The 144179-nt window shown below is 42.8% G+C and overlaps 6 protein-coding genes and 1 long non-coding RNA gene across 8 annotated transcripts; 6 read left to right on the forward strand and 1 right to left on the reverse strand.

The window, feature by feature from the left end:
- Nucleotides 1-553: 553 nt before the first annotated feature.
- Nucleotides 554-9097, forward strand: LOC306709558. The gene is made up of 3 exons (XR_013767479.1): nt 554-756; nt 8028-8135; nt 8761-9097. It is a non-coding gene; the product is annotated as an uncharacterized lncRNA (long non-coding RNA).
- Nucleotides 9098-15399: 6302 nt separating this feature from the next.
- brsk1b (BR serine/threonine kinase 1b) lies at nt 15400-35779 on the forward strand (the record flags this gene model as incomplete). The annotated part of the gene is made up of 20 exons (XM_079178179.1): nt 15400-15487; nt 15853-15947; nt 19366-19451; nt 19698-19838; nt 21325-21441; nt 22356-22389; nt 22506-22574; nt 23437-23583; nt 26204-26235; nt 26968-27132; nt 29227-29324; nt 29489-29639; nt 29836-29896; nt 32095-32371; nt 32724-32772; nt 33083-33206; nt 33331-33432; nt 34344-34452; nt 35372-35461; nt 35568-35779. The coding sequence occupies 20 exons, from the start codon at nt 15400-15402 to the stop codon at nt 35777-35779; spliced, it is 2247 nt and encodes a 748-aa protein (XP_079034305.1).
- A 6782-nt stretch (nt 35780-42561) lies between these two features.
- cpt1a2b (carnitine palmitoyltransferase 1A2b) lies at nt 42562-88328 on the forward strand. The gene is made up of 19 exons (XM_079177588.1): nt 42562-42665; nt 53231-53373; nt 54186-54325; nt 58796-58973; nt 59954-60055; nt 60245-60382; nt 61189-61266; nt 61390-61497; nt 62789-62876; nt 63039-63234; nt 65342-65530; nt 68244-68349; nt 69140-69256; nt 81448-81612; nt 81813-81941; nt 82590-82745; nt 82871-82984; nt 83130-83222; nt 84380-88328. Exons 2-19 carry the CDS (start codon nt 53233-53235, stop codon nt 84509-84511), a joined length of 2370 nt encoding a protein of 789 aa, XP_079033714.1. The 5' UTR covers nt 42562-42665; nt 53231-53232; the 3' UTR covers nt 84512-88328.
- A 5434-nt stretch (nt 88329-93762) lies between these two features.
- Nucleotides 93763-107769, forward strand: LOC306709064 (uncharacterized protein). Of its 2 annotated transcripts, XM_079177089.1 has the most exons (14): nt 93763-93861; nt 98752-98815; nt 98972-99031; nt 100382-100438; nt 100561-100644; nt 100812-100917; nt 101221-101232; nt 101378-101416; nt 103073-103285; nt 103952-104005; nt 105075-105193; nt 105313-105366; nt 106519-106575; nt 106887-107769. In XM_079177089.1, exons 2-14 carry the CDS (start codon nt 98780-98782, stop codon nt 106950-106952), a joined length of 957 nt encoding a protein of 318 aa, XP_079033215.1. In that variant the 5' UTR covers nt 93763-93861; nt 98752-98779; the 3' UTR covers nt 106953-107769. The 2 variants fall into 2 exon arrangements, with proteins under 2 accessions (XP_079033215.1, XP_079033216.1); XM_079177090.1 differs by lacking the exon at nt 103073-103285.
- A 6097-nt stretch (nt 107770-113866) lies between these two features.
- Nucleotides 113867-121707, forward strand: pih1d1 (PIH1 domain containing 1). The gene is made up of 11 exons (XM_079177041.1): nt 113867-113937; nt 114733-114815; nt 115327-115384; nt 115516-115704; nt 117593-117654; nt 118412-118493; nt 118626-118722; nt 119426-119452; nt 119545-119623; nt 120716-120859; nt 121651-121707. The coding sequence occupies exons 1-11, from the start codon at nt 113925-113927 to the stop codon at nt 121684-121686; spliced, it is 870 nt and encodes a 289-aa protein (XP_079033167.1). The 5' UTR covers nt 113867-113924; the 3' UTR covers nt 121687-121707.
- A 7572-nt stretch (nt 121708-129279) lies between these two features.
- tnnt1 (troponin T type 1 (skeletal, slow)) lies at nt 129280-134842 on the forward strand. The gene is made up of 11 exons (XM_079176794.1): nt 129280-129328; nt 129608-129625; nt 131502-131520; nt 131633-131693; nt 131953-132069; nt 132573-132650; nt 132921-133034; nt 133136-133245; nt 133332-133422; nt 134091-134131; nt 134241-134842. The coding sequence occupies exons 4-11, from the start codon at nt 131637-131639 to the stop codon at nt 134284-134286; spliced, it is 654 nt and encodes a 217-aa protein (XP_079032920.1). The 5' UTR covers nt 129280-129328; nt 129608-129625; nt 131502-131520; nt 131633-131636; the 3' UTR covers nt 134287-134842.
- Nucleotides 134843-139467: 4625 nt separating this feature from the next.
- On the reverse strand, nt 139468-143589 carry syt5a (synaptotagmin Va). The gene is made up of 7 exons (XM_079177570.1): nt 143430-143589; nt 141957-142043; nt 141650-141817; nt 141299-141466; nt 141038-141155; nt 140793-140926; nt 139468-140659 (listed from the first exon to the last, which is right to left on the reverse strand). The coding sequence occupies exons 1-7, from the start codon at nt 143553-143555 to the stop codon at nt 140450-140452; spliced, it is 1011 nt and encodes a 336-aa protein (XP_079033696.1). The 5' UTR covers nt 143556-143589; the 3' UTR covers nt 139468-140449.
- Nucleotides 143590-144179: the final 590 nt, after the last annotated feature.

The following is a 144179-nucleotide window of genomic DNA, read 5'->3' on the forward strand; positions in this document are numbered from 1 at the left end:
AATACACGCAGTCTGTCGCTGTAGAAGACGCTCATGAAAGACAAACGTCCTTTCACTTTAGTTCAGCCCCAAAAACATTGTTTTTGCTGCGTTTACATTCCCTGACCTTTTTTTTTTTTTAAAGAAGCATGGCTGCCGTGTGCTGCCATGATGACTGCAGCAGCAGCAAGAAGATGCTGAGACCTCTTGCGCAAAGCCGCCACTAGGTGGCACAAACTCAATGGAGAGATGATATTATGTTGTGGGCTCTGAAATGAATGAATGTGTTGAGTTTTTCTCCACCACTGTTGACATACTTTGGTGAGAGTTGTAGCTCCCGGTGTTGAGCTCCTCCTTGCAGACACCTCAACCTTTAATCTCTTTTGTCCCCTGTTGTCCAATCCCCTCCCTTTGTACCTCATTCTGGGTTAATGCCCCTTCACCCCTGTGCCCACCCCCACCGCCCTGACCGCTGTGGACACACGTGTGCTGCTCACTCACATGTTTATCTCCTCCCACCTCCTCCCGTGCGCCCTCCCCTTCCACAAACTCACTCTCAACTCTGCTGTGTCTCTCTCTCTACTCTCTCTCTCTCTGTCTCTCGGTGGCTCTGGGTCCATAGGCGGAGGACAAGAACAGGACAGGACAAGCACCCTAGACACCAAGCACCAGCACCAGCACCACCACAGACATGTCGGACTCCGAGACCGCCGCCGCCCCCGCCGAGGCCCCCGTCCCCGCTGCTTGTGCCGCCATCAAGGCTGACCTGGACAAATGGTAGGTGACGTTTTTTTTTTTACACATTGTGTGAATGTGTCTTATTTTATTTTGCGCATCCTTCAGTCACGACAACACCAAACTCGCACACATGAAGCTTCGTGCACCCCCTGAACGCTCCGCAAGTTCTCCACTGCCTTTCGAGAGGTCTTGAGGTAAAACCCGAAACCCTGACCTATTTGAATCAAGTCCCCCTACAACGGGCTGTCCTAACAGCTGATTCCTTCTAATGGCGATTTCTGCATCGGAAGACCGCAGCATCCTGAAACGCGCCACGCTAAAATGGAGTCTCTTCGAAGGGCATTGGGGGCGGTTGGCGCTGTGAAAAACCACCAAAAGAGACCGAAGTCTTTCAAGTAAATGTAACAGAATCCGACATCCTATGTAGCTGCGGGGGTGGGCTAGCGGTTATGAGAACTTGGGGTACCCTATGCAAGGGGAGAGTGATTAGGGGATTAATGATGCGTGGCAGCGGGGTGATGTCTGATTCTCATCCATACGCATGGATGAAGGCCGGGAATCTGCTTGCGTCACCAGCCTCCCTTTCTCCAGAATACCTAGCGTTGGCGCGTTCCCTTTTAGTCCGTCTCCTTTTTTTTTTGCCGTGTCACAGAAAAAATGAACGCCAGCAGCTCGGAGATATTTTGGGGGATTTCTTGTATTTACTCTGTGTGTGTGTGTGTGTGTGTGTGTGTGTGTGTGTGAGTGTGTGTGTGCAATGATACAACACTTGGGCGCACATCAACCCTTCACACGTCTTCTCTAGAACGGTCCATGTGGAGAGATAGGGGTTTGTGTGGAGGGTCACTGAGCCGGGTCTTCAAATGGATCATCAGGAGGAGTTAACTGCATTTCTTGACCACTTGAGGGCTAATTTTTCTATTTTCTAATAATTATATTTATGCAGAGTAGACACATTTTTGAGGCTAGTAGAATCCCAGCCGGCCTGTCGGGCCTTGATAAGCTGACGGTGGGTGTGTGTGTGAGGCCTTTAGATAAGACGGCAGGTTGAGGTGGAGGAGGGAGGGCTGGTGGGGCAAGGCATGGGTGGCGGGCTAATCATGTGTAACAGTTTTACAAACGCCAACTTTGCCCCTCCCCCCATTGTTGTCAGAGGACACTTCAAGATCCCTTTTCATTTTTCTGTGACAGCTCCATGTTTAGGTGCTATGAACATAAGTGATCCATCGCTGTTAAAAGCTGCAGACATTGTTCGGTCACGGAGAAAGGGGGCCGTTTACTGCTGCTCGTTAAAAAGGCCTATACTGGGAGCCAGGGGCCAAGGTTGGCGCTCCATAGGGTCTTTTTAAAGCACAGTGCCATGGGTTCATGGTGACAAGGTTGTTGTCACGCTGCACGTCACGGTTTCAGGTGATAAGTGCATGTGGGGCCTTGACTGCAAATATCAGCAGAGCATGAACCCGTGACCTTGAGAGGTGGATAGTCAGGTGGCTCCAGCGCTAGCAAATGTAGCGCTAAGCTACCGGTGTTGATCTGAGGGCCTTCCAGTATACAGCTAGATACATCTGCAAGAAAAGTGTTTTTGTACACATTTTTTTCCACACAAGCACTTATGGCAAACAGAGATTATGACCCGGTTACTGAAGATAATCCACAGACCTTGTTGAAGTTTCATGAAGAAATTGAGTTCATGTGTTTTCGATTTTGGGGTGAACTTTCCCTTTAATGTCCCAGACCCCCTCTGTAGTCCCATCAGACCCATCAGAAGGGTATTTGCTGAAATGTTTAATGTCGTAGAACAAAACCCTTAATAATATCTCTTAAGCTTGTGTTGGGTCAAATGCAGAGAACAAATGTCCCCACTGCGGGACTAATAAGAGATGAATCTACTGCCATCTACTGTGACCACAAACCCATTTACTTTGAGACAAAGAGACAATTTGACATTGATTAAAACTGGTGGTCACTCTGAAAGTATAACCTGTCTAACATAGTTTTTACTTGGTTTTTGATTTTCGGCTTCTAGTCAACTGTAGCTTACACATGGCTGGCTCTCTGTAATGAACACCATGAGCCCCTATGTATTTATAGACTCCACGGATGGAAGTGTGTACGAGTGAGACTGTACGAGTGAGACTGTACATGCGGGACGGCGTGACATGTTCCCTTCCATAAATCATGTGACCCCCTCGACCCGACACCTGCTTCTTTTAACCAGGTCAGCCGATAGAAGCAATGGCCTCACATTCAAACTCGGCCAGAGACGTGTGGAGGCGGCCATTTTGGTTTTGCCCCCCCCCCCCCTCCTCTCATGTTTTTGTGATGAGCTTCTCTTTATGCTCACTCTAGGTCAGATTTTATCACTTTTCCACAGTTTCAGGACAAGTTATAGTTTATTTGGTTACATGGGAGAATTATTATTTTGTTTTTGTTTTTCTTTACTTGTAGCTCTGACCTTGTCACGGTCACACTAGCAAAGTCACACAGAGGTGACGTACGAGCCACGGGCCATATGAGCATGTGTGAGACAAGAACGCATGGCAGGCCTTTTAAAATGTGTTGAACAGTATACATTTCACTTTCACATCAGTCTATTTGTTTAACAATTTTAACGCCTTTATTTGAAGTTTGGGTTACACAAATTCTGCCCCTGTCCAACAGCTGGAATATAGTTATAGTAGTCTTAAAGTAACTTTGATTCTTTGTTTATGCAGTGAAAAAATCTCCAAGAAGTAATTGAGTCCTGCTTTGTTCTGCGGTGCAGCACAAATATCTCAGCTATAGTTTCAATGCACATCAACAGTGTCTTTTAGAACGTAGTTGAATTTGTCTTGACTTCGATGCCGACACCCGCCTTTATCGTTTCAAGGTGCAGACACTTGTGTTTGAAGGAAGATAACTATTGGATAAGAGTGGAAAAAAAGTCACTATCATTACTTTTTTTTCCCTCACTTCCCTTAAATAATGTATCACAGCTAGAAAGACCTCCTCCTGGGTCCTGATAAACAACAGGGCAGATCTATAAGACCCGTGCTGACCTGCAGTGCAGAATGTGGGCTTGGTGAGCTCTTTTGCTAATATTTACCACGAATAGTACTTTGCAAACTCCTTTAGCTAACATGTTGGTTAGTACTAACTGTGTGTACTTTGAGACCCCGGGCTCTTTCATCAGACTGGAACATATAGCCCCTCCCCCCTCTTCCTTTGACCTCCACACACACAAAAACACACCCATGTCTCTGTAACTGATTGCCTGCGGACGTATGCGCAGACACGCATGTGCATTCTTGCCACTGGAAACCGTGCTGGTGGTTCTCGTTATGGAATTCGGGGACTCTGCTGTAATCGGAGCGCTGCTCTGAAGTTGTGCACTCTTGTCTCCCAGAAGGTCTTCTTATAGATTACACATGTTCAGAGTTGTATTAATAACCGTAAGAGTCTCCAGTCCAACTGGATCAGCGGCGGTCCAAGTTTTTTGATCGTGGGCTCATATACAGAAAAATATAGAAGGAGTCATGGGCCAAAGTACAGCGAATGTGTAGTTTTCAACCGGTTACACTGAGAGAAAGATCAGTGTTTCCAGAGCAGAAAACCCCACAGAAAACTATTTTTTTAATCAAAATAACTGCACAACACGTTGGTTAGAAAAAGTATTTCTGTATCTGCTGCTCTTACATCTTATTACTTAAACTCTAATACAGTGCATGCCCCAAGTCCCCAGTTACACTACGGTGATGTTAAGTGTAAATATGTCAAATTAAAACAGGCAGAAATTGCCAAATACTGGTTTCTGTTCATGGCCTAAGGGCCCACTTCAAACATGTTGGTGTAAATGTAAGATGTGAAGATGTAAGTCCTGCGCCAAGAGGTTAAGACGTAGAGCATTTTACTAAATTTCCTCGACATCTAGTGTTTAAACTAGGATACAGTGAGCCACGCCCATGTAGTTCAGCCATCCCAGCACGAGACAAACTGACAATTTCATCAACTTCTGAATTTGCGTTACAGTTAGTGGTTGACCCGAGCCCATTGTGACCTGTTGTGGAGGTATTTCCAGAATCCTCAGATATTTCTAACCTGTTTTTCGAGTTTAGTATGATATCGAAATGACACGTCAGAGCTCAACATGAAAAAAGGTTACACTTTCATCAGCTTTGTCTGTTGGTATTATCATATTTTCATACGAAATAACATGTTATATACTGTATATTTATCTTATATATTTTGTTGGATTTTTTCTCACAAAATGAGCGAGGAGATGGTTTCCTCCACCTGTATTAGCAGATACCATTTGGAAAACAGTGGTAATTATTGTTAAAGAACTCCTGGGTTTATTAAAGTCTGACAGTATTTATTCTTTTTTTTAAAAACACAGACGCTTGGCTCTGTGACTTGAATGTGACGGTAAACACATGAGAGGATTGTGTCATTTTTGTTGCTGCCTGAAGCGGTGAATAATGATTTGATTATTATTGAATTATTATTGATTCTTTTAATCTGAGGGGTCATGAGATTATAAACAGCCTGGGACAGCAGAAAAAAAAGTATTTCTTCTACACAGCATTACGTCATGCAACCGGTGACGGCGGGTCACAAGGAACCAAAAAGTTTTGGAGACGCTGTCTCGAGACGCCCCGGGGACACGTCATTGATCCATGTGTGCTCCCCACTAGATAATAGCCTTCATCACATGATCTCTTCACTAATATTTGGCCTCTATACATCATCGTGGACTGCGTGCACCTGCTCGGTGATCCATTATGCATGAGCGTCCCAGAGGACTGACTACAGCCAGATCAGTCTAAATAATTCAGCCCTTCATTTCCTGATTGTGTCCGAGACGGCAGGACGCCGTCGCTCCTCCTGAGCGGTGATCAGGATGCGGCCGGTGCTCGGCAGCGGTGGTTTCGGATTACGAATCATGCTGGCGATCCACCAGTTATGGAGATGAATTCAGAGTCAAACTTTTCCGCATTATGTAATGAGTTTAATGAGCGTATTGAGTCTGGATCGGCCACTGGTCGCCGTGACAACCCCGTGCCCTATGACCCTGTAACGGGACCTCGCTCAGAGCCGTGTTTCCCCTCAGGAGATTGCGTAATGGTGGTGGTGATGTCATCGGGTCCTCTACACCCCCCGCCCCCCCTGCCTGTCCGTGTGACCAGCCCTGCTCTGATGCTCTCTGTAATGGCCCCTGTGTGCACTTCATACTACATGCATGTATATGTAGAGATCTGAAAATGAATCACATGAGACAATCTTTAGAATTAATGCAGGTTAATATTATGACATTATAAGTTTTAGAATAAAGAGCAGTGCTTTTATTTTGAAAAATACACAATTGCGTAGAGCCCACATTTCCCCCGTTGCGTAATCAAGCCCTAACTGGTTCGATGAGACTTTCTTTAGGCGTTTCTAGCGTTCTAACCACTCTGTCGTTCAGTCGCATCCTGTTAGGATGGAGGAGGAGGAGGAGTACATACATGTGTGTTGTGGTGGAGCGACGCTGCTGCAGCAGGATTATCGACAGCCTCCGGGTCAGACTCTCTGCCAATCATAAGCACTCATTGACTCCGTCCAGGCGCACGCGCTACGACACGCTTGCAGCAAGACAAAGTCGATGGCTCTCATCTTCACACACACACGCACGCACGCACGCACGCACACACTTCGCTCCATCCCTCCTGGCAAAGGAAAGTGCTGAGTGATAATCTGCGGCAGCCAGCTGTGTGTGTTACATCACCAAATGGGCACCCAAAGAGATAAAGCAGCAGAGATGACCCAAAGCTAGTGTATTAAAATGGCTTTGAAGCTCTCATGTGATGGCGTTTCCAATGTTTTTACTGTAGATTTGTGGTAATTCTGCTCTGTTGTGTGTTTTGACTGATGACACAAAGCTGAAAATAAAAGACAGGACATTATACAGGTTTTGGGAAGTATTTATGTACATATGTGGGGGGGAAAAAACTGTTTTATAATGGCAATCCCTCAGTCATAAGTAATGCTCTGAATTTGGAATCCAGAACTTTTTTAAAATAGTTATTGACATAGAGGGAACAGAGAGCAGAAGAAATGTTTTTTTTGTGTGTTTTGTACCAGTATTGATGGTTGATGATGAGATACAAGTACAAACGGTATCACTGAATAACATGCACGCATTGTTTCCTGTGAGTCTCCTGAGAATATGCGTGTAATTTGAGTCCTGCGCGGGAATGGCGGACTCCGCCACTAACGATGAAAACGACTATATAGAGAAGTGTTTACTGAATATTTATACACTGAATATCTGTTGCTCACTCTGTAAGAAGACAAACCTTATCCTAGTAGGCCACTGCTAGATAGCAATATATATATATAAAAATATATGTTTTATATGGTAAGCAGCTGCTGCTTTATTTTGAATTTGAGCCGGGATGGATGGATGGCTGATGTTTAGGAGATGATGGAGATGAGGATTGCTGCCGTAGGTTGAGAGAAGGGATTGGAGGAAAAGCAGAACAGAGGGATGTTCAGATGTCATGAAGTGATAGGAGGAGCCAAAGGATGGGTTTATATTCATTTATCGCGAAGCCCCGCCTCCTGCTGGCTCGCCCTCTTACCTCCGTGTCTTGTCATCTCTGCATGATCACGCAACCTCCCTCCCTCCCTCCCTCTCTGGTGTCCCAGCAAACAGATGGGCTCACCCACATGACTCTCTCTACCCCTCCCTCCTCCTCCCTCTCATTCCCTCGCTCCCTCCCTCTCGCTCCATCACCCTAATGCACTGTGGCACTGTCTGCTGCTGTGTTTGCTCCCGTGTTAGCCCGCATTCTATTTCTCTCTCTCTCTCACTTTCATCCCCCTTTTGTCTCTTCTTTCTGTCTTGTGTTTTTTTTTTTCTCTCTTCGTCAACCATTGCATTTCAAACTCACAGAGCAGTCGTCATTTCTGGGAACATTTCACCGGATGTCCTTCATTTTGGGACTTGAAGTGGTTGGGATCACACTGTGTGAAGAAGTAGAACATTGGGGGGAGACGCTCAGCACCCTGACGGCATTAGTCACTTTAAAAAAATCTTAAAGAGGAGGAAAAATAACTTTTTAATAGTTGTTTCTGCCATCAAAACCTGTTCGCACATGAGACGCCCAACTGCTCTGTCAACAGAATTAGTTGGACCGGGACTTAGTTGAGTCCACTGCTGCTGACTAAAGCCTGCTGTCATTCCTCTTTCTGTTTCCAGCTCGCATGCCATCTGTGCGAGAAGGTGACATTGAAATGCAACGATCACTCGTGCAATGTTTATTCTAACAGCGGTTAATCTTTCTTTGCAGTGTGGCAGAGAAGGGAGCAGAGGGCTGCAAAGATCTGATGGAGGCCTTTGCTGCTTGTGTGAAGAGTGCAGCTGAGGGGTCATGAGGGGTCGCCCTCCAACCTCGAATGTAAGAATGGGACACAATCCGCTGATTCATTCATAGTCGACAACAAGCAATTCAGGTTGGGGGGTTAATTAACGAATGAGGCTATATCTGTGAGTCGCATTCAGACGCGCTCACTTTCAGCAGACAATTGTCAACAGAGTGTAACCGTTGCAGAGTAACGGGCCTTTTTCATGGAAGACACTTTGACATGTCTCGGTAGGAAAAGCACAGGTGTAAATAATACAATGAATGAGGGCTGGATTCAATGTGGTGCCTTTGGTTTTATGCTGACTCACTATTTAGGACAAGTCAAAATGTCTCCTGGGAAAAAAAGCCCATTCTTAAAGAGTTGGAAAACCCAAATATGATAATACAACAGCAAGGAGAAGAAGAAGCAGCACAAATAACAAGAAAAACTTGAACTTGAGAATGTTTTGCAATTCTTTCCATTACTTTTGCTGAGAAGTTCCCAAAATGATTCATCAACAATCAAAATAATTATTACGGATAATATTTCTGTCAATCTATTGATCGATTAATCACATTTTTTGATGATGTTTTCCAGTTACAGATCACAAGGTGTAAATGGGGTCTAAAAGTGCATTTTCCCTCATTCCCTTCTTCTTCTATGTCCTCTCTCTTCCAGGTCCACTGCACTGAGTCCTCCAAGTTCCCAGCATTCCCTTCTCCACAACAGCACGGGACTGAATGATGACAATGATGATGATGATGATGATGATGATGATAAGGATGATCATGGAATAACAAAAGTGTTGATTTGGGCTGAATTTGGGATTTGAGGGCAGTAACCACAGTTTCCTCCCCCTCCCCACCCTTATAGGCTTATCAGGTGTCCCTCAGTCTTACCGCCATTCCCCTTCTCCCTCTGCAGCTGACATGCAGCACATCGACTTGTAGACAATTCCAGAGAGCTGAGCTGTAATGTAAATTGTCGACTTGAGATGAATACTTATAAATGGAAATAAAAGTATCAAATAATTGGTATAAAAAAACTGAATTTGGGCCTTTTTTTATTCACCATTTGGAGGTTGGACCTCTACTTGGCATACAATAGAGTTTTGCCTTGCATGTCTGAACTATTTTAATATTAAGGAGTATGGACATATTTGATTCCTACGGAAAATAGACCAAGAGAAAAAAATAAATGTTAACGTAATATTCTTGTATGAGCTTGAAGGGGCTGAAGTCAAAGTAGAATCGACACTCGGACGTGACTTGTGTAACTAAACCAAAACCTAAGTTACACAAGTCACTCAGAAGATTGCTGAAAACAAACTTAAAGAAGCTGTTACAAAACACTTATCCCTTGTTAAAGATGGGTATGGTAATAGTTTTGAATTTGTTTTGAGTTATTTCAAGCTGGGGTTTGAACCACCAACCTTCTGATTTAAAGACAACCCTGGTCTCCACTCAGCCACAGTTGCCACTTAAACTACACTGCATCACTGCACAAACTTAAAAACAATAGTTATTGCATTTTAGCCTCCAAGCTAATGCTAACAAAGTTAACTAGCTAGCTAACATTAAGAAGTCTTCATCAAGGATGAGCATGGAATTAAATCTCTCTTTGTTGTGCTATATTTTACATGTTGTACATGTGTGTGTGATTTAATGTCTCCTTTCTCATAATTTCAAACTAAACTAAAAAGCTCCACGTGGTGTTAGCGAGCTAACGTTGTGAGCAAAGTAGCCTATAGCACAGAACTAACTGGTGTATATATACACGGGTTCACTCAAAGTTACTGAAGATGTTTTGTCACTCAAGTGTCGTCATTGACACATTTCCCTTTATCTTTAAACTATTTTTTAGGGTCTGTAAACACAAACCAGAATAAATTAATACATTTTAGATAATTCGATTTTAGACATTGATGAGTCATCCTACCACATCAAAATGTAAGTGATGCAGCTAAGTTTTGTATATTTGGTACAGTAGTAATCAGTGTAGGCTACCATCATTCATCACACTTTAGCACATACAAATAATCCTTTAATAGTACATGCACTTTGCACATCAATCAGTTGTAAATTGGGGGTCAAAAGGAAACTCTTAAGTGTGCAAGGTATTCATCTAAATACTGCCTAAAGAAACCAAGTAAGAGGCGATTCTCAGGTCACACACACACACACAAAGATAGACTCATGAGCAGACATCAATACTTGTCAGCTGTCTGTTTGGCTGTACTATTCCAGCCCCAAAGGGTAAATTCAAACTCCTTTTGGCATCACTCCCACACACTGCCAGATTAGCCTGCCCCCTGCTTTCAGTCAGAGGTGTGTGTGGAGTTAAAAGCCACTATGAGCACGTTTGTAACACTTAAAATCATACGTATAGTCGTGTAAAACAGCCTCGTGACTGTCATTCAAAACAACAGAAAATAGAGTTTATCCGAGTGTTTATTACATAAAAACAGTCCGATTTAAATACCTCCCAACAGTGAATTAACAGTAACATTTTTCATTACACCTCAGTTAGCTTCCAGTTTTACCCCCCGATTAGTCCTGCATTATTTTTTTAACCAATACAACCAATTTGAAAACATATCTCCATATTAAGAAGTATAGCTTTAGGTTGGATTTCTCTCGTTTTTTAAAACAACCACACGATGGAGCCCCACATACACCACTCATTGGGTGATAAAGTTGTAATGACTCTGTAATGCAAAATATGAGCAGTGTGGAAGCTCATAAGACAGTCCAGGGGTTCACATGGGTTGTAACTCAGTAAACAGCATCTATGACCTGTGTAAACAGGCTCGCTATGGTTCCAGGAATGTTCCCCCGGTATCAACATGTGAAAGAGCAAACCATGTCCTACATCCTAACACACACACACACACACACACACACACACACACACACACACACACACACACACTACTGGTGAGCATACTTTGACACAGAACAATTCAATTATGACCAAAGCCAGACTGTAATATCTTCAGCCTTATCTTTACAAGAGCCCCCCCCCCGTTGAACACAATAGAAACGGTAACATCAATCATTCATTTGCACACTTTGCACAACACTCTACATGGCAGCACATGTTGTAGTCACATGAACACAGTGACACTGTGCACTGCCCTGCCCTGGACATCAGATATGCCTGGGGGAGATTCCACTGAAGGGGGACGAGAGACGGTATTTGCTGTCCGAGTCTGCAGAGAAGAGCTAGAAGGGCTAAGGGGGTTACCCCTCAACCTTTTTTTGAACACGTTTTTAAATCATAAACACGGGAGAGAAAACAATTGAGATCAGACTTAGAAAATGGATCACCAGAATAGTTTTTTTCTCTTTTGCCTCTCAGGGCTTCCGATCATCATCATTAGCCTATGTATGAGAAAATACAATATTATAAAAAAAGGTAAGAGATCACAGGTCATATGACATCGTAACAACCTAACCTAACAACTTCACGTAACAACCATAGCAACCGTAACAATGTTACGTAACTAGCGTGAATAAATAACATCAGCCCTTAACAGACTTTCTTACAAAATGTTGTGTCACACGTGAAAACGCAACATTTACTTTTGGTATTTACACAGGAAACGAACTGCAGTCTCCTGGGTGAAAGTCCTGTGTTTGTTTGCAATTCATAAGATTACAATTTATGCTTTAACGTAACATTTGTAAAGTGCGTAACTAGTAATGTTAGCTGTCCAATAAATGTAGAGCAGCAACAATTACGACGAAGCCGTCTAAAATGCAGTGGAGTAAAAGTGGAAAGTAAGAAAATATTAATATCTGTATATAGTTACTTTCCACCACTATTGGTAAGTCGGCCTGCCACCTTATACCAAACTAAAAAGGCATCGTCTCACATAATGGTTGTCAATGACAGCTGACAGGGACCCTCTTGAGACTACAATGTTCTGTGTTGGCCATTCATAATTAGAATGAACACATTTGTATCTACTGGCTTTAATACCACGGTTCACACCCTCTGGTGCTCATTACATGGTGAAAAAAATGGTAGCTCATACAATAGCACAACAGCACCACCCTGTGGTCAACAAATGCACTTACAATAGCAGGTACCACCACTTTACTGGTATCTGTGGTGATTTTGGCATATTATTGTTACCAGCAGTTCATTCTGTAAGAATATAAATCATTCCCAGAGATATTTAATAAACACTTAAAGAAGCATTTTTTTGTAGTAGGGCATGTATTTATGGAGGTTTTGTACGTGCTTCATATAGTGGAGAAAATAAGCTATATCTCTGTGACAAAAAACTATGTTTATGTCCCATAACTTGTTCATGTGGAAAAACCATCTATCTCACAGAAATAAACTCACAGGCGCATATTTAAGTACGGCACCATTAGATAATCTGAACTACATCATCCTGACCGCATCAAGAGATTAAGATTAAAAGGGATAAAGATTTGGGAGTCGGCGTCATACAGATATCACAATGAGGAACCTTAATCACAGCATGCAGTGACCCAGAACCCTGTGGTTTTGTGAGTGCACGTCATGGACCGTCCCACGGGTCAGAGGCGAACAGTGGCTGTTCATCAGCTGAGTGTTTTCCAAAATGTATTTTCACAGAATTTTATTGAGACAGAATGAAGCACATGAAAGCCGTGTATGCCACATTTAGTCACAAGCAAGCCAGGGGTTTTTATTAAATGAAGTGTTCATAATTATGTCACATGTGAGATAGTTATGACTCAGCTGTCTCCTTGTAGGCCAATCTGGCTCAGGCGTTGCCATGTTGAGAGCTGTTGAGAGGCAATCGAAACGCTGTCAATCTCGTATTATGGACCTTTAAGCTCGTGTTCTAACTAAAATCCCATGCTAAACCCCCATTGACTTGTCATGTCCTGGTTTAAGGACTCATTCCTGCAGCTATAGATATAGAGGACTAATGTCTACCTGAGCAGAGAAGGAAGTCACTATTTTTTGCCGTTCTCCTCGACGGAATTTACAATCTGTTACTTATATATAGCTCCCAATAATAAGAGGAAGCTGCATGTTATAGCTACACGCATTGCTAGAATAATTACATAAAACTGTGGGCACAAAATCATTTTGCTCCATGTACTTTATACCATCACCGTAACAACATATTCATCATTCAGCAATCTGTCTGACTGTTGGTTTGTTTTTCCTTGTGGCGTCTGGAAAGTGTTGTCCATCTCCCCGTCCGCGGGCCAACTGGCGCTACTAGCACTGTTAGCTGCTAGCCGCCGTCTCATCCGTCGCCATGTTGAGAGCCGTTGAGAGTCAACATGTGCTCTGAATGTGGCATTCAGCTCCTTTGAGTGATGCTGTGATACTCGTTTGCAAATCACTACTCAGTATTAAACACATATTAAAAAATGGCACGTAAAGAAGAATGGTAAGCAACTTATACATCAATTCATGCATTCAAGAATCATGAATCAAACACATGCGTGGTATGAGTGACTATTTCTATTAAAATTCCATATTTTGTCGTTGGTTTATATTCTTCCATTTATCTGTGTTACTGACTTGGACCATGTACTACTTGGTTGGAAGCCTGGTATTCTTCTGTACTTGCAGCCAATCACATAATGTGGGACTTTTGCCGTAGTAAAAAAGGGTGGGGGCGAGAGAGGGAGGGGAAAAAAAACGGAACCCGGATGCTGATGCTGACCGATGAGGAGAAGGAGAGAGGAGGGAGGAGGAGGAGGAGTGTGAGAGGTGGGGGGGGGGGATACAAAAAAAAGAGAGAGAGAGAGAAAGAGAAGCAGGGGTATTACCGGCAGCAGCGGAGTGGAAGAAGAAGAGGCCATCCCGTGAATGAGGGACACTCCTGTTGGGTGCGGGCAACTTCTCATATAACCTGAAAGATTCATTTTCTCCACAGGCGAATTTCTTCTTTTTTTCTGTCTTTTCCTTTTTTTCTTTCAAATTACTGTCATTTGTGCGGGAGGCAACAGCCAAAGCGCCGGGCTGCGGGAGGAGATGCGGTGATATCATGAGCACAGCCGGCCAGGGGAGAGAGACAAGGGAGACAGAGAGAGAGAGAGAGAGAGAGAGAGAAAAGGAGGGAGGAAGGAAGGAAGAGGGAGGGAGGGGAGTCTGCTACCACCACCAGGCCAGCTGAGGATGCTTGTTGTTTCTAGAAGCAGGATTAATCACCGGGCCGAGCGCTGATCTTGACGTCGGCACACCGAGCGCACCTCTCCTCTCCGCCGCGACCGTCCCAAACCGAGGGTCGCTTGTTCTCTCCCCCCCACGTCCCGTCTCGCCCGGTCTGGCCCCCGCGGCTGTTTGCCTTTTTTTTTTTCTTCTTCTTCTTCTTCTTCTTTTTTTAATGCTCTCCCCCCCTCCCCTCTCTCTCTCTTCCTCTATTTCCTGATGCAGGGCCGGGGAGGGGTGAGCCAAAGTGTGCACCGGATATTGGAAAACCCATTCTTCTGGCTGATGCTGTTGTGATAATAGATTATTATCTGGACGACGCGCGGGCATCTGCACGAGAGAGAGAGAGCGAGAGAGAGAGAAAAAAGGCAGTCTCCTGACCGAGAGAGAGAGAGGCCCGGCGTGAGAAGGGGAGAAAAGAGAGAGAAGAGAGAGGAGGGGAATGTACGAGCCTGGGAAGGATGGTGAAAACATTTTTTGGACGGTAGCAGCAGCGAGGAGGCGGAGGAGGAGGAGGAGGGTGTGTGGAGGGGGGGTCCCTGATATCGATCAGAGAATGGATTCAATCAGGGGCATTCTGAGTCGGGATATTTGAGACCCTGCTCTTACAGGAATCAATCTGTGGCCAATGCAGAGCCCGAATGAGACCTCTCTCTTCTGCTCCACTTTTAGCCGGCTGCATAAGCTAACACACCAATTAGCTTTAAACTACTGTTATTTATAGCAAAAAGGTGGGGGTGGGCTCGGTGGGACTATACCTCCTCCCATCATCACCGGTCAAAACCTCACGCGTCCTTCTGATCGTTCTTCTTCTTCTTCTTCTTTCTACTCTGAATGATGCTGCTTTCCGTGCCGCCCTGAAAGCGACGCAAAACCGAAGAAGAACAGCCCGGGTAATACTTTATTCTAGGCCTGCGCTGAGACTGTGGAAACCGGGGACCGGCTCTGACTCTCCCCGGCGCCGGAGCGGCTGGCCCGCATGACAAACAAGTGCATGGGAGTAGCCTGCAGGGCCCGGCGTTAGAATCACGACCGGTCCTCCCATCGCCTCCAGAGCCGCCCTGGGATGTGCGGCGCTACGGCGTTACGCACAGGAGCCACCGCCGTCTTGATCCGCCTCGCAGTGGGAGTGTATAGAATTTCAGGATGAGCAGCAAGGAGCTGACGGTGGGCCCGTCCAACCAGTACGTGGGGCCCTACCGGCTGGAGAAAACCCTCGGGAAGGGACAGACAGGTAAGGTGGGGCGGTGGGGCGGGGGTCCTCTCGTGGCAGGGCGAACAGCTGATTCCAGCATTCAGAATCACTGCTTTATTCACCCTCTTAAAGGATCTAAAATGAAATTCATCACAGGATGTATTTTTTTTAAGTGCTTGCACATTCTATTCTGTCTTTATGTGAGCCGAGTTTGGCCCATGTTTGTGACAATGTCAGTAAAGCTTTTTTGAATTATTTATGACATGCCTCCCTTCCTGTTTTCACACTGCATGATGATTTGAGATATCAAACAGTCTCTCTCTCTCTCTCTCTCTCTCTCTCTCTCTCTCTCTCTCTCTCTCTCTCTCTCTCTCTCTCTCCCCATGTCTCTTTGTGTCCCTCAGGGCTGGTGAAGTTGGGCGTCCACTGCATAACAGGACAGAAGGTGGCCATCAAGATTGTCAACAGAGAGAAACTCTCCGAATCGGTCCTAATGAAGGTATATACGCTGTGCTCGTGTCTGACCCCCGCACTCATCCCCATGACTGTCACCTCAGTATAGCCACAAAGCTCCAGATGGAGCTGGCTTGCAGCTCTCTCCGGCCTGCGGAAATAGCAACACAAATGTATTTTTTATTTTAGTCAAGAAAAAGCCCTGTCTGCGTGTTGCAAAGTGGAGCCAGGCGAGTGTGTGGGCACACTGCTTCTGTGCACCGAACAATGGAGAAGATTCCATTCTGCTAATTAAGCTTCTCTGATGAAAGCTACATACTGCAGCTGAAAACTGAAAAAAAGTCCAAAAAAAGAAACAAAGCTGTTCCACATAATGCGTTTCTAATGTGGCCGACTACTAGTTTCTCTTTTTTAAACGGTTGCACCTGGGAAAACCTGGGGCCCAAGCAAAGAGTTGCGTTGTGGCTTTGTGTGTTTTGGTATTTTTATTTGACCTTTATGTAACCTTCATCTAGCCGGGATGATCCCGTTGAGATTTTGAATCTCATTTGCAAAAGGGGGTTCGTCCTGGCCAAGGTGGCGGCGTAAAAGTTTCCCCACTTAAAAAACACAAATAACAGATTTTAAAAAAGCAAAACCGGGAAAAATGCAACATGAAAACAGAGAAAAAAGTTCCACATGACCGAGGCCACAGACTTAAAACAAATCAGCACATCGCAGCAGCAAAAGAATAGAAGAATTGTCTTTCAGTGTCAGGACAAGCACAACTGATCTGTAATCCTGTTTTAAAAATCCTGCACGCATATAAAATAATCTAGTTGAAAACGTCTCTGTAGCTCAAGACAAGATGAGGGTGCAAAATCTTTAAAAGCGCTTGGTACGGCCTCTAGGAATGGTGGTTTGCAGCTACCGAGTCTTTGGCTAAAACGAACCAACGTTCCATTCTACGGTTGTATACAGAAAACACTGAATCTAACATTTTCAAAAAAGGATGAACTTGTAAATACACATATCCCAGAATCTTAAAAAAACCCCTGATTTGAATAGAATCTAGACAAATGTTTGTGTTTTTGTTTCTTTCGTCAGCCAGATGACAGAAGCAGGAGACAAGTGCGTGATTAAATCTCATTTGGACGAAACCTCCATCCACCTGGAAATGCCACCGGTCCCCATTCATCTGGTTTATAGTATCTCCCTCATCTTGTATCGCTTTGGAAAGCTGCCCACTGTCTACTCGGGGGTGCTAACTGCCAGTAACCGCATTACTGGGTCAGCTAAAGCATGTTTAACTACAAGTAGCCTTTTCCTGTCGACACTCTAGATGTGTCTTTTAGCTTCCTGCTCTGAGGCTACAGCACGACAACAGTCTGTGAGCATTTTTCTCTGGGAGCCGTTGCCCACTTCTCATCCTCTCGTTTACACTCGGCGTCCACTTTATTAGGCACAGTCTAACGGGTGGCTATAAAAAAATATAGCCCACACTTGAGTATCGCGATGTTACGTTTCGTCATTCTGTATCGATTCTCAAAAACGCTGTCAATTTAATCATTTACGTGCAGAGATCCGTGACAGACGGTGGCTCAGATTGCACAGAAAAGCAGTTCTATGATGTTGGCTGTTACAGACTGTGATAAATGCAAATACAGCTCTCACTGTTCTGATTACATAACATAAATACACTTTTCTTTTTACTCAGATTTTAATGCATATGGCGGTGTGTTCTTTATGACTAGAATATATCACCTTGCTTACAGTATCACAACATATCGCAATATATTGAATCGTAACCCCTGTATCGTGATATGGATCGCATCGCCAAATTCTTGCCAACACACAGCCGTCTGATGCAATCCAATACAACTGTGCTGCCATGAAGCCGACTTTTACGATGTCTATAAAGTTGTTGTTTTTTTTGCTGTTATAGAGGTGTTAATTCAATTATTTGTTGAAAAAACACTTGTTCATGGACGGGCTGTTGTATTGGATTGCATTAGACTGTGAAGGGGTACCTAATAAAGTGGCCAGTAAATGTATTTATCTATTACAGCGGATCATCACAATCCATTTCTTTTTAATCAAATCAGTCTTTTTAATCAAGGATTGGCAAATAGCTACCAATGGACTTTAAATCGATTTAAATGAAGGGATTCATCAAAACATTTACACCTTACAGAGTCCTTAGATCACAATGAGAACAACTTTACCATGAATTTACCATCCAGTAATCAACCCCCCCATGTGGAGAGCAAACCGATATGCGTGTGTGAATGTTTAGTATGTCATGCTATAGACAGCTGCTAGTACTAAACTGAGCTGATAAAGTTGCAACGCAACATTTGAAATATAACTGATTCATTTTAAAGGATAGGTTTGGATATTTTCAGGTCCATCTGAATACAACACTCACATGACCTCATGGAGGTTTATGGGTTATTTTGGTCATTGTGGCCGTGGTAACGCTTGTCTTCTTAATGCGACTTTGGTCATCCGATCACGACAGGACATATTAACTATCAAGTCTGTACACTTCAAAATAAAGCTCTTGAATAACAAAGTAGTGTGGGGGGGGGGCTTTTATCATGAAGAATTTATAGGAAATGAAATGTCTTTATCACTGAATTAGCAGAGCTTTGTTGGAAAGAAACAAGTCTGCAGATACTGCAAGGAGCAAGAGTGAGCAGCAAAATTAGCTTAGCGTTAGCAGACGGTTGCCTTTTTACACATCTAGCAGACGCGGAGCAACATTAGCGTTCATTTGAGAGCATTTTTCATGCAGCCTGGATAGTGTGAGTCTAATATTCACTGTCTTTTTGCTCAGTTTTGGTTTCCACCATCTCCTGAGGATATATATCTGGCTCTTTAGCCGCTAAATGCTCCACTGTGTTCACCAGCTAGTCACTAACTGTGTCTGCCGGCTGTTTGGTGCTGAGCAGGATGTTTACAGTGAGTTTTACAGTGCCGTAGATGAGAATTATTTGGTCAATGTTTCATGTAAAGAATATTGATTAGTGCAGCTTTAAGTCTAAGTCATTAGGAGGTATCGGTCTGAGCTAGCTTAAAGTACAGGCCTGCACTTAAGCTTTGACGTGAAAACAAGTCTTTGTTCCTCCCTTTTTTTCTTCCATTTATTCTTCAAACTTTTAAAAACACACTTCCTCGGTGTAAATAATGATTTGCTTTTTTCTGCTAGCTGTCTACAACTCAATCTAACTTGTTTCTGCCTATAAATGAACACTAAACAATTTGATATTAACATTTAATACTGCCTCCCTCTGCTCCACATTTGACCTCTCTGCCTTTATACTTGCTTCTTCCCTCTCTCTCTCTCTCTCTCTCTCTCTGCCTTCCATCATATATACCCTCCTCTTCCTCCTGACATTTCAATCTCCATTCTTTTTTAACCTCCCTCCCTCCCTCTTTCTTAACCTTTCTCCACACGTCTCCTCTTCTCTGCGTCCATCCAGGTGGAGAGAGAAATAGCTATTCTTAAACTAATAGAGCACCCTCACGTTCTGAAGCTGCATGATGTCTATGAGAATAACAAATACCTGTGAGTATCTCTTTATCTTTCTCCTTTCCGCTGACTGTCTTTCTTTCTTTTTTTTTTAATCTTCCCTCTGGATCTGCGCCAGAGAAGGAACAACCTTGAATCTGAAAGGGAAAAATAATAACCGCATGACACGGGAGATATAGAGGGTTGTGGGTGTCTGAGTTTCTAGGTATGGAGGAAGCATCCATGGCTTGTGTGCATGAAGTCTTACATGTTCCCCTGTCCTCGCCTCCCCCCCCCCCCCCGGTACTTGGTTTTGGAGCATGTGTCCGGCGGAGAGTTATTCGACTACCTGGTGAAGAAGGGCAGGCTGACCCCCAAAGAGGCCAGGAAGTTCTTCAGACAAATCATCTCCGCCCTCGACTTCTGCCACAGTCACTCCATATGGTCTGTGAGAGGCTGCTGACCTTAAGGCCTGCCCTTTCTTTCATTGTTGTATCATTTACAGTGTTGTCTCTCAACCCTTTTCGTTGATATTTGTCGGTGTTGAGTCAAAGTCTGTTCCCCCATCGACTGGTGTTTCCCCTCACCTTAAAATGAGACAAAATGTATTGTTAACCCCAGCCAGTCGTTTTCCACGATACTTAACTCAAACCTCACCCTAACCCCAACCAGCTACCTCTGCGACGCCTGTCCATAACCTACCTAGAATCTAACCCTCGTCCCTCGTTTCCTGTCTGCCTCTTCACTATCAACTGTCCAGTAAATGCCAAAAAATATACATGCACATATATATATATTTTTTATGTTGGGCTATAGTGAACACAAGTCAAAAGTCTTGGACCTCTTGATCAGGTCACACAGCCTGCTATGGATTAGAACTCAAGTTGGGAGCACAACTCTTGTGTTTATGAGGTGGTCACGTGACCCGACACCAGTGGGTCTTATGAGGTACTCATCCGTAGTCAGTGTATGGTAGATATCGGTCGGCACGCCCCCAGTTTCGAGAAACAGACTGGAATAATGGAAGCAAAGCAATGTGCTGCTGTGGAATGGGCTCAGCAGCTAAATGTATTTGAACATGAATCAATATGAGTTTAAGTGTACGCTATGTTTAGAATATTATCACCAGTTCACCTTCCTGTGAGACGGCAATGCAGTCTATGTTTCCGACAGGGAACTTAAGCCGTTATATGCTCTCGTCCAAAGCCGCCAGACTCCATTGAAAAAAAACAATAATTTTACCCTGTAGAATACAGGAGTTGCTGTTACACAGCTGCCTCGATCGGTTGGTTGGTTTGTTTTATTTTGTGACTTTGGTGAATCCAAACTAACCCTTTAAAACACCCAAAGTCACACAATGACACAAACTAACTAACTAACCGCTCGAGGTAGCTTCAGACCAGCAACTTCCGTGTTCTACGAGGTGAAATTACTGTTCTTGCAATGGAGTCTGGTAGCTTTTTACGAGAGCTTTGATGTATATGACGGCTTCAGTTCCCCATGGAAAAGAGCTGCCTCACTGTAAGGTAAACCTGTGAACATATTCTAAATATAGCACTTAAACTGATATAGATTTCTTTAGGTGGCTAAAATACGCTTTGCTGCTGCCCCCGTACACAGCAGTATGTTGCTTAGCTTCCCAGCTGGTACTCCTGTCTGACTATGTAGAAGTAGCTCATACGTTCACACTTCAAAACATCCGAACAAGCAGAGCTGTGCACTGCGTCATCCACATGTGCATTCACGTGCGTCCTTGTGCAGTGAACTGCACTGCAGATCACTAAGCTTTAATAAACAGTGGCAATCCCCTTTGGTATAATTTTTTACATATCATGTAAAAGTCTACCAAGCGTACAAACAAGGTTAGCTGTAGCTGCGGTTTATGGTCTGGAAAAAGACTTTCATTGAACATGTCTGTGTGTGTGTCCAGTCACAGAGACCTGAAGCCAGAGAATCTTCTCCTGGATGAGAAGAATAACATCAGGATAGCAGACTTCGGCATGGCCTCGCTACAAGTCGGGGACAGCCTGTTGGAAACCAGTTGTGGGTGAGTACTGGATTAGATCAATGGGCTAAAATTAGCTTGAATTGATATGTGGGACCAAGACTGTACATATGAAGTGGACGTAGTCACCGTGACGTCACCCATTGGTTTGTGGATTGCCGATTTGAAGCCTCGAGTTTGGAATTTTGTCCGTCGCCATATTGTTTTTTTGCAGAGAGGGAGTACAACCAAATGCCGAATTTTTCCGGCGACCAAAATGCTAAAATTAACTTTCATGAACTGAAAACAAAAGCCTTGGCAGCAACCTGTCAATCACAAAGTAGCCCCGCCCTAAAGCGTACTCTGCTTTATGGTCTATTAGACTCTAAATGGGACCATCATTTATTAAATGAACATCATGCTGTATTGAGGAAGACATGAAACTAGCGATTGAGACCATAAACTCATGTATACGAAATGTACTGAGGTAATAGGTCAAGTGAGAAGTAGGCCCCCTGATGGCCATCAGAAATAATGCAATTTTAAGGCTCTTCCCCATTGGCTTCACTTTTCAGACCCGGAGGTTGCCGCCTGGGTGCGACTTGTTCATCTGCCTATTTAAATAACATCTGGTGTTGTAAATTAACTACAAATATGATCATGTAAATTCGGTGACACACACAAAGTGTGCAGAACATTAGGAGCATCCACTCAGCGCTCTATTGTGTCTTTTTACATAATTGATGACTTTGTTCGTTAAAAGCTTAAGCGTTTTTTAAACTGCCTGCCCATCAGGAGCAACTTGGATTCAACACATACAATTAGTAAGGGAGCGTAGCTTTTCGCCTGGATTCACCTATTCAGTCTAATCAATGACTAAAAGAGCTTTTTCATCAAATCAGCACCTGCGTCCTTTATCTGTGTGCATGGTTGCATCTGGTTAAATCATTTAATAATTGCCTCTTCTTTCTTCACAGATCCCCACATTATGCTTGCCCAGAGGTCATAAGGGTTAGTTACTTCCCATCTCGGTGTTATTGTGTTAGTGTGTGTGTGTGTGTGTGTGTGTGTGTGGGAGTCTGTGTGTGTATGTCTAATGCTTCCATGTCTTTGCATTTTGGTTTCAGGGAGAGAAGTATGACGGTCGCAGAGCCGATGTCTGGAGCTGTGGAGTCATCCTCTTTGCTCTTCTGGTGGTAAGAAGATCCTTTTATTCTTTTTTTTCTTCTTTCCAGTATTGAGTTGCATTTTCTCTCTGCCCTTTGATTCCCGCTATTTAAGTCACAAAGAACAGGAATCCCATTGAACCTCATACACAGTCTTCTCTCAAGCCTTCTGTCAGCGTATCAGCCTCAAATCTTAAAGGTACCCTGTGGAGATGTTGACAACTATTGGCAGCCTGGAGCAATGTTGTGATGAATGAGCCGGTCACCATTTTGTTTATATCTTGTGCATCAGACTAGCGAGGTAGTGGAATGCAAGAGTACGTGGGTGACGCAACTTTTCCCCTGCATGACAGTTGGTGGCGGTAACCTGCCAAGAAATGCAGCAATGCGCCAGCAAAAGGCAGAAATAGATAGACACGGATGGATTTAAAAAAAAAAAAACATTACATATACATATAATGGATTTTTTTTGTGAGAAACATAACACAAAGACATAGCTGTATTGTTCTACAAGAACACTCCGCAGGGTGCCTTTTAAGGAATGGTTCGACAAAGGTGACAAAATCCGCCTACCAGCACCTCTGAAGCTCTTACATTCACACGTTATATCTTGTTTGTTTAATCCATAAATGTAGTAGTATGTAGCTTTAGAGGTGCTGGTATGCATACTTTGTTACCTTAGAACTAGACAGGCTTTTAGACTTTATGCTAAACTAAGCTTACTGGCAAAACTATTTTTTTTTACAATATATCTATTAAACAAATTGTTAAACTATTCCTTTAACTATGCTGAGTGTAACACGTTTTGGTGCCACTAAACTATTTCATCTCTTTGCATCTCTCTCATCCTATTTCCTCGTCTTTCTGTATCTTCTCCCGTCCCCTTTCCCAGGGTGCCTTGCCCTTTGACCATGATAACCTGCGGCAGCTTCTAGAGAAAGTGAAGAGCGGGGTGTTCCACATGCCCCACTTTATACCTCCTGACTGTCAAGCTTTGCTTAAAGGAATGATAGAAGTCAACCCTGACAAGAGACTCACGGTGAGCAGGGAGGGACCATGGGGCTTATATAGGGAGGGACAAGTATATGTGTATATATATATATGGTATATATATCTATGTATGCAGTATATATATAGATATATATACACAACATAAGGGGCATTCAAGTGTACGTACTCTGATGTTGATTAAGCTAAAAAAATTTGCCGCTGATTCAAAGACATCTTTCTTCCGATGTAAGTCCAAAGGAAAAAGTCTTTCTGGGCCCAATGGCATCACGAGACGAAACCCAAAGTTGTAGGCCTCTACAAAAATGTACTTAAAAAACCCTGGCCTTCTTCTTGTGGGGCTTGGCGCAAATATTATCTATTGTGTTGTTTCATGTAGTGCATTTATTGTCAAGTGGTTGTTTTTTGTCCATCTGCCCATTGACAACAGATGCAAATTAGCTTCTAGCTAGCTCTTGTGCAATTAGTTTTCACTCTGCGCTGTCCCTGCAAAAATAAACAATAAAAGAAAGAAAGAAAGTTACCGGAACACAGGCAGCACAGGCAGTCAAAAACTGAGGATCACGCAGAAACTAAGCCCTGTCTGGAAGAGTAAAATGTCAGCCGTAGACAGTGTTTTCAACCGTTAGCTTAATCAGCTAGCTAGCTACAGCTTATCAAATCTTCAGATGGCAAAATCGTTGGTTCTAAGATTGAGTAGCCCTTTTGACTGCCTCTGTTTGAAATAAAGGCCATATTGTTGATAAGAAATGAATCAGCATTTTCAGTGCTAAATCTGCCGCTGTTCTCACTCTGAACTGCATATGAATGGAGGAGCGTTCCGTAACTGAGGAAGGCACGGCTGAGCAAACAGTCACTTTGCACCACAGCAGTTTCCACAGCACACGAAGCATGAACCAGACATTCAGGTGGGAGGAAGGAAAGAAAAGGCCCCAGGCCTCGCTTCGAGATGTGACAGAAATCAACGCTGACACCGGACCTTACAGAGGGAAGAGGAAGGAGATGAGGAAGGTGGAAAAGAAAAGAGCAGAGGAATAGGCCTTGGGTATTGCTTAAAGGCACGAGTGGAGTCAGCCATGACACGACAGGGTTTTTTATTTCTGTCTTCAAAGGCAAGTTAGCAGTTCATTTGGAGATGAGACTCATGGAAACTGAGGTGTAGGGAGGAAGAGAGGCATGAATATATGCATGTGTGCACAATGCGATTGATTGGATGGATCAAGTGGCTGTAGAGAAGGCTGGAGGCGCTGAGGGTGAAAGGGGGCGAGGACCTCTCTTCCTTTTCACCCAAATACCAGCTTTCCCTTCCTGAAAGCAAGGCTTGAAAAGGAGACCGGCAGGCCAGAGGCAGAGAGAGGGGAGAGGGCGAGTGAATAAATGAATGAGCGAGTGAATGGACAGCTGGAAGAAATTCCACCGCGCTCAGCTTTAGAAAGAGTGGAGAGGAATCCACGCTTTCGAGGCCCGAGAGGTGGAGACTACTGTGATAATGTGGTTTGTAGAGACTGCTGACAGAGAGGAAGCCTGGTCATTTAGTCTTTCAGCTACAACAGAGCAGATTTAATCAAAGCTGTGGCTTCGTCTGACGAGCTGTTGATTAATGGAGCCTGAAACCAGGTCAGACTGTCTCTCTCTCTCTGTCTGTCTGCTGGTTGCCTCCATGGAAACCACCCAACACACAGGGAGACAGATTTCAATCCAGCTGAAAAGTATATCTGTCGCTAGCAAGCTGAACATTCGGATCCCACACATCTTTTTTTTGTTGCTTTTTTCAACATATTCATATCAGTTAGGAAACGGGAAGTGTCTCCTCTGTGCCGCATACAGTACTTTATGAGCACGTTAACAAATGCAAAGCTCTGGCTGCATACAGCTGCTTGCTGGTTTCCTCTCGGCATACAGTGTTCACAGCGGGCCCACTGTTTACGTGCTTGCAGAACTGCAGCTGCTCCATTACACCAACCCTAAGAGATACTGTAGAGTATTGATGCGATGGCTACCACTGTATGCAGGGGTGACGTATTTTTGCATCACCCTGGTTCCCTCGAAAGGAAAAAAGCCAGTGGAATTTTTTCCTTTGGGTTTTGGATTATTGCATTATTATTTAATGTCTTAGAACAAAACGTTAAAATCTCTAAAGCTTGTGTTGTTTTTGCAAAAAATGCTTTTTCATTTTCGCGTTTTAGGACTCATTCCTGTGTTACTCTGAGCAGGACTGGACTGCAGGGATACTTTTCCTGGGCTCATAAATGCAGATAAGAGAGTCTACGGCCATGCTAGCGGCTCGAGGCTGTACCTGATCTTAATGCTAACATCAGTATGCTAACATGCATACTGATGAGCAAGTGTGATGTTTATCATGTTCACCGTGAGGCTTTTGCAGGTATTTGGTCAAATTAACTTTGTACCTGATGATGATCTGATTAAAAAGTTAAGTTATTACAATTGGTATGACTATCTGCACCAAATTTCATCAATTCATTCAATATTTTTTTTTAGATATTTCAGTCTGGACCAAAGTGATTTAGACTGGTTTAATCAGGTTCTTATTTTATTTTTTAAACACAGATCCCAGTGTTCAGTTAGACAAAATCGGAAACTATGTTTTGATCAATGCTGTAATATTGTCTTCTTTTTTTTAAATATTACAGCTAGAAGCAATACAGAAACACCCCTGGTACCAGTAAGTACCACGTTCACTTTCTTACCTGTTGCTTCCTCTGCATTTTCCCTGTTCCCTTCTTCACTAAAGCCACTATCGTTGGTATTAAAGTAGCATCGCGGCACTTGGCTCCGCTGGCCACATCTGTAATTTCTCACACCTTCACTTTAACTATCGGCCTCTGCTTATTGTGGGTCAGCCAATATTCTAACACGCAACATACCTCATACCATACTGTACATACAGTGTGCTGCTCAGACGTCTGTTTTACATTGTCAGTCGACACCAGGCATACTAGCATTTGATTTTTCACTGTAATCACTAAAAGCTAAAAAATAAAGTTTTATATATATACAGTATGTCGTAATATAAATATAGTCCTGGCTTAATCCATGATGTGACTTACATTGCTTTTTGAAATAACTTCTGTGGGTAGTAGTGGGTTTTTAAAAGCTAATGCTTATACCAATATATTTGTACTACAGTGACTCAGCTGTTTTGGCCGTGTTGAACATGAGAATCTTCCCCAAGAAAATGTGTGAAATATTCTAATGAACCTGAGATCATAAAAGTGTGGGAAGAAAAATGCAGGAAGCAGTGTAACGTACTGCTCCGCGGCCCAAATCATCACCATAATATCTGACTGTGAAGAGTTCTCCCTCGTTGTCTATCAGTGCTTGCGGTAAACTTTGAGATGTTTCTAACGTTTTTCAATTGCACGCAACTACATACCCTGATTTCTTTCCCCTTCAGGGCGGGCCGTAATGAGCCTTGCCCAGAGCAGCCGGCGCCCCGCCGTGTGTGTGTGAAGAGGATCCTGTCCTTAACAGACCTGGACCCTGATGTCCTGGAAAGCATGTACTCCTTAGGGTGCTTCAGAGACCGGGTCAAACTCACACAGGACCTTACAAGTGAGGAGTGAGTAAATATAACCCATCAAACATTTCCACTTTGAATGGATGGCAATACATCATTGTGCACCAGTGTTGAGAAATATCTGTTGGAATTTATGACAGAACATTGATCAGATAGCTTGATAAATCTGCTTTATTATCCACTACAGAGTATATTAATATTTTATATAAATAGATTGAAAGAATGAAAGAAGAATTTAAAATGTAAACCTGTGTCTCCACTGCACCGGTTGATCCCTAGGCAATCATTAGACGAGTAGAACAAACATGTCAAGTCGGCATCAGACTATGACCCTCTATGTGACCGTAGTTATGGTCGCGGAGTAAAGAACAAAGTGAGGTTACGAAGTATACAGAGCAATATCGTCTGCAAAGGGAGAAGGTCTGGGTGGATGGTTGGGTCCACAAACACATGAATTTCACCCAGGAAACTGCTGTTTGTGTCCCGTGGGAAACCAAAAGTCAACCTTGGTTTGTTAAAAGTTATGTAACGTTACTACGTTGCATACGTAAGGTAGCCTTAGCTACGTAGTAGTTTGACCACTGACCACGCTGCCGTATATTTGACGAGTTGGGATTGAGAACGTGTTGGCTTGCATGCATGCTAAAAATAAAATGCATAATTGTGTGTGTAGTTACTTTAATTTCTCTCTCACAATGTCTCTTTCTCTCTCCGTCTCTTTCGCTCATTGTCTTTTTTTGTCCTTTTGTGGCCTGTGAATTAGTTAAATCATTAATCGGCCTGGCATGGCAGGAACAAGAGCAACAATATCAACAAGGGCTCTCTTATCTCTGTGTCCACCCATCCGTTGTGTCCCCCTTCACTGACGAGCTCTCTCACTACCCACAACAGCAGAAGCAGAAGCGTTTTAGCATCTTTAAGCTCATTGTTTTGTTTTTCCGGCCGGCAACTTCACTGTTTTGACTGAGTCTCACAGCTCTCATCGTAACCGTTACCAGCCACAGTAGGCAGCTGTTGTCAGTGAAACAACTGTGATAAACCCGCTGTATACTGCCTGACCAGCCGACAGGCAAATTTAGCAACTAGCTGGTGAACATAGTGGAGCCTTTAGCAGATATGGAGCCAAACAATGATTGTAAGAATTAGTGGAAACTAAAAATCCTAGCTAAAAGTAGTGTTTGACTAACATTTTCCAGAAACACTCCAAACCAAATCAATTCTAATGTTTTTTCCGTGTTTACTGGATGTGTAAATAATTAACTGATTGCTAACAGGTAGGTGTTTAGGGTTTGTTGTCGTTAACATTAGCAACAGATATTTTGCTTAATTAGCTTGTGGGCTAAATAGCTAGCTCAAAAAGCAAAACAAAAACGTCAAACTGAGCTGACTTTTCAACTCAAGCTGCAACTTTGATTCACTTGAAACAATGTCTAGCTTTAGTGTGTCACGTTAACTCTATCTAGAAACAATTAATCAAATACTGCTTACGATACAATCGCTGAACCCATCAACTATCGGCCTAACGATGATTCAGCCAATGCGTTCAACAGCCAATATTTAGAGGAGACGGGGATAAGGAAACAATGTATAAAATAAAAGAATCGAGGTAACGGATATCCGGGCCAAGGCTTCCTCCTCCGTGCACCTGTCATGGTTTACAGTGCGATTAGCAACTTGAGACGCGAGAATAGATTTGGAGTTGAGAGACGACGTCTACGACTGGTTTTGTTTCACAAGTAGCCGGTTTACACTCATTTAATGATACATTTCCAAGCTTATAAAAACCTGAATCATCATCAGATGACAGCCGATGGGTTCCGAGATTGCATTTCCACCTCTTTTTCTCTCCACATGGACTGTTTATCTACTAAATGTTTTTAGTCAATACAACTCGGAATACAAACGGAAACCACAACGCTTAGCGATTCTGCATTCATATGCAGATTTCTGTTTACGATATGACCTGTCCGGACCATCCCATTTACAAGTTGTTTTTGTTGCCATTATTTATTCACATGTGACACTGACAAGCCTCTTGTCTTTCTTTTGTTTTCCGATTCCGTCGGTAAAAAGCTTTCAGTGTCTCGTCTCTTTCTGACCTTCGGTTTCTCCGTCGCCCTGCGTCTTGTTCTGCAGGGAGAACCAGGAGAAGATGATCTACTACCTCCTGTTGGACAGGAAGGAGCGATACCCCAGCTGTGAAGATGAGGATCTGCCACCCAGAAATGACCTCGGTGAGAACACGTGCTGCATAACCTCTTCAGACAAAAGCTTGATTGTGAAATCTAATGTCACTTCTCCTCTGAACTGTGCTTTTATCATTGAAAATTCAGTCGATTCTTTTAAAAGATAAAATTCAGATTTTTACTTTTTTTCCCTAATATTTTTGACCTCCAAGATCCCCCCAGGAAGCGAGTGGACTCCCCCATGCTGACGCGTCATGGTCGCTGTCGTCCAGAGAGGAAGAGCCTGGAGGTCCTCAGTGTCACAGAGGGGGGGTCTCCCACCCCGCCTCGCAGGGCCCTGGACACTAATGCACACAGCCAGAGGTCAGAACCAGGACTGACGTAACATGAGATTATTTTTTAACTGATGGAAATTGTTGACAGCCAAGTTAATATAATAAGCTCAGTAACAAGCTCAACCATAGAGCAGAGGAGAATTATACACAACAGAATATTTGGTCATTGTTGCACCTAAAAGTCCCATTCACCTCGATGACTTGTTTGTTTCTGTCTTCAAAAGGTCTCGTTCAGTCAGTGGAGCGTCCACAGGTCTGTCCTCCAGTCCTCTCAGCAGTCCCAGGGTAAGAACTTCTCTCCACTCTATTAACCGTGTTATAGACCTTTTCATTGCCTCTGACCTAGCTGCCTTAAAACAGGGTCTGACCTGCTGTCTGGAGACACAGAGTTCAACTATTTTGAGTTTTTTTACACTCAAAAGGCAAATTCAAAGTTTTTTAACCTACGAGTTTACACTTTAATCAACCATGCTTGTGTCACACAGCTACATGGGTGAGTCTCCCAAATAGATTCTCCCATTTTAATCTCCCCCATGCCTATAACGATCCTGGCCAGGTCTGTGAAATGTTCCGTTCTGTACTTTACATCACATAATCTGACTAAATGATTACACTCACGAGAGTGGGGGATTGGCACTGAAAGCTGCATTAATGTGCGCAGTTTGTCTAATTTTGGTCTGGCAAGCATTTCTACATATACGGTGATCTCTTTGAGTTCAGTTTCACACATTCTAATGAGCAAAGGGAACTCAGTATGTTTATATAATCATTTGCATATCATTGATATTACTAGTTTGTTTACAAGCAGTTAAAGGAACAGTTTGACATTTTGGCAAGTGGGCTTATTCCTTTTTTTTTATTTGCCAAAAGTTAGATGATGTCGGTACAGTAAAAATGAAGTTACCAGCAGCAGTTGGTTAGCTTAGCTTAGCACAAAGACAGGAAACAGGGGGAAACCGCTAGCCCCAGCCTCGCTCTGTCCAAAGGTTATAAAATTGCCCGATCAGCACCTCTCATTTACTGACATAAGTTATGTCACCATGACAACTAACAACAGTAGCCATTGTCTTCTGTTCTAGTCAAATGAGCACGGAAAACAGTTCAATGTCCGTTCTACTCCTATATGGTCTGAGCATACAGTAAAGACTGAAGCTGGTATTATAGTTAATACAGACTTTCCCTGTCACATTTGAAGGTATAAATGTGATCATATTTTGTAATTGTCAACAAATCCCATGAAAAAAACCCAACATTTATCAATACAGTATTTTCTGTGTATCCGAAACCTGATATATCTTGATCCTCTGCGCCATAGCGCTCAATTGTTGTCTAAGAACTATTAATAAACGCACCGGTGAGTCACACTGTTGCACTGGGTGACACGTTCCTTTATTGCCGTGAACATGGGCACTGTGGTGTATTTTAAATCAATCCCACACACATCATCCTGCTGCTGGAACAGAAAATAGGTCAAAGCATATCAAATGTGCATTCATCCGCAGCTGAAAATAGTACAGAATAAAATGCAACATTTTCCTACCGTTTGAGTCATATGTGATAAAAACTAAATTGTCCAGTTGTTTTGTTACGAAAATACTGAACCTTGAAAACGGAACCTATCCAGCTCTGTTAGGGACCAGTGGGCTTGGGGTTGAGTTTGGTCTTTTCTTTGTAATGTGCTGTGTGTTGTGTACTAAAGCTGTTCTGTATCTGTCTTTCCAGACTTTTCCTTTTGAACTCGCAGTATATATTGAACATATATGTATTATCAGCGGCTCCAATTTAAAGATATCAGTTTCGGCCATCAGCAACACCAAACCAAATTTCCTGTGACGCTTGTTTTGTTTTCTCTGCTAACTCTCGACTCAGACTGTGGCTGCTAAGCTATGGCAGCCTTTTCCATCACACTCCATCACTTTCTCAGTCATTCACATTCCCATTTCATCGACACGCCATGCCGCCTCATGCAAATGTCTGGACCAAACACATACGTAGCTGTACCCAAGAACAGAGATCCCCCAAATCCTTCTTCCATCTGATCGAGGCTTGTTGAAGAATCGTTTCCATGAACCATAATTCATGACCATTGCTTTCTCTCATCCCTCCTTCTCCCCATCTCTCTCTCTCTCTCTCTCTCTCTGTCTGCCCATCAGAGCCCGGTCTTCACTTTCAGCCAATCAGAAGTCGCCTCCGCTTCCTCCTCCAAAGACCCCAAACCAGGAAGCGCCACCACGTCTCGGCCTACCCGCCCACCACCCGACCCCAAAACACAGACCCTGCCCTCAAAGGGCCAGGCCGACCGGCCCCCACTCCACTCCATGAAGTCCCTCCCCCTCCAGACCCCACGCTCCCCTTCCCCGTCCCCCTCTCCACTCCTCTCCCCCATCCCACGCTTCTTCAACTTCCCCTCTCCATCCGTCTTCAAGTCCAAGAACGTCCACTCGCCCTCTAACTCCTCTGCCGCCCCTCCCCCTGTGTCGCAGGTCACGCCGCAGGGCTCGCCGCTGCCCACACCGCTGGGCACGCCCGTGCACCAAATCCACCACCCTTCCTCCACCACCCCTCCCTCCTCCTCCTCCTCGTCCTCTTCTTCCAGGGCGGACGGGGCCGGTGGGGCCTCGCTGTCGCTGACGCCGCCCTCCAGCCCGGGCGGCAGCGGCGGTCTGGCCGCCTCCAGCTCCGCCCACTGGAGAACGAGGCTCAACTCGTTCAAAAACAACCTCCTGGGCTCGCCGCGCTTCCATCGGCGCAAACTGCAAGGTGAGTCTGAACAAACTATCAGTGGAAGATGATGATGATGATGGGGTGAATCCGCATCACTTTGAGATAAAAAAAAAATCCAAAAAAGTAGTGCTCTCTAAATGAAGTACGAAGTAACTTGATGCTGCGCTAACAGTTTAAACAATCAGAGTTAATCTACTCGCATCCAAGATAGAATCTATTATTACCGAGAAACGGCCACGTGCCCCAGCCTGTAGCCTGCGGCTGTGTTGATTAATGTCTGTGTGATAATCTCTAATTAGGGCAATTAGATTATGCCCTGTCATAAAGATTCACTGGCCTTTTGCTTCTGTCGTCCTCGCTCTCTCTCTCTCTGTTTTCCTTTTTTTAGTCCCCACGTCAGAGGACATGTCCAGTTTGACTCCCGAGTCCAGTCCAGAGTAAGTCCACACGAGTCTCTGTTACAATATCACAACGGTTTGTAGGTTGACAAAACAATCTCACCACGAGGTCCATTACGTAGCGTTTAGAGCTTCAATGCTTTCAAGCTCCAGAGCAGAGATTTGTTTGTCAGCGAACTCCCGTCTCTGCTCTGGTTTTTCTGTATAACCAGAATTATTTAAACAGTCAATTCCTTGACTGAACACTATGTCAGTCATTATGGGCCAGTTAAAAATACCACATCCAACCCAGATGAATCGTGTCATTGGAAGGAATCGGTCACATGTCGCAACACTTGTTCATTTGCAGACTGGCGAAGAAGTCCTGGTTCGGTAACTTCATCAGCCTGGAGAAAGAGGAGCAGATCTTCGTGATGATTCAAGACAAGCCGCTCAGCTCCATCAAGGCTGACATCGTCCACGCTTTTCTCTCAGTGAGTACGGCTCGAGCTTCAATAGGCCTCGACAACCTCCGGCATTCACTGTGTAGTACAATTTGCGGCATTAAAGGCAGAGACTAAATATTGAGTGTCACCCTTTTTCTTTTTGCCTCTCCAGATCCCATCCCTCAGCCACAGCGTGGTGTCTCAGAACAGTTTCCGGGCAGAGTACAAGTCCTCCGGGGGCCCCTCTGTCTTCCAGAAGCCTGTCAAGTTCCAAGTATTATTACTCTTTATTTATTTTTTACATCTTCCAACTCCATCTTTAACAAATGCATGTTGTGCTGGCCATGCAGCATTCAAACCCACTGAAGTTTTTTATCAGATTCTAGTCAACACCTCAGTGAAGACTTTGAGTGTTTCAATGTAAGCATCATATGCATGAAGATTCAATGATTTACCAATCTGTTACTGGCACACGATCTAAAGCTTTCAAGCAGCTTTAACCAACATTTTAAATATTATTAAGCTTATATATAAGCTTAAACTTATATATAAGCTTAATAATATTTAAAATGTTGGTTAAAGCTGCTATATATATATATATATATATATATATATATATATATATACATCCATGTAATCGCATGTTTTTTGTGTTCTGCTTTGAAGTTACTTAAGCTCACAACTGAGAGCATTTCATTTATTGTACAAAACCCACCCAGGGACACTGAGAGAAACACACAAACAAATACAAAATAAAAACGATCAATGGCTTTGTACTCTGCTCATATAACTGAGCACATTTCAAAAACTAAAAAATGACTACATAGTTAAAATAATGTTAATTTGGTTGAGAATTGTGTGTTCATGTTTCTACATTTAGAATTGTTCAGGAAACTTTGATGGAAACCAATGTCCATTTACAATTATAGTACTTTCATCAATTATTATGGCTTATTGACTTACATAACCTTTTAAGTTAGGTTGAACAGATTTTAAGGGGTATGAAGCATCGGAGGATACTCGAAATGAGCGTATCTCAGAAACTAAAATATGGACATAGTTCAGATAACTTCTGGGGTGTTAAGAAATACTTTGTCCAAGTTTTCTTTACATTAAGAAATCTTTAACCGTCTTTGGTCTTTGTGTGTGAGCATCACGAACTCACGGTCGCATTCTCCCCTGTAGGTGGACATTGCTTTCTCCGAGGGGGAGAGGGAGCGAGAGAGGGAACGAGTGGAGAGGGAGGCAAGACGAGAGATGGGCATCTACAGCGTCACCTTCACTCTAATAACAGGTAGGACGGTGTGTTTGTGTGGAAGACAGATAAGAGGGGGAGCAACACACAGCTAAAGGTGTAAGACATGCAATTATGACCCGAGCTTCTTCTTAGTCCCATGTTACCTTGCGGTCAGTTATGGGCGCGACTTCCGGTTATTCCGGTGAGAAACCAGTTATTCCCTGAAAGGCGGTGACCACATGCCTTTGTTGAGTTTTGCAGCTTACCCACAAGGTGGCCAAAGAAATCAGCTATTGGAGGTTTAGAAAGAACAACACCAGCAAATGTTTTTGCATCAAAACATAACGGCAGCGATGCAAATTTGCGACGGTTGCAGCACTTTTTCAATAAATGGTTTGATGGATTCGTGCAGGACGCACTACCTGGATCCTCTGGAAGTCAAATATTTGTATAGCTTAAAGCTACTGGAGGCTATTTTATTGTGTTTCCTATTTGCACATAGCTTCCCTCTGGTAAACAGCCACGCCGTGTACTACACATCTTTTATTGTGGGCTTTTATTGTGAAAGGTAAAGGTAAAGGTTGCAAGGAATAATAAAGTTTGCCGTCTTGGTTCAGACTACGGCGCCTCCGTGTTGGTGTACACTGCAGTATACGTTTTTTAATATGTCCGTTCCGCACAGTGCGATTGGTTGACGATCAACCTCGCCCTGACAAACAAAACGATATTGCTTTTTTAGCCGCGTAAACAACAAACATATATTGACGTGTGAATGAATCTCACGCAAACAAAAACAGAAAAGACCCTATTGTGTTAAGGCCATTATATTATTGACTCTGATCTTCAAATTCACGCTCATCTGTGTTTATTTTAAATTGTTATCCTTGAGGCTGAGTTTCTATATTCTGTATTTAAAATAAATGTTCACTGTTCTAAACCTTCAAAGTAAGTGAATAAAGAATGCTCTCCCAACCAGGTCCCAGTCGCAGATTCAAGAGAGTGGTGGAAACGATTCAGGCTCAGCTCCTGAGTACTCACGATCAGCCTTCTGTGCAGGCACTGGCTGGTAAGAAGTACACACACACACACACACGCACACAAACCACATGTACCAGTAGTTTAGTTGTTTGTTTCACGTCCTCTCTCCCCCGGTTTTACCCCTGGCCCCTCAGACGAGAAGAACGGGCAGCTCTCCCGCCAGCCCAGCACCCCTTCGCGTCAGAACTCCCGCCGTTCCGAGAGCGGTTCCGAGCGGGAGCGGGGAGAGAAGGAGCGCGCGGCGGACGCTGGGGGCGGCAGCGGTGGCACCTTGCAGAGGCGGGGCTCGGGTAAGGACAAGACCAGACTCCTCTCGTCGTCCAACGGGACGCAGTCCCATCCCTGAAAGGAATGTCGTGTGGAAGAGAGGGCGAGGGTCATCTGCCTGGCCTTTTTTTTCTCTTCCTTCCCTCAGCCCTTCCCACATTCTTTCCTTCCCTATTTCCTTACCTCCTGCCTTGCTTCCTACCATTATTCCAAAGCGACGGGACGGAGGACAGGGAAAGTTCTACCTTGAAGCTGATCCGGGGGGGGGATACGAAGGAGATATCCCCCCCCGCAAATGACAGATTTTTTTGCAGAAATGCGTACATGTGGGGGGTGGTGGAGGCAGGTTGAGCTGATCTCTAATCAGCCTTCAAGGGCAGCTTCACCCCGGAAAAGGGGGGGGGCGGGAGAAATGCAGGAAAAAGCTCACAGCCAGGGAAAGACGTTGTCCGCCCGTTTTAACGAATCAAGAAAGCACATGACCTTCCCATCGACCGATCACGCAACACAGGACTCAAAACGGGTAGTTGAAATGGCGCAGGAAGACACCGGCCAATGACAGAGCCCACATCACATGGATCATCACCCTCAACACCACCTGACCACACATGTTGGGTCACACGACCAGGAAAACCCGCTCTCCCCTCTTCTCCTCGCTCTCTCTGACCGAAGACAAACGTGTGTTCTCAAAGCAAAGCAACAAAAAGATGACGTCTTTCGAGAAAGCATCAAAGGAGTCTTGATGTAGGCTGGATTGTTAATGTCGTCACTTTAACAATCAAGGCGTCCTGAGTGCAGATGAAGGAAATGACGGAGAGAAAAGATCTGACGCGGTCTACGTGGCGTTAGCCCGACGCGAGACAGACAAAGCCGCTTTTTCCTCGAGCGTTTTGAGAAGCATGAATCCCATAAATTATTTCCTGAATTACACTGATGAAGCTATGATACCGTGTTGCCTTTAATGGAGGAGAGAATAGTGGATAGCTAGTTAGATTTAGCCCCATTTTGAGGACACTAGTCACACCACAGGTAGAATGTCTCGCGAGGGAAAAGTCCCGCCGGAGGACGGGGGAGCTGAGTAGATAGATGGAGACTAAACAGAGGAGAGCTAGGAACAGGTATCCGTTTGGTAGCAGAGGAAGGACAAAAAGAAAAAATAGCATCTTAAGCTAACGCAGAGATGGCAGTGAAACTCTTCACTCTTCAAGTCCATGGAATTACAGTAATTGAAGGTGATTGAAAAGTGGAATTAGAGTAGAAAAGGCCTGTCAAACAGGACATCCAGGCTTTTTCGACCCACAATTAGGCAACTAAAAGCCCTTCCTATGTTCCTTTACGTTGGACAACGGATGCAGGAGGACGCAGGGCGACGCCTAAGCCCCAAACTGAAGCTTCTGTCTGCCTCTCTGAAAGGAGAGAGGCAGGCGGAGATGAACAAATGTGCTTTTTCACAAGTGGGAAAAGTAGATTCCAAGACAGACAAAAGAACTCTGGCGTGTCTGTTGTCATAAAAACACTGCGCAAATACTGCCTGGAGTGTGGGGGGGGGGGGGGGGGGGGGGGGGGGGGGGGGGGAAGCCACACCTAAAGAATGAAATCTGTCTTGTTTTATTTTTGTCTTTCCATACCTTCTTTTTTTTCTACTCTGCTCCTGTCTTTCTCTGTGTCTTTTTATTGTTGTTGTTGTTGTTGAAGATGTTTTCGTGTTTGCCACCAGCAAAGTAGAGGGCGGCACCAACCATGTGAATGTCAAAAACTCTTTTGAAATGATTCCAAGAGTGTAAACATATTTTTTTCATATATTTATTGAAAATGTATTTATTTATTTATTTATATTCATTTGTATTTGTTGAAAGTGTGATTTATTTTTAGTTTTTTCATGAATGGAAAAAAGCAGGAGATGGGTTAGGACAGGGAAATGTCACTTTCAAGATGAAAAACAGTTTTCCCTGAGAAAAAAACTGAAAAGCAACGTTCCTTTTTTATTTTTAACATTTTAAAAAATGTGATGCTGCAAAAATACCTTCCAGCTTAACATCGTGTCTTTACCTGCTTTTGTTTTGTTCATTTAGTAGCCTATTGTTGGCTGCTATAGCTGTTCACATTCCTACAACACTAGACAAATATTTCACGCACACACACACTCAGTTAGAGATAAGCTCCATGTGGAGGATTTTTTAGCATTTAGACAAAAGGCTCCAACCACCGGATATGTATCAGTGTCTAGTTATTCACTCCTTCAGGCTTTTGTCCAGTTCATTTCATTTAGGCACGCCCAAGGGAGCGCTGAGCTACTGAACTTGTTAGAAAATCTGATCAAAGATGCCTGGGTTTGCGCGTACGTACGAAACACACGTGGCGTGGCTCTTTGGATGGCAATGCCGGAGCAGAGCGGACATTCCCATTCAAATCAATGTAGCAGGATGGTCAGAGCGGCGACGGCTATTTCTATGTGTACCGTTGTTGCGCGCTAACTTACATATGAACCGAACCGATTTACGGCAAGTCGCAGCTCTCTAAGGTGAGGTTTTGCTGTGACGACAAAAACAAGCAGCAATATTAGCAACTCAGCATCCTCACACTCTTGACTCAGCGTTGGACAGCTTTGTGTGGCTTATTTTTCCTGTAACAAGTGTAGCATTTAAGCATGGAGGCATTAACAATCTAGCTACAGTAGCTAACTAGCGGACAGCTGGCTTGTTAGCTAGCTTGCTAATTTCATCATGCTCTAATTCTGTACTTTTCACAAGAAATAAGCCAAACAGTAGGCTGGCGGCCAGCGGTCCCTGCGCCTCACTACCGGCCACTCCGGAGAAGGACAATCTACTGTAGCTAGCTAACCAGCCAGCCATCCGTTTCCCCAGAGCTACGTCCACTCTCTTCCCAGTGAGCTGCAACCACATTAACCAAGACCACTAAAAACAATCGCCATTTTCTTTTGTACCAGTCAAATGACCACGGAAAAACAACTCAATGTCCGTTCTACTCCTATTCCATATCTGTGGAAATATTGCAATTCATGATCCCCAGAGGATGAACCTCAATAGTGATTCACCAACCTTTCATCGAACACCATCATTAGGTCAAAATTCAGATGTGTCCAATAATTTGGTTTATGACAAAATACCTGCAAAACATGACATTCTCACCAGCCTCCGCTGTACTTTGTGTTCACGGGTAATTAGCCAACATTAGCAGGCTAACAAGTAAAACTAAGAGGGTGAGCATGGCAAACATGATACCTGCTAAACATCCGTTAGCATTTAGCGCTGTGCCTAAGTACAGCTTGCCAGCATGGCTGTTGACTCTTAGTCTTGTTCTGAATGCTAGATCATTAAATCTGCAAACAGACAGTGACTGCAAACACAAATGTATTTTATTGTCATATTTATTACCTGTGAAACACTGTGTTTATTCCTGCAAATTAACACTTCACTGAAACCATTCCACATCCCTTATTGACTTACAATAGCCTCCCCACACTCTGCACACTAAACTGAAACTGCCAGATAACTTCTGGAAAAACTGGAAAATGTGGTTAGCAACTGTTTGACATCCAAGGCATCCATCCAACACCGTAGCTGAACTTTGTCCTACCTGACGAGTGTGGTAGAGGACATGTGAAACATGTGTTTGAGTTCTGAGTTTAAAGTCAGAATTCTGAGAATAAACTCAGAACTCAAATCATTTCTTTTCACTTATGGCCCTAATCCCCTTCCGTAGACACATTTTAGAAAGCTTCGGAAAAACTATTGGCTTGGTGGACACAATCGAGAAAGATTTTGTGGTTGCGCTGGTTTAACAGTAGATTTGAATGTGCCCCCCCTTCTCATGTCATCAGAGGCTTACCATCCTAGTGCTCAGAGTGGGCCACACGCATCTATAAGGTCAAAGGGACAGGGAGGTTTATAGTTACACACATACATGAAAGAGAGTGTTATGTCATAGTCTTTTCCTTTTTTTCCTTTAAACATATGGTCGGAGTCAAGTTCACCTTACACCCACTTTTGAGAAGAGAGAAACTAGTTCAAGGATATGGGAAGAAGGAATGGGAAGAAGGAAAAAAAGAACGAAAGGCAGAAGCATGCGGCAGGTTTCGCTCTACTTTGAGCAAACTTTGCATCAAAATCCATTCCAAAAAAATAAAACAACGGGATCCTTGGCACATTTGCAGCTGCGAGACTTGCAAAACTCTCCTAATAAAGGAAATGTCCCCCCTCCCTCCCTCCCTCCCTCATTCCTCTTTTACCCCCCCCCACCCACCCGTTCACTATACATTTTTCTACACCCCCCCCCCCCATTCCTCCTCTTTGTATTTCTTGAATCATGCTCCACGCCCATTCTTGTCCCAACTGCACATATCTCAACCCCTTATATAGTCGTCCCCTCCCCTTGTATACATTTTATACGCGCCGTATACTTCAACGCAGATTCTGTATACATTTGTATACACTCTATGCCTGTCTCTGTCTCCATTGTATGCCATCCATATCTATGTACACTATATTTTATCGACACTGTAGTCACCGTACGACTCTTCTTCTCATCATTATTGCCCATTCTTCTTCTGCAGTTAGAATTGTACGACTATAATCTCTTGTCTCCCACCCATATTCCCCTCCACCCCTCACCTGCCCCCCCCCCCCCCCCCCCCCATCTTGTGTACCTCCACTCCACACAGTGGAAGGAAGAATTTGTGACGTCAGGAAAAAAAATAGAGGGAGGTGCGTGGGGGGGAGGGCGGGTTTGAGAAAAACAGCTAACGCGACAAATGATGATGACAACGACGAAGAGAAATGTTTGTAGTATAATTACAAAAAAAGGAAAAGTGCACTATTATGACAATGATTATTATTGCCTGTGAGAAATACTGACCAATAAACAACAATGGAAATATACACGCGGGTGTTTGAGTTCTGTTGCATTGTGCACTCATGAAGATGTTCAGTCATTATCCGAACCTAGAATGGAGACAAAATGACTGTTAAATTTCTCCTGGTTGATATAAAGGCAAGTGTGGAGAATTAGCTACCACTGGGTATCTCTGCATTTGTCTTTATATCAACCAGGAGAAATATGATAAACTGTGAGAAGGCTATGCGAGGGTCCGCGTGAAGTAACTAGTCAATACCAATAACAACGTGATAGTCTACATAAACTATAAAAACTATAAATTAACTATTCAAAAATGTATATTAAATGGAAAATTGCTTATATTTGGTATTTTTTTGTCATATACAGATGTGCAATGATGCTTGCTGGGTAATATGTATGTTGATACTGTGCAATGTCAAGTCTCTATTGGATCATGTGCTGAGACAATACGATGGTGTGTGCTTCACGACTGGTAACTAGCTTGCGCCAGGGCCCGTCATAATAATAGTGTGCACTGGGGCCCATCGTAGCCACCTTACCCCGCTGGTGTACGCGTAAGATGTCCGCGTACCGGCAGTTTGTGTGACCATGCGGACCCGTCCTGTGGATGTAAAAACAGAACTCTGAGACGTTGCCTCATTCATTCCTGTGAAAGTTGCTCAGTGGTGCACGAAGCAAAAAAATATGTCTTCCAAGTACAAAATTACCCAGATTGTTACAGACGTCTCTTTTCCCAATGTAAGTGTTTTTGGGGCCCATGGGGTCACGTGACAGACACGGAAGTTGTAATTCTGCTATTTGGCCATTATGTAAAATTTGCTTCAAAGCCTGGTGGTCCCCTTCCTATGCTTGACCTGTCCGGACCGTGGATGTTGTCTGTACGTCCACTATGCTACAAGTTGTTAGCGTAGCGATCTACTGCACATGTGTGAAACGTGGTTTGGGCAGTGAACATTGTGGTTACGGCCGAGTTCGTCTCTCATGTTGTAGCCTACCCTGTTTTAGAGTAAAAAGGGGTGGAAAGGGTTGCGTGAACGACCTGAACAGGATCTATTTATGTGATTAGGCTATCATACTGTGCCAAGACTGTCAGGTGTGATATTGGTCCGTCAGACCACCAGTGGTCCCAATAAATGATCACTTGGAGAAATTTGAGATAATAAGATAAATTTCAGCATGACATCATAATGACAATTCCCACGCAGGATAATTAAAAGTGAGCTTTTGATTCTCTGAGGTTTATCTTAATGTCATGATTGTATTAAGGGTGTGTCTAGTTTGTGAAACGGGTAAGGGGAACAGGGAGGATATAGCCCTGGTCTGTTGTGTGTCAGGTACAAATAAAATACAGCTTTGCATTTAATATACATAATTTTTTCAAGTGCTGAAAAGAACATGAACATTTTTCAACCCTGAGATTAGTAAAGGTCACAGCGGGCATGAGCGGCATGAGGAAAACCTGCAGGCGGAGGTTGGAACGCGGCCAAACCGGCATGTTCCTCCTCCTTTTTTTTTAAATAGTGTTGTCACAAGTGGGCGGGTCTCCAATGATGTAGCTTCCTGAAGACAGTTTTAAAAAACGAAGAGCTCTCACTCTGACAGTAACAGAGGGTCCAGAGTACGACGAAAGCAAAGCTCAGTGGAACAAACTGTATTTTGTATTAGATACATTGACGCATTCATCCCACAAACCAGTTAAATTGTTGTAAAAATACTATTATTTTTTTCTTTTTACCTTTTACAAAATGAAAGGGAATCCGGCAAAATGTTACAAATAATTCTGGCCCAGTATTTAAAACTAAATTACATTTTATATATATATATATATAACATTGCCATATATATAACTTTGCCACAGCTACTGCGCATGCGTCAAAGTTAAGGCCTACATTTAAACAGTGACAGATCTTTTCCTCCGCGTGCCTCATCTTCTCACTCACATTATCTGTGCCCACCAGTGGTGGTGAGTTCTCTCCTTGGTGTTTACTGAAGAAAAGCTCGCTTTCTCTGGGTGCGCTCGAGAAGAAGGGAGCGGTACTAACGTCTGAAACAACCTCCTCACCGACAAAACTCCTCGAAAGACACTTCAGGTACATTTGTAATCGTATTTTAATCAACTTTCACGATGCTTTTGGTGCACTTCTTCCTGTTTTATTGTATTCTTTCGCTCTCTGTGGGCTTTTGTTGCCCAGCCTGAATGGACCATTGTGCGTGGAACACAGTTTACACCAGGCTACAGTGCGTGTATGCTAATTCACTGTGCGTTTAGTCTTGTACATGCGTGTTGAATGTGTGACTTCTATGTGTAGTTTTTGGTCGCTGTTGGAGTTAATTTCCACCCACACGCGAGTGATGGAGAGCTGCGTGGCTGTGTCGTACACTACAACGTGAACTATTTCCTGAAAGGAGTCTGGTTTGGACTCAGCCACACTCATGTTGGTCCTAGTGGCTGAACTATAGTGTAGGTCAGACATTAGAGCTCATTTCTTGTTGGCTTGCTAGGCCAACAAGAGTAAAACAAACCAGAATCTTGAAGGAGACAAAGTTTTAGTCGAGCTAACAGTGAATATTGCACTGTATCGGTGTGTGCACGCGCGTTTCTTCCCGCCGCCCTCGTGTCCGCGCGCCGTGCCTGTCTTAACTGATTGATGTGCTAAATTATAAAATGCCACCAGTCTTTCCACTCCGGCAGGTACAACCTGTCGGTCATCGTTGTCTTTTGCCTTTTTGGGATTTCAACACCCAGTTGCAGCTTTACTAGATTCCTCTACTCAACTGTATGTGTTGAGTGGAGACCTTCCATCTTTAGTAAATGTCCAACAGAATGTAATTATTGTAGCATCTCGTACATTTTTAGCAGTTATTCACTCTTTTGTTTTTGCAAGCCGTCACCATGGCATCCAGAAATGACGTAACTTTCCTCTCTCAATGTGTGCGGCATGAACCAGTTATTATCTTTTACATTGATGCCTTTATAACATGTATAATAAGTAATAATAAGTAGTTATCTTGTTTTCCATCAGATGGTTAGAAAAGTCTCTAAAGATTCTGGAAATACTTAGAGAACAGTTGTTAAAGGACATTCTTGGTTCTATTTCTGGAAATGTTCTTTTCCTCCTCTTCCTTAATGTACTAGTTAAAGATAGAAGTAGTTTAGGGGTTAAGATTATTTTCTGCACGGTCAACATTAAGGTAAAGGTTTGGCTTTTGGGTCCAGACTAGTTTAGGGAAAAGGATCGTTCCCTGCTTCCCGTTTAGGGAGTGTCGGAACTTCCCACGAAAACTAATTCATCCCTTCCTCTGTGCGTTACCCTGGTTACGTAAACACCACGGATTATCTGTTGCTGTGGAAATGTTACACTACAGAAGTAAAACATTCAATGTGTGTGTTTCGCTGTGTTGCATTATGACAATAAATAATCCTTGAATCCCTTGAAAATGAACGCGGCCGGTGGTCTCCTCCCTCCCGGTGTTAATAGTTGGGTTAAATATCGATGCACTTAACTGTAGCTTTGATTGGTTTCTAACAGCGGTCCACTTGGCAGAGAGCTGCTAGGTGATTGGAGCTCAACCTCACTCTCTCAAATTAAATCGTTCAACTTTGTTTTACTTAATTGGCATGACAAATCAATACATCTGTATTGCCAAAGCATAGGGGGGGGAAAAAACAACAAGCTGGAAGTAAAGAATAGTCACTCTCACTCTCACTCTCACTCTCACTCTCACTCTCACTCTCACTCATATATATTTAGTCACACACACACAATCAGTTGTGTGAAATAGCTGTGGGAAGTGCGAAATATGCAGCGATCAATTGCCCGGCTGGAGAAGAGAGGGAGAAGAGATGACAGAGGTCTGCTAAATGCACACACGACCCGACGCCTCAAAGAGAGATTATATGTTGACCTGCTGCGTAGGGAACGCTCGGCTGTAACTGCATAATTGCTGCGTCCTCATCCACTGTGTGCCAGGGGCCTTATTTTCATCTGCAGCAGCTGTGCGTTGCTCCGCCCCCTTTTCTTTTCAACTAACCATTGCCCGACGACGCCCCGAGAGCTCTCTGCGCCCCTGTCCTGTCTCACTTTCCCAACCTGTCGCACACTGACGACATCCCTGGTGTAGGAGCCAGGTATGGCCCACGTCATTTATACCTTTTTTTGGTCACTTCCGGTAATTAAGTCACGTGGTGTTGGGGAAGCCATATCAGCTGTTCAGGGGTTTAGTTGCAGGATTGGAAGGAGAGGGGGTGAGAGAGGGAGCCTTATTTTTTGTTGACCGCTAATTCACGCTACTTCACGCTACCTCACAAATGTTATGCACTATTGTCATTGTTTGACTAATCAATGTATTCCAGAGTCAACGTTTGTTGTTTACAATAAACATGCAAAGCTCAACTACTGGATCAGAAAATCATTTACAGCCAGCGCGTCCGCAAGTTTAAATCTCCCCTACTTAGCCTCTCGGTGACTATCTGAAAGTTGCTGTTAGTCACCTACATTTGTCAACAAAAAATTCTCATTCTAAGTACAACGAAGCCTACGGAGCCACACTACTCTTGGCGTTGATGAGCCAGACGCGGAGGATTGCGATTGCCTTGTTGAGCCTTCACGTTGCTCCCGACAGCGGCCGGCCGTCGGACAAGATCGCGAGCCGAACGGCGGTATGTAACCTGTGTTTCTACTGTGTGTGGCTTGTTTGGAACACCGTTTGAATCGGTTACTGCCGCACGTCGAAGTGGTGTGTTGTCGTCCTTTCGGCGTGCGTTTGCCGCTGCGTGGATTTACGTGCATTGTGTTTGGAGCCTTGAAACCAACGTTAATATGGCGCCGTCATTCCAGTGTTACAGCTGTTGAGGTTGCTGGCTTTTAGTCGAATTTCTACTGTGACGGTCATTTCCTTGTTCGTTTGAAATGAGTGCCTCAAGGACTGGTTCGATGGTTGGCACACCGGAAACAGAGAAACGGACAAGATCTCTAACTGAAAAGGCTCTGGCAAGCAAAATAGAGACAATACAGAAGAAACGTAAAAAGGAAATTAACAGAATAAAAGGCCAGATACAGTCTCTCAAGGAGCTCATGAGAGATGATGAAAATGCTAAACAAGTTAAATCACAACTTGATGTTTTGATGCAATCCTTTGAAAATGTCACAGCATTGCACACATCTCTGACGCCTTTAATTCCATCGGATGAACAAGAAAAACAAAGTGTATGGTTCACAAGCATCAACAAATACAACCAAGGATTTATTGAGGATGTCAAAGTGTGGCTTACAAAGACCAGCAAACATCCAAGCAAGCCTCTATCAGAGCTACCTCATGACACGGAATGGCCGCAGGAAACTCTGCCAGGGAAAGAAAATGGAGCTCACAACAAATCCCTATCTGGTCAACATGATATTCAGGATGAAATATTGCCATGTGACAGTATTTCGAACCACAGCAGCAGGAAACACACTTCAAAATCAAATGTTTCCACAACATCATCTGCAGGTCTCATAGCAGAGGCAGAAATGGCCGCTTTGCTTGCCCGTCAAGGGTTGCTTAATGAAAGGCATGCTCTCGAGGAACAGGAGGAGCAAATACGAAAACGCAAAGAACATCTACAGCTTGAAGCAGACATTGCTGCATCCGTGGCGAAAATCAATGTTTTAAGAGCCTCTGGATCTGGTGTGTGGAGCGCTGCTTCCCGGAGAACAAACGGCATGGAATCCTATTTTGAAAAACAGGTAAAAACTGAAGTGCTTAATATTGACGCAGAGACTTTCATACCACATACTACTGAAAGGACTGGAAAAGGAGAACCAGCAATTGGAAATGCTGAATCGCATTTGGGAGCGACAAGACCAAGACAAAAGGAAGCAGTTGACGCCGTACATCTCCACCAGGAGGCACCAGAGCTCATAAGACAGAGCACATATCCAATCACCACAGCTCATCCAGTATCTTATCGTAAAGATGTCCATACACCCTCTTTCATGAACAGCAGTAATAATCCAAACCAGTTATTTTCTATAATGGAAAAACAAAATGAAATAACCGCAATGCTGGTGCATCAACATTGTTTGTCATCGCTGCCTAAACGAGACATCCAAACATTTGATGGAGATCCTCTGCAGTATCATGCCTTCATGCGAACTTTTGAGCAAATAATTGAGGGAAGGACTGACGATGCTGAAGATTGCTTGCACTTCCTGGAACAGTACACCAGGGGACAACCAAAGGAGCTAGTCAGAAGCTGTCAACACATGACTGATGGCACTGGATATGCAAAGGCAAAAACTTTACTGCATGAACACTTTGGAAACGAGTTTATGATAGCATCTGCCTATTTGGACAAGGTCTCTTCATGGCAAACAATTATGTCAGAGGACGGAAAGGCTTTACAGGCATACGGTCTGTTTTTGCGAGGATGTTGCAACGCCATGGAGGAGGTTCACAGTCTGTGCGAATTAAACACACCTGCTAATATGCTCACTGTGATAAGAAGATTGCCCTACAAGCTCAGAGACAAATGGAGAACGGTGGCATGTGACATACAGGAAAGGCATAGCCGAAGAGCTATGTTTGTTGATATTGTGGGTTTTATTGAGCGTCAAGTGAAGATTCTAACAGATCCTGTATTTGGAAACATACAAGATGTTCCAAAGTTACTGGCGCACAAAGAAGACGACCGAGCAAAACCTTCACCACTCTCAAGGGCTAAAGGAAGTAGCTTTGCCACTCTAGTTGAAGAAAGGACCATACTGGAAAACATAGTGGTAGATGGACACTCATCTGAAAGAACTTGTCCGTACTGTAAGGGTGGACACATGCTGGAGTTGTGCGCTCTATTGGAGAAGAGGGCACATAGTGAGAAGATTGATTTCCTGAAAACTAACGGAGTTTGTTTTGGCTGCTTGTGTACTGGGCACATCAGCAAGGACTGCAGGAAACGTCTGACTTGTGAAACATGTGGTTTAAGACACCCTAGTATGCTTCACATCCATCCTGAGGAAAGAGGAGCATGTTCGGAGAAAGGCAAGAGCAACTTCGAGTGTACAGTGGACAGTTCTTTGGTTGCAGTGCAAACCAGTGGTCTCACTGGGGCCGGTGAACAGAGCTGTAAGCTAGCTATCGTACCAGTAAAGGTCAAATCTACGAAAGGTCAAAGGACAGTGGAAACCTATGCCTTCTTAGACCAAGGGAGTTCTGCATCCTTCTGCACATTGGGTCTGATGAATAAACTGAATGTCTCTGGGAGAAAAACAAAGATTCTTTTACGCACCATGGGCCAAGAGAAAATTGTGGACAGTTATATTGTGTCAGACCTGGAAGTGGCTGGACTGGATAGTGGGTTGTACTGTGAAATGCCAGACATCTTTACTCAACTTAAAATGCCTGTGGACAGGAGTAACATCCCACGACAGCAAAACCTGCATAAATGGCCTCATTTGAAACACATCTACCTGCCCGAAATAGACGCAGATGTGGAGCTCTTGATAGGCATGAATGTGCCCAGAGCTTTAGAACCTCTCGAAGTCATCCGGAGCGTGGATGAAGGGCCATATGCCATCAAGACGATGCTTGGTTGGACAGTGAACGGACCACTTGGTGGAGAATGTTGTGATGAAGCTGTGTGTCATCCGGCGGTGACTATCAACAGGATTTCTGCTGTAACTCTCGATGAACTCTGGAAACAGCAATTTAAAAACGACTTCCCTGAATGCAGTCAAGATGAACAGACAGGGCCGTCGAGGGAAGACTCTAAGTTCTTGGAAATGGCCAACAAGACTGTGAAACTTGTGGACGGCCACTACAGCATCGCTTTACCTTTAAGGAACAGAGAGATGAACATGCCCAACAACCGTAGGATTGCAGAACATCGTGGCCTTAACTTAAAGAGGAGGCGAATTAGGGACGCATCATTCCACAAAGAATACATCTCCTTCATGAACGACCTTATATCCAGTGGCTATACAGAGAGCGTCCCAGCCTCAGACCTGGAACGCAGTGACGGAAAGGCTTGGTACATTTCACACCACGGGATATACCATCCCAAGAAAGGAAAGATTCGAGTTGCCTTTGACGGTGGAGCATCATTTCAAGGGTTGAGTAAGAGTACGACAACTCCGGATCAAGACCTCGACCAGCTGTGTATGCAGGCCTGTAACCAGGATCTGCCTTCTTCAGGAGTCGGTTGATTTCTGATTACTCTACTTTAACTGATTTGACTCGACTCAAGAGTGATGGTAAAGATCACTCTCAACGCTAGGCTAAGTGCTAGTAACCTCTGGCCTAGAGAAGAAAGAAGACCTTTTTATTGTTCGCTTTTTCCATGGACTATGTATATCATACATTTTGAAATGTGTATTCTCTTGCACATATAATGCATTTTTGTAATTATTACTACACAGAGATGTAATAATTAGGGGCCGGAATGTAGGAGCCAGGTATGGCCCACGTCATTTATACCTTTTTTTGGTCACTTCCGGTAATTAAGTCACGTGGTGTTGGGGAAGCCATATCAGCTGTTCAGGGGTTTAGTTGCAGGATTGGAAGGAGAGGGGGTGAGAGAGGGAGCCTTATTTTTTGTTGACCGCTAATTCACGCTACTTCACGCTACCTCACAAATGTTATGCACTATTGTCATTGTTTGACTAATCAATGTATTCCAGAGTCAACGTTTGTTGTTTACAATAAACATGCAAAGCTCAACTACTGGATCAGAAAATCATTTACAGCCAGCGCGTCCGCAAGTTTAAATCTCCCCTACTTAGCCTCTCGGTGACTATCTGAAAGTTGCTGTTAGTCACCTACACCTGGTGATGCAGGAAGTAATGGAGAGAAAGCAAAGAAACCGCTAATCACCGACTGATTGCTGTGGTAACACCCAATCTGTCTGATACTGATACATGCACTCATGCATACACATGCTTAAGTACACATGTCTTCAATAGTCATGAGTAATAAAACCAGGTGGGATCAACATGGATGATACATGTTCAAGTAAATAGATCCTATCATGTAATGCTACTTTTTGCTATTTAGTAATTTGATGGAATGAGTGATTTATAGTCCGGTGACGGTCCAAACTTCCTGAAGCCAGATTAGTAATGTAACGATGCAAAAACACGTTTGTCAGACATGTTGTCTTCTGAGTAAAATAAGTCTTTAGAAAGGATTTATTTCAGTTTCCTCCCAAAAAAGAAAGTAAGAATGTATTGAGATGTGTTGTATGTGACGGCGGGCTGTCAGGAGACATTTTACACCTTTTTTTAAAAACTAAATCTGTGATTGGCGTTTCAGTCGGCCCCATCAGACCTGTATTCTGTCTCTTACACACTAACAGACCTTTCTTCAGCGTGAGCAGTGACTCGGGGAATGTTTAGTGTCCACATTCTTTCCCTCGGTCTCATTTTCTACTCGCTCACTTGGTCGTGTAGAAGGCTGTACGCTGAATGGCAATGTTTGTTTTTTTTTCACATTGAACTGTAAAAAGTCAACACATCTGAGCAGCATTAACAACCAAAGTCTCTCTAGGTATTCACCTGAACGCATTGCCTCATTTTGTAATCTTACTTCTGTTTTTAGAGCGTGTTTAAGTCTGGTTACTTTGCATTATTTGGATAAACTGATCACATGTTGGGAATCAAAATGTTTACTTTCGTAACAGCCTTTTTTAAAGTGGAAAACTTCTTTTAGCAAGTAAAGGACGATAAAGCACCGCTAAGCTAAGTAATCAGACTACAGCTCTAAAACAGAAGTAAGAACACAAAATGACGCAAGACCAAAGAAATAAAGGGAATATATGCATACAATTATTGTATACAAGTAACTGTATATGTATATTTTTTTCTTTTTATTCAATTAAATTTTTTTTAGAGCAGACATTTAGCTATGTCGTAACAGTAAAAATCCCAGGTGTCTCATAATAACATTAACAATGGCTCCATTCCTTTCTGTTCAAGTGTCCCACTGAGCCAGCAGGCACGCTACCAGGACCCTGAAACGGAACCTTAAGTGGATGCTTTTCCTACTGCGACGTGTTTATGTGAAAAGAAGTCCTCGTCCTAGCTTCCCACTGTGAGCTCATCACAGCTTTTTGCTCTTCAAGCACCGCTTTGGTGCTTCAGATATCTCATGTTGTTAAATAATATCAACTTGGGAAGCTGGGAGTGGCTTCTGAAGTGTTTTCATTTTTCACCCTTGAAGCCAAGTGTTTGCTCATGTAAACAAAAGCAATCTTATCTGCTTTTGTTTACATGTTTTTGTTTACATTATACGTCGGTATAATACACTGACGTAAAAGTCACGGATCGGATCAGCACAAAAGGAAAAGGGAGCAGATATAACTTAGAGATCACTGATCACTGTTTTTGTTTTGCTGCCGATCATTGATGATCCATATTGTTGTTTGATACAAAGCACACAATTCAGAAGATTAGGAAATCAAAGATTGTATGTTTATGGATTGAAACAAATCTTGTCATTGGTAGTTTTAATGATGTATTTTAAACAGGTCATGATTAGGGTTGGGTACCGAAACCCGGTGCCAATATGGCACCGGTACCTATAGGACCGGTACCTACCGGACCGAAACGCAACGCAGATTTCGTTGCTTCCTTTCGGTGCCTGAGCCGATTGAAATAGTTTTTTTAACACTACTCTGATGACTCCGTCCTGGCAGCAGGTAACGATAGCTACCGTTTGTATAGCTACAGCAGCTAGCTAGCCATCAACCTTTTAACAGAGAAAATGCCGAAAGGTAAACGGTCAAAAGTGAGGCTGTTTTTATTTTGAAAGTCCGTTGCTCACTGGCAGCGGTGGAGGAATGGAGACTACTGGACATCGCTGCGGTAAAGTCAGCAGACACTCAGATCTCCGTGGTCAACTCAGCAGACACATGTTAGTGACCTATACGCTGAAATTCACGGTAAACGCATTCAAACGGCACAGATCGGGAGCGAGCGAAGGACTTTGAAAGTTAGCAGAAAGATTTAACGTGAGACAACATCCGTTTCTTCAGAGGAACATCCGGTTTCCAGAATAAGATGCCAACAAAGTATGAATTAAATTCACATTAAGTATAAAACATGCTACCTGCATCTCGTGAGTTAAAGGGAAAATACACCTAAATTGTGTGTAAAGTGTCTTTATTCTTTGATCGCTGGGTAACCATCATCACCTCTGAGTTACAGCATTATATTGATGAACAGGAGAGCTGCATTCACATGCTCTGACATTGAAGACACAACACACGCATTTTGGTGCTGAAACATTGTATTCCTGTTGCACAGCAGTGGAACGTTTCACATGACGTCACACACTGAGCACAGATAGTGAAGAGATATAACTGCTACTGTGTAAAGGGAATACTGCTGTTAAAAAGAACCTTATTTGTTTTAAGTGTTTGCAAACCAAATGTTATTGCACTTTTGTTCATATAGCAGTACTTTTAAAATAAAAGTGCACAATACACTACCTTTGAATTAATTATTGAACTTTGCCATAACAATGAGATTAATCGCAAAAAATCCAATGCGATTACAAATTTTAATCGTTGCTCAGCACTAATATGTATAGTATACTTTAAACAGTTAAATATATTGTTCAATTTGAAGAAAAAAAATTTGCCTTGGCAATAAAAAAAGTATCGGTTCAGGCACCCTTTAGGCACCGGTATCGTTTTAAAAGTATCGTTTTAGCACCGGTATCGGAAAAAACCCAAACGATACCCATCCCTAGTCATGATTCATCTCCAATATCTATTTATGTTGTTGTGAAAACTTCTCCTTCAAACAACTGGATTTATTCAAGTTTCCCACCAACACTACATTTTACGAGATCACTTGTGAACACATGATAATATCAAGATCACTCGGATGGAGGACTTTTCTTGGATCTACTCACCAAGTAGTGACTTACATCCTCCGTGCTGTTTGGCTGCCAGTGTGATCTCAAAGCTAGCAGCTCATGAGTATTGAATAATTCCTACTGTCAGATTGATGATGACTGCCCGGGCAAATGCTCTATATTGACTGCTGAATTTAAAAAAAAAAAAATTTAAATTAATTTCACACAGTAAATCCACCCACAAAGAGGAAGGAGCTCCCATTAGTTTTTTGTGTGTGTGTTTTATTTTTCAATATATGGTTGAACTTGCATGTCTTTTTCATTCAAAGCGGCTGTATAACGTAGTGGGAGCAGCGTTTACTCTATTCTCGGCGCTGCAGCGGGATTCGGTGGGACAACAACATTCCACTGACACATTAAATTACTCAAGTGTTGTTGCACAGGGTGTTCATACAAACGCACCGAGCGGCCTGCTGGCTTGTAAAACCCGTTCTTATGGACCGGTTATAAAGATCTTATTAAACCCTGTTTATAGTCAGTCAATGCCAAAGTCCCAGGGAAGTAATGAGGGTGTAAAGTTATGTGAGACACCAAAAAATGGACAGTTTTTTGTGTGTCAACAACACATTCTGCAATGATGAGTTGCATGCTGCTGTCTTAACTCTAATAAATGATTCATTATTACTTAAAGTTACTACAAGGAACTTTGATTTTGTGTCGATCGTGCTCACTTTTTCACAACCAGTGCAAAGTTCCTCGCTGTAACGTCGATACGAGGCGTGAATATTGGTGTTTACGTTCCTGTTCACTCGTGTTCCCATAGCGATGGCGGAGGCCCACCAGGCGGTGGCGTTCCAGTTCACCATAACACCGGAGGGGATCGACCTGCAGCTCTCCTACCAGGCCCTGAACCAGATCTGCCAGTCCGGAGTACGATCCTGGAAGAAACGATGCAGCCGCCTGAGGGTGAGGACGATGGGCAAGTGTGTGTGTGTGTGTGTGTGTGTGTGTGTGTGTGTGTGTGTGTGTGTGTGTGTGTGTGTGTGTGTGTGTGTGTGTGTGTGTGTGTGTGTGTGTGTGTGTGTGTGTGTGTGTGTGAGAGACATTCATGCTGTCATCATTTGGTCAAACATCACATCCAATTTTTTTTTTTTTTTAGATAGTTTTCTTAGTTTTAAAAGAGGCCTTAAGACCCTTTTAAATTTATGTACGAGCCTCAATTCAGTTTTATTTAAATAGTCAAAAATCACAAGTTTGTCACAGAGGATTTTACAGTCAACATAAGACACCTCATGTGTGATGCAAGTTGCGTCCGAATGCAGAAGGCCTCATTACAGGGCGTAACGTCCCCTCTGTATAGGAGAGCAGTGAGGTGCCTTTCCTAACATGTACTGACATGTGCTGTGGCCCCTCCTGGGGTGACAGACACAGAGCTGTTGATATGTGCGTGTGCTGGTTTCTCTCTTTACTAATCCTGCAAGTGACTGTTGTGAGGACAGACGTTGTGTTCACCCACAGAAATGTATTTTCTCGAGGCAAGATTTGAAAAGTCGACAAAGTTGAATGTACACACACTGTATTTGATGTTCAAACATCTTGGGTTTGATGAATTAACTCGAGATGTGATGTTGTGGGAACATGAGGGGAAATGTAAAGAGAGCATTCTTCAAAAATGTTTTGCTCTGAACCGTAAAGTCCTCGAGTTGTTTCTCAAAGGAACGTCTGTTTTTGCCCCAGTGTAAAAGACTGCCTTTTTGTTTCTTCTTCTGTGGTAACAGAACCGGGTGATCAAGGGAGTGTACCCTGCCAGCCCTTCCTCCTGGCTCTTTGTCGTCATAGCGATCCTGGCCACCATGTACATGCGCTCGGATCCCAGCATGGGGCTCATCGCGATGATACAGCAGCACCTGCCACTAAGGTACACAGGGACCTCTGCCTTCACCTTCTTAAAGGGACAGTACAGAGTTTTAAGTAGCGCTGTACGAGGTGCTTATTTTACGTATTTTAGCCACCTAATAAAATCAACATCCCTTTATTCGTCTGACGGGGAACTGAAGCCGTTCTCTCTGCTTTCTCCAAAGGCAACCTGACTTCATTCACAAAACCTTTTTACCGTTTCAGAACACCAGACTCGCTGGTCTACCGCTGCCTCAATCGGTTAGTTTGTTTGTGTTAATATGTGACTTTGGTGAAGCCGACCTAACCCTTAAAACACCAAAGTCACACATTAACACAATAACACTCAACAACAGGAGTCTGGGAGCTTTGAAGAGAGAATAGAAACCGCCTCCAGATCGACGACGGCGATCTGTCTGACGAATGAAGACATTCTAAATATAGCGTACACTTCAAGTACTTTCTCTAAACTGGGGGCGTGCCGACTGACATCTACTGTAGCTAATACGTTAACTATGGATAAATACCTCACACAACCCCAAATCAAGTGACCCAAAATAACCCTTTTTTTAAGTTGGGGGAGATGGCTGATCTTTTCTCTTTTGCACATAAAGCTGGCGAAGTGTTAAATGTCGTTGTCTGCATGTGGGTCTCTTGAGAGCCATTCACAATCAGCTGGAGTTTTAAAATATCCACAGTAGCCTCTTGGCATTGCCATGTGGTCACTCGCGAAGTTTACATTCTCAAAGAGTTCTTACAATAACAACACCATCTGCTTCTCTGACTTCCAAGTTCTGCATGATGGATGCGGAGAAGAAGTAGTAACGCATGAACGCTCACTCTTATCGTATCACACGCTTATTTTACACGGACGTCATCGGGTCGCTGCTGTGAATGTGCTGCGGGGAACATCAATGCCTCAGAAATCCGGTATTAGTTGAGCTCCGCTTTTTAAAAGTGCTGCCAGCTGAAAGTGACGGCTCCACTTCAAAATTCCAGTCTGTCAAGTTCTAGTAATGAGCGGGAGGGACCGGCTGATCCAAACAAACATCACTTAGAAGCACACAAAACCTTCTGTTGCGGTGAGGGTGTGGTACGTGCAGTTGAACTCTCCCCTACTTCCCTACTTCACGAAGTGGGCACCACTAACAGACACCTCAGCCACGTTCCACCCTGATAGTATTCATGCTGAAATGAGCAGGTACATAAACAGCGAGCTGTATGGCAGGTGAACACAATGGACAGGATGGAGGCGGTGGAGACTGTAAACTCTCTAAAGTCTCACGTTGCTGTTTGAGGACACCGCCAGCTGAAAATGACAGCTCCAGTTTAAAGGCCAGTCTGATGGGCAGGGACTTAACTGCTAGATTATTGTCCATATCTGAATCAATGTTGTTTATGGATATACATCATTACCACTGTAGAAGGAAAAATGAAAACCTATTTTATTTTCTATCTGATGTTTGCGTGCATTGATTCAGTGCTTGCGCTTTTTTCCTGTGTCCACACAAAGCTCTGTTTTGGCAACAATTAAATTAGCGATGCACCGGTGCGACGCCTCCCGATCGTGCTTTGGGTGTCGGCCGATACGGAGTACCGATAACATACCCGTATTTAGCCGTTTGCCTCAGTGTGCGTAAGTGACTGGGATCATGTGACTTAAACCTTGCTTTACAACAAAATGTAACAAATAAATGCATAGATATACACTACCGTTCAAAAGTTTGGGGTCACTTAGAAATGTCCTTATTTCTCAAAGAAAAGCAAGTTTCTTTCAATGAAGATAGCATTAAATTAATCAGACATACACTCTATACATTGTTAATGTGGTTAATGACTATTCTAGGTGGAAACGTCTGGTTTTTAATGAAATATCTACATAGGTGTATAGAGGCCCATTTCTAGCAACTATCACTCCAGTGTTCTAATCGCCTTAGAAGACTAATTGATGATTAGAAAACCCTTGTGCAATATGTTAGCACAGCTGAAAACAGTTATGCTGGTGAGAGAAGCTATAAAACTGGCCTTCCTTTGAGCTTGTTGAGTATCTGGAGCATCACATTTGTGGGTTCGATTATACTCTCAACATGGCCAGAAAAAGAGAAGTTTCGTGTGAAACTCGCCGTCTATTCTTGTTCTTAGAAATGAAGCTATTCCATGCGAGAAATTGCGAAGAAACTGAAAATTGACACAAAATTGTCTGGGTGACCCCAAACTTTTGAACGGTAGTGTACATTGCATGAATTGTTGTTTATTATTGCAGTCATAAACACCAGAAACTTGGTAAAAAAAAATCGTGAAAATGAACGGGAAATACAATTCAAGTGTAAACGGGGAATACAAGTTCTGGTATATAATGTATAAAGCTTATAAGATCGAGATGGCGCCTCGGTACTGCGCTCTCTGGTACTTTTTCTCTTGTTGTTCATTTGTTTCGTCTCCAGCTCTCCCTCTCTGATCACATTCAGCAGGGAGGAACTTTTAAACACTGGTCACACTTTTTCGCTGTTTTTCATTGAACCGGAACGTTTTTACCGAGCTTTTTTAGTCTGAGGAGCAGCGGCTCTCCACGGGATTTGCCGGAGACGCCGACGGGAGAAAAGGCGAGCAGGAGCGCTGTGGGTGATTTCAAACTGCACTCCCGTCAATCCATCTGGGGACGAGGCGGAATCTGCTTCTACGTCAACGAAGATGTCACGCAGCCCTCATAGGCTGTAAACCATTTTATTCACCGCTGGCGAAGAACTGCCAAAATACAGACTGCATGTTAAGTCTACCACCAGGGATGAAAACGCACTGGACCACTGCTACACTGTGGTAAAGGACGCATATCGCTCAGTCCCTCGTGCAGCTTTGGGACTCTCTGATCATTGTCTGGTTCATCTTCTCTCGACCTACAGGCAGAAACTAAAATCTGCAAACGCCTGTGGTGAAGACTGTGAGGAGATGGACCATAGTTTTTGGGAGGACGTGTGTGTGTGTGTGCCGACTAAAACCTTCTGCACATATAACAACAATAAACCCTGGTTTACTGCAAAACTGTCAGGCAGCTTCGTCGGGCTAAGGAGGAGGCCTACAGAAGTGGGGACAGGATCCTGCACAACCAGACCAGAAACACACTGACAAAGGAGATCAGGGTAGCAGAAGCTGGAAAACAGGTTTTCAGCCAACGACCCCTGCGTCAGTGTGGAGAGACCTGCAGGACCTCACCCCCCCCCCACACCCTACTTCCTGCACCAGCTCAGGAAGTTCAACCTGCCTCTGGAGCTGCTGATTCTGTTTTACCCCTTTATCATCCAGTCTGCTCTCTACATATCCATCGCTGTGTGGTTTGGATCGGCCACTAAACAGGACAGAAACGGACTGCGACGGACTGTCAGGTCTGCAGAGAGAATAATTGGCTCCAGCCTGCCCCCCATCCTGGACTTGTACACCTCCAGAGTCAGGAAGCGGGCTGGAAAGATCACTGCAGACCCTCCACACCCTGGACACAAGCTGTTCCAACTCCTCCCCTCTGGTCGGCGCTACAGAGCTCTGTACGCCAAAACCACCAGACACAGGAACAGCTCATGAACAATTAAACAGACATACTGCACTATTACCTCCATTTCATTGCCATTGTTGTTGCTTTTATGTCCATATATATATTTAGAGTTGTAGATAGTAGTTACATGTTTATGCTTCTGTTCTACATTGTTGTCCTTGTTTTTAAAATTTATTTTTAGTTTGTATATTCTGTGTATGTACGTTGAGAGCAACAGGAAAACTGGAGTCAAATTCCTACGCATACGTACACATACGTGGCCAATAAAGCTCATTCTGATTCTGATAAACATAGACTTGAATTGTATAGCTCGGCTCCATCATCACCGATATTTGAATCAGTAATGGCCAGATATTGATGGATCCCTAACTTCAATGAGAAGCCCCTGTGAGTTTATTACATTGTAAATGCATTTTATCTGATTATTACCCTCGGGTTGTGTTTGGTTCTTCCTGCTTTGTGTGACTCTGGGGAGAGAAAAGAATCAAATTCTCTTCCTCGTCGACCCAGCAGAGGGTGCTGTTGCACTTTCAAAGTCTTTCCTTGTGTTTCCTCACACACACGTGAGACGTGACTTGAGGGACGTGCTATGAATATAGAACTCGTGCTTTTTTTCATTTTTGCTAGTGAAAGACTAAAAAAAGTAGATTTTATTACCATGGCCAGATTACTGTCCATGCATCCATACTTGGTGTTGATCTTATCACTGTGAATAATCTGCCCTCTGCTGGCAGTAATGGTGCACACATTTAGACAGATCACAGTACTGTCCGTGGGATTTAAAAACTGTTTTACAAGAGGCACATCAATATTTTATTTATATTTTCAGCTCCAGGTAATACTAAAAAAAAATATATATATATATATATATATATATATATATATATATATTGTCAGAAGACGTGCCGACCACGTAGCCAGTAATTGTTCTCTCCTCCTCCCGTCCAGCCTCCACGTCTCGCTCAGCACCCAGGGTCAGACCATGCTGTCGGCGCTGGTCTTCAGCACCCTGCTGTGGCTCTCCCTCATCCTGGCGCTCCGGTTCTGCCTCAAGCTGCTCCTCTCGTACCACCAGTGGATGTTCGAACAGCACGGCCGGGTTTCCAACACCACCAAAGTCTGGGTGGTAAGCCATGCCTCTCCTCGGTTATCACAGTGGCTGCTGCAACGGCATGCACGGGATGCTTTAAAAAAAAAAAAGACCGTTTAAAGACCTATAATCGTCTTATTCTTACTTTTAATCCCAGTAAAATATGTAAAAATTGTGAACACTGGTTTGGAACGGGACGATCGCCACGGACCCCTTTACAGGGGAGAACATTTTCCAAGGACCCCATCTTAATCATGACCCCCATAAAGCATACGCTCACTACCGTTTGTACTCTCGGATGCTATTAGAAGTAATTGTATTTTAAAACCTTTCAACCTAAATACATCAGACCTCATTCAAAGCAGTAAAATGAACCACATTTCAGTTTGAATCCTGTTAAGATGAGATGAGCGAATCCTTTTATTAGTTCAAGTTTCATTTCAACTACACTTACAGCATTTAAAGCCCACATTCAAAGCACAAACGGTAGCAAGACCGTCCTAGTCCTGATAAATCCAGGTCTTTGAACCTACCACCAAAGCTGACTTTCAGTAAGTTCTTCAACGGAACAATAAGCAACTTATTACTGTGTGATACAATCATATCAGAGTTTCTATTTGCCCAAAGCTAACATAGGTGGGACTAATGTACACATTTATTTGTTTTTTTGCATGTGCCCTTTTTGTAATGACGGAGCACAATTTGATCATTTATAGCAAATTATTTCGCGCTCATTCAGATGATTTGTTAAATTCGCCCTTTTGTTTACCTGCCTGGTTGATGGCGGGTGCTAAGTGTAGCTGGCGATGGAGAGCGAGCTTTACCCAGCACACCGTTCGGCTGTGTAGGGGTCCCCTCAAAATACACTAAACCGTGTGCACATAACGCACTACTAGTACATACGTCCCGTAGATCGCCACATAGACCGGGCGCTCCTTCCGTTTCAGTTAGCTACACGTTACGTCTGTTATATGTTGAAGTGTCTCTAGAGTTCTCACGCCCTCCTGTCCCCCCAGACTCTGCTGAGGTTACTGTCGAGCAGGAAGCCTCTGCTGTACAGCTACCAAACCTCTCTGCCTCATCTGCCTGTTCCTCTCATCAAAGACACAGTGAGCCGGGTGAGCGGACACACACACACACACACACACACACTTGTGGACACTCCTGGGCACACACTTGTACACAGGAAACGGTATCTATGTACATATAATGGTCTAGTTGAAGAAATGACATTTCAGATCAGGGATTCATTATCATTTCATAAGCACAGAACCATATTGTGACGGATGTTGTCTTCTCTCTCTCAGTATCTGAAGTCGGCGCGTCCTCTGTTGACCGATCCGGAGTTCAAACGCATGACTGAACTGGCCGACCAGTTTGAGTCCAACCTGGGAAACCGGCTGCAGCGCTACCTGAAACTCAAAGCTCTGTGGGCCACCAACTATGTGAGTGCAGTCGGCTCAAACGACGAGTCTAACGATCAACCCGTTGATCAGTCGATGGCCATCTGCTGTTGTACCTTCATATAACCTCACTTAAAAAAAAAACGTCCAACATAACCCTTTAAACTCAGAAAAGCTGTTTTTCAGGCCGGGTGCTCGTCCTCAGGTTTTAGTGCCTCGTTTTGTGCACACATGAGCATCTTGAAATGTTTAGCTCCTTCCTGCATTGAATAGTTTCCCTCTTGTTCTTTCTCTCTGTAGTCCTGCATTTCATGGCTTCGTTGTACATTTTGTACAAACTGTTCTGGTCAGACTTCTAATAGAGGTCCACACTCCCTGACACACCGGCAACATCACTATTAAAATAGGAATACACAAAGTGCTTTACAAATGGGGCAATATAGACATAGAATGAACATAAACCAGGGAAAATGAGATCAAATATGAGTCAATTGAGTACATAGAATGCAAAACATGAGATGGGAAAATATGAATAATAATAAAATCAGTACCCATATTTGAAGCATGCACATATGCATCAATAAACACAGCAGCAAATGTCCCCGTGGTGGAGTTTTTAAAGCTTTTAAGACAAAAACTTCTCGAGTACCAAAAGATAACCTGGAGCCTTTTCCCACTTACCTAAAGGGCCACTTTGTCTGCTCTACTGGTGACTGATCTTCTGGACAGCTTTGGTATTTTCGATGTTAAACACTCGGTACAAAGTGTAAAGAGAGTGATTTTGTTTTGTTTGTCCTGATTTTATTCTGTCTGAGCGAACAACTCGTAATGTGCTGCTGTGGTTCCAGGTGAGCGACTGGTGGGAGGAATACATCTACTTGAGGGGCCGAAGTCCCATCATGGTCAACAGCAACTACTACGGCATGGTAACCAGCTGCCTTTTCCTAAATATTACAGCTTAGAGAAATACTCTTCCTCCATGTCTTTAAAAGCATAAATCTTGAGAGACTTTTTTTTTTATTCTAACGTCCTGTGTGCGTCCTTTCCAGGACTTCCTGTACGTGACCCCGACCTCGGTGCAGGCGGCCAGAGCGGGCAACACCATCACTGCCCTGCTGCTCTACCGCCGCAAGGTCAACCGGGAGGAACTCAAACCGGTAAGGCTGTGTGTGTGTGTGTGTGTGTGTGTGTGTGTGTGTGTGTGTGTGTGTGTTTTCGTGGGAAGGATGGCATGTTTGCAGGGGGTCTGGAACGAGACAGTGTAGCTTTAACGTCTCTTATTATCTTAGTAATCCATCTCAATATACGTGTTAAACATGAGAGCAAGGAAACAAGCTCTCCACAAGGGATGTGGAGCAGTAAGTGCTCGCTCTAAGCAGATGGACGTGACCGTATATCTTGAGGCAATAGGTTAAAGTTTGTTCAGAGGAAGGATAATTTAAGCCACATGTGTGTGGGGAGGGCAGTTGCATAAGAATCTTCTGAGTCGGGCTTTTCATGCACACACATTTTCACAGAGCAAAGAGAAAATATCCTGGTTGCTGCACAACTTCCCATTGTTTGTTTTGATAAAATGAGTTGTACTATGAATATGAATTCAGCCAATAGAGACGAGCAAGAAGAACGTGTGCATTCATTCAGTTTATTCTTCATCCAGCAGTGTTGGCCAATTACTTTGTTAAAGGATAGATTGGGTATTTCTCTCTCTTAAGTGACTAATGGGGACAACTATTTAAAAATGTATTCTTTAATTTAAATTGCTCCAGTATTGAGCGAGAAAGCACTGCAGCCGCTTCACGGGGCTGTAATGTAATCCTTCCGGGCAATTACTCCCGTCATTGTACGTCCATTTAAAGTGCTCGTTTTTGCTGCTATGGCTGTCAACACCATGGAAAGGATTCTACAGAGAAATAAAACATTTTTTCTTACCTTTCGCTTGATTTTTTTTCCTCTTTTGTCTAACCTCTAAGTCTCGCCTCAAGGAGAAGTCTCGTTCTGAAATCTCGAAGAGAATAAAAGTGAGCGTTGGAGAGAGGAGTGCCGTTGTTGTCCGAGTTAGTTGTGTTGGAGCACAGAAAGCGTAGCTTGCCTCAAAGACCTTCAATGTCACGGCTGAATATTTAGCTGATTTCGACAATGTGGATGAGGCCTGACCCTCTCGCGAGATTTCCGAACGAGACTTTTCCTTGAGGCGAGATTTCGTAAAGATAAAGTTAAAGATGAGAGGTTTTGTTTCTCTGTGGGGACCTGTCCATAATGTTGTCAGACACAATAATAATCAAAGACAATAAGTATTGTTTCTCTGTGGGGACCTGTCCATAATGTTGTCAGACACAATAATAATCAAAGACAATAAGTATTCTGAATATGCGGCCTGTCGCCATGCTAGCATAAGCATAACTGCCAAAGAGAATAATAACAATAGATGTGTGTTTCTCTGTGTGTCAGAGTCGTGTTCCAGGCACCGTCATCCCTCTGTGTGCCGCTCAGTGTGAGAGGATGTTCAACACAACGCGCACACCAGGAGTGGAGACTGGTAACACACACAAACACATACACACACGTTTGCATGTACACACACTTTACTGCTCCAGATGAGTCACACAGCTTCACGTTTCTTTAGATGTAATCCTGCTGAAATCTCCTCTTGCATGGAAAAACAAGCTGCAGTAAAATGTACTCCTCTTTTCCTCTGCAGATGTGCTGCAGCACTGGCAGGACAGCGAGTTTGTGGCGGTGTACCACAAGGGCCGTTTTTTCCGCCTGTGGGTGTACCGAGCGGGCCGGCTGCTGTCTCCCAGGGAGATCGAGCACCAGATCCAGAGGATCCTGGACGACCCTTCCCCCCCACAACCCGGAGAGGAGAAACTTGGAGCGCTCACTGCTGGGGACAGGTAGGGACTCAAGAAGGAGCGGTGTATATTGGAATCATTTTGCATGCAGTCGCATTGTGTGTCTCTTAACTGTATAACTTACGGGTTTATATGTTAATAACTCAGTTGTAATGGCAAGAAAACGGGGTGTATTTATTTTCATTTTTTTAACTTTTAGAATGTTTTTTATGCTTTTCCTTGTGCGTCGTAGGGGCATCTTTTGGCTTTTAAAAAAATATATTTTTGGCTGTGTTAATGGATTTGGCATAAATTTTAGCAAGGATGTTTATTTATTTATTTTAGATACAGATGCCCTTAAGGACAAAAATGTCCCCATTGAAACCCATTAAAACCACAGTTTCTGATCCCACGGCCATGAAAGAATAAAATCATGTTTTCTAATATATCAGACCTTCTTCTCGTCGAAATTAATATTTTGTACTCTTGTACAACAGAATTGTGTGTATATATATCTATATATAGATATATAATCCTCAGTTGAGCAGTTTTGCAAACAGATGGTCAAGGGCCAACATAGTTTTGCCCTCCGGTAATGGAGTGTTGCAGTAGAGCGCCAGGAAGTTTGGATAAACACAGGAAAGCATTCGCAAGTCTATTTGGCGTTCTCCCCTGTGACATAATGGACTCTATCTGTGTGCAGTACAACTCCCTCAACCGGCCCAAGTCTGCCGGAGAGATCTCTTTGGGACCTGGAAGTCGTAAACCCATTTGGTTTAGTGTATCCCAACCAGATGTTTTTATGTTGAAGCCTGTCACATGTTCCTATAGTATGACTTGTAATCTTGTAACGCACCGGCTTTCGTCTGACAATAATTTAGCTTTTTATTGGTGTAGAATTAACTTGGCCACTTGTGGAACAATCAACTTCAGTCTCGCATCTCAAGTTGCTTATCAGACTGTAAACAACGAGCTAGAAAATAAGTCTTGCCCCCAGACATCTGCGGTCGACACCAGAACTCCAGAAATATAGCCCCTTGCCGCAGAGATTCATGCGTCGTCAGACCGCTAGCCGATGGGTTCAGAGATTGTAGCTTAAGTAGCTCTGTCATTTTGTAGGTGTACCCAGAACTTTACAGATGAACTGAACCCGTACGACGTCTTCATAATATTACTGTATATGTTCAAATATTAGGCTTTAGATACACTCAAACTGCTGAAGGGTTAACATTCGTCACACTTCTTGTTTTTAGTAAAGGTTTAGAAGGAAAGCAAGACAACTTGTGACCCTGTGACCGGGGTAATCCCTTGGAGAAAGTGGAAGTCATATGTTGCTTTGTCAACCCTTCTGTGATAGATGAGCAATGTTGGTGTCTCTGCTAGTTGCTAAACACACTCTTGATGTCCACTGTACTTTGGAAAGGTGATGAAAGGGCCGAAGGAAGGAGCACAAACATGGGCAGGGGAGTGTGCGTGCGTGTAAAATTGTTTACAAAAGCCAGAGTGAGCTCATGTCGATGGACAGAAGAGATAAGAATCCGTTTAACTGTCTGTCTGAGCAAAACACAAGAAAAACAATCTCACCCACGTATTTGTTGTTTCTCTCTGCCTTCACTTAATGACGGCTCACATCCTGTGGCCCGAGTCCTGTTGCTGCTTTGTCCTCATGTCTGATGGGATGATGTAAAGTCATCATCTGATCTGTGACTCAAGATAGTCAGAGTGACCAACGGAGCATCTGCTTCCTGTGGTATTATTGATAATTTTGGATAGGCCCCCGTCTTATTCTGGTAAATGATGTAATGCATCAGAGAAACGAGCTATCACAAACGCCGCTCATAAAGCTGTAAATAATTCCCTCTGAGCACAATTTCAATTGTGTTCTCAAAAAAAACGGGGTAAATTTCCATATATGTTCCTAAAAAGTCATCTTTATTTTCTCTGAATGTGTAGCTGATCTGCATCTCATTATCACGTGCCGCCCTTTGTGTCAGCGGGAGAGCAAACTGTTTTTTGACCGCAGCTAAAGAGGCTCAAACGAACGAATGTGGGGTGAACACCGATTAGTGTGGAATAGACGATGCAAAAATGTTGATTTAGGATTTGAATGTCAACGTGAAAAATGGAGCTTTACTGTGTGCATGTGTCCCCCCCCCCCCCTCCTCCTCAGGGTTCCTTGGTTCCAGATGAGGGAGCAGCACTTCAGCTCCGGCATCAACAAGCGATCACTGGACTCCATCGAGAGGGCGGCCTTCTTCGTGACACTGGACGACGAGGAGCAAGGCATGAGGGGGGAGGACCCGGCGGGGAACTTGGACCGCTACGCCAAGTCCCTGCTGCACGGGAAATGTTACGATAGGTGAGCGAGAGCGCGCGGGGAAAGAATTTAGATGGGCGTTGAGATCGCAACCAGAGATACGTTATCCTGCTTTTGGGTGGCTTCAAATCCCCAAATAACTGATGAACCTGATGAAGCTCTTCTCCGGCAGCCTCCAACACTGTGAAACAACCCTACAGTACTGAGTCGGATCACTTCTGAAACGAAGCGCATTTATAAAGGAGATTTGGAAAACTGTTGGCCGACAAGCGGCGTACATTCTCTAATCTCGTACCCACAAAGTGTTCTCATGAAAATAATTTTTTTTATGACTCTTGAGAGCCCATAAAATAAGTCTGAAGACAACACATTAATAAAACATAAGGGTGCAAAATGTTGGCTGTACTCTTAGTCTTGAACCTTTTGAACCCACGTAAATGGAGGATATGTATAGCAAGTAGGGATACGTATCGTTAGGATTTTATCGACACTCTCATCGGTTCTTTTTGATTATTTTGTAAGGGGGGAAAAAAAAGACAATTAAAAAAAGAATAAACATTGCTTTATTATTCTCGTATACAAACAGACATGTTTAAATAGCACACTATTGTTGAGTTTACTATTTCAATGCCAACAACAAATGTAACTTTGAGCACATTCCTACAGGGACGAGTATGTTTGGAGTTGAGAGCCTCGGTCATCTCCCGACACTAAAGTTACCGCCAACGATCCACCGCTTTGCCCTCATTTTTAAAATAAGCTGTGTCGTCACTGCCAAGATGGCAACGGCCTTCAATATGTCTCTTCAGAAGCCTTTTGGGTGATGTCGCGGAGACTGCGTCCATATTTTATACAGTCTTTAGTGGAGCCTCAATTTCTTTCTCCCAAATTAGCACCTGGAAAAATGTTATGTATAGAATTCCATTGTAATTCGAAAGTAAATTATCAAAGAAATTAAACTTTTTTTTGTTTTGTTTTTAGGATTTATGGCATTTCAATGCAATACTGCACAAAAGACATGTTTGAGTTGTCTCTACTTCTATCCGTGATTAAGCTGTTTTAGAGGTGCAGGACTTTAAATATTGCGGTGAGAAACGAGGCCACGGTGAGTAGAATGTGACGGGAAGGCCCCGAAACCGCTCCGGGTTCTGACGGTTTAATAGTCTATGTTGAAAATCATTGTAGCCAACCTGTGCAAGGCGTTATCAATCTACTCTGCCTATAGGAAGCACTGCCAATCCCCTGTGTTTGTAGCAGTGTTACATTTGACTTATACACTATCTGCATATATATATATATATATATTATCTGCAGCATTTGACACTGTGAACCACCAGATCCTCCTCTCCACCCTCGAGGGGATGGGCGTCTCAGGCTCTGCACTCTCCCTGTTTGCATCCTACCTGACAGGTCGATCCTACCAGGTGACGTGGAGGGGGGCCGTGTCGGAACCACGCTTGCTGACTACGGGGGTTCCACAAGGTTCAGTCCTGGGCCCCCTTCTCTTCTCGCTCTATACAACATCTCTGGGTTCTGTTATTCGCTCGTGTGACTTCTCTTACCATTGTTATGCCGATGACACCCAGCTGGTCTTGTCATTTCCTCCTGGTGACACTCAAGTGGAGGTACGCATAGCTGCGTGCTTGGCTGACATCTCGAAGTGGATGACGACACACCACCTCAAGCTCAACCTCGACAAAACCCAGCTACTGTTCCTCCCGGGAAAGGGTTGCCCGCACTGAGACCTGTCCATCACCATGGACGATACCGTGGTGAGGCCAACTCGGACTGCGAGGAACCTGGGTGTGACCCTGGATGACCAACTGTCGTTCTCAGCAAATATCGCATCGGTTACACGCTCCTGTAGATTCCTGCTCTACAACATCAGGAGGATTCGCCCCTTCCTCACTGAGGAGACGGCGCAGGTGCTCATCCAGGCTCTTGCGCATCCGCCTGGACTACTGCAACTCTCTACTTGCCGGAGCCACGGCGTCGGCCATCAGACCGCTGGAGCTTGTCCAGAAAGCAGCAGCTCGTCTGGTGTTCGAGTGCCCCAAGTTCTCCCACACAACTTCCCTTCTCCGTTCTCTACACTGGCTACCTGTAAGAGCTCGCATCCAGTTTCAGACTCTGGTGCTAGCCTACAGGGCAGTGAAAGGTACAGCTCCTTCCTATCTCCAGGCCATGGTCAAGCCCTACACCCCCGCCCGACCACTTGGCTCTGCTGCATCAGGGCGACTGGTTCCCCCGTCGCTCAGAGGTCTCTGCGGCCGATCGACCCGGTCACAGCTGTTTTCTGTCCTGGCCCCACAATGGTGGAATGAACTTCCCACTGACGTCAGGACAGCGGAGTCACTGCCCATCTTTCAGCGCAGGCTGAAAACTCACCTCTTCAAGAAGTACTACCCTGAGCCTTCCACTTAGCACTTATTGTAATCGTATTAGTTCGTTGCACTTATTGTATTGCGGGTTTGCTCGTTGTACTTATTGTATGTTTGTTTCTGCACTGTACGTTTGCCCTGGTTTATGCTCTTAGATACTTGTTTAGCAAAGGATATGCACTTATGACTTCTGGTGACTAGTAGTTCTCTTGAATACCGATGTTGAATACACTTCTTGTAAGTCGCTTTGGATAAAAGTGTCTGCTAAATGACTGTAATGTAATGTAATGTAATACACATTTCTTAAATTCATAGCTGCTTTTTTTTTTTTCTCAAGATAATATTTCCTCCCTCTCTCTGCTGTCGCCCCTCAGGTGGTTTGATAAATCCTTCTCCATTGTGATCTACAAGAACGGGAAGAGTGGACTGAATGCAGAGCACTCCTGGGCGGATGCACCAACGGTGGCTCATCTTTGGGAGGTGTGTGTGTGTGTGTGTGTGTGTGTGTGTGTGTGTGTGTGTGTGTGTGTGTGTGTGTGTGTGTGTGTGTGTGTGTGTGTGTGTGTGTGTGTGTGTGTGTGTGTGTGTGTGTGTGTGTGTGTGTGTTCCGGGGATTTTGTTTGTCTCACAAATGTGTGATGCTTACTCGCATTGATCCAATTGGAATGTTTCTCATGACTCAGGGGAGAGAGAGAGAGAGAGAGAGAGAGAGAGAGAGAGACGTTTCCGAGAAGTGGAAGGATTAGAAAATATTACTGACTCTGCAGCCGACACCACAGCTGCAGCCTCAAATTACTCTCACTCTACGCAGCAGCTGGAGTGAGCCATGTATATTTTGGAACTACTGCATGTTTTGTCAGTCCAACAATCAAACACACAGTTGAATGAAATATGAAAACGCGTGAATTGTGTTTCCATAAAGACATTCCAGCTGCGACCACGTATTCATGACAAAACAAATGCTTTTTCTTCATAAATATTCCCGGAGGCCCAGGCCGTATAGCTGGGCCCGCTGGGGGGAGGAAGGGAGGCACAGGATAATCAGAACCAGGACTGCACAGGGGCAGACTGTCAGACCCTGCTGCTGCAAAATTAGAGGTTTTCTAAAGGGAATCTGCTGCTCAGAAACGCAACCAGTTTTTTTTCACAGAGACGACCAAAATCAACACACAAAATACAACTGAAATGACCCTAACCCATTTCATTTTTACTTTCATTTTGTAAGTATGTATTTGTATGTTAACGCAAGCATGTCTCTTCCCCTCCCCAGTACACCCTGGCCACAGACGCCTTCCAGCTGGGCTACACCGAGGACGGGCACTGTAAGGGCGACGTGGACCGCTCGCTACCGTCTCCCCAGAGGCTCGCCTGGGACATCCCCTCAGAGGTACGTGCACCCTGGGAGATGTGTCTGACCCTCGTGTGTGTGTGTGCAGTGTAGCGTGAACGGATCTCGCCCCGGGGAAAGCGGGACAGGCTTGCGCACCTAACACGGTGGTTACTCCTTAGGGCTGTCCTACCCGCGTGAGGTAGTTTCCTCATGGAGGTATCAGAACAGTACTCTTTAATCTAGTGCTGATAAGGTGCAAGCCGCCTGTAATAGCAGGTCGAGACTGTTTCAAACTTTTCTTCTTTTTCTTGGCTTTTTGTCCTCCTCCAGGGGTGACACCAGCTCCTTCCTTTTGGGAGAGATGTCAACATTATATTCTTCCCTTTCTATCATCACTCTTCTCGTATAGTCTCCATTCAACTTTGCAGGCCAGAGCTTAACATTATTTATTCTTTTTATCCCGCGTGATTTTTCCTCCATTTGGTCTGATATAAAACATAGTAGGCACATTACTATTGGGATGCCTTCATACAGACTTGTCATTCGTGCGTTGGGTGGTGTCCATTGGCTGCAAATGTACCACTCGTCCCAGTCTTCTTCTATGGACTCGAGTTTTATTTGACTATTAATCTGCAGAGATAGATAGAAGTAAAACAATTATGTTTTCTTTGATATGGGTCTTATTTAGGGTTCGTTTTAATATCATTGTAATTTGGCACCCACAAAAAAATGCTCAAAGTGGACACCGTCCTGTAGTGCTGGGCGGTATGACCAAAAGCGTGTCTCACGGTATTTCGCAAAATTCTAGCGGTATTTTTTTCGCGCGCATATACTTATTAAACAGACACTTTCAACACAGTGTATTTGGAGCATAAGTTAAGGACTGTGGTCTTTTTAACAATTTAGATTCTCTTAATTGATCATACAGATATTTGACTTTCACATTTAGCTGAACATGAGCTCTGCTCTAGGACGTCTCCCCCCCCCCCCCTGTGTCACGGTCACGGTGTGCTGATAGCTGTCCCTCCCTCGTTACAGCTCTGTGGGGCCTGTGTTCTTGGGCCTGAGCGGGGGGGGTGTGGGAGAGGGAAATGCAAATACTGTGTTGTATCTGCACAGGGTCCTTTGCATTCCGCGTCTGATCGGCGACAATGGGAGTTGGCAGTGGGGTGTCTAGCCTCCTTTTTCGAGGAGATACTGATCTAGTTCTCCTACGGGGTGAGGAGTATGAGGTCGCCTAATTCTGGGGGTCAGGGGGACGTTATAACCTTCTTCCTCCTCTGACTCAGAGAGATCGGTTTGATAACCTGTTCTCTGTACAGTAGGTGGGGTTTTCATGCTCTCTGTATGATTGAGTTCAATGGTAAACTATAGGCACACACACTCCGGGACAAGATGGCGGAGGCAGCTGGTAGAAATGCGGCTGCTCTGAGTAGATCTCGAATTAAACCAGAGATCTACACAGCTACTGATGGCAAAATTATTGTGGAAGATGAACTTTTAAACTTTCTCGTCATCAAAATGAAAACTCTGAGTCAGGACGACATTATTTTATTAGCTGTGAACCACTTTGGGTCGGATTGGATTGAGAGTTCAAAGAAAGTTCTTTTTGAACTCTGCCCAAGCTCCAGTCAACGCTTTGTAGCACATAAGGGGGCACAAAAGGACGCAAACAATGTAAAGAGTTGTTTGAAACTACTTAACGAGGCTGGTGAGAACATCCCTCGCTTTGTGTCTCATTACATAGACGAATTTCCGCCTGTGACTTTCAACACCCTTGACGTTTCTTGCCTGCTTGGGAAAATTGAGCGTCTAAGCACAGACATATCTTCCATGAAACATGCTATGGGTGTGCAGACTAATGTCTGCGAGGATCTCCGTACGATAACAGCGGATATAAACCAACGCATATGCACGATTGAGCAGCCTGGTCTGGGCGGAAGGTGTGCGCCGATTCGCCAGGTCAACGAGGAGGCACCGAGTCTGGGTATGGAAGGTGTAACTCAGGTACATGGAGCCTCGGTCCTGGAGCAACCGGATCTAAGCAGTGGGGTTGTGCCCAATCCTCAGGATAACGAGGAGGCACCGAGCCGGAGTGTAGCGCCGGCGCCTGGATCCTCGGCCCTGGATGCCAGCGCAACGGAGGGAGCCTGGAATGCGGAGCGGAAAAACGACGCGGCAATGTCACCTGTGTGGAGCCGTGTAGTAAGAGAGGGACGCCGATTAAAGCATGCCACTGAAATACAGCCCAGAGCGCGTCTAGGCCCTTCCAGGAAGAAGAAGACTATCGGTATTGTTGGAACAAGTGCTGGGGGAAACATACATGTCATAAAGACTAAACTGGTGAGTGTATTCGCTACAAAATTCTCGCCCGACTTGGGCTCTGACACACTGGCAACGTATCTAAAAGAAAAACTCTGCCGCGATGTAACCTGTCAAAAGATAGACACTGCTACAAGTCGGTTTAGCTCTTTCAAAATTACCGCCGAGTGCAATGAGATAGGCGAAATGTATGAGCCACAGCTTTGGCCAGAAGGGACTTTTGTACGGCGTTTCTATGAAGCCCGCAAGGCTGCGGATGTGGGGTTACTGGGTGTAAAAACACCTGTTGCTGGAAGGAACATGCCTAAGGCTGGGACATCCGCTGCCATGCAGATATGATCGTGAAACATGAGTATTAGAGTTGTGTCTTATAACTCGCGTGGCTTGCGCCTGGGACAGAGCGCTGGGGACAGAGCGCGACGCATTGTTATTGACACGCTCATGGAGAGCGCCGATATCTTGTGTATACAAGAGACTTTTTTAGCCAAACAAGACCTGGATAAACTTAACTCTGTCAATAATGATTTTCATGGGGCAGGGGAATCCACAACAGATCTAAGCAAGGGAATAGTGCGTGGCAGAATACCTGGGGGGGTCGCCATTCTGTGGCATAAAAAATATGATTCACTGATCAGTGTGATTAGACTAGAGGTGGACTGGTGCATAGCAATTAAAGTTGAACATAATAAAAAGGTTTTTGTAATTTTAAATGTATATACTCCTTATGAAAGTAACCAAAACGAGGATGAATACCTTCATAGGCTTGCTTTTATAAGTTCTTTTATCAAAGAAAGTGCATATACAAGTATATTTGTTGTGGGGGATATGAATGCTGATATCTCAGATAATAACTCCCTGTTTGGTCAGCACCTCATGCAATTTTGTCAAGATAGCAAGTTGGTTCTTTCCAGCAAAGTTATGTTGCCAGTAAATAGCTATACATATACAAGTGAAGCGTGGCATACAACCTCCTGGCTGGATCACTGTATATGTACAGCTGATGCTCATGACTGTCTCGAGGATGTTGCAATCCTGTATGAGCTGGCTACAACAGATCACATACCCGTTTGTATGACATTAAATGTTGAGAGTCTACCCGAGGTGACCAGTAATGATAACCATGAACAAAACTTTAAAGTAGATTGGTCAAAGCTCACAGAAGATGATTTCTTGCGTTACAATTCACAAACCGATAAGAGCCTAAGTAATATTGAAATACCATTTGATGCAATTCTGTGTGGCAACATTAACTGTAAAAACCAAAATCACAATAGTGATTTATGCATAATGTATGATAAAATTGTGAATTGTCTAAATAATGTCAGTGAATCATTCTGCAAAAAAAGGGCTAAACAACACAATCTAAGGCCAGGATGGAATGAATATGTGTCTGAACTTCATAGAGATGCTAAAGAAGCTTTCAAAAATTGGGTTTTATCAGGAAAAGCAAGACATGGTCCAGAGTGTGAACACAAGAAACATGCAAATGCTAGATTTAAATATGCTGTGCGCTTTATTAAAAGAAATGAACAGGCCATGAGGGCAAACTCCATGGCCAAAAAGCTTCAGCACAATAATGTCTCTGACTTCTGGAAAGAAGTTAAGGTTGCCAATAACACTAAGATGCCCTTGCCATCCAACATTGATGGGGCTACTGGTTCGGATAGTATTGCAGATCTGTGGAGTAATCATTACAGGGATATTTTCAACAGTGTGAAGAGTGATGAATTTAATATTGGTGATGTTCCCAATAATGGTGGTGTGTTTATTAGACCTGATGAAGTGATGTATGCCATTGAGAAATTGGCATTGAACAAAGCATGTGGCCTTGACCAAATAACAGCAGAACATCTGAAGCATGCTAGCAATAGAATTTCAGTTTTACTTGCAATGTGTTTTTCTGGATTGTTAATGCATGGCGTACTTCCTGACTCTATGCTGACTGTTTTGTTGGTGCCAGTAATCAAAGATAAAACCGGTAAAATATCCAGCATTGAAAATTACCGACCAATTGCTCTGGCTAGTGTACTCTCTAAGGTATTAGAACGAATTCTCTTGGATAGGCTTCAAGAATACATAATAACTACTGACAATCAATTTGGTTTTAAAAGTAAACATAGCACTGACTTATGTATATATGCACTGAAGGAAGTTGTTAGTAAGTACAGGAGGCATAACACCACAATATTTATGGGTTTCCTGGATGCATCTAAAGCTTTTGACCGAATTAATCATGGCAAATTGTTTATCAAACTACAAGAGCGAGGGGTCCCTCCATACTTGATTAGGATTCTGCACTTTTGGTATTTACATCAAACCATGCGAGCTAGATGGGGTAAGAGTGTATCTGCACCCTTCCTAGTGACCAATGGTGTCCGACAAGGTGGAATACTGTCACCTGCTCTTTTTAATCTGTATATGGATGACCTTTCTAAAAAGTTAAAAGAGTGTAACACAGGATGTATGGTGGGGGAAAGTCTTATCAACCATCTGATGTACGCTGATGACTTAGTGGTCCTGTCTCCTTAAAGTGCTGGTTTACAGCAATTGCTCAGAGTCTGCTCACGGTATGGTGTGCAGTATAACATCAAATTCAACTCTAAAAAGAGTGTTATTGTGATTGCTAGAACCAAGGAGGATCAGAAGCTACATTTTCCCTCGTTTTTTATGGGAGGCCAAGAGCTAAATGTGGTGCAGAAAATGAAATATTTGGGTCACATCATCAGGAATGATCTAAGTGATGATGACGACGTGCAGCGGCAGTGTTGCAAATTGTATGCACAAGCTAATATGCTTGCACGTAAATTCTATATGTGTACAGACGACGTTAAAACAGCTCTCTTCAGAGCCTACTGTACTCCACTGTATACAGCCCACCTGTGGTGCAGTTACAGTAAAGCCAAAATGAAGAAGATTCAGGTGGCATTTAATGATGCTTTCAGAATCTTGCTGAAGCTTCCAAGATGGACAAGTGCAAGCCATATGTTTGTGAGTCGTAATGTTCCCACCTTCCATGCTGTATTGAGGAATTTCATCTACAAATTTAAATGTCGATTTAATTGATTCAGAAAATATAATTATAAAAGCCTTAAGTGATCCAACACAAAGTGACACAAGGTATACTTCTTGTTTCTGGAAACATTGGCACAAATGTCTGTATGTTTTTTAACAAGTGACTTTTTTTTTAACTGCAATGACTACACCTGTGTCTTGGTGTCCTCGTATTGTATAGTATTTTATATATTGTTGTTGTATCTGTGTTTTTGTTTTATTTTATTTTTTTGCTATATGGACTCATGAGTCTGAAATAAAGTTGAATAATAATGGTCTGTCAACTCTCTTTCCTGTGGCATTCTGTCGAACACCCTCACCATCCTGGGTGCCAAAGGGCAGCCATCCCAGGGCATGACTGTAGCTAATATCATGCACAGTTTATCACTTGTGGTTTTTCCCAATTTCAGATTTTGGGTTCTTAGTCTGAAGGTTCACTGGCTCTGGGGCCCTAGGCGGGGGTCTGTTCATTACATTCACTAAAGCATCATATATGCTATTCCCAGCCGCCACTATCGCCCTCTTTTAGTCGACGTAAAAAGTGAACAAACTATATGTTTGTGACGGTTATGCTTTCATAGCTTTCTGCGATCTCTCAACAGCAGTTACAGTCATGAACGTAGTTAAGAACACGCCCGACTGTTTTCATTCTCTTACTCTTACCGGCCTGGACAAGCACACACAAGTCCAAAGAGTATGCGGGGCTGCACGTGTTTGCGATCCACTTCAGGACGTCATGCAGCCGACGTGCTCGTACAGTCTCTCGCGGAGTCACCCCAACTGACCCGCTTGTGAACGGCTGCCATCGCGTCGTATGTTGTCATGAACGTGCCTGGTTCTTCCCACTGCTGTTTTTCATTTAGTTTTGGAGTGAGGCCTCTTCAGACCAGGCTTTCCTGAGCAGTTCAAATGTATCTTTTTTAAAAGGAGCTATAAAAGTAAATCAAGAGTCTGGGCCGGGATCGCCGCCTAGCAGTCCACATGCTAACGCTGTGTTAATTGGGGCTAGCTAACACGAATAGGGGCAACCCGGCTTCCGCTACGAAGCCACTCTGCCACCCCGGAGATGCGGACATCGTCGGTGGCATCCGCCTGTCTGTGCAACCGCATCCTGCACACACAGCAAAGACCAATTTCCTCTTGTGGTTTGTTTTTTTTTTTCCCTGAGAAAATCAATTTTGCACATGCGGTCGAGGATGTCAGACTTCTCTGACCACAACAGACAACTTGCTCACAAAAAGACAGGGTGTGTCTTGAGCTGATTTTTGAATGAATTCACGTAATCGGCAAACCGTAGGGGTGCAGGCAGAGCGTTCCATAACTTTGGCGCTACTGCCTCAAAAGCTCGGCCACCACGGGTCTTAAGGCGAGTGCGTGGGACACGTTTGACCAGAGAAGGGTGAAGTAGTTCAGCCACATGTGCAGGAGTCTTGACCGCGTAGTGCTCTGTAAGTGAGCGTGAGAGTCTGGTGTTTCCCTTTGAGGCAGAACCCTCCCGGCTTTGGAATGAGGATGTTTTGAGCCACTGCCCCTAAAACAAACGTGGGCCTGGACATGTCCCAGCAATTAGCAAGTATTAAAAATGCATCTGTGTGTCAGTGGACAGACGAAAACAATTGAAGGATTTGAGACTTTATTCAGCCCCCTTCCTTCGTATCAACAGTACACAGGAACTGCGACGCTAACGAGTAGTCTAATGAGAGGTGCAGGCATCCGCACATAGGTGAGCTGAAAACGAAACCCCAAGCATAGCAGACTTTTAAGGAAGGCCCCGATAGGCAAGTGAGAAAAAAATCATTCTGGTGATCCGGGCTCCATCCACACTACTACATTTTCGTTTTGAAATAACGGCGTTTTATAAATAATCTCCGTCCGTGCTACCGCGCCTGAAAACGTATCACATGGCCATTCTTTGAACACGGTAGTAGCATTATAAAATAAGCTGCTAGCATAGAAATCAAGGTCAGCAGTGCTTTTAATTAGTTCTTCCAGAAAGGGGTCACGTGATTAGGGCCGTGACGAATCGGGGAGGGACACGTCGTGCCGGATGAGACCCAATCAAACGTCTCCGTTTTTAAGGGCTGTAAAACGACGGAGCGGTGTGGACGCTAGGTGTAAACGTAGCAAAAGTTATGCTCGAAAACGGAGTGGTGTGGATGTAGCACTATTGTCTAAGCCTGATATGAAGAGTTCTCTCTCCTCTGTTTATGATTCACAACCAGAAAACATGAATGATTTTTATGGGGAGAAAAATAAAAGGTTTTGCCAGGACAATCTCACTAACTTCCTTCATTTTGAAAAAGTTTTGGCAGTTTTTTTTGCCAGCATAACTCATATTTTTAAATGTGTTGTTGTTGTTGTAGTCCTTCGGCCGTAAGAGGCTGAAGTGCAGCACTGCCTCATGTTCTAAACGGGACTAAAAGCTTTCACGTTTGATCTTTTCCTCATCTCAGATTTCCTTTATCGGAACTTCCGCAGTCAGCAGCAGTTTAACATATAATCTAGCCGACGGATTGAACCCAATCCAAAGCTTCCGTGGCGGCATGTGCCACATCTGATGAGCTGAGTTGATACGTTTTGTAGGCCCGTTCTATGTAACTTTAGTGCAGTGCGGCCCCCCTCCAGCATCTACATCTACTTTCATTTTGACCCGCTCATTTGGGCCGGTCTCAGATTCCTTATCTTCTTCCTCTCCGACATCCAGATTCAGAGAGTGTGTTTTTATACCTTTATCACAGTTTGCAGGCCAGATTAACAAATACAGGAAACTGCTTTCAATTCATCATTTGTCTCGAGGAGCGGCTTCCTCTCCTTCCAAAAGTCATGACCCGGTTACTTGATGTCAGAGGAGGGTCTTCTTAGCAGCGGCTTAAAAAGTTCCTTTGCGTCTGAGCAGCTCCGTCCCAAGAGCATCCGATGAGTCGACCTCGGTGCTCTAACTGGAGTGTGATGATGCAGGAGGTCTGTCTTTTTAAAACCTTCAAACCCAAGCAACAAAATCTTCTTAGATCCATCTTGAAGGGGACCGGAAGCCAGAGGAAGGAGGCCAGCGCTGGCTCGCTCGTGTCTCATAATAAACCTCGATAGCGGTAGGTGCGGTAGGTGATGAAGTCAGCCAACTTGTCTCAGGTTTAAATTCCTCCCAGTCTTTTGGCAGGTTGGGACATGTTTTTTATTTTTCTTTCAAGTTCGCCAGAGAGGGATTTCGTGAGAAAGAAAGAGAAAAGAGGGGAAGTAGGAAAATCTGTGTCATGGTGTTGATAAAACTGGACTGAAAATTCTTCTTTATTTAAGAGATAACTAAATGATAAACCTGAAAGTAAGTGTGTGTGTGTGTGTGTGTGTGTGTGTGTGTGTGTGTGTGTGTGTGTGTGTGTGTGTGTGTGTGTGTGTGTGTGTGTGTGTGTGTGTGTGTGTGTGTGTGTGTGTGAGAGAGAATCCACTTTTCATTGCACTGGGAGGATTCTACTGGATAACCATTAGTGTGTGTGTGACAAGCTTACATTTTTCTTTCACAGTACAAGAAGGAAAATAATCTTTCCAGGTTCAGTTTACAAAGCATAAAATGTTTCATGTTTTATATGACAAGGACACTTTTTTTTTTTTCACTGCCCGAATGCCTGCAGCTCAGTGAGAGTATCGTCTAATGTCTAGAGTAAATATCTATCAGTGATCTAACCAGGAAAACAAACAAGCTGTGAGGTGGTTTCCTCTGGCAAAAGTCCCGTGGTTGTCCCGGCCTCAGCATGAGAGATACTCCGTCTACTCGTGCTCTGCTCAGGGGAGAGGCAGGGATTTTCCCCTGCGACAGGCAGCCAGGGCACACGGTTGGTTTCGTACTCGAAACACCCTCTGAAAAGGGAAAATGAAACGGCCCAGAGAAGCCTTTTGTGATCGAGACATGCATCAGCAAAGACTTTCATTTTCCTGTCACAGTCCCTTCACTGCGGCGTGTTTTTCTTGTTTTGCCCTCATCCAGTTGCAGTGCGTGGAATCGTTCTAAGCATGTACCCATCTTTTTTTTCTTCTTTACATTGTGAAGCCTACGTGTAAAATGTACACGTGATAAAAGCATGCGTGGCTGCGTGTGCCCGGCCTAAAAGCCTCGCTTGTCGTTCTAGTATAGTCGGGGTTCGGGAATGGCTTCCCGATTGGAGGACTGGGGCTCCGTCTCCGTGTGCCAACAAAGTGTCCGTTTCTTTTTTCCTGTTCTAGTCTCGTCTGCACCGGATATACCGCATATCTGGATGTCCTGACAGATAACTGGGGAGGAAATTGTCTGCGGTATTCCCAAAGTGCATCACGGCCCTGCATTCAAAGGGGACAGAAGTCGCCCATATGACTGCTCACAAATACCACAGCCTCTTAAGACACACACATACATTTATAATGTACAGACAGTATGACGGTGTATGTGTTCGAGTGTACGACAGCCTCCTAGCTATCGGCAGTTCTACACACAACTGTCACTGGATTACCTTGATTTGAGCCTTTTCTCTCTCATTTCAAAGCAGATTTATTTGCAGTGGACATGGAAGAGTTGAGTTGTGACTTCAAGACTACGAATTTTGATGCAATCACACTAAAAACAATACCCGCGCAGGATGTTCGAGTGATGAGATGTCAAAAGCACACGATCGAAGAATGCGGATCTGCCTCAGACTCCTTGTACATTGGCTCGAGTTTCTCAGAGTTACTGTTTGCTGTAAAGTGTTTCTTTAAAGTCCCTGTGTGTGGCGCTGCACGATATCGCGTCACGCTACAGTTTTGTTACTTCTTGTTACAAAAAGAAAACTCGCAGGGTCCTCAATCCATGAATAATCCAGTGTTTCCCTTTCAGTACCTATAGTCTAGATGGGACCCGCCACAGTTTCATATTGAACCCAACATAATTTTACCCTTTGAGTGGGGTCTGTACAGTCTGCAGGGGGGATTCAACTTTCAATTTTTTTTTTTTTTTTTTAAAGTTCTTCATAGATCTAGCAACTTCAGTTTTCTCTCAAAGTGCACAACAACGATGCATTTGACTTTAAAATGTACCCCAGCGAGGGTGACTATTACTGTGCTTTTCCATTTAAGAGTATATATTGCAGAACATCGTGCAGCCCTGTCTATACCGTGTCCATAGGTTGGTTATTGTTAAAGTTGTCTATTGGGTATGTATGAAGTTGTCTGGTATCTTTTAAAATGACACACCTGACTGCAGACTGCTGTCGTCAGCTCAGGGAGTGTTGCACTACTGAACAATAGGCTCCCTTCCTCTGGACTTTGGCATTTCCTTCCCCTTTTTGAACAAAATATATTTTCCAGAAAAGGGAACATATGTTCACATTTGCTCAAGCGCTCTGTTTGCATCGTTCCAAATGCAAGATTTGGCGCGTGTGTTTGTGTGTTTGTGTGCGTGAAAGAGCTGAAGGAGGAACGGGTGGTCTTTAAAACTGCATTTCCTGTTTCTTTTACCGTTTCCTGGCTTCACTTTCTTCTTTCGATCACATCATCCCGTTTGCCAATCTTCTGTATCTGTCAGAAAAACTTTCTCTTGGTTTCCTCTTTTGTTAGTTTGTGTGCCCGTAACACTAATGCCGCTTGGAGTCGTGTGTTCTTTGAAGTGCAAATCGCTGCCGTCAAAGCAACTGCTGATGGCAGGCAGATTTATCAGAAACGTCAGAACTCTTGAGTGCACGGACATTTAAGAGAATATCACACAAATACCATAAAAAACAAATGGCGCCCGATATGACCTCACACAGGTGCACACTATTTGTGAGGATCCTTGTTTTAGGTTGGTGTGTTATTTTATCCCAATACTTTAACTTCTGCACCTTTTTGTCTTAGATTCTTTCCTCTTTTCTTTTCTATGTTTTTATAATGAGCATTATTGGATGCAGCCAAGATTTTCATTGCCAGCAGGCTGCTTCTCAGGGTTCAACCTGAATGTTTTTTGTTATTCCCGTCGGGCAAGTGGGTCAGAAATCTATTTGCCCAAATTAGATTTTTACTTGCCCCTTTTTAAATTGGATAGATAGATCGATAGGTCTATCTTTAATTTACTAGAGATCATCAAATACCAACAAAGGCCAAAGTTGATTATCATGTTTAATTCTTATTTAGGTAAATTAATCTGGAGTTTTGCCCTCATCCTCCAACTAAACTCCAGTTTCCACGATAACTGAAAGGCTCGCTTGCACTTCAGCTCATAAACTTCCATCTTTACCCGCCGCCATTTTTTAACGAGAGAGAAGGCAGCGATATGGCTCATTCTAGAGAGGCACCGATCATGTTTTTCTGCCACCGTAACAAATTGCTCATCGTCTGTGAGTCGTGATCGTTTGCTGTTTTTTTCACAACAGCTGGTATACAAGACTCCACAGTCCTAAAAAATCATTTCCAGTGTCCCAAAGTCAACATTTTACAAGCTACCGTTTGAACATATCACAATAACGTTATAATTCACCGACGACTTGTAACGACATTGATGCTGTTCTCACGATCGCAATATTTGTACTGAATATCGTCCGTTAGCGCTCCGTAGCTCATCCATAGCTGCTTCCCCCATCGGCTCCGGAAAAATCTTATGTTTTGATTTCACCCGATTGTGCTAGTGAGTGGCTAGATTTACTAGCCCCAAGTGTTATTTTGCTTGCCCCTGGCAATCCTTATTGTTGAGTCCTACTTCTCTGTAAAAGTTGAAACTTTATTAATTTGAAAGAGCTGCAGAGAGCAAATTCCCCCATGCTTGGCTAAAGTCACTTCACACCCTCTAGTAGATTTCCATCCTTGTTACTTTCCAATGCCTGCCAGCGCAATCTGTCAATACTGTGATGACTTATATAAAAATATGCATTCTAAGTGAAATGATCACCTCTGTCTGCCAGGTTCAGGATCAGGCGTGCAGCTCCCTGGCTGTTGCCCAGGCGCTGGCGGATGATGTGGACTGTCACGTCTTTCCCTTCCGAGAGTTCGGAAAAGGACGCATCAAGAAGCTACGCGTCAGCCCCGACGCGTTCATACAGATCGGCTTACAGCTAGCGTACTTCAGGGTAAGGCTTCGACAGGCTCACTCGCATTGTAGAGTGCAGAAATGCATGTTTTCTAAGACTGTACACGGTGGTTGTTTGGTTCCCTGTCCACTGCTGGATTGAGTTCTACTATTTGCTGCTATGAAAGCACGATCTGCATTAAATTCAATTGAAAAAGCTCCTTTTTTTAATGTTTGCATCTTCTTCTCTTCTTCCTCTAGGACCGTGGTGGTTTTTGTCTGACCTACGAGGCGTCGATGACTCGTCTGTTCAGGGAGGGCCGGACGGAGACTGTGCGATCCTGCTCCAACGAGACCAGTGCCTTCGTCAAAGCTCTGGAGAATGGAGAGGTACATAGAGTCCGAGATTATGCTCTCTTTCAAGTAACATTCAAATTGAAAGCTCACACAATTTTTTTTCAACTCCTGCTGACCCCATTGTTCGTCACCTTATTGTCAGAGGGAATAAATACAGACTAACATGGGCTCAGACTCCTTAACCATCAGTTTTGTATTTCTGGTAAAGCCAACGTGTGAATAATTTGTAGGTGATTCTATTTAAGGTCACGTTCACGCCAGCCTCGTTTGGTTGCGTTCAACCGGACCCTGGGGGGGGTTAATGCTTCACTAACACTCTTATCACAGCTGGGAAAGCACGTTGTTATAGGTGACGACTTTTATCAACTTGTTTTTTTTTTTTTGTTAACCGGTGTAGCATTAAAGCATGGGTGGAATTAGCTACATTAGCCCCTAATAGAGTCAAATTCAACAACTTTGCGATGCACATCACACCTCCACGCAACTGTTTGACCAATTATCCAACGGCATTTTGTTTACAATGTATTTGACCATTTGAGTTTTGCCTTTTTATAACACAAACCGGAGTTGGAATATTGAAAATTATGTATCGACCTCTTGTCGATTCGACTCCGGAATTCCGACCTTTCGGTGTGAGCCCCCCCTTAGGGATGTCGGTAAAGATGTGATTTGGTTCGACAGACAGAGGAGCAATGCAAGCGTCTCTTCCGACTGGCCTCAGAGATGCACCAGAACCTTTACCGACTGGCCATGACGGGAGCCGGAATCGACCGACACCTCTTCTGTCTGTACGTGGTGTCCAAGTACTTGGGAGTAGAGTCACCCTTCCTCAAGGAGGTAAGCTTTTGTTTTTTTGTTAAATGTTGCATCTCTATTTTAGTCTTTTCAGACTAGTTGACACACAGATCTGTGGTAGAACATAACCCCCCCCCCCCCCCTTTCTCTTTTCCTCCCTCCTCCAGGTTTTGTCGGAGCCTTGGCGCCTCTCCACCAGTCAGACCCCGGTTCAGCAGATGGAGCTGTTCGACCTGAAGAACCACCCCGACTTCATATCGCTGGGCGGCGGCTTCGGACCTGTGAGTGACGCACACTTTTCCTGTAGTTGTACCTGCATATGTGAACGGCAAGAACATAATACGTCATCTGAATCGGTGTATTTGCACAGTGGGTGGTGTGCGAGGACCAGACGCTTATTTCACTTTACCTCTGTGCTCCCGTCAGGTCGCTGATGATGGTTACGGGGTTTCATACATCATCGTGGGCGAGGACATGATCAACTTCCACGTGTCGTCCAAATACTCCTGCAGCGAGACTGTAAGTAAAGCCTCTGATGCTTTCAATCGTACAGGGAGGAATCTGCCACTTATTTAATGTCTTTAAGTTTGCTTTTCCGTTACTTTTCATTACATTGACTGCACATTTGTGACCAACATGTTCAACTAACCGGCCGGCATTACTGGAACTTGAAAATTCAACCTAATTCATTCCAGCTGGGACGTCCAGACCTCCATAAACAAGAAAAAACCTGCTGCTTGCAATCTCTTCCAAATTAGTAATCATTTTTACAGAATAAACTATCTCCAGACTGCTTTGTAACGAGACCGTCTGGCCGACTCCCACAGTGTGAAAGGGTTGCGTCAGCATTCATTCATGCTAAAACCACAAAGCACATGACAGAGCAGAAGAGTCGAAGCAGTGCATCGCCATCTGTTTTCACTTCCCTTTTCACGATCTCATTTTTCCTGTGAAATCTAGGGAATTAAATGAAGCTAGTGGGAAATGCGGTCTGTCTGCACTGAGCTATCTGTAGATGCAGCGGCCGAGAAGTTACGAGACATTGCTGCACAGAAGTGACAAGCTGGGTTTGATTTCATTAAGAAACAGCGTCTCCATTAGTTCGTTTTTTTTACATCGCAAAACGTCCCACTTGGTGCGTCCCAATGAAACGCTCTGGCACCGCATTACGGTGTGCAGCACTACCCTGATAAACACGCATGTTTTGGGTTTCGGCACAGACACGGCGTAGATCTACTCGACCGATAAACTGCGTCACACCCACACAGGTCATGGCTTCTACCAAGCAGATCATTTTCACTCAGAACAAATACCCTACTCCTCCAAAGAAAATACACACTTCTGAACCTCGTTTTCATTCCTGTTTGGAACCAATAAACACAGAGTACCCCTTTTCATTTTGTAACACCGCGACATAATGCAGTTAAACCAAACAACGAAGAAAACTCTGGTATTCGTTTCAGACCATATTGCTCAAACCTTTCTTGGTCACATAATAACAATGCTTTCTGCAGATGCATTATTTATCAGTTTCGGTACGGCTATTAAACTGAACATAACTGAAGCCACTTCTGTCTCTCCTTCCTTCTCTCTAGTGGTTTTGTCTCACAATGTTAGACGTTCTTTCCCCCCCCCCGCCAGCCTCTTTTTAATACTTTCATTTTCTCCATTTGTAGGACTCCCACAGGTTTGGAGCTCAGATAAGTAAAGCTCTCCAAGACATCATGACTGTCCTCTCTGCTGACACCAAAACCTCCTCGTCCTCCTCCAAAGGCACGGCCCAGCCTCAGTCCAAGAAGCTCCTCTGAATGTGGCGCAGAGCAGCTCACCACGTGGACTAAATGTCCCCCCCCCCCCCCCCCCCCCCGAAGACGTCCGAGCTGAGCCGAGAAACCACTAAGAACCCAATATCTAGATTCTGTAATGTTCAAAGCACCGCCCGTTCTGTGACTGACCTAAAGGCGTTATTTCAACTGACAAAAAAGTGAATTTAATGAGGAGATCTCGGTCTAGTTTGAGAGTGGCGGGTGCTCTTCGTTAACACCTTATTTAAGACGCAACAGCAACGTGGCCGTTTAGGCTCCAATCAAGCAGAGAAAAACGAGGCACGCTGAAGACGCAAGGAGCTCCTTTATGCCAGATCTGTGGCACAAGGTTATGATTTGAATTCTTCCATTTAAAAATGATTCGAAAGCCTTTTCTGTGTGAACGGGCACTAACAAAGACCGTTAACGGTTACTCAGCATTAACTCATACTATTTTAGGAGCTGTGTCTGTCAGAGAAGGCTAAAGCTAGACAGCGTGAGAACAGTCCCTGCTCTCTCGTGAGAACATGAAACCAGTGATGGTTGATCGGTGTTTTTAACTCTTTTTCTTTTTTTAAGAAAGGGAGAGCCAAGCTCATCACAGAGGAAGGAAGTTATTTTGACGGCAATAGAAAGCGGAGAAAGGGAGACAAATCTCCCTCACGAATGCTGGAAAGCATTCAAATCTCAATAGAAGTGATGGCAGACGTCTCTTCAGCTCGTCAGCGAGAAGCGATTCTGTGCGGCTCAGCCCACTGACACTTTGACGTCCACTGTCAGATTTAGAAAAGCTTGAGGGGGGAAAAGGAAGTGAAACGAGGATGAGATCAATCTCAATGAAGGGAACGAGTTACTTGCAGATCTCCAGCCAAAAGAGCCACTTTTTTAAAATGTTTTTATTCTAGACGTTCACAAGCTTGAAAGAGTCCTCCTTTACAGGGCTGCTTCCACCCATCACCTGATCTCATGTACCACGGCCTCAATCAATAGATTCTTTACAAACAGGAAGCAGTACAATGCACCCTGAAGGACACTGTGGCTTTCATACAACACGTACTATTTACTGTGTTGAAGTAGTAAAGTAACCATCAATACTACAATGTAAAACCACTCCACCCCAAGTAAAAGCCCTGCATTGAAAAAAAAAAAAAAATACTATTAGCACATGTACTTAAAAGTATAGAAAGTAAAAGTATTCATTATGCAGCTGAAGGTTCACTTCTTGTATATTGTAATGCATGATTAATCAACATGTCAGCAGGCTTTAACGTTGTCGCTCGTTAAGCAGTCACTCGATCTCGAGGATCACTGCTGTCCAGTAGAAAGTAGAAGATTTTCCTCTGAAATGTAGTAAAGATACTCAAGTAAAGTGCAAGTACCCCTAACCCGTACCTTTTTACATGTGTACACACGTTTTACTTGAATGCGACGGCCTGAAACTGCAAGTGGTCACCGGCGTCTTTGAACTGGTGTCTCAGGCGGAAGGTTACCGGTGACGATTCGGGGTCCCTGCGTGCCAGCTGGAAGGCTGCCAGCGCTGATGCTATCCGAGCAGCAGCGCTGCGTTCACACTCTACGTCACCTTTTGATCTATTCTTAAATTCAATTGTTTTCAATTCAGGTTATCTGATGACACTACTTGTTTTCCATATTTAGCAACCGCATGAAAGTGATAGTTTGATGATTCAGGCCGTGTTTTTAGATCAGGTGGCAACTCTGACCCCTATACTCCATTCATGACCAATGACTTGGAAGGGAGGAAGGAAGGAAGGAAGGGAGGAAGGAAGGAAGGGAGGAAGGAAGGAAGGGAAAAAAAATAAATGCAAATGATTTTTTCATAATGATTTTTACGTTTTTTAAACTTGTTATTGTCTGTTCAGTAGAGTGGTTTAATGCTTTAGGTTGACTGTTTTGGATAACTGTATGGACCTGCTGCAGCTCAACAGACGCGGCTGCTGCTGTTGAATGAAACGCACCTGGAGATGATCAGAGGCGTACACAGAGCTGTTGCTGCGTGTTTTACAGTTTTTCTTATTATTATTAATGTCGTGGAATCCTTGTTCAAACATTCTTCTTTCTTCATCGAATGTCACACCAGGAGTGCCCCCCCCAAAAAACAAATCTTTAATCTGTCGTTGAACAAAGAATAATCCTAATATAAATCGTATACATTACAATAAGTAATACGTTGTGTTAACAAAGTGAAATCTCCAGTTGATCCTCACAGCAGTGGTGGGGCGGGTCTGTGAAAGAGAAGATACTCACACAATGACTCAGCCCTGGTTTTAAACGGCATTAGAAACACAGGTGTGCCTGAAATCAAGTATTCATTCAGTAAAACAATTTCAATGCAATTTCCTTTTTCTTTTCTGATCAATGCTATCGCTAACATGTGTCACGTGTGTTAACCCCGTCGTGTGTGTGTGTGTGTGTGTGTGTGTGTGTGTGTGTGTGTGTGTGTGTGTGTGTGTGTGTGTGTGTGTGTGTGTGTGTGTGTGTGTGTGTGTGTGTGTGTGTGTGTGTGTGTGTGTGTGTGTGTGTGTGTGTGTGTGTGTGTGTGTGTGTGTGTGTGTGTGTGTGTGTGTGTGTGTGTGTGTGAACAAATACTTCAGGCAGGCGCCTTGTTCTCGTCAGCTCCTGATGCAGCTCATGTGCGCCGGTGTGGCGGTGAAACGACGGATCTATTTCGCGCTCTCAAAGTTAGCAAACTTTACGGGAACGAATGGGGAACATTAGAAATGACGTCAGGGAGATTGGCTCACAAGTGGCGTTGACTTTACACTAAATCTCTGCTCGTGTTTTTCTAACTATACCATAACTTGATGTCTTTTTTTAATACAGAGATTGTTTGCTTCGTATTTTAGTAACGTCAGACCTCAGTGGCGTCCGTTTCGGCTCGGCGGTTAGCGGCTCATTTCCCAAACTGTTGAAGCCATTTGTTCCCTCTGTGATCCTCCTCACTTTATAGAAGACGAGTGAAGACCATTTCTACAGCTGCAGCAATGTACAGTAACAACTTCTCTACCTCTCGACGCTTTTTTATGTATACATTTTTTACAGTTTTTGGTTTTCTTTTCTCATATTTTTTTACATTACTATTTTACCATTACAGTTTTTTACCCCGGCAATCACATCGACTTGGCAAAACGGATCTATACCAGTTTGTCACGTTTTATTGTGATCAGTATAGTTGGTTCATTAAGTTCACAGTTTTGGAGGAGCTTCAGTTAAATACGGCAGATGTGATACAGATGTAATTTAAGTCTCTTTAATTAAACATTTTATTCACTTCACGCCTCAGCCTGCCAGAAAACCACAACGCCTGTTCACCTATTCTGTGCCTCAGTCTACCCCAATGTGCCGCATATAATATTATTATTATTATTATCAAGTAATATATGATGGATTAAGAGATGGAATCAGCAGGCGTTCAACAGTTTGTACAATGAGCCTCTCACAGAAAAAGCAGCGACGGCTTAGCAGCAGTTTTACGGTTTTCTTTGTTCGGAGTAAATAAACCACATCAGCACCGACTGATTTGATTTTGGGAGACATTTGTATTGATTATTTCTGTGTAATGTTACTGCTGGGTTTTTTCGGTCTTGGTTAATAGTGACGCTTGAACATTTTTATTGAAGTGGTGGGTATCGTACATCATGTTTTTATCTGAATATACACGCCACATGTTTTTATTATGCTGTGTGTTCGGTCAATGGTTCTCACGCTACAACTTATTTAAATGTAAATTGTGGACTTTGTGATGGAGGCCATTTACAGTTGGTGATGGTTATGTGAAATAAAAATACTTACTGACCCCGGAGAGCATTTGTATTTGTTGTGTTCTTTAACTATCGAGCAAAATGAGATCCTGCCAGGCTGTTTGGGATCATGGCTCACTGCACTAAAGGTCAGTTGAAACACAACCTCAGTGGATTTTAATACTTTACCGCTTAAGATGGATTTCTTTAAATAAAAGTTATCACCTATGAGGATTTTAAAATATAAATATAAAAAGTTCCTGACCCGAGTCCGTTTTAAAGTAGTTTTTAAGTACTTTCTTTAATTACATTTTTTTTAAATTATAAATACTACCCCTGCTGTATGGAAGCCCATCTCTGGCAGGAAAATAATCGTAAAGTTAGTCATTGTGAAAATGACGATGCTCATTGCAAGTCTGAATTTTGTAAACACGTCAAAGTATCCCATGCTTTTAAATTATCAAAAATGCACGTCTTCATTTTTAATAGTGTTAGTGAAAGAGGACACAGACAAGACTGAACTCAAAATACTTAAAATCAAACAAAGTATTTATTCTTAACAGGAGTATTCTGACGCAGCAGATCGATACGAGCTCGGACCTAAATCAAAACTATCTGACAGCAAAGAAAAAGGAGCTCCCCAAGCGAGAACACAAAACTATATAGTCCTTAAGGGCATTTTTGTGATTGGTTGACTATTGTTGGAGGCGGCTCTTGGTTTAAACTTTCTGAGAGCCTCATTGGTGCACAGGACGTCCGTCCCTACCGGCACACGGAATCCATGCCTCCAGCGATGAGTCTGATGAGTGTGTGTGTGTTTGAGAGTGTGTTCTGAGGCCACGGTCGCTTAACTGCTTCTTTGTTGAAACTGTTATTTTGTACCAAGCAGTGGCAAGACCGGGAGTACCTGCTTTCTGCTATTGGTCAGTTAACGATGGGCCTCTGCGTGGGTGAGAATCACTGCAGCCTCACTCTGACTTACACTTAAAGACATATTATGATTACTGCACATAGCATATGGTTTAAGCGTCACTAAATGTGTTTACGAATATATAGAAGTGTTTTCAAATATCTAGCAGTGTGCGTTTACAAATATATAGCATATTTGTTTTAAGCTTATTCTTAATGTGCTCACAATTGCTAATACCTTTTCAATTTCAAATATAGTTTGAGGATGACTTTCTAGTTTCTCATGACTCACTTTTTCCCGTGTGGGCGACACGTCCATGCCTGACTAACACACCAGACTACTGTAGCTGCATGTTCGCGCTTGTGGGCAACATAACTCACTCAAGAAACAATTGCAGCCTTGTAAAAGATTTCACAATTCAGTGTTTTGAAAAATCTTTATCTTCTCCGTCTGCGTTATTCTAGTCCAGATTTGACCAATCAGTGGCTTGTTCTGATCAGGACTTGGTCCAACGTGGTCTACTGCAGGTGTAAAAAAAACAGTGAAGTCTTTTTTTTCTTGCGCTTTCACAAATAGAACAAAGGTTTCACAAATTTGGAAGTGGGTTTCAGAAAGCATTAAGGCCTAAATGTTACCCAAAAAAAATGCTTTCACAAAGGTAATAGGTGAGTAAAAAGAAAAGGGATAATCTGTCTATTCAATTTCAGTTTCAATATATTTTGTATATCCCAAAATTGCAAATTTGCCTCAGAGGGCTTTAACATCCTCTGTCCCAGGACCCTTGCATCGGAACAGGAGATCCCCTCAATCCCCCCCAACAAATAAAATCAAAACATAATAAAAAAAACATGAGTAATCATTCGGGAGAGCAACACAGGAGGAATGCCTCTCCCAGGATGGACATAAGTGCAATAGACGTTTATAGAATGAACATACGTAATAGAATTATAACCCAGTCAATGCATGATATAAATGATTCATATAATGAGAGTAGTAAGCAGAACAATGTCAAATTATGATTAGTTTATTTTATTGGTTTATTTGGTAGGGACAGTGCACATTCATCAAACATTCCTCTAAATCAGTGCCGGGCCGTGCATTTTATACCTGGGCCTTCTGTGCTGTCCTACTACACGTGAGCCATCTGCTAATAAGCTCATTATGACGCCACAGCTATGGTTATTTGTTTCTAGGGGTGTAACAATACACGTATTCATATTAAACTGTCCGGTACGAGGCTAACGAACAATACGTGTAATACTAGTGCATTTGGAAAATGCAGAAGCTTAAAATGTGGGAAATATGCTTTTCGGTGGACTGTGCTCATGCAGGAGACAATGGACAATGGACAATGTGACCTCGGACACATTGTCCGGACAATGTGACCTCTGAACCCGGAACAATAACAAAAAACAGCTGAGGCTGCGGCATCGCACGTGTCTTCAGGGAGGCTAAGCTAGTTTAGTTTAGCGGGGAAACAACAGCCCAAACGGATTCCCCGCGCATGACGGGATGCGTCGTAATTAACGGACAATGCATATAGTCCAAATCAATCTAATTAACACAATGACAAGAACAAACTCACAAGAACCACTCGCATACATTTATATGACAACAAAGCAACGAATCAATCCAGCAACACTGCAGCGCTAGAGCCGTTCATATTATTGCTAAAAACGACACGATAGACAAATGAACACGGTAGTAAAGTTACTGCAGATGTAAAAACGCAAAAGCAGTTCACTTACCACAGCTGCCGTTCACTTAAAGACAAAGTCCATCCTCCTTTCTTTGTTAACAAAGAGTTTTGTACAGAACATCGGTGCGGGTCAGTTCCAGCCAGAGTCCTCCTGCGAAGGTGTTCGTTGAGTTGTAAATCCACTCAGGTCTCTCCAAAAGTTTACAAAAGCACGTAGCTTGTGCGTGTCCTGTCGTGTAGCTGCCTTGGTTAGCATAGCGTAGCTCCAAACAGCTCCAAACACCAAGAGCTCAGTTGCAAATGAAACGCATTCTTAGCCATAAAATCCAACGCTGTCAGACAGAAATACCGTTCGTACAAATCCTTTTCCACTCCGGGTTAGGGCTGCTAGCTGTGGGGTTGACCGACCCTTTGATACGATGTCCAGTTTTTCTGGAAATGTCCTTCTCCGTTTCTCCTCCTTCAGCCATTGAGTGTTAAAAAAACAAAGCTAGGTTAAAAAAAAGAAAGAATCTACACCAAGCAAAACGCAAACAATTTCATAACTTCTCTTACATGTGTTTCAACCTGAACTCTTAGTAAATACTAAGATCTGCTAGCTAGCTTTCTGCTTGACAAAAGTCACGCTGGCCCACTGACCAATCACGGCGCACGTTAATGCAGACGTACTTAGCAGGCTACCTCGGTACCACTGGCACGTCAAAGTATACACGAAAAAGTATTAAATTATAAAATAGCTATAACTTTGTGATTCTGTTTCGGCCAGCAGAGAAGGCTTTGCTGGCCCTGACGGCCCACCACACTGCGGTCAAGTGGTCCGTCATCTGCGGAACCTCGGCACGTCAGCCGGCGTTTGAAATGTAATGCTCGTCTATTCGTGGTGTTACGGTACGGGTGCTTGGATAGCCCAAAAAGCCCGGAAATAGATCAATATTTCATCAATAATTTGTCTAATTTGATATAACAAGTCAAAAACAACGTCATATTGTACATTAAGTGAAATACAACGATAAAATGATCTGAAATTACACTGCTGTATAATCTTTAATTGAAAAACGGTTCGCAATTTATAATATTACCTAATAATAATCTTTGATCTGTAAAAAAAAAAAATTCCTTCATTGGATAGCTAAAGTTCTGTTCATGATGACCCCATATATCTCCATGTCAAATGTAATGTAATCTTACTGGATAGTTTTTGAGAGAAGTGCATGTAAAGTTAGCTGAAATGACATTCAGATATTCATAATTTCCCCATATTTGCCATTTTATTAAAACTAATCCTTAAGAGGTTATGTCAATATTTCACTGGATTCTTGTTTATGAAGACTCTCACTATACCCATGTATATTTTCAAGAGATATTACTGTACAGTTTTTGAGAAAAGTGCATGTAAAGTTAGCTCAAATGACAAAGCTAACTTTACATGTACTTTTCTCAAAAACTGTACAGTAATATCTCTTGAAAATATACATGGGCATAGCAAGGGTCGTCATAAACAAGAATCCAGTGAAATATTTACATAACCTCTTAAGGATTAATTTTAATAAAATGTCAAATATAGGGAAATTATGAATATCTGAATGTCATTTCAGCTAACTTTACATGTACTTTTCTCAAAAACTATCCAGTAAGATTACATTACATTTGACATGGAGATATATGGGGTCATCATGAACAGAACTTTAGCTATCCAATGAAGGAATTTTTTTTTTTTACAGATCAAAGATTATTATTAGGTAATATTATAAATTTCGAACCGTTTTTCAATTAAAGATTATACAACAGTGTAATTTCAGATCATTTTATCGTTGTATTTCACTTAATGTACAATATGACGTTGTTTTTGACTTGTTATATCAAATTAGACAAATTATTGATGAAATATTGATCTATTTCCGGGCTTTTTGGGCTATCCAAGCACCCGTACCGTAACACCACGAATAAACGAGCATTACATTTCAAACGCCGGCTGACGTGACCGAGGTTCCGCAGATGACGGACCACTTGACCGTAGTCCCACCACTGCTCTATATGTGCCAGAGTTAGCCAAGAGGTTATTTTTCATTTGTAGTCCCTGGAATATTAATATAAGCAGAAACATCATTCAGGACACCCTTGCACTGCATTGTCAAGAAAAGACGTGCAACACAGAGGCTCGTAAAACAACACATACAGCAAATGAATGAGGGATGATTCTGTCAAATAGAAACGTGGACTAAAGACAAGATTCTGTTGCATTGTTGGACACTTAAAAACACGTCAGAAGCACTAAACATAAAAGAATGCAGAGTATGTAAAATATATGAGTCAGTCTGACACAGCTAAACAACAACAAAAGACATGCATGCAGGTAGAGGAGGGTCGACAGGCAACTTCAAGACAGACGTACAGATTGAGAACAGTAAGGTGCAGTTACGTTCTAGCACTGACAGAGCTGTGTGCTAATGAACCATTTATTTCAATGAGATGTGTGTGTCTAGTTCTCTAATGGTCACTGGATAGGATAGAATAGTAATTAAAGCACTCATGATAGCAGTAAAATAAAAAGTAAATTCCCCTTTAACTTTCTCCTTATCTGCCGAGTCTGGTCGTAGGTATTCCTATTGCATGTTATAGGGTCGGTAAGAGGTGCGCCCAAGTGAAATTAACCGCAGATAAGAGCACTGTGTTTGAACTTTACGCATAGTTGGGAGTTCGCCGTCTTCTGCGTAAAAGGGGGGTTTACAACTTTCCACCCGGCTCTTTGTTTGTTTGTTTAGAAAGTCACTCAGTTTTAAGTGTTTAGTTAGACTCAAGTCCCCGTTTGGAAACTCCGGGGATGATGTAATGCACGAGGGAGAGGGAGGGAGAGAGAGAGAGAGAGAGAGAGAGAGAGAGAGAGTTGTTCTTGAAAAGGTGGAAAGTGAAAGTAAAGTTGTCAGTAGAATGGGAGCGACCCTGGAGCGCAGTAGCAGCAGACGAACGACGCAGTCACCACAGCAAGGTAGGCTCACTGATGCAGTTACTGTTGTGTTTTATGTAGTTTACTGTGCGTCTGGCTGAGGTCCTCTGAGAACACATGGCTGTAACCTGTTGATCCCGTTACTCAAATGCCGGTTGAAATATTAGGATTTTTTTATTTTGTATGTATGCAAATTACGTCGTACTTGTTAAAACAAGCATTACGTGCTCATGGAGGCAACGTTAAGAGTCTCAACATCGGTTGAAACGGTGGGTGTGCGCACGTAGATCCGGAGGAAACGATAGAAACCTTGGAGCGCACTGCGGTGGGCTGCCTCACAAAGAAAATAGTCCGGCCCGTGTAAAGCCTGGGAGGGAGACTGTGTTTGCGTGAAGAGGGGGAGAGAACCCCTCACGTTAAGGTGCGTTCACACCAAACGCGATGAACAGTTGTTTTTTTTTATCGCGAAGTCACCTGCATTTGTGGTGTTTGGAACGGAAATGGATTACATCGTTTATCAATATTTCCCCTTTATTGCCAAGTCATATGTTGAATGATTTACGAAAAAATGCAAATCATTCAACATGCACATTTTAACACTTAAAAGGGCAAAGAGCACTATATTGGACATATATTTATATATATATATAGAAATATTAGGCAGAGTTTTTAAAAAAAAATATATATATATATATATATATACTGTATATGATTCTGATTCTGATACTGTATATATATATACAGTTAGTAAATTAGTAAATCCATGTGGTTTTCATCAGAATTTTAAATACTCTGCCTAATATTTCTATTTGGGGCCACTTAGGATTTCATTCTGCAGTCTTCTTGTTGATGCATGAGCTTTGAGTATTCAGAATTGTATCCATATAGGTTCATTCATTTTTGTGTGTACACCATAGAAATAGAACAGAAGTCGAAAGGACGTCGAAACGTTTTGTTTGCTTGCAATTGAGTTTTGACTCAATTGCATTGAGTGTTAAAAATCAAAGCTAGGTAAAAAAAAAAAAAAATCTAGACCAATCAGAATGCAAAAAATATCATAATTTAATCCATATCTTTCAATTTGAACTCTTACTACTCCGACTAAGCCTCTGATGGCTACTTTAAGTTTCGTTTTCCAATAGTCACGTGCTCACCCACTGACCAATCACAGTGCAGGCTGCATCTCACTGCGTAGTTGTAGGCCTGCAAGCCGCTCTGGCGCGTCAAAGAATGTCAAACTAAAGATCTGATTGGTTGAAGACTATGACAATCAACAATATCGTCCCCATTCACTTAAACTGGACATGGAGGCACTGGTGAGTCTGCAGGCCTGGGACCTCTCTTCTTACCTAGAGACACTGAGGTGAAATCTGATTGGATAAAAGCTCTACTTAAAACAAGCTGCACTGGAAGCTGAGCAACTGAGGAACACAGTAGCTGTGCAATGAGAAAATAAGAAAAATATTTTTATAAATTATGATACATGTAGTATCAAAAATTGTGATTCTGTTTAGGCCAGCAGAGAAGGCTTTGTAGGCCCTGACGGCCCGCCACTGCAGTGTAGCGTTAAAGTGATGTGGAATTAACTAGCTAACTAGCCAATTGTCCGCTAGGTAGCCAGCTAGCTTGCTAATTCCACCATGCTTTAATGCTACACTGGTTACAGAAAATGAGCCGAACTAAGTTGTCACTCGTCTGGCGATGCCAGTGTGCTTTCCTACACTGTGACAAGAGTGTGAGGATGAAGCATTAAGTTATTAAATTGTTCTCATTTAATCTGTCTCTCTACGCTTTGTAATGTTGCTGTAAGTCGGTTTAGCGTAACGGTCTCATACCAACGCTTCCCATGAAAATGGCCGCAGCTCTGGCCATCGCTATGTAGATTTGAATGGGAGTTTCTGTCTTACTGCTCTTTTATTTCTATGGTGTATGCAATGGAGAAAACTGTAATAATCTTTCTGGGAATGTCTCGACACACACACAGTTTGTAATGCTGCAAATATATAAATATTGCAATACTATTGCCAGTCTCAATCACCATTGTGTTACCTCCTTTGGCTTTAACAGACATGTATTTAAAATAAAATCTTCAAGAAGAAAGACCAATGAGTGACAAAAATCCTGATTACACTGGGGGGGGGTACTTTTATTAGAATGCCAGATGGTCAATGGGTCACTGGTTGCGGTACACTACAGTATACAGACCAGTAGATACTCGCTAGCTCAGCCACATTAAAGCTGGCCAGGGGCCATTGTTGCATGTCGTACCCCTTTCTGTCTCTTGTCTCTTTCTCATTTCATGTCATGTCCTGCCTTGAACTCCCACAACACAGATACAGTAGCTTACAAGTCCGAGCAGTGCAACAAATCAGGGAGTTGCGACATGAATGTATGAGGTGACTGAAATGAGTTGACATGGGAGTCCAAGTGATAATGAGCTGGAATGTGACTTTCACTTCCTCTCTGAAAAAACGTGTTTACATTTGGATCTTTTCCTTCATTTGTCCTCAGTGCGTGCTGTTGTTTTTGGCAATGAATATATTTAATCGGAGGTGCAGTTGATTAATAATGAAAAGGAAGGTCTCAGACAACAAGTTTGGACTCGCTCAATCTACGTTATGCCAAACGAGTGGACAAAGACTTTCTGAGCGGCATGTAAGCGATCAAAGGCTTCTGGCTTCTGTTTATCCTCACTGTCTCTTGCTCTCTCTCTCTTAGTTTTATACTGTCTACTGGGGGGGGACTTGTATATTCTCTGAGATTATAAAGTCACAAATTTACGGGGTAAGAAAAATATTTAAAAAAATGTTTAAATTCAATAAACAACATCACTGCAGGTTGGATCAACTTGTTTGACATTACGTTGCAAACAGGCCGAAAATACATGAATTAATTCAAATGAATTAAAACAGAAAGAATATGAAAGACACCGTTGTATGTATTTTTCAGGACCTTCGCCTCGCTTAGGGGCAGGCGGCAACTTCCCGGTCTGAACTTGCATTCTTTCTAGTGGCCAGCAGGGGGCGACTCCTCTGGTTGTAAAAAGAAGTCTATGGGAAAATGGCCAAATCCCAATGTCCCCCCTCACAAACTCACAGACTTTGAGGCGCGCTCCGGCGAAGTCCGTGAGGGTTTAGGGCTGTCCCGCTGTCAAATCGGCAAGTGTTTGAGGGCTCTCTCGCAGACGTTTTGAGCCCATTATGAACCCTTTCCGTAAGTCAGCATGGTATGCTGACTTACGTGATACCTGATACCGTGACATGGTATGCTGACTTAGCCTAAGGGAATTACCCACAAATCATTGCAATGTGACTTTAAACACGGGGTAACCAGTGGACGCATGGAGACGTAAAACAAAAGGTAATCAAAGAGGACGGGTCACGTGTGATCAGCCTGGAGTATTACATTCACACAGAAACATTAAGGGTTAAAGATGGAACAAAAAATAAACATGAAATCAGAGAATATTTATTTATTTATTCATCAAATATTAGATTTTGTCATTGAAGCTGTTTTGACAAAAACGAGTAAATAGATTATATGAAATTACGTCTCATCTTGTGAGGAAAGAGTCTGAACACGTTCAAATCAAGGAGTACAAAGTATAAAATGAATACACACAATTATACATCATATTTGTTGTTTTCATGGTAACGTGATATGTTGCAGCAAAGTGCTGTCCCGTTCATATTTACACCATTTCAAGCCCTCACAGTCTCTCACACTCAACCACTTACCAGGTGACGTCAGTAAGTCCTTGAGGGTTCAGGGTTTGAGGGTTTAGGGGGGACATTGGGATTTGGCCAAAGACTCTACTCCTCAATTGATTTATTACCTCAGTAAACATTGTAAACATGAGTTTATGGTCTCAATGGCTAGTTTAAAGTCTTACAACACAGCATGATGTTCATTTAGTAATTGACGGTGCCTTTTACAGTAAAATAGACCATAAAGCAGGGTATGCTTTAGGGCGTGAATACCTTACAACTTGAACCCTTAAACAGCCTGTTTTTAGTTCCTTAAACCTAATGAAAACATTTTGGAGGCTTAGCTTCACCCTCTCGTATGTGTGGTTGCAAAAATCAAGATGGCGATGGCCAAAATGCCAAAATTGATGCTTCAAAGCGGCATCCCATAAAACAAAGGGTGTGTTCAAAAGGAGTTCAGAGAGGCAAACTTTAGGATTTATCCGAGAACCCATTTGCAAAATAAACAGGTCTAACGTGACGAGGATAGAAGTAGAATGCATAGAGATGTCAGCATTATGTTGATAAAGTAACACAGAGAGAACAGGAAAGACAATGCAGTCATGTATATTCTATGACCCTTGTCTTGCTCAGAGGCTATCCTTACCATGAGAATACTACTTTAGGAGCAAAGAAATTCAGACAGTCCGCTGTTTTTTCTCAAAAATGTATGACTTTATAATCTCAGAGAAGATTTTTTTTTTTCCTTTTCTAGTAAATTTGTGAGTTTTCTCTGCTAAATTTACTTTAATTTTGAGTTTTTCTTGGAATATTCACCCCTCCCCTGGCTGCGTAAAAGATGTCTTTCGAAACAACGGCCCTGATACGCCATTGTAGGCATGCGATAATTTAACGGGAGAAAATCATATGAGTGCTCAAACTAAATGGATTTGTTGGCATGGTTGGGCTTCCACTTCCTTTTAGATCATGAATTAGTGTCCCATTAGTGCCCCAATTAGCTTTTTTTATTTGTTCTGGTGGACTCCAATTCATCCATTAAACAATTAATATTGTTTTTTTCCCCTTTCGTTTGTCACTCACCATCACATAATCTATAAAATGGAGCCATTAGAGAGTGGACTCAGGTGTTATCTAGAGATCAGGTTTTATTTGATGGTAATATTCGTTTGTGTGAGTAATGACGAATCCAACAACAGACTCTCTTCTTCTTCTTCTTCTTCTTCAGCGTGAGTCTGAATGGTCGCAGTGGCAGCATGACATCGTGGACACACATCCACATATTTGCCTTCGTAAGTGTCCCCCACGCTGCGCTCAGCCGCTTGTCGCTCTGACAATATAACTTATTGCTATGTCTGTTGTGTACATGCTTTCTCTCAATCACCCAGACTATTCAAAAACCGACCCTTTTTTAAATTGTTTTTTTTTTTTTTAATTCCCGCTGTTAGGTGTTCCTGAACGCAATTGATCTGTCGGAGGAGGGGTGTCACGACTACCTGGATAATTGGGTATATGGTCATCATTTGCTTTATTCAGTGGTTCTGTTTGAGCAGGACGCCAGCAAAAGGAGAACTATGAGGGCAAACCACAAATGAAATCCACTCGCACGCAAATAACTCTTTCCAGCGCTTTCTCATCACTCCGCACGGAAGACTGCGAGGAGAAAAAACATGCTTTTAGGCTCGAGGAGCGTCCCCTGGTGCACGACTTCCATCACTGCTCTACTGGTGGTAACAATTGTACTTTAACTGCACTACATCTCAGAGGTTAAAAATATACTTTTTACTCCACCACATCTCAGAAAGAAATATTGTAGTTTTGTCTGACAACCTTTGTTAACTGTTCAGACTGCCGAGGTTGATAAAAATTGTAGTTGTATATACTATGAACAAAAATGTGGATCCGGTTAATGATCTGGAGCCACGGTGAGGAACCACTGGTTGTATATTAACTGTTTGCCAAGTGAGTTCCCAAACTTACATCTCTGACAAGTAGTTAGTGGATGAAAAAGTATTCAGATCCTTCACTGCAGTAGAAGTACTAATACCATTGTGATAAAATAATCCACTACAAGTAAAAGTCCTGCATTCAAAATATTAGTCCAGTTTGTTATTATCAGCAAAATGCACTTGAAAGTACCAAAAGTAAAAGTACCCGTACAGTAAAATGTTCCCTGTCAGTGTTTTAGTATTAAATCTGATGTTTTGGGATATATATTGCTGCATTAATGTGTATGTTGCATGTTGGTTAGTTTAATCTACAGCAATGCATCATATTCTATAAGGAATGTTTGTAGTTTTATTACAGTACAGTACAATATTTACCTCTTAGATGTCGTGTTCAGTGGCGGATTGAAAACCACCTCGAGCGTCTGCATCAGGGGTGATATCCGGCCAATCCAAAGACGAGTAACCATTTAAATCCAGTGATACAATGTTGACTGGGTCCGCCCACTAACTGTAAAAAGAAAAGAAAGAAAAACCACTCGCGAGCGAGCAGGTGAAAGCTTTGCGAAGCATGGTTTTTCTCCTCGCAGTCTTCTATATTCTGGCGCGGAGTGATGTAAAAGCGCTCGCAAAAGTAATTTGACGTACCTCTACACGCACGCACGCAAGACAATATCGGATCTCATCTGGGCTCGCTGATATTAACAGTGATTTGCCCTCTTAGAAAGTATGTTCCACTTTATCAGGGTTTCTACTGCAACATTTCTGCTGATGTGTCTGTTTTTGCAGCCCGATTCTCCCTAAAAATGCTATACTGTTAAAGTCTCAATACAATCATTCTAAAAGTCATTCACTAATAATAAACAATTGACGATGTCTTTTGTCCGTCCACTTCTATGTTCCACTGTCAAGGTAAATGCGGAAAATCTGAAGCAGACCTTCTCCCTCGTGACAACTGAAGATCCCAAGGTAACTCGCTGAGAGACAGTGAGCAAAAGTGATCTCTTGAGGTTCTATGTAAATACATAATCGTTCAATAGGGACTGGACTGGAATGGATTGATCAAGCGTACTGTGCTCTTCCCAACACAGGACACAGTGAATTGTACGTTAGAGGCAGCGTGCCAGCAGAAAAGAGGGGGTGTGTGTCACATGATAGAGAGCTGCCTTGAAAAAGTGAGTGAACAGAGGCCAACTTTCATGTTCTTCAAGTTGGTGTCACGTCTGTTGTTGCTTCGATTGTGACTTTTGTGAATGATTGTGACGTTCCATGTCTCACTTGTCTCACTAAACTAATAAATGATTGTATTGCTTCTTTTTTAAAATTTTTGTTTTTACCACAGACAGTCCCAAATACGCCAAGACAAGAGTGCAAAGGGAACAGTTCTCAAGTCAATATCTATCACTTCATGTGCTTGGTGGCGAAAGCTTCCAACCACACTCTTGAAGGTACTTCACATACAGATACTACTCTATCAATCAGAGGTGGCTGGTTTAACACCCCCCCCCTCCCTCAATTGGAAAAATTGGAATTTTCATGTCTTCCAATGCGTCATATGATAAGAGTAACACAAACTGAATATTTCTCAAAACAACTAACAATATTTGGACTATGTGCAAATTTACACAAAATGTATTCTGAAAATGTGTTCGAAGTTGCAGTAGAATATCACCAAAGCATGATGCTGAAGATGTTTGTTTTTTTTATGTTGAAACTCATAATTTTCTTTTCTGTCTTTTCTTGCATCACAGGCTGCGAATACAGTGAGTATTTACATTCCCTTCATTGAGCGTTAGTGTGGGTGGTAGGTGATGAGCGCTAAAACACACTCATTTTATTAAACTATGTGCTTGCGCTCACAATTCGTTCCCTTCGTTGTTGTAACATTGATCTAACCTTTTTGTTTAGAACTCCAGTGCACGGCATATTCAGAAACGCCGTCTACTCGTAAGTGACCCCTTTTATTTAGAAATGATGAATAAGTACATGTTGATGCTGTGCATTGGAAGTGCCAGAAATCATGCTTGCTGTTGCATAACTGCAGGTCTTGGTCTCCCCACACAGTTAAAAGTTCCTAATGTACAGAGAGCCTGTTCACTCAGAGAACCAAGTATACATATGTAACCTTTGGTTATTATAGCTTCTGCAGTTTTGGACCACAATTTCTTCCTGTTCATCGTCATGTTTTTTTCTCCCTCATCATTGTTCCCTGCTTAGTCTCTGCTTTTAACTGCTGACAAAGCATTCTCTAATTTAATCTTGAATTTAATTTGAATTGCACTGTCTGCTAAAATGTGCATGCTGTACATGTGAGTGTGTGTGTATCACTAACAACCGAGTTCCATCAATGGCTGTGATTACAATACCGTTTTCAGTGCAACTTCTTTCATTAAAGGTACGGGAAAGTAAGTTTAGATTTTGCACCTCTTCCATAGCTATATGTAGGTAGCCTATACATGTGAGGTATTGTGCAAAGTATTTGAAGTTACAGAAAGCATAAAGTAATAACTAACTAAGAGTTCCAAGTGAGCTGAGTCAATACTAGAATGGTGAGTTAAAATACTGCACTCCACTGATTGGTCAAGAGAACATCCTGCTACAACTCAACATTTTTAAATAGCAAAACTGCAATCAAACGCGACTGCAGATGTTTTATTCACCCAACCCAGGTTGTAAAGAATCGCAGCTCGCAAATCTACGACGCACACTACGTATACTACGAAGTACGCTACGTACACTACGACGTACGCTACGTACACTATGACGTACGCTACGTACACTACGAAGTACGCTACGTACACTATGACGCACACTACGTACACTACGAAGTACGCTACGTACACTATGACGCAAGCTTCATACAGTATGATGTACGCTACGTACACTCCACCGTACTCTACAGCGTGCCCTGCGTACACTATGCTTTACACTACATACACTACACCGTGCACTACGTATGCTACTATTCGCAGTAGAAAGTGAAAGACACTACAACGTAACGCTTCGTAAACTATGCCCTACACTACGTACACTACTGCGTATACTTTGGACACTTTGGCGTACACTAGACCGTACACTACAATGTACGCTACCATGAACACTTCGATGTACACTAGCCGATGAAAGGATTCAACAAGTGCTGTGCTGAATATGATGCCACTGCAGATTCACATCAGTTGAGAATCCCACCTACACTGAGGGGGTACTGTCCTCAGTGGAAAATGAAAAAGAGAAAAGAACTGGTACCAAAAGTGAGTCGAACCATGCAGTGGAAATGAGGCGTTAGGCTGAGCATTGCTTTGAGCTAATTGCTAACATCAGCACGCTAACATGCTCACAATGACAGGCCAGGTAGATAAAAAAAACTCATCTCCTGCTGAACCTCACAGAATGTCTCCTGCACTAAATTGTTTACCAGTCAAACTTTTTGGGTTATCTAATCACGGCTACCTGTACCTTTTTAAATACTACCTTTAATTTGACCAAGTCTACCACTACTGCTACAGACATTCTTCACATTGATATACTAAAACTTATATTGCATTTATTGCCCACAAACCCCATATTGTAAGATTGTATTACTGAGTGACTACATTTCTGCAGCTTCCGGTCTGACAACGACACCGACAACAACGACACCGACAACAACAACACCGTCAACAACAACGCTGTCAACAACAACGCCGTCAATAACAACACCGGCAACAACAACACTGCCAGAAACAACAACAACAACAGTATTGCCCTCGCCAACAACAGCAGCAATAGCAACATTGAAGCCAACAGCAAAAAAACTGGCACAAGTTGGAAACAATGGTAAGCTATGTAAATGGCACTTCATATGATTAGGTAATAGCTACTTATACCCTGGCCATGGAAAATATTCTTTCACTGGCCACGGATGTTTGCATACATACATTGACCCCTTCAAGAGTCAAGCTTACATTTTAAATTCATTGCTCGTCATCCTTGGTGTCTTTTCTCTCATTCAACAGAAACGTACGGTTAGGAAACACTATCTGCCGCTAGCACTGACAACAAAACAAGTCACATAACCGTTTACCTTTTATTTACACACTACTGTATGTGCACGTCGTGCATCCTAAGCTGTGAGCGTATATGAATCCATGGTTTTCCAGTGGTCGAAACAAGATTCGCCACCAACAATCAATAGGTCCCTTGTAGCTGCAAAGCCCTGCTTTTCATTGTAGGTGCCGCATGCGTCAAACAAGATGGTGCTTTTTGTGAGAATGCCTAACCGTTCACTCAGCGAGATTGCTTTCTTCTTTTTTATAAGATTTATTAAAAGAATAATAATCGTTTTCTTGTTTCAATGCTCTTCTGGAAGAAGTCCCTTGCTTTGATATATCTTATTTTACTCTTGGATTGTCTGCATTTTTACATAATGCTCGTGTTATTCTTGTTTTACACTGCAAGTTTACAATTGTAATAATGCGTATTTTCTTTTTCATCTTTCCATAGAAACTGAAATTCTTCGACTCCGAGAAAGTCTAAAAGAGACACAGAAAGAAACATGTAAGCTTATTCCCTTAAATCAAATGTGTCGTTGTCAGAGAGGTTAGTCTTTAAAATGTCACAAAACATTTTGTCTTCGAACTGCATGATTTGTCTGAGAGTCCGAAGCCCAAATATATTCTCTAGAGAGAAACTGCCCATCCTTGGGATTTTGTTTTAAATAAACAATGAATCGGTTATTAACTGATGGTAATTCATTGTTTTGTTTTTATGTGATTATTTAAAAAAATGTTACAAAGAGTGAAAAATATAGTTTTCTGCTCTACTAGAAGAAAACCCACACACACATATTGAGATATGACTTATTTTTACTGCTTTTGTATTTGATGAAAAGTGTGCAAAAAGCAGACGGCATCATTTGACTGGCGTAGTTCATGTTAGTTAAGATAAAGGCAGTGTCCGTCTGAAAGTTTGCATTGGTACTGCTGTTGATAATACCCACTCAGAAATGTAAAGTTGAAAATAGGTTTAATAGATGTATTTTACATCTCTATTTGTCTGGAGATGTTTAGTTTAAATTAAGGTTATGCGAGGATGTAAAAGTCTTAGCCTACCTTCGCTTGGCTAGCTTTCATATGGAAAAAAACTGAACCAAAAAACACTTCAATAAAAGAAGTAAAACAAAAAATACAACAGACTTTGTGAGCAGAATTGACCTGATAAGTTGAGTTAAATCACAGCAAATGAGCGCTTAGTGAACTTTTTACACCAAGAAATCAAATGTTTCCAGGTTTTTTTATTTTCATTGTCCTGCTATATTCCATGTGTGTAGTCCATAGGCATTTGGTATTTTGTGTCATAAATTAAAAATGAATGGTGACGAATGTGTTGCGTGTTGGACCGCATACCCAGAGTTTTAACTGCGAGTCTAATTTGTAGAATAATTATCTCATTTTTGGTCACTGGCACAGTGTTAGCTCGGCAATGTAAAAACGCCATTATCGTTTACTGAAATCTGCCTAATTGTTTCCTCATAGCACTGTTTGATAAATGTCAAATGTGGAAAGCACACAAAGATAAAAGTTAAATTTTTTCTCCTAATTATTCTCCCTGATCTCTCCTCAACCAGATCAACTGAAGACGTTGTTAGGGCTGTCTCTGGTCTTGCACGTGATCGTGCCACTGGCTGTTTACCTCTACATGCGCCACCGGCGGATACGGGACAGGAAGCGGGACAGGATGCCCTCGGTACTGTCAGCGTAACAGCCGAAGATATTCAAGTGACATTTACTGGGACTCATGGAGTGTGCTCCAGCAGTCTGCATATTACTGCATGAAAGTGATTCAATGTCTCGTTTCTTTTTCAGAATTCAACCCACATGTCCAATGGGAACTTAACGGGCGACCTGACAAAGAAAGAGGTATTGTTGCCCCTATGGATGAAAATATTCTGTATGTGCTCTTTTCCAACCAAACACACTCCTGTTATTAGGAGTCAAGGACTACTTACTAGGCTCCCAGTGGTTGCTATATACTAGACCCACTTTTGCTGTCTCGGCCATGCTGTTCTTACTGACGATTTACAGCTCTGCTCTTCAGTTGATCCCCATTTTTCTTTATATATGTTTGGACATTTGTCTAAATGCGAGGCGTAGAGATGAAACCGCCAGACCAAAAACATAACATATTGAATTTTTCTGCCGCTAAATAATAAATAAACAATAAAAGACGGAGTTAGGTGGCGCCGCTAAAAGTAGCGTGGGATCATGGGAGATGTCGCGGTCACCAACATTGCCGTCATTGCAGTGTTCATCGTTCAGGAGGCTTTTTTTTTCTTTTTTCTCTTCCTCCAAAAACAAATGGACCAGGTGATTAAACCTGGTAGGAACACTGAATAAAGCAGTTTAATGTTTAAAAGAAATCTGTGTTTCTGTGATGCTGTTTGGCGATCAAAGGTCGTCCCCGGAGGGGCAGCGAGGCGAGCTGCCGCTAACGTTTGTTTAGCTTGTTTATCTGATAACTTACGATACAGACGTCCGATGACTAAAATCCTCTATGCGGTTAAGATATCTAGTCAGAAATGACCAAGACAGTGTAGCTTAAAAATGTGGCTTAAAACTGGATAAAATGTCTTTATTGAATAAAAAAAACACAACGTTGAAGCGTCGCATATATGATTCCATTTACCAAATGAAACGGACCGCTAGCTTGATTAAAGTTACGCATTCCTCTGGGTTTTAACGTCGTTGATAACCTTTGGGATAATGCAAGCACACAACTTAACCAAAGCATACAACATCGGTCAAGTCGTATTCAGTTACACATTATACCTTTAATTATTAACAGATGATGGAACACTTGTCAAAATGTAATCCCCTTAATCTCCTTTTCTCTGCGTTTCATTTTGTATCTGTGTTTAATGTTTTTAACTTGTGTCGTAGCCTTTTTGTGAGTAATGACCAGTAATGTGCGGCGGGTTCGGTTGTGTGATCCAAACCTGGTTTTCCATCAGGGATCATTGTGCCATCGGACTAGAATTGATGGGTGTGTTCTCCACTTAACCTCTCTTTCAGTCAGACGCACCGCCGGTGACTCTAGACAGGGATGCGGAGAACACATGTTTAATAAAGGTGATTATGAGTATGAATGCATGATATCTCAACTCTTGACACATTGAGCAGACAGCAACATTTTATTTGAATTGTTATAATTTTTTAGCCAGTCAGTCTTTGACAACTGAATCTTTGCCTTCTCTTGAGTTTGTTTCTGCATGCAGTGGTCATTATTGTTTGTTATTAAGTCATTCATTGTGTCTCATTGACTCTATATAGCCTGTGAATATGCAGAAAGATTACTTGCCAACTCATCAGCATGCTGTTAGCGTCGCTGTAGACGTCGATAAACCGACTGACACTCGTTTCTCTCTACCTGTGCCATGCAGAGGGACAAACATTCGGACGATGTAATTCTGAATTGCGTCAACGGTGAAGACCAAACGCAGCTTTAAGGGCCCCGCTCACCACGTGGCCTCTGCTTGCCCTTGAACGCAACATGTCTGTGTGCATGTAACAAAGGATGGATCCCAGGTGGATCAGATCAATGCTATATTGGGACCGTTGTAATGGGACAGTATAGAGACAAGTTGACTGAGCTACTCTTCTGGACCAACTTCTACAGGATTTGATTGAACCGCAGCAAAGTTGCCAGAGCTGTTGGCTCGCAGCGACACTTGTAAAGTATGCCGGCTGTTAAGCCTAACACTGATGTTGTTGTGTTTTTTTTTTCTTCCAATGCATGGAAATAAATGATGATGTGATACACACACAGCCAGGACATGTAAGACCTGACTGACTGGCCCTTCTGGGAGTCTTTAAATGTGCGTGCAGCTTCTGTGTTACATTAGTTCACTATACAGTATGAGTCTGAGTATGAATCCATAAAAATCCAAACCAAAAAAACAGTACAGCCCCGAAGTCTCTGTTGATAATGTCTGTATAACTTCAATCCAGTCCAACTGTCCAAAGTGCTCAAGGCTTTTTTTGTTTTGTTTTTTCTACTCAGTGAGACATTTGCAGCTTTTTGGCAGCACGTTTTTAAACGCGGGTTAGAAAAATGTTTCCAGTTTTCCTCTCCGACAGTCAGACAGAGCCGCAGAGGAAGTTCTCTGGGCAGTGGACCGAAAAAAAAAAAGCACTGCTGTTTTTTTGGTAGCTTAGTTATTTATTTTTTTATGTTGCGTGCACAAATTGTGATGACGATACATTCGTTAGAAGTCCTACACTCTTTGTGTTTAATATTTGTATGTATAAATATATATATAAAAACACACACATACATATACCGTATACACATGTATATGTATATATATTAAAACATACATCAGCCTAACAACATGAAATAGGATTTCATAATCTCAGCAGCATTTTATTCTAACACCCTATCTCATCACATTTGAAATAATGTTGGAGATACAGTCCTGCCCTGCTTGTATGGTGCATTTTCGTCTTTTTTTTTACTATAGTGTTTGCACTTTATGTTCCACCATTTAGCAACTGGGGTGCTTTTTTTCACAAGAATATTATATTTATGTTTGTTTTTTAACAGCCAGAAGAGGATTGTGTGTGTGTGTGTGTAGAGGTTAGGATTAATGAATGGATTGAAAGCTGAGGAGACGGCGCTGATAGCAATAATCTCATTGATTGAGATAAATCAGTTTTCACAAATTACAATTACTAAATTCAAACAACCAAAGAGTCACTTCGGTGAAAATTGGCCAGTACGCTAGCTTCCAATCTGAGCCTCCATCCTTGTAATTGTTCCATGAAACCAATCCTGTGAGTGCGTAGGCCCGCGTAGAAGTCAATATGTTTGTCTTCTGATTCATGGTTAACTTTGAGAAAGGAAGAATTTTGAGTATTTATCATTTTGGCAGCATATTTTGTGAAACATAATGTGAATATTAAACAGAACATTAAGCTATGTCTGATCTATGTATTATTTAACTCCTGTTGTCACGGTTTTGGGTTTTCTTTAGTTGTTTCTAATGTTATATTTTGACTTTCTCTGCCTCTTGTGTCCTGTGTTCATTTCACTTCCTGTCCTTGTCTACCCCGCCCTTAATATAACCCTGCTGTGTCTCATCACCTGCACCTTCCCAGTGTATTTGAACCCTCTGTGTCCCCTGTCTCACTGTCGGTTCGTCTGTGGTGTGTCCTGGTCCGTGTTGTTACTTGTACCTGTGTCCCCATGTCTCCCTGCATTTGGGTCCGTCCTTTATTACGCCATTAATAAACGTGTCACCTGTGGTATTTTTGCAATGTATGCGTTTTGTCAAAATGTGAAGAAATGTAACCTTACTAACAGTTATTTGATTTTAAAATTGTTAAGTGATTAAAGCTTCTTTCAGACTGTTCCAATAGCATTCACTTTGGTTTGTAGAAAAATGAGACACTCCAGATAAACGCCTGAGTAGCTTCCAGTGATTCGGGCCCATTCAGTGAACCAGGGTCACTGCCATTGTTCTCTGATGGAGTGTCTTGTGTGATGCTACCACTGTGGAGCACCAAAGTCAGAAATGTTGAAATTATACACAGAGCAGCTTTAAAATATGCATAAAGCATGACATTGCTTAAATAAAGTCATTCCAAATTGACATTGCTTGTTTGGTGGTCATGCATTTTGCCCAAAATAAAAAAGTGTACTTCATAACTTTTTATATTTTTATAAAAATGTTTTAAGCTCAGGCATTGCAGATCCAACAGATACCTATATTGGATAGATTGTGACAATATAGTGTGCTGATTACGTACATCTATATTTCACGAACTGTTTGTCCAGTCAAATATTACAAAACATTACGAAACTCATGTTGGATTTTCCAGCGGTGAAAACCTGGCATACCCGCAAAGTCCTTAAAAACCAAACAATAAAAAAAAGATCAGACGCATATCCGATATAAAGAGCTTACAACAGAGCTTCAACAAACGAGAAAAGAAGGCCCAATAGTCCCCAAACAAGTCTCACTGATGAATTAAATATCATCACAGTGACACTGTCCGTTTAAAGAACACTACTTTGACATTAAGGTGTACTTATATTTAAATTACACAGATGCAGTTTGATATAAGTCTCATTTGTTTGAGAATGCTTGCTAAGAGACTTTTAATACATAATGAATATCTAATTGGAAAAAAAACAAATCAATAATAGCACATTCTCCTTCCTCGGTTCATAACCTCGACATGAATGCACATCAATAAATGAGCGGCTCATGGCCTTTTTCCAAGTGAACGGGTGAGTGTCTGCAGGTACTTGCTTGAAAGATAACTGTGTTTTTGCGAATTGTCATCTTATTTTTGTAGCTTGGGCCATAATTTGAAGTTACGATAACATTGAACTCCCCAAAGCAAATGCTGCAAAGTAGAAACAGTGCAACATGCTAGCAAAAATAAGGATGGGGCCCGAAACACGAGAGGTCAGACAGCTTGTCGTAAACATGCTAACAGTTGTAAACATGCTAACAGTTGTAAACATGCTAGCATTGTTTGGAATTACTGTAGCTAAATCAATTTAAATGTGCTATCTGCGCAGCTAAACAGTGTATACTCAACTCTGTTTACGTTTGGTCGGTCAAACCAGGTCAGTCTGTAAACTCTGATTGGACGATGACGTCATGTTTGGGTGCTATACTTTTACAGTTCTTCAATAACACGACTTTCTCTACTTTGCCAGAACTGCTCGGAACTGGTAGGAGACCGCTCTTGTTCAAAGTTAATCTAGCCCGGCTCAGTCACGTAGCTTTTATGGACGCACTCTGTGGACAATATTAAGAGAAAGGTCCAGATTTTCCCGTGCGAGTGGTTCTTGCACAAGTCCCAAAGTTGCGTTATGATCGGGGAAAGTGCAAGTCTAAACAAAGGACGTCTGTTTCATTCAGTTCGCTCACTGACGATTATGATGACGAGGCTGACAAAGAGTTTAAACAGTTATAATGGCGATGGTTGTCAAGACTGCATTCTATGCACATGCAGCTGAATTTGCAGTCAGATTGATAGCAAGCCCAGGGGTATTCAGCAGGCCCACAGAGAAGCCTCATTACTGAGGGATGAATTGTTCTAGAAACGAAAAAGACAGAAACAGAGACAAAAGCCGTGTTTTGTCACATATTGCATTTCAATGAAGCTGCTCCAGGCTGAAGACATGGTGGCTATTTCCTCATTCACTCTTTCACAGTTATAGTTATTGATGTCCAAAACTCAGCGAGCACCAACCGGGATATAAACGCTGACTCCGGTGATATTGTTCTGAACGCCAAGACTTATTGTCGCAGTCTTGGCTGAAATGCGGTTACAACATTGTCACAAAACACCAATTTGTTTGAAAATGTTGATGACTTGTTCAGTTGTACGTTAATAGATAGATGATATTCGCAGACAGCTCTCACTTTGGTCATACAAAGACCGGATGGCTCGTAGCATCGATCCAGGCACCTCGTCTTCCCGCAGTATCCCCCGACAGGACTTCCCGAGGGGCACGTCGTAGGCCTTCTCCAAGCCCACAAAACACATGCAAAAATGGGAACCACGCGACAATAAAGAGACGTGTCAGCCAAGACAGCCCAACAATGTCCAGAGCCTTCAGCATCTTATTAATGCGAATCTCATCCATAGGTGTTTAGTAAAAGAATAAATGTTTGTCTGCTGATTCATGGTTAATCTTAAGAAAGGAAGATTTTTGAGTATTTCTCATTTTGGCAGTACATTTTGTGAAACATGTGGTGAATTTATGCACATAGCAGCTTTAAAATATGCATAAAGCATGACATTGCTTAACAAATAAAGTAATTTCCAATTGATGTTGCTTGTTTGGTGGTCATGCATTTTGCAAAAAAATTTTAAAAAGCGTACTTCGTAACTTTTTCATCATTTGGATAACTACAGGGATCGTGGCCACAAATACTGAAGCATTTTATTTGGTTTGTCCTGCAGTCAAACATTACAAAACAAACATAACCTCACCTTTAGTTTACTAAGCTTTGGAATGTTTTTGGAACGGTTTTATGTTTGTGCACTTTTTGTTTTAAATCAAAAAGAGTTCGATGGTGGGGACTCCATGTGAATAAACGTACTGCATCTGTAGAGACATGCACAGGCAGTAAAATCCATTTCTGCAAAGTCCGTCAAAGCCACATTACATTTATTTTTTTATAAATCAGACACATATCAGACACAAACAACATGCAACAGAGCTCCAACAAAAGAGCAAAGAAGGCTGGGAGTCAGGTCCAGCCCTCAAGATGTTTTCTGCCCAACACAAGTTATTTCCTGAAAGTTTCCAACTGCGTGGGCCATCGGAAGCTGACAGTGACCATCTCCTCCTCAGGGCGCTCAGTGTCAGCCAATGGACGTCAGATCAGAATACTGACTTGGATTCATGGCCAGTTCTGCAGTGATAGTCACATTGTTAGACCACAACATACTGTAACTAATTTGGATGCCTAAACATCTATTGCACAGTGGTTCTCACATAAGCCCTCATAATACGGAGTGTTTGCAGAAAGAAAAGCTTTCCTCCCCCAGAGCTTCTCCTCGCCACTCATCCGGTCGGTTATTTGGAGACTCTAAAAGGCCCGTAGGTGTGAATGTGAGCGTGAATGTTTGTCTGTCTCTACTGTATATGTGCCCTGCGATAAACTGGCAACCTGTCCACCTGCCTTCGCAACCTGGCAACCTGCCTTTGCCCAATGTCAGCTGGGATCTGCTCAAGCTCCCCTGAATAGGATAAGTGGTTTGGATAATGGAATGGAATAGTAGTTAAATGTTTAAGCTTAGCTCTGTTATTTTGCTGCTCTACTGGTCTTACTGGTGGACTAGTTTAGGCCTACTGGTGGTGGAACTGAAGGAGACGCACTGGATTACTTGGTTAAGGCGAGCAATCCCTGGACCTGGGAGAAAGCTTCGAAGTATAGTTTTAAGTGTCGTTTTCCATTCGTTTTCCGTCTGTACTAAGTGCCTTTCCATTGATTCTTTGCTCGTAACTCTCTTGTTCTGAGCTAATCTAGCCTGGCTCAGTCATGTCGCTTTTATAGACAAATTACGAGTAAAGATAAGAGACATTTGAGGTTGCTGCATGCAGGGCCATGGTTGCACAAGAGCAGTTGGAATCTGTCGGGAGGAATTATGAATGTGTCGGCTTCTTTTAAAATGTCACAATTTTCCAGGATAAGTGGTTCTTGCATAAATCCCAAAGTTACATTATGATCGGGGAGCGTGCAAGTCCAAACAAAGGACGTCTGTCTCATTCTGTTCGCTCACCAACTGTTATGACGACGAGGCTGACAAAGAGTTTTAACAGTACTCCCATGGTTGCTCAACTGCATTACATGCACATGATTGTATCAAAGCTCTGTAGAGCACCTCGGGCGAAAAACAAAAAGTGGGAAACATGGACTGTCAGTGCCTGATAAATGACATCGCCTCCAGTCAAATAAAATGACATATTTAACTCTTGTCAAGAAATTGACTTCAAATGAACCCACATACAAGATTCAGCTCACACTTCGAACTCACAAGATAAACGGGGTGTTGAGTTTCTCCGGACCCTGAAATCCCGCCACGCATGTAGGGCTTCTCTGGCACAGCAGCAGCTACCTGCAAATATAAGCCAGCTGACGTCCCTCTGATTTCACAATGTTACCACATCGCAATGTGTTCTGTATGTAAGCCCATTTCCTCCACTGTGAGGAAGAAATAAAGATCCTGCAAGTCATAATTATGAGATACTATCTCATAATTATGACTTAGCATCTCATTATAATGACTTACATATCTTCCCTTTTTCCTCACAGTGGTGGAAATGGGCTTCCATAGTTGTGCTATGAACAGAAGATGAGGTTTTAATTCTCCTCAGTGCTCCAGTCCACCATTAAATCATCACAAATCTCTTCTGCTCTTGTGTTCTGTGCGTAAAGACATGAACAGCAAACTGTCAAGTACATTATATTAGGCTACCTTACTAATTATGGCTAAAAAATAGGTACACATTTTCAGCATTTAGTGGCATTTTCAATATACAGTATATATTTCTGGTGGGAGTGGTATTCATGTGTTGTCTCTTGAGCCCAACCACCCACCAACTGAGATGCATTGCCTAGACCTGCACTGACAGCACCACCTAAAGCACATTGTTTTCATTATTATAGCACCATTGTGTAATCTGAAATTCCATCCTCCCTCTTTCAAATACAGAGGCTTCACATAATAACCATCAATCGAGTGTTGGAATACAGAATTCGAACATTACGGAAATCCAGTCATGTGTTGGTACTCTCAAGTAAAGGATCGGAGTAATTATTCCACCACTGTCCCGGCTCCCAGACTCTTATCACCAGTTGATTTTATTTTGAAGGTTCCGTACCGGAAGCGTTGTTTCTGCGTTGAACACCAGCGGCGCGACCACTTCTCCCAGCAGTAACAGCAGCATGGAGGAGAAGGGTAAACACATTTTGATTTACTCGTGGAGAGACGAGGGACACGATAAACACACGGGACACAGCAAAGAGTCAAACTATATAATAAAGTAAACAAATAGTGAAGTCACTCGGCTAGTATGCACTGCTAGTAAGCTAAGAGTGACCGTGTAGGGTTATTAACGTTATATCTTTTATGACTTTTACCCCAGAGACCATCCTTACTTTAGGAGCAACTACTTTAAGACGGCGGTTACAACGAATTTTGCATCGGTGGCTATTAATGACCAGCCAAGCAATTAGCTTCTCCAGTGAGTTGCTAGCCTCAGCGTGCTAGTTGCTAGCCTCGGAAGCTAATAACGACTTTCCCTAACGTAAACAAACCGGCTAACAGTTAGCTAACGTTAGTTCTCTCCAGTATCAATGACCAGTGCATTCAGCCCAGTGAGGGTTAATACCTCATTTGGTTTCTCTGAGAGAAGTAGAACAACAGCTCCTGTTGATGCTGTACGATATGTCACTTTATGAAGTTCTGTGAGTATTTTCGCACATGCGTGTTGAAGAGAAATCACAAAAAAATGAAAAACGAACTTATCCTCTTTTTGATAATAGTTTGTTAGTTATCAGTTAATATCACGTTTACTGTCAGTCCAACCGATCATACACAGAGAGCAGAGTACACTGGAAAAAAAGTAAATATTACAAATTATAATGTGTCTGAACGTTATTCCTTACAGAATATTTCACATTTGCGAGTAAAATCAAATCAAGAGAAACGGTAGCCATTGATTGTTACATTTCGACTGTTGTTTGCTCGTAGCCATGACGACGGACTCCTCCCTCCTCGGCTCTGAGCTGGAGTTACAGCAGCAGGAGGAGCTCTACCAACAGCTGCTGCTACAGGTAATGATGCTCTACAGGTAATGCTGCTGTTTGAGGGAACTGGATTCAAGTGAGACCGTGCGACTTTTGCCTGGAGGATAGTCATAAGTTACTGGCTCAGTAAATGAGTTACACTTTACCTCAGAGGTTTATTAATGACCAGCTGGTCATACCAGACCAAGTAAGGCATGTAGCAGCAAAACCCCTGAGTGTGTGAGCTAGGGCTCATTTTTTCTTCTTATGAATTCAACTTTTAATTTTAAGTGGAGCAATGTGTCATTTCTTCACTAAAAAAGGGTGACATAGTCTCGCTTTAAAGGAAGCGTTCATCGTGTTTGGAAATATGTTTACTTGCTTTACTGCAGAGAGTTAGATGCGAAGATGGAGACCACCCATGTCTGACTTTGGATCCTTCCATTTAACTCATTCCTGTAACGATAGCTTTTATTTTCATGTTGTTCAATATGTAAAAAAAAAAAAGGTGTTTGCAAACCATCCGTGAACCTAAAAAGACTGCTGGTTGTCTATTTAGACCATGGGAAAGATGCAGACTGAAAATCCAGACTCCAAAGTAATCCGACCTCAACCTGGTGAGTAGCTCCACAATACGAGTTATATCAAAGTCCTCAACTTTGGCAGACGGTGCCACAGTTTCTTCATGGACATGATTCATTGTGCATGTCTCTGTGTTTGTTTATCTCTCTCTCTCTCTCTCTCTCAGGCATGTGTGTGAAGACTCTCTCAGGGCCAGGCCAGCAGAAGGTCTTCGTCAACATCTGTCAGTCGAACTCGGTTCCGCTGCCACCGGAAATCTCCAGAGATGAGCTCGTGGAGCTGCTCCAATCAGAGGATCCCAGCGGCTACAGAGTTCCCATGAGCCTCGGCGAGCCACACACAGAAGTGGACAACCGTACGTGAACAAAGCCAAAGACGCTATTTTGCTCTTCATTTTGTGTGGACTTCATTTGGAGTTTGACTATCGCTCCTGTCCACAATTTAAAATAGTTAAAGGTGATGCATTTTTTATTCTGAACTTATCTGTGATCGTCTCTTAACATGGAGGCGGTGGCTAGAAGCTAACAGTGCTAATGGTGCTAACAGTGCAAACAACGGCCACCGTCCTGACGGAGCTAACGGTGTTGACTTGATGGAGAACCGGAGGCTGGGGCGCTACGCCTTCCGTGAAGATGCAGTGGGTTGGGACGGCGTTATCGGCTGTAACCAGTGTGCAGAGCAGCACGACACTTTAGACCCCCTGAAAGCCTCAATTGCAAAATGTTGAGGTGGAGGTGGAGGGGGGGGCGGGGAACCCGGGCACCCGATAGCCAAAGGTTATTTCACATACTGGCTGTATCTGCCACATTAGCACAGTGTAGAGTGGCGGCGATTAGCTAGCCAGTACTCCACTAAATCTCTCCAAAGCAAATAAATGCTTGCAGGCCCGGCTCCAGGGGCCCTATAGGCAACACTTTCTTTTGGGGCCCTCCTCACTTTGTGTATGTGTGAGTTTGTGTGTGAGAGAGAAAGAAAACAGAAGAAAAGTTTAAAAATACATCACAGTTCACTCCAGACAACATGTGTTTATCGTTGTTGTTTCCTACTTGTTGTGCTCTAACCGACAGTTGATGCCTTTTTAAAGTCCAGTTATGAACGACATGGATGAAAGGTCTACGGCTGTGGTTTAGTTGTGAGGAATACATTCATCCTCACTATTATTTCAGAGGCCTTTCTATATTTCACATTCAGGCCGGCACTTTTTGTTTATTGCCACACTAATGCTCTGAGTCTTGCACGTAGAAGCGTAACAGCTCTAAGCTGAAGTGCAAAATTCCTTCATAGTCCATGAAGTTCTTACAAGAACCGGCATGCAGGCAGCGTTTCAAACCGAGGAACCTTTCACTGTAGTTCTAAACGGAAAAGTGCCCCACTAGTGCCAACATGTTTCCACAAAGTCACTGTCGCAGCAAAACTGTTTTAAGTGCAATCATGTGATCACTGATGAAAAAAAACCCAAATAAATGACAGAGGGAGTTTTGCATTTGCATGTCGTTGAACTCCAGGCACGGGAGGTTCTGGAGTCGTGTCTCCACATATTTCGTGGTAGCAGCAGCGATCTTTGGCATCAGCGCTTCCGGAGGAGCTACAAGGCGAGAAGAGCAAACTTCCTGTGACAGATGTCAGAGATGATGTAGCCGGCAAGTTCAGGGCCAACTCGTTTGTGCGAACTAAATGTTTTCTTCTAAGTGTTACATCGACCCGAGAGGTTACTCCATTAAACTGAAAGCTGGTGCTCATCAAATCGCGGCTGGATCCAATCGAGTCGTCCCCAATAACTAACACACACACACACACACACACACACACAATACTGGGGCCCGCTGTGGGAAGTATGACCTCGTTGGGGCCATTGACTAGCAAAGGTCCACGATCTGACCCTGCATCAAATCCATCACTCTCTTTCTCATAATGGAGAAATGATGCTTCCTCAACAGCTGTGCTGGATCCTTTAGTCCGGTTTGGTATTTTCCTCAGAATGTCAAATCTCCTCACACCTCGGCGAGGGATTTTTACATCCGATGTCGATTCGTCGCCTTAATTTGGTTTGTGAGACCACATGCTGTGTTTTAGACAGCTGGAGCTCCAATGTTCTTTTTTATATTTGTTGCTTCCCACATGTTTCAAAGTATGGCTCTAACAGAAGGGAAGCAATTAGCGCGACATGAGTTTGGCCTGGGTCAACATTTTCCCCACGCTTGTCCTTGACTTGAAATTCACACGTCTTTCTCCTTCCGTTTCAGACTCTCAGGGTTGCACAGCATACGATGTGGTCGTCAACCAGGAGTTCTTCCAGAAGTGCCAGGTGTGTGTGTGTGTGTGTGTGTGTGTGTGTGTGTGAGGTCTTGTTTTATCCATTCAGTACAGCTATCTAATTTGTTAATGTGAAGAGGTTTGTATTTAAGTGCACGTTTGTATCATTTTAGAGTTCATTATCTGTAGGTTATGCACACCTCAGGGCACAAACGGCTCAGATGGATGATTTCATATTTCATAGCTCTGCCAAATCTGACAGCACTATTGTTAACTCAGCAAATGTTCTTTTATTTTTTATAGTTAAGTACATACATTTTTTTTATTTCAATAAAGTTGCAGTGAGTGTGTACATGCTGCGCTTGGAAACAATTTGGCTTCGTATTATCGGATGATAAATTATCGGCTAGATATATACAGTATATGTATATGTGTGTGTGTGTGTGTATATATATATATATATATATCTTAGAGCATTTTATGTACATTTGTTTGTCCATACAGAGGAATCTTCTGATTTATGTCCTCAGCAGTAACCGTTAAAATCACGCTGAATTGAAAAATCCAAATTTTGACAAATGAAAGCAGCTGCCCGTTTTTCATATGCTGAGGGAAATGTGAAGCGTCGATCGCTGCTATATTGTGTTCCTTTTAGGTCCTCTGTAATTGTCCACACTTAACCATCAGAGGGCATCCCGATGCCGTAGTTCTACCCTGTTAACCGTCCGGTTGGCTGTGCTGTGAATGCTGAGTGAAGACCAACGAATGTCCTGTAACAATGTGAAACGTTTGTGTTTGTGTCTCTGCAGAAGGATCCCTTGTTCCAGCAGTTTGTTATTTTGGTGTCTTTAGAGGGTTTGGAGAACAAGTACAATCTGGAGCTAAGTAGAGGTCAGTGTGTGCGTTTGTGTGCGCGTTTGTGTGTGTGCGTACGTGCGTGCGTGTGTGTGTGTGGAGTGGGTGTGTGTGGGGGTGAGTATCCGTAAGAGCAGATGTTGAGATTGTTTGTTTGTGTTTCTGCAGACTGGAAGGTTTTGAAGAACCGAAAGTTCTTGGGTTCTGTCAGCGAGCAGAACATTCGTACGAAGAGCAGGCCGGTGATTGAAGAGCTGCAGCCTCAGTACGTCCCTCAGTCTCAGTCTCTGTCTCAGTCTGGACGGGCTGCTTCACAGAACACTTGACCTCTTGCAGGGTTCTGCTTTTATGCCTCTGCTGGCACATTTATTTTGCCATAACTCAAGAATTCCAACGCTGATTATGACGCTCAACTGTCTAACAGGATGAAGTGATGACGTTTTGGACGGACACGGATGTAAACACAAGGCCGCAATTCTATTTTCTATCAAGTCACCCGGACAAAAACAAACAAATATGCAGACTGATCGACATCTTTTGACACAAGGACACAGTAAACTGTCGAGCTGTTCAAATATGAAAACAACCAGAGAGTGGTGTTGGTATATCTCTCGGAGAATGTCTTTGATGAGGGTGAATCAGACGCACACATTTCTTTCATCGTGTAGTTTCTTCATAAAAGGACCTTTTTAATCAGCAACAGCTGATGAAACTGTTATTTATGACCTTTATGACCACGATGACATTCCTGTGCTCCATCAAAGATCTTTGCATTCCTGTGGTTGTAGTTTTACTTCCTGCAGGGCTCCGGTGATCTTAAAAAGTCTTCAACAATATGAAGACGATATAAATACTGTCTATAATGCTGGAATTTGAAGTCTATTCACTGAAGGGCTGAAACAGAGAGTGGATTTATGATTTGTATCAGACAGCTCACATCTCCTTCTCTCTGTTCCTTTTCCTTGCAGGGAGAATTTCTCTGCTAAGGCCAAAAGGTAAACCTCCTCTTATTTTCCTGTTACACGTTTTATGTAAAAGCAACTTACCATTTTACATCTTTTCTGTCTTGTTTTCATCTTGTCTCCAGACCAGAGTTCACGTTGATCGTGGAGCCCCCTGCTGGTGACCCTGAGTACCTCATTGCAGAAATAAAGCTACCTGGAGTGGTGAGACATACAATGCACACACACACATGTACACACTCTTCTCTCTTCCCCTGTCTTTATTTCCTTTCTGAACCATTTAAACCTCACCATGCGGAAATATGACGTGGAAGCAGGACATAAACGGAAAAGGCCTAAAAACCAATATAATATAACAGGACAAAAAGGAATGCAACCAAATTGCCACTGTGTGATTTGTGAGTGTCATAGCCCCACTATGTAGGAGATATTTTGTTATTCTTATCATTTTATTACTTACTTTTACTTAGGCGGCAACGTCCGGGTCTGAAAAGTGAAGCCAATGTTCAATTGGCTTAAACCTGCATTCTCCCTAATGTCCACCAGGGGGCGACTCCTCTGGTTGTATAGAAGTCTATGAGAAAATGACTCTACTTCTCTCTTGATTTATTCCCTCAGTAAACATTGTAAACATGAGTTCATGGTCTCAATCTCTAGTTTCAGGTCTTCTTCAATACAGCATGATGTTCATTTAGTAAATGATGGTCCATTTAGAGTCAAACAGACCATAAAGCAGAGTATGCTTTAGGGCGGGGCTACACAGTGATTGACAGGTCGCTACCAGAGCCGTATACGGCGTCTCTACCATGACGTCACTCCTTCCCAGTCTAAATTTGGTCACTTCCGTTCACTGGTTACAAAAAAGCAAGATGGCGGCGACCCGAAATGCTGAACTCGAGGTTTGAAAACCACAGTCCACAAACCAACGGGTGACGACATCCACTTCCTATCTACAGTCTGCGTGTTTAATGTAGAAATATCATCTACTGTATCAAAGAGCTGACACCTCCATCATGTTACGTTGACTGTATGATGTCTGAGGCGTGCCCAATATTAACAGGTGTTGTGTCATAAGTTAGTAAACACTGCATCAATATTAATTCTTCCGTCATGAATGTAGTTCCCCTACTAACGCTGCATTGATCCGAGTCAAAATATAGTCAGACGAGCAGCTTCATCATATGATGTCGTCACGCCCAGTTATATCTCATCACTTCCTGTAGAGTGCATCATTGCTACATGCAGAGACGGTCAGTGTGGTAGCGTCTCAGCTGGGTGAACTTGTCTCCCCTGCAGCCGTCGTCTCGCTCTCTGGTTCTGGACGTCGGAGAGGACCGGCTGGTGTTGACAGCTCGGCCCTCGCTCTTCTACCTCGACGTCTTCCACGCCTTCCTCGTGGACCAGGAGGACAGCGTGGCACAGTACAACAGCGGCACTCAGGTACACCAGTACACACTGCAGACAAACGGGCACAAACGGTGAGACAAGATTGATGGCTGTACGCTGACGCTTTGACTTGATGCTTCAGATTATGATGCTGGTAGTTATGCAACAAGCAGTTAAAAAGCACACAAAATATGATAACCGCACGCATTTTTATCAGGTGGCGGTCCGCACGCCCCCAGTTTGCGCGGAAGCTAAGCCATGTACTGCTGTGGATGAGTGCAGCTCTTTCTGACAGAGAACGTTGTGTCCATTCATGCTCTCTCGAAGGCCACCGGACTCCTTTTGTTGTTTTAAAAGGGTTAGTTAGGATTCACCAAAGTCACATAATACATAACACACGAGGCAGCAGTAGACCAGCAACTCCTGCAGTCTGTGAGGTAAAATGACTGTGTTTTTGCCGGTGGAGTCTCGTGGCTTGGAAGAGAGCATAGCTGGATAAAACGGCTTCAGTTCCCCGCCAGAAAGGGCCGTCTTACGAGGTGTAAGCGGTGTAAATATTCTAAATATAGCCTAACTGATATTGATTAACTCATCCACAGCAGCTCATTGGTTTGCTCCCGCCGTCTACTGTCGGTAATACATTGACTATGGAGAAGTACCTCACACAACCCCACTTAAAAAAATCCAAATTATCCCTTTTAACACACTAGAAAACTAAACGGGTAAGACACACAGTACACCAATCCAAAACACTGTTAAAGTCAGTCAACAAACATAATTCACACACACACACACATTATGTCTCTAACATACTGTACACTTTGTTTCTGTCGTCTCTTTCCTAGATCCTTACAGTCACGATGCCCGTGGTGTCCTCATGAAACTAAGAATGTCACGTCCTGTTATTTATTTTTTTGTGTTAAAAAAAAATGATGCTGTGATAATAAATTCTTTTTTTTTACTAAGTCACATTTCTCCGTGTTATTTTATTCACAACTTAAATCCCTCAGTCAAATCTTGCATAATCCCTCGCCAGGCTAGTTATTTTTTACAGCATACCTTACATTCCCACAGTGACAGTTGGGAGATTTCCCCTCATCTGCTGTCGGCCAGTTGGCCACTGAGCAGCTCTACTGAAGCCCTGCTGAACCTCAGCTACTGTGGCTGTTGGGGGAGGTGAGAGCGTCTCTCTTTCATGTTCCACACCCAGATTTTTCAAAAAGCCTCAGCCTTCAGCAGCCAGAATCTGCAGAGGTACAGTGACCGACAGGTTCCAGGTTTTCACCGTTCCAAATGAAACTCTCCTGGGTCACTGGAGTCTTTGTAGTTCAGTCAAATGAGCCAGTGAATGACAACACGTGATGTTTTGGTTGGAAAAAAATTGAAACTTGAGTGAGTCTTTGCTTCACAGATAGTAAAACGTCACGAAAAAAGTCACACTCGATCAAAACGTTGCCTGGTAGTGTAGTGTTCATTCTTGACTTTAGGGACGGTCGTTTCAACCACATCTGGTGGCCTTCATCGGCTTCAAGTTAATGAAGAAGGCCACGAGTTAGTAAGTGGACCTTGAGTTAAGGTTTTGCTCTATGGAGTCAATGGTAAAGACAGAAAACTCAACCTGTTGAGTCCTCCTCTTTAATATTCCATGGCTGCATTTTGGCAAAAGTCCCACCCCTCAAACGCAGACAGGCCATATATGGACTGAAAGTTAGTCATGGTTAAACGTTGTGTAACAGTTACCCGGAGAGGTTGTAACGAGATATGCAGTTCTAAAACGTTACGGTTCTATGTAAAAACCTGTGGAGCTAACATTAGCAGAGTACGCTAGCACAACATTAACTAACGTTAGCGCTTCAATGCTACGCTAGCTACTGAAGGCATGCTGAATCCCTACCCATGCCGTTTTTGCTTTTTGATGATTGTAATAGTGAATAAAGACCGACCCGGCTTTGCAGAAACAGTGTAACGGGGAGTGCAGTTAGTGACAGTGTGGGCTCCATGCTAACAGCTTGATGGAGTAGCAGTGGGGGGGGCGGGGCTTAGCAAAGGGTAAACTATGTTTTTTGTTTATACATTACTGCACCTTTTTAAATGAAGCCACTTGCACGAATTTGACTTTTAACAATGTCTAAAATATCTTTGACCTGAGGAACATTTGAGTTCTAATTATATATGACCTCTTAAAACTTTCATTGAGCAATGTAGCAAGCATGAGGTCGGACCCAATCATGATGCTTGTAGCCAAAACTCTTTGTTTGTAATGTCCCGTGGCTACCTTTAGTGTGTGCTCATTCTACGTGGAGCTCTTTCTGTGAACTGGAAACCTCCCCTTTCATGGGAAAAAACTCTCACTCTTCTATTTCTGGATCTGCTCTGGTCGTCCCTCTGCCTGCCGCTCCCCCTCCCTCACTTTTCCTTTGTCTCGCCCTTTCTACTGTTGCAGAGCATCCACATCTGTTGGGCTCCCTCTGCCCTCACATGTCCCTCTTTGCTTTCCAGTAAGGAAGTAGGTGTGTCCAAAAGTAAAAAAATTATAATTATAATGTTATATATTGTTTCTCCATAGACACTGTTGACGATGGTCTGCTTTCCTTGGGCGTATTGTAGAACCTTCTGCTTCTCTCTGAAATCGCTTTTTATTTTTGTCAAAAGTTAGATAATATTTATTCAGGGAGTGCAAGTTGTGACAGTGTGGGCTCCATGGTGACTCTTGACGGAGTAGCAGCGGGGGTAAGGGCTTAGCGAAGGGCCGGTTGGCCCACATGCATCTTCTGCTTCCTCATTCCACTTCCTGTTTCCTCTGGTCGTCCATCCCTCCCTCAGCTCTGTCCGACTCATGACCTATACTCACCTCAGCTTGTCGGGTGGTAGATTTAATGAATGACAGTTTCATAACCATTGTCTTTTATCAAATTGCTTCTCCTCTTTCGCCCCCCCCCCCTCCTTCCATCTGTCACACCCTCCCTCTTTATCTTGTCACCCCCCTCTCCGCCTGCCCCGTGGCATCCCTCCATTTGTCCGGTGAGGTCATCCCTCTGTTCTCCCTAATCCTGGGAGGTGCTCGTCTTTCTGCCTCCGCTTAATCCGCCTGTGGCCCCCAGCCCTGACCACACACACGCACACACACACACACACACACACACACACACACACACACAAATTTGCACATTTGCGGACACGGACTCACAGTTATTCTTGTATCATATACTCGGACACTCAGTAATTCTCACAGCATGCATACACACATATTCATTCAGACAGCACACACACACACACACGCACGCACACACACACACACACACACAGTGCCCCTCCACCTCCTGATATAAAACACCCTCTGTCTGTACATTCTGTCTAACTCTGTCTCTTGTGTCGGGTGATACCCCACCTTCATACAGGTACGTCTGTCTGCCCTTTAATATGTCCTCTCTAGCTTTTGTTCTCATAGGAAGACAGTAGAATGAGGTGAGATCAAGCAAGTTGTTTTCCATTTATTTCACCATCATAGTGGACCCTTTGTTGCATGTTTTCTGTTTTGTTTGTACTTTGAAAACTCTTCCTTGCGACCCACTAGCCATTCAGCAAAGAAACAAAAACCTGCCCATCAAAATTCAACCAGATTTTGCACTTAACATGTGTGTGTTCATTTAATTTTGCAGTTGCACAATTTGTCGGTGCACTGCTTGTCATATCTTGTCTCAAATGTCGGGTGTCTGAGCATCCCTGAATGCACCACGGTGGAAGTATTTCTTTCAAAAAACAAACATGTGTAGCCATGAAGGAATAGGAATGAATGAATGATCTATCTCCAACAAGATTCTCGTCTCAGCAAGTTCATTTCAAACTGTGAAATTAAAGGAAATCAATGGCTACCTGCAGCATAATCTAAACATCTGTATGGATCGTAAGTGTCATTTTGTTACTGAAATCTGCTTGATGCTGATTATCAGTTCCCTTTTAATTTCTCTCTTAAAAACACTTCAGATCTGCTTCTGAAACTTTTACCGCTAATTAAATGTGGTGTTAAACAGCACATGTCTCCCTTAATATTCCAGAGACCTCCCTTGCACCAGTTTCTATAGCGTGCTCTTTGGATTACCCAGAGTGTCTAAAATGAGTGGGTTTTTGGGGGGTTTTTTTAAATGTCTTTTTTCCTGCTTTGAGCAGCACTAAAATTGCATTCACCGAAATCTATTGGTGGATGTTGCCAAAATGTCAGCGAATAAAGGCAGCAATAGTCTGAATGGATAGATATCAGTGACAAAATATGTTGGGATTTTTTTATTAATGAATGAATGAGTTAATGTTTTGTAATTCTAGTGACCCAACCCTTTTATAGCATGTGATTTAATTTCCCAACTTACTATTTTTTTTTTAATCAACCTTTTTACTTTAAGTACATTAAGGCTTTACTTGTTGCAAACAATAGATAAACATTGAATACAAATGTGTTGATAGACATTTGGCTGCCTTATGTGAACTGTCACCATGCGTGTCTGTGTTAGCATAGCACGTACTCAGACTGACAAGGTTATGGTCTCATTCTGTTGCACAGACACAGGATGAGGTCTAAGACTACTCTAACGAGGTTACCAAACTGTCTCCATATTGTTAGCTCTAAAAGCTCTCAAAGCATTCAGCTAATGCTCAAAATCACCACACCACAGCACTGTTAGCTAGCTTGCATGTCCTTCATTAGCCTAATTAGCTGTCGAAGGTCTGACAGCTAATTAAGCTTGTGTGTGTGTGTAGAACATTTACAGTGGCTAGTTCAGGTCAGTTTAAATTGTGTAATGTCTTTTAATCTGTTAGAGAAGCTAATTGGGAAAGTAGCCATCATGTTGCTTGACATAGAAATCGATTTAGAAATGACGTTGCATGTTATTTTTACCCTTCCACACCTGTAATAACACGCAGAGTCATTTCTAAATCGATTTCCATGTCAAGCAACATGATGGCTACTTTCCCAATTAGCTTCTCTAAGAGATAAAAATACATTACTCAACTTAAACTGACGCTGACTCTCCTGAGCTAGCTGTAAACAGCTCTGTCTCCACGCTAGAATATTTTGATAGCTTACAATAGCCTCTCTTCAACACTAAGGAGGTATTGTTTCATTCTCCTTTACTCCACACACGTTGCCCTTGACTAAAATTAACCCCGCTAAGGGCTGAGCCTGTTGTCTGTTGGAACTTGAATCCTCTCCCAAATCCCCTGAGTCACTCAGCCCCCCTCCTCCGCTCATTCGTCCATCCGTCATTTCCCCCCTCCGTCCATCTCTCCATCCATCATGTACTTAATCATAGGTCTTACCTTTACATACCTTTTGAGTTAGACCTTCCCTTCCCATTTAAGACTACACTGCCCGAGCCTTTGAGCGAGGCACTAGAGTGATTCTTATGAGTGAAAAGTGCCTTTCCCATGTACTTTGTGTCCCTTAAATATATTGCTCTACTGTCAGTAGTAATAAGATACACCTTCTATATCAAAACCTTACTTCCTTAAAGAAATAGTCCAATATTTTGGATATACACTTCTTTTTTGTCGGCACGTTTCAACCTGCAATAATGTATTCATCTTTTGTCCAGCATTGTCTAAGTTGCGAACTTGTTAGCAACATTATTATTTACACATTCAGCAGCCGTGGAGCAACATGATCATTCATTTTGAGTTGTATTTCTGTCTACCTGCTAAATGTAAGTCCAATATTCACTCTCTTTTAGCTCTAATTTTGGTCTCTCCATCAAATCCCGACGAAAATATTTCGCTCGTTCGCTGGTAAATGCTCCACTCTGTTCACCAGCTATAGTAGCTAACTGTTTCTGCCTAGTGAGCAGATACAGTGGGTTGATCAGAGCCTTGTTTTAGGCAAACAGCTTCCTGCTTGCCGAAATCAACACCATGAGAGCGGCGAGAGTGAACAGAACTCTAAAGTTGCTGACTGGACAGATAAACAAGCAGCTGAAACTCACTATGAAGCTCTGTAAAGCCGAGGGGATTCAGGTGATAATTCTGACGGTTCATCACATTGTCATTTGATACGTTGGTAATATACTAAATATTTTATATTTTCATATTTGTAATGCTTCAATCAATAAAAAACAGAAGTAAAAAATGTGTGTTTGGACAGAGCGTGGCTGTTTTCCTCTCTTTCCAGTCTTTATGCTAAGTTGAGCTTAGCATAAAGACTTCATATTTACTGTACAGACATTAGAGTGGCATCACTCCTCTTATTTAGCTCTGGGCAAAAAAGGAGAATAAGCCAATTTTCCATAATGTTGAACTATTTCTCTAAGACTTATAAAAAAATGTTTTGCTGATGCTTGATAATGAATAGAAGCTGTGGAACAAGTAAAACACTTCTCAAACTGAAGTGAAAAAACGGTGAAGGCTGGAGCCGGTGGCTATCTCTGTAAATAACAGCACATGGAAGATTGGAGGCTTGTTGATTTGCAGCCGAGAGGACTGTTGGTGTCCAGCTATGCCATGCCAGAGAGTCACAGGGCCATTGTAAAATCCTCCTGATGACAGACAGATGGCGAGAGTGGAGGAAAGGAGGAGAGGGCATGATGGTGTGGAGATAATAGGAAGGAATCGGGATGTCTGAAGAAGTGTGAAATCAGATTTTCAAGCTGTTTTGATTATCAGATCATCTTATTTGTCAGAAGCACCAGAACGGAGGGAGAAAGGGTGAGTGGGGACAAAAGAGGAGAGAGGTGGGGCGGCAGAAACTCGAAAGTGAGAGAAACTCTATCTCCCCTGGTCTTTCTGCGTGTAACCCATGTCACATTCTCACCTGTTGCCGCTCCATCAATCTCCCCGCGCCCCCCTGCCAGGAAGGTGTCACTCAGCACACACCCACGGTGTCTGTGCGCGGTTTCACGCCAGGACAATGGCAGCTCAGAAGGACAATTTATAGCCAAAACCATTGTCGGCGTGCATTGTGTGTCCCTCTGCTTATCTGTGTGTTTTTTCTGTCTCCAAAGTGATTAATCTGAGGAGAGTAGGGACTTGTGGCCAACCGTGATTTATGATGACTCACTCACAAACGTATGCACGGCCAAGCCTGCATTTACGTCAGTATTTTAAAAAACACCTGATATGCTATTAAATGTTCTTGATCCAGGTATCCAGTATCTTTATTTATATTCATTTATAATGTTACTAACCACATGATGCAGGTATTTGGTCATAGACCAAATTATGGTACAAATAAAAACGTCCCCCATGTGAAACAAATATGTCAATGGTGATGTTTTTGTTACGTATCTTGCTTACTTCAGGAACGGCACTTCCGTTAGTATTTGAACCTAAACGATGATCTATTCCTAAACGTAACCAAGAACTTTTTTTTGCCAAAACCTAACTGAGTTTCCAGTGTAGACGGACGTTTATTTTGTTGTATGAGGATACTTTGCGCTCTTTAGTCTACGTCAACTTAATTGACATAGATTTTGCTCCTGTCATCATTTCTATGGCCACGAGTGGCCGCCGCCTAACAATAAACATAGATATAATTCGTAATAAACTGCTTGTACCAACGACCTAAGGGGTCATACGTTGGGGGAGGGCAGTCCATTTGAGATACATTTGGATGGAAATCTGGCTACTGTTGTAATTTACTGAATAAGTGAAACCTGCTGGTGGTGCAGGAAGCAAAGTCAGAGGTTAACCGAAGTCCTTAGAATTCATCCTCTGGGCACCACGATCTTTGCCAAATTTCATAGCAATTAATCAAAAAAATGATCCAATAAAAACTCAAATGTCAAGCTCATGGTGACACTGAGTGAAAGGCCAGAGGACCATGAATGTTTTCCTGGCAATCCATCCAAAGATTGTTGAGATATTTCAGTCTGGACCAAACCAGTGAACAGACCAACCAACACACAGACTGGCAGCCATTGCCAACTCTAGAGCCAAAGTCATTTTTAAAATTAAAAAATAAACTTTGGTTCATTTTTTTTTTTCAACTAACTGTTTGTTATTGTTATTTGATTATTCTTAATGCATATATAATGCAATAATGCAACTAATAATTTCCCAGAAGCCAAAGCCATATGGTGTTTAATTCACCATATGGAATCATCTGAATCATTCATTGCATCAGTTCTCTCCTCCTGATGGGCCTCTTGTTCCTGAGATGGTTCTATTCTGCTGATTCATTGATCTTCTTGATCTGATTGCCATTTGTTTCTCCTACTTGCAGCCATGTCAGATGTAGAAGAGGAGTACGAGTGAGTAGAGCACCATCCCTCAGTTGTTTGTTTCAGCATGTATTCATCCCATAATTAACTGATAGATATGTTTCTCTGTTCCCTCTCCTCATCTCTCCAGGGAGCAGGGTAAGTTCAGCATCCATATTTGCAACACATTTTGTGCCTCTCTCAAACACAATGAACAACATTAATGAAGCTTTTTTTTTACGAGACATGAAACTGTATTTATTTCTCCGGGTCTCCTTTCTCCCAGAGGCTGAAGAGGAGCAGGAGGAAGAGCCTGAGCTGGCAGAGGAGGATGAAGGAGGTAAGGTCAGGAAGACTCCCAGAATGCAAAGCTGGTGAACAGTACAGCTGGCTGTCAAACACATGCAAACAGTAAGACAGACAATAATGGTTGTGACAATAGATACATGTCTTTCCATGTTGTCTGACGAAGCTCTCAAAGAGCCAAGCAATCGATCCCTCTCTTCTTCATCTTCATTGCTGTGAGTTTTTTGGGTGACGCTGTGCTAACTCTGACCTATCAACTTCCCCTCTATCCTGCTCTCCCATTGGCTGACACTGTGCTGGTTCGGGCTTTCAGAGCAGCAGGAGTACCACGGTACGGCGACAGCACACCCGCCATCACTCACACATTTAGACACCATGTATGACGAGCCCTAAAACCCAATGCAGGCGGAGGCTGTGTCTAGATGTGTCTTTAGTTGTTAAAGAGAAGGAGACATTTATTTGCACCTGACTTTGAATCCCACCGTTGATCGATTGATATTTCACTTTCGCATTGTGTTTTAATACCAAACGTAAATGGTGATTTAAGTCGTCATTGCTCATATACAGCACTTTTCCACATGTAGGGATAAAATCACATGTCATACCTGGACTTTGACATGTTGATCATGTCTGATGGTGTTGTAAACCTTTCCTGCTTTTGCAGCTAGTTTTTTAAAAGTATAAACAATGGAAACAAAATCAAATGTGGATATTTCTATGATATTGTCTGCCTTAGTTTAGTATGAGGAAAGATTTAAAGATGCACCTAACTTTTTTTTTTATGTTAACAAGCGGTCAAATGACCATGTGTAATGTGAAAAGGATTGCTTGTAGTGACGGACCCACAAAGAAATATCAACTACCTGCGGTACCCCTCAGCAACATGAGGTGTTTTAGTTTATTTGAGCTAATTGTTAAAGGTTTGACAATCTCTGCTCTAATCAGCAAGCAGCAGCATATACCTGCCCAGCACCAAACAGGACAAAGTTAGCAACATACTAAGACTAGCTAGACTAACTATACTAGCTAGACAACACACTAAGACTAGCTGGTGAACATTGTTCGTATTGAGAACAAAAGAAACCTGTTTTTCTTAGGATTGGTGGAGACCAAAACAAGGCTAAACGGAAAGTTAATACTGAACTTACGTCGATGACGTGAACAGAAACACATCTCCAAACAAATGCTAATGTCGCTCTGTGTCTGCTGGATGTGCACATTTATGAGATTGTTGACTATTTCCCGGCGCTGTGGCTTTAAGTTTGACATTTTCACCGGAACGACTTTGCCATTCAGGTCTTGAAGATATCAGAAAGTTACAGCTGTCGTAGCTAACCGTTAACACGCCAAATGTAAAGTGGCCCGTCCAAAACAATAGAAATGATTATACTGGTGTGCAACTTCTTTTTTTGAACATTGAATGTGTTCAGACATTCGCAATCAAACCCATGCACATAGCTGATGTGAGTTTTAGTTATGCAAGAAGTGCTCTGAGGACTTAAACTGCAGTGAGCAAGGCCGTCATGTTTTCGAGCACACGTTAGAGCAAAACATATCTACGAATAGTCAACTCCAATCTGCATGCACACAATTATCCATATGCCTATGATGCGATGGTGAATGGTCACAGAATGTTCCACAAAACTACATTTCCCTACAGCCACAGTGGTTGGTACATATAGAGTTCAACGGTGAGTTTCCGGAAGTGAAAATCCCGGTCATATTCTGAATCAAGCATTGTGATTATTAGCCGTACTGTCCTTACCATCCATGGTAGACTGGGAAGATGGAAATTGCTCCTTTAGAAGCCACAAATCTGTATGACATCGACTTCTTCACCCAAAACTTCACCCAATGCTAAAGTGTAACATCGAGGTCTGATTGGTGGGGCTCGCTGTTACAATGGAAATGTTAACCGCCCTTGCAGATGTCTAGTTATGTACAGTTTAGTATCTTTGCCTTGTTTTCCGTTTATAAATGATGTCCTTGCTCTTTTCTTTTCTTATAACTAATTAAAGACACAGCTTGATTGCCTTTCTCTCGCATGCTTGCTGTGCATTCAGTCACATTCATTTATTTAGTAACAATTTTCAAATTGTCCTTCCACATGTTTTGTGGAAACATTTTTATTCAGCCTTGTAATTATTATTTTTGCTCGTCTTTCTCTCTTTCATCATCATCATCATCATCATCATCATCATCATCAGAGGAGCGCCCCAAACCCAAGTATGTTCACATCATTCTGCATTATGTTCGGTTGCAATTTCCCTCAATCTTATATTCATCTTTTCAAATACTCTCTCAAAACTGTCATTCTGTGCCTCCCTTTTTTCCTCAGGCCCATGGTGCCTCAACTTGCCCCTCCAAAGATTCCTGAGGGGGACCGGGTGGATTTTGATGTAAGTCGTGAAAAGATCAGTTTCATTTTCTCCAAACAATTCTTGATCTGGTCCAACAATCAGCTGTCAGAGTCCTTACACGATCAAAGACGTGGATTGTCTCCTTCAGTAGTGATTTTATGAGTTTGACATGATGGAGGCCTACATTCATACAGAGTCCTAAAGATATTTCAGTGGTAAAATAGTCAGTATCGGTTGAGCCATACTGAGTTTTCTAGAGATGCTCATATGGATTTAAACGCTCCCTTTTTCCCACCAGGACATCCACAGAAAGCGCATGGAGAAGGACTTACAGGAGCTGCATACTCTGATCGACGTCCACTTTGATCAGAGGAAGAAGGACGAGGAAGAGCTCATCGGCCTCAAGGACCGGATTGTAAGTTTACTTAAGGGCCCTTCTTCACCTCGTTTGGTTGAATTTCCTTGCAGTAACTTTTTGAAGTCCAAAAACATCCAATATGTTACAGTAAAAGATTAGAGAAAAAGCTAAAAAAGTTCAAACAATTTTGTTATTTAGGAAACTTCTCTTCTTACTACCCCAACAATCATCTCACGATCCCTCAGAATTATTTTCTCAGCCTCTGCAAAACGTGTACTTATGCTGTATTTTAAATAAGAACATTTAGCTGAAAATACTTATGTACTTTTTTACTTGGTTAGGATTTTAAATGCAGGATTATGACTTGTGGTATTTCTACGTTGTTGTGTTTGTACCTTGACTTAAGTAATAGATCTGAATACCTCTTCCACATGGATCTTAATTAATAACTAAATGTATTTGTCAGAGACCTCAGAATAAAAAAAAAAGTCAAAATGTTGCTCTATGTTTAATAAGTTGCACTAAACATTTGACGGCTTCTTCACTTTGCCCTCCATCAGGAGCGTCGTCGCTCAGAGAGAGCTGAGATCCAGAGGGTTCGAGCGGAGAAGGAGAAGGACCGACAGAACAGGATTGCGGTAACAAACACACACACACACACACACACACACACACACACACACACACACACACACTTACTCACCACACAGTGATACACTCTATCTAAGCTGTAAACGGGTTCAAGTTCTTTCTCTATTTCCTCAAACTATGTGAAACCAATGTTTACTTCTATAAACAGTTGCTCAATACAAAACTGCAGTAAATCTCTTTTTCAGCTGAACAACGATAGAATTTACACGTTATTTTTTCTTGCTCCCTCATCCCGACCGTCCTTCTTCGTCTTTCAGGAGGAACGTCACAGAAGAGAGGAGGATGAAGCCAAGAAGAAGGCTGAAGATGAATTCAAGAAGAAGAAAGTGCTGTCTGGCATTGGAGCGAACTTTGGAGGCTTCCTGGCCAAGGTCTGCTGTTCCTCTCAGTAGAGCTCATGATAACGATGATGATGATGATGATGATGATGATGATGTACGACTGTGGGCCGTGTGTGTGTTATCTGTCCCAGGCAGAGACGAGGAAGGGCAAGCGTCTGACGGGCAGAGAGATCAAGAGGAAGACTCTGACTGAGAGACGGCAGCCGCTGAGCATCGACAACTTGAGGGAGGACGCGCTCAAGTGAGTCTCCCCTCAATGTTTTGTCGTAGATGTTGACAAAATAAGAGGCCAGATCCTTTTCTAAATGTAGTCTTTGCGATCCCAAGGCAAGAGGCCCAGGAGATGTGGAACTGCATCTACCAGCTGGAGTCTGAGAAGTTTGACTACATTGAGTACATGAAGCACCAGAAATACGAGGTACCACTGTTTAGCTGTAGCCAGTGATTCTGAGGTGTGTATGAAGTGATTTGGCTGCAGACACAATGTAATCTGTCGGGGTGACTCTTCACCGTCATTGTAAGTCCACTAAAAGTGCTTCTTTTTGCCGCTGACAGGCTGAGACTGTTATTATAAGTGTCTGACAGCGTTATAGAAAGAACCCTACAATGAAATAAAAGGTTTTTCTTTATCCGGTCTGTTTGTTATCGTGTCTAACCGAGTATCGCTCAAGGAGAAGTCTCGGGGAATCTGGCGTAGCATCCTCATTGTCGAAATCCGCTAAATCAGTCACGTTTCCTCCGTTGCCTTCAGGCAACAAGTCACATGACACGATAACAAACAGACAGGATCAAGTTAAAAGTTGTATTTGTCTCTGCAGCGTTCCCGCTCAAAATTGATTTTGCAAAAATCCCCCTTATATGGTCGCTTAGACACAAATCATGAGAAAATAGGGTTGAAAAATACCAAAGTTACCCTTTAAATTACATTCTGACTCTTACAGGTGTAAAGAGTTTGAAAACTCGAACTCGTATCGACTAAAGAAATTACATAAATATTCAAAAAGTGATGAATTGATCGTGAAAATAATCTCAATGATTTGAATCTCTCCACGTGACCTCTGAATTCCTTTTGTTTGCTGCTTGCAGATCATCGTGCTGCTGAACAGAATCCAACATGCTCAGAAATTGTGAGTACTTCCTTTTATACAAAATACGATATACCGTCTATCTGTTCCTACGGTCCTTGTCGCATCCTTTCTTACTTTCCTCCTCCTTCCTCCTCTCTCCCTCTCACAGTAAGAAGATCCACGGCAAAGGGAAGGTGGGCGGCCGCTGGAAGTAAACGGGGGGGGGGGGGGGCAAAGAAGAAAAAGAGAAAACATGTTTTCACAGGCAGCGTAGGAATGAAGGAATCACACGTTTCCCCTCCGTGGTCTTCTGGTGCCGGAGCCGCTCTGTAGGTGTGTGTGTGAGAAAGATATTTGATGTTTCTTGATTAATAAAGCGACATGCACTCAGTTTGGAGTTGTTGTGTGGATCACAACCCCAAAATCGGTCTGTTTTTTTCTTTTTTAGCTGCTGTACTCTGGTTTAGGTATATTATGGGATGGCATCTGAGAACTCAAACTGCAGTCAGTTGACATCTGCTTTGAATTTGTGTCTGTAATGGCCCAATTTGACAACAAAAGCTATGTTGTTCTTGAAGAAAAAGGGTTTAAAATATTTTCCAAAACCTGTAGAAAGTCTGCGATCAGTTTCTTCATTTAGGATTTACTCTTGCATCAAGTTGCAAAAAGTCTCTTTTTTTTCGGAGGAGTGTTGCCAAATGGTTCCCGTCTGTAAAACGTGATTGAACTCATTCCAAACCCTCAACTCTTAATAAACAATCTCTGCTGTTATGTGCCTCTACACGATGCTTTGCTATTGGATAATCCACAAGGTGCTGTTTTTATTGCATTTCTGGTGTTCAGAGTACAACGGTGTAGGTAAAAAAAAAAAAAGATGACAGACGACGATATAGGATATTAAAGTGTTGAATTTTGTTGCATCTCAAGTAGTGTTCTTTTGCCTCTGAATGAGGCAAAGTTCCCAAGAGATACATAAACGCGTTTTCTTTCTTTTCTTTTTTTTCTGTGTTCTTTAAGAACATAAATAAATACTGATATATTTTGCCCTCGGAGGCTCACGTTACCGCTGTGGTGTGATGAGGTTGATCCAACCGTGCGAAGTAAAATGATGTGGTTCACGTAATATCTGTCTAAAAATCTCTGAGAAATTCTAAATTTCTCTTGCAAATTTATGATCAGTAATCACAGAGAATATTCAAGTTTCTTTCTTGTAAATCCACATCTTTACTCTCGGAAATTCTGAGGTATTTCTGGTGATATTACCCCCTTACCCTGGATATGTAATTTATTTATAATGTTTTTTTTGAACCTGCAACGGCTCTAATACGCTGCCGTCCAGAGAGACTGTGCTTCAGGCGTCTTTCTGTCTGTAAAAACTATCACACTGAAAACTAGACAATAAACCTCAAAGCTGGTGTTACAGTAGATTCAATTATTCTGACTCAACCGTTTTGACAAACAGAAATGTTCTTGTTTCTATGACATTGAAGCAAGCATTAAACTGTAGGCCCTTGATTGTTTATATGTTCAATGGCCTTACTAATGTGCCGTTTATCGGTGGACCTAATACATGTTTTGAATCTGATCAATTTTTATCTTCTTTTCTGAATAATGTGGCAGTACAATGTGGAACAGGTAAAAAACAAAGCTACGGGAAGTGATACAATATGTAGATAAATAAAATGACATCCAGACAATAGAGCTGTGGCGTTAAAGAGACACTAGAGACGCACGTGGTGGGGAGTAGAGGAGCTGTTACATTCTGCTTAGGCCCCAAAAAAGCCCCCCAAGGATACAAACGGTTGCGTAACACCAATGGTGAGTGGGGAAAGTTGAGGTATGTAGAGTCTGACAGATTTAGCTTTAGATTTCAGGTTCATCAGAGTTCATCGCCCCTCATGAAACCAGCTGAGTGTCCTCAGTGCCAGAGATATGAAGAGATAGCTGAGAGCATGAAGCGTGGGGCTGGAGACATGACGTGTGTCTCTCTCTGTTGTGCAATACCAATAATTCATCTTAATACTTTAATGTAATGATCCTTCAGGTGACTATGCAGTTAATACCCAACTTTGCAGCTTTATGTAGTTTGTAAATTTGATAAAGGTTTGTATTTCTACAAGTAACTAGCATCTAGGTAGGGGGAAGCCAGAAGTCCATCATTTCAAAAAGATGTATTGGCACATAACACATTTGAAGTAATGCTTGCAGTGTTGTCATTAACAGTCGATATTACAGTTTTTTTCAATTGCTAACAAGCAGTGTTCAATACTGAAACCACGTGTTCAAAACTCTTCATACAGTCTGCATTACCAAGATTCATTTTGGCCAAACGGTTAATCTAACCTCCAAAACTCACTCAGACCAACAAAACACTTCATACATGTCTCAAAATAAGCTCGTTCCACCGATCACTGGCAACAAATTCTCATTCAGAAAACATGCATGTCACTCAGAACACACTGACCTAAAAAACACCAGCAACAGGGAGCATTACATAAATTATGAACTTTTATTTAGTTAGAATGAATTTTCACACACAGTATTTCAATATAGAATAACAGATTTTTAATTTATGGAATGTACTAAAGCATACGTATGTAACAAGAATGAATCAGAAATATATATATATTTTTAATATAGTACTTCATTTGTGAAAATACTGTAAATAGATGACAAAAGAAAAAAAAAATCCTGAAATTCCAGGGCAAAAAAAAGAAAAAGTCAACAACACGTGTAGTCTAATCACTCGTTGTGAAGTTCTGTGATGGTTCTAGTCCTCCCTCTCTCTTGGATTAGGCCACATGTTCTCATCAACATCACATCTGATGTCTTCTCTGGCAATGTATCTTGGAAAGTATCTTTAGGAATGTCTAACCCAACCCTGGCAGTCTTCAGGAGAAATGTCTCCACACTCCGCATTCATTACCTCCAGTAAAGTCATCTGGTCATGTGGATGGTGGTCATAAACCTTCCACCTCCATGCAGAGAAAACTCCTCCTATTGTCCTGTAATATGTATCATCTCACCTGTTGTTTTGCCGGAAAATTTGTATTATTGACGCAACTGTTGAGCGGGGCAGATTAGGTTGCACCCTTAGACCGGCCTCTCTCAAAGTGAGACTGTGGTTTACAACATGGTCAGTAATTGTGGCCCTTATTTCATCCGATATCACCGCTCTTGGTCTTCCTCTCCTTTGTCCTCCTCGCACTCTCCCTCGTACCACTCCTCTTTCCCCACAAACCTGTCTTCTGTGATCCATATTTCCAAACAAAATCAGTTCCAAGCTACCGGTAATTAGACTAAAACAAGACACCTGGGCTGGCTTTGAGCTGAAATTGCAATTAGCAATTAGCTTGGAATGATTATTATTTGATATAATGATTATTATACATTTTTGCTTTTATCAGTTTTGAAAGCAGTGTGTTAGCATATGAAAAATGTCCTGCAAATACATAGTTTTTTGCAGTTTGTGGAGTATGAATGACAAAAGTGTTTGTGAATTTTGAAAAATGTGGTGATTGAATGCATTTAGTCTGAAAGCAATGAAAAATGATTCACAGTTTGGTCCGTAGACACTTGTGTGTCGCTGAACGTGTGAAGAGTTTTGAACATGTCGTTTCAGTATTGAACACTGCTTGTTAGCAATTGAAAAAAACTGTATTAGAATATTGCAGTGAAGAGCTCCCTCAGGTGGGTAAACGCTGTCTTCGCATCCTGATGAAACTGGAAACTCATCAGTTGGGTAAAAAGATTTCACAGTCATGTAAAATCACCTCGTTACACTCGGGTACTCTGAGGAATATAGTGTTTAATTAACATTACACATGGTCAGCAAACAAAAACAACGGGTTGTTTTGGCCCAGTGTTGGTGTCTTATTTATATATTTATATTGGCTATTTTATTTTATATATATATATTTTCATTTTGACCGAGTAATAATGTAATCAATATTTATTTTGTCATATATTAAACCACATTGCGCACTTATTTTGGGTTATTTACCAAAACAAATAAATACTTATTTAGTTATAACATAGTAATAATATACATTTAGTAATAACATCATATTTCTGTTGGGTCATGAATTGAAAAACAAAACAAAATCTAGTAAATTTATGACCTGAGTTTGAAAACAAAATATATTTTGTTGTTTTGTGGCATATGTTTTGAACTTCTTCAAATTGAATTCTTGTCCACTGTTGCAACTGTTGTTTAAAAAAAAAAAATCCTGGTAACTGGAATTTCAGTTACAAAATTAACTTTAGTTCTTGGATGTCATGAAGTTTACAGAGAAAAGAAATATGATTTCCTTGTTTATTGCCATTTAGAATGAAGTCTACAACAGATAGAAACACTGTGTCAAATAACAGCTGATGAGAGATGATGCCTCCTCGTGAAACATGCTTTAGAAAATAATTACAAACTTTTTAAACTAGTTTATTATGTGTGTCTTTAGTTTAGTTGGGGCACTCAGATTGTTTTCCTTCTCTTTCTTCTTCTCTCCGGTCCGTGTTAATTATGGGCCCCACCCCCCCCCCCTCTCTCTTTAAATCCTGCCTCACATGTTTGGCTCACTGCGTGAGACAAGGACTAAAGGAGACAGACACACTGTTAATCCAGTCTTTCACTCACTGCATCGATTCAGGGCTCACACACAAACACACACACACACACACACACACACACACGCAGACACTGACCTCGCTAAAATCACATTTATTAGCGAGCGCTACGTTGAATGTGAAGACCACAGTTTACAGACAAAAAGCCTCCACATTGAAAATTGGATTACTGGGACAAATTGCAGCAATAATCACAGAGTGAAGGATTAGTTACACTCAGGAAATGATTGTAAACGGTTCAGTTATTCTGAGTGCTCGGGTAATAATACCCCTGATTGTATTATTATTATTATTACAATCCCATTCTGAGGCATAATATGTCATGCATATGGTTCAAATAGATCTTTCTTTAGTTCTTTAACCCTCAATGATTCATTTAACTGATTCTACTGGTGTGTGTGTGTGTGTGTGTGTGTGTGTGTGTGTGTGTGTGTGTGTGTGTGTGTATGTGTGTGTGTGTATGTATGAATGCAAGAGAGACTTTCTGAGTGTGTGATGCAAATGAAAGGATCATGTTGGCACATGAGGGTATCATAGCGTGTGTCCATTCAAATCCATCCGTCCGTCAGACCATCTGTCATTGTTTGGAAACGCTTTATTTGTTCAGCTATTTATTTACAATCACATTGTAAGTATTGAAAGTCGAAACAGCATTACATTTTTCTTTTTTTTTAAATGATATGCAACACGCACACTCACACAAACATCAATACGTGCACTCACCAGACACTCCAAACAGGATCTCCACTCATTCAAACACAAGCACGGACGGAGAGACGGACCAATAATCAGTAGGAACACGTGACTAGATACGATGCGCTTCACAGGAACAACCGAGGTTCGATGGTTTGGAAGATAAGAGAGTCATCAGGGTAGACAAGAGGAACACATGAGGGAACTTCAAGAAGAAAACACACACCTCAGCTCTGCAGGCAGCAGTTTAAAGTTACTCCAACAGAAGGAGTGTGTGGGGTTTGTCAATTATTTTCTTTACTGTAGTATCAAAATGTATTTGACAATACTACAGTCTACCTATGCTGTAAAAAGATCGTTTTAACCTTGAGACAACCAGGGCATTGATTACATGAAAGAAGGTGTGGGCTCATCAAAATAAAGGTGATAAATAATGATAATAATTAATATTAAAGGGGCACTCCATCATTATTACACATGATGGAAACAGTTAACCATAGAATGTTTTCATAACAGAATTATGTATTATGAACGAGGGACACTGAGTTTGAAAGATTAAGACATTCACCAGGCAGGAAGACTTTAAAACAATCAAGTTGCATTATGGGAGGTGTAGTATCCACGGGTTTTTGTCAGGATGTCCTTCTTTTGATTTTTGCTAAATTGCTGGAGTAGCCTTTTGATGTATTAACAGGTGAGTCATTTAACTCAGTGTATGCATGAGCCAATGCACACACATTTAGCCGCACCGTGCCTACTGTATCACTTTGAGCGTGATGCAAGTACACACTATGTGTTTGTGTACATTTCTTTAGTCTGTAGTCAAAATGTTAACATAATAAATAAATATAAAGCACACGTGTAGTCATATAGAGAGATCCCCCAAATGAAAATTCACAAAAACAAACAAACTGAAGCACATTCAAGATTACGATCCAAGTGAGAGGTCGTTTCATAAAACACACAGGGGTTTGGTTTCAAAAGAAAGGAGTCCCCTCATATGCAGATGATGGTGTATACATACGTGCATGTGTGTGTGTGTGTGCGTGAGAGAGAGTGTGTTTAGCGGATGGGGGCCTTCAGAGCAGCATCCACCTCCTCCTCCAACTGCAGAACGTGCCACTGGGCCACTGGACGCCTGGGATTGGCCAGCATGTCTGACCAGTGGCGCAGCCCGACGCCCGAGGCGCCGTAGCCCATCCAGCACTTGCCGATGGCGTCGTTGCTGCCCAGCTTGTCGTAGTCGTACACCGTGATCACCACCTGGATTTTCTGTTCGTGGAGAGAGCAGAGGACGAGAGAGTTAGACCACATTTCTCCGTGTATTCAAAGTCCAGGCCGACGGGTATAGGAGGAAATCGTTCTTCCGTGCTGGAGGAACGTGTTCCTTGTGTTGGGTACGAACCTGGATCTGGGAGAAGGGGATCTCAAAGCTAAAGCTCTCATTGAAGTACGGATTCAGAGTGTTCTGTTTGACTGTCGTCTTCTTCTTCTTCAGTCGCTTCCCATTGTGCTGCAGCACCACCTTGACAAAGGGATCTGAGAGAGAGAGACACACAACATCAGACAGTGGATCAGAAGAACCCTAACTGCCATCCATTACCTTTCTTTAGCACAAGCATGTGTGTGTGTGTGTGTGTGTGTGTTCACCTGACAGTCCTCCAACATCCATCTTCTTCAGGTTCTTGGCTTCCATGATGTTGATCGTTAGCTTACCGGCCGTGGGGACGTAACGAAGGGAGATGCAGATGTCGCCCAGTTTCTCTTGCTGTCGGGGACGTGACATGTACATGGATGAGTTGTCACGCTGCTCAGTGCTTTGATTGCTTTAAAAAACTGGTAATGACTGTTAGATAATTCATTGTATGTTTCAGTGGTTGTCCCCCCCCCCCAAAAAAAAAAATCATGTACCTCCTCTTTCTCCCCTCCCACCAGATCCTTCCATTCTTGTATCGGCTGGGCGAGGTCGATGCTGTTCATGGCGATCTTGATCTCGCCGATGACGTCGTGTTTACCGAAACGGTCAAAGTCAAACACCTGCAGCACCAAAGTCTGACCACCCAACTCATTGTAGGGTATCTAGAGAGGGAGAGTATAGACACAAATGGTTAACTCTGAAGTGCTTTAGACGCGTTGATGTTCATGCTGGATCATGTCAAAGATGATACTAATAATGTGATCAACGGTTTCCTTGTAATGTCTTCAGTTCAACATAGTCTCTCTCTCTCTCTCTCTCTCTCTCTCCGGTATCGCTGCACAGACCTTAAAGGTGAAGGTCTCATTAAAGACGGGACAGAGGTTCTTGCGCTGGACTTTGGTCTCAAACTTCTTCTTCTTGTCCGGCAGCATGTAGACTTTGACATAGGGATCTGAGGTCCCGCTGAGGTCCATGGCCGCGAGGTCCTGCGCCTGGAGGATGCCGACAATCAGCTGGAGAAGGAGGTAGTAATAAGTTAGACCGGAGTCCCAAATCCTGACGTGGAGCTTAACTTTTTGTTTCTGTGTTTTTGGATATTGGTGTGTGTGTGTGTGTGTATGCTTGCGAAATACTATGTGCAGGCGTGTGTACCTGGTTATCAGTGAAGCTATAGTCCAGCGAGTACTCCAGTTTGCCAAGGTTCTCCTTCTCCTCCTCTTCCTTCCCATCCTCTCCCTCCTGGAAGACACGCAGCGTGGTTAGCGGTTAACAGACAATGTTATTAAGCTCACACATTTTGCACTCAGGCTCCTGGGATATGCTGCCGTCTCTGCGGGGGCACTGCGATTCCCACTTTAAAGGCACATATATTCAGCTCTAAACGAGTCAATACAACTATACAGTAAAAAAAGACTTGGTTAAAAGTTTCAAATATTTTAAAGAGGCCTTGTTCTCAAACGTACCCTGTGGAGTTTTGCCACTAGTAGCAATATGAAGCAAGGTTTTTATGAGTGAGATTTGTTGTCAAATGGTTCAGTGTTTATTACTTTTGTTTGTTTACAAGAAAACTCCCCAGGGCACTTTTAAGGGTCCTCTGTGGTTTCCCCCCCATATCCTGTGAAGAACATACTCACGATAATCACAGACAAACATCAGGCGTAAAAGCATAGATAAAAAGATACAGATTATTTTATCCAACATGTCAAGTTTCAACTTCATTGTTTTCTATATTGACGCTTGTTACCACAAGCTTTGCCGGTCAAAAGGGAACAGCAGCTGTGACTCCGTCATCCCTTTTGGCTTTTGTGCCCAGTTTAAGCTGTCAATTCGTCCATTGCTAGTCTCAACCTGTATAAAAGCCAAACAGCTGTGGACAGTGCGGTAACTCCATCTGTTGGCCTGTGGAGGGTGTGGTCAGCCATTGTGCATCAGTTGCATCTTTTGACCTGCCGTTAAAGGAGTAGTTCAACATTTTGAGAAACATGCTTATTCGCTTTCTTGCCAGGAGTTATACGAGAAGATCGATGCTACACTCATGTTCGTAGATTAAATACGACGCTACTGCCAGCAGCTGGTTAGCTTAGCTTAGCATAAAGACTGGGAGGTGGGGGAGGAAACCTCTAGCCTGGCTCTGTCCAAAGGTAACGAAATCCACAAACTTGCACCAGTATTTTTTACATTTAGACAGATCCAGTCTCTTTCTTTTTTTTCCCTACAGATTTTGTGCTAAGCTAAGCTAACCAGCTGCTGGCTGCAGCTACATATTTATCCTAAAAACATGAGAGTGGAATCAATCTTCTCATCTTACTCTCTGCAGGAAGGAGAATAAGCATATTTCCCACGTCAAACTATACCTTTAAAACAAACGATGGGAACTCTACTGTAGTCCCCACAGTGTTTTTCTTCAATTTACTCAGTCAAACTTAAATTATGAATAACTTACAACTTCAACTGTTGAATTTTAGACCAGCTGAATAACTGAAACCACAGAAACTCTGCTTACTTGAGAAAATCTGTGTAGTAGTAAATATTTAACAGAATTCTTCTGCAACTGCATGGGTAGCAGAATTACCATGGGACATCTCAGGATCACAGGGGACAGGACCCCTCTGATTCTTTCCTCACCTTCTTGTCGTCTCCATCCTCTCCATCCTTATCCTTCTTCCTGCGCCCTCGTCCTCCCTTCCTCTCACGGACCTTCTTGGGCTTATTTCCCTTGTTGCAGCACTTCTTGTAGATGCAGAATCCCATGCAGGCGATAAGGGCGAGGACCACGACCACAATGGCTCCCACCGCCCACATGGGCACTGGCAGAAGACAGGCATGCAAAGTCATCAGATGTGGAAAAGGTGACGAGGACACTCTATTTTTATTTTGACTGCGCACTGACTGAAGTCAACTTTGGTAAACCATTTTTATTTTATAAAAATAAGGAACATTTCAAACACTTCTGTAGTATACTGAACAAACACTTTCCCAAATAGTATAAAATACTGAAATGCATAGAATTATTAAAGGAATAAATCAAACGTGTGCATTAGGAGGAGTTTCACTGAAGTTAATTCCACCATGGCTATATGCCAAATGCCTATTACTTCTGTAATTGCTTCATCCTGTTCTTTTTTCGCGTATCAAGGTTCGTCGTTCCTTGTCCCGGTGATATCTGGGTAATGCAGTCAATCGTATGTTAGCATGTTGGATGTGTTACCATTCACATTAACCTACAGCGGTGGAGCCACGCCGAAACTCTCCACAACTCTCTCTCGTGCTGTTAAAGCCGGAGGCGGGGCTTCCAGCTCCAACGTTTTCATTTGCTCTCGCCACAGCGTGACTGACTCGCACGCCAATCAGCTTCTTGTGCTAACCTAAGCACCT

This window comes from Pholis gunnellus, assembly GCF_910591455.1.
Source record: "Pholis gunnellus genome assembly, chromosome: 17".
NCBI classification, from domain to species: Eukaryota; Metazoa; Chordata; class Actinopteri; order Perciformes; family Pholidae; genus Pholis; species Pholis gunnellus.

Bases quoted from the DNA above. Each gene is read 5' to 3' on its own strand.
- syt5a (XM_079177570.1), bottom strand. From the start codon at position 143,555: ATGGGATTCTGCATCTACAAGAAGTGCTGCAACAAGGGAAATAAGCCC. The intron at 141,156-141,298 runs GTACATGATTTT...CGTCCCCGACAG, and splicing joins TGGGAGGGGAGAAAGAGGAG to CAAGAGAAACTGGGCGACAT. The intron at 140,660-140,792 runs GTTCGTACCCAA...CTCCACGAACAG, and splicing joins TCCCCTTCTCCCAGATCCAG to AAAATCCAGGTGGTGATCAC.
- LOC306709064 (XM_079177089.1), top strand. From the start codon at position 98,780: ATGACATCGTGGACACACATCCACATATTTGCCTTC. The intron at 100,645-100,811 runs GTGAGTGAACAG...TTTTTACCACAG, and splicing joins TAGAGAGCTGCCTTGAAAAA to ACAGTCCCAAATACGCCAAG. The intron at 105,194-105,312 runs GTACTGTCAGCG...TTTCTTTTTCAG, and splicing joins AGCGGGACAGGATGCCCTCG to AATTCAACCCACATGTCCAA.
- pih1d1 (XM_079177041.1), top strand. The intron at 115,705-117,592 runs GTACGTGAACAA...CTTCCGTTTCAG, and splicing joins ACACACAGAAGTGGACAACC to ACTCTCAGGGTTGCACAGCA. The intron at 120,860-121,650 runs GTACACCAGTAC...TCTCTTTCCTAG, and splicing joins AGTACAACAGCGGCACTCAG to ATCCTTACAGTCACGATGCC.
- tnnt1 (XM_079176794.1), top strand. From the start codon at position 131,637: ATGGTGCCTCAACTTGCCCCTCCAAAGATTCCTGAGGGGGACCGGGTG. The intron at 132,070-132,572 runs GTAAGTTTACTT...GCCCTCCATCAG, and splicing joins TCGGCCTCAAGGACCGGATT to GAGCGTCGTCGCTCAGAGAG. The intron at 132,651-132,920 runs GTAACAAACACA...TTCGTCTTTCAG, and splicing joins ACCGACAGAACAGGATTGCG to GAGGAACGTCACAGAAGAGA.
- cpt1a2b (XM_079177588.1), top strand. From the start codon at position 53,233: ATGGCGGAGGCCCACCAGGCGGTGGCGTTCCAGTTCACCATAACACCG. The intron at 53,374-54,185 runs GTGAGGACGATG...CTGTGGTAACAG, and splicing joins AACGATGCAGCCGCCTGAGG to AACCGGGTGATCAAGGGAGT. The intron at 69,257-81,447 runs GTACGTGCACCC...TCTGTCTGCCAG, and splicing joins CCTGGGACATCCCCTCAGAG to GTTCAGGATCAGGCGTGCAG.